The sequence below is a fragment of the Syngnathus acus genome, chromosome 2 (genome assembly GCF_901709675.1).
Source record: "Syngnathus acus chromosome 2, fSynAcu1.2, whole genome shotgun sequence".
In the NCBI taxonomy this organism is placed as follows: Eukaryota; Metazoa; Chordata; class Actinopteri; order Syngnathiformes; family Syngnathidae; genus Syngnathus; species Syngnathus acus.
The window spans coordinates 3,103,419-3,244,548 of NC_051088.1; the positions used below are offsets into that span (position 1 = coordinate 3,103,419).

General features: G+C 42.8%; 9 protein-coding genes and 2 non-coding genes across 30 annotated transcripts in view; 2 read left to right on the top strand and 9 right to left on the bottom strand.

The window, feature by feature from the left end:
• Nucleotides 1–4,183: 4,183 nt before the first annotated feature.
• irak1 (interleukin-1 receptor-associated kinase 1) lies at nt 4,184–47,772 on the top strand. 4 transcript variants are annotated; one of them, XM_037245909.1, is made up of 15 exons: nt 4,184–4,551; nt 6,536–6,703; nt 6,774–6,893; nt 8,797–8,870; nt 8,937–9,116; nt 13,655–13,719; nt 13,811–13,919; nt 14,017–14,138; nt 21,878–22,091; nt 23,554–23,622; nt 23,697–23,784; nt 23,852–23,949; nt 46,162–46,813; nt 46,912–47,033; nt 47,641–47,772. In XM_037245909.1, exons 1-14 carry the CDS (start codon nt 4,440–4,442, stop codon nt 46,989–46,991), a joined length of 2,151 nt encoding a protein of 716 aa, XP_037101804.1. In that variant the 5' UTR covers nt 4,184–4,439; the 3' UTR covers nt 46,992–47,033; nt 47,641–47,772. The 4 variants fall into 4 exon arrangements, with proteins under 4 accessions (XP_037101804.1, XP_037101803.1, XP_037101806.1 ...); XM_037245908.1 differs by having other exon boundaries at nt 4,185–4,551; nt 46,912–47,772; XM_037245910.1 differs by having other exon boundaries at nt 4,186–4,551; nt 23,855–23,949; nt 46,912–47,772.
• Nucleotides 47,773–49,872: 2,100 nt separating this feature from the next.
• Nucleotides 49,873–49,944, top strand: trnae-uuc. The gene has a single exon. It is a non-coding gene; the product is annotated as a tRNA-Glu (tRNA).
• Nucleotides 49,945–52,477: 2,533 nt separating this feature from the next.
• Nucleotides 52,478–57,990, bottom strand: tktb (transketolase b). Its single transcript, XM_037244701.1, has 14 exons — nt 57,737–57,990; nt 55,941–56,058; nt 55,742–55,855; nt 55,550–55,647; nt 55,280–55,471; nt 54,950–55,077; nt 54,661–54,857; nt 54,385–54,549; nt 54,148–54,304; nt 53,913–54,043; nt 53,761–53,844; nt 53,593–53,689; nt 53,333–53,452; nt 52,478–53,257 (listed from the first exon to the last, which is right to left on the bottom strand). The coding sequence occupies exons 1-14, from the start codon at nt 57,826–57,828 to the stop codon at nt 53,085–53,087; spliced, it is 1,866 nt and encodes a 621-aa protein (XP_037100596.1). The 5' UTR covers nt 57,829–57,990; the 3' UTR covers nt 52,478–53,084.
• lrrc23 (leucine rich repeat containing 23) lies at nt 57,846–62,739 on the bottom strand. The gene is given in 9 exon segments (XM_037244735.1): nt 57,846–58,049; nt 58,902–59,016; nt 59,096–59,300; nt 59,372–59,508; nt 59,561–59,721; nt 59,810–59,951; nt 60,048–60,168; nt 60,268–60,371; nt 61,333–62,739. Coding segments are annotated over 8 exon segments (978 nt in total). The 5' UTR covers nt 61,417–62,739; the 3' UTR covers nt 57,846–58,049; nt 58,902–58,992.
• Nucleotides 62,740–64,342: 1,603 nt separating this feature from the next.
• On the bottom strand, nt 64,343–79,137 carry rbm10 (RNA binding motif protein 10). Of its 4 annotated transcripts, XM_037244685.1 has the most exons (24): nt 78,846–78,993; nt 78,188–78,254; nt 76,062–76,173; nt 75,681–75,983; nt 75,441–75,611; nt 75,301–75,370; nt 71,637–71,710; nt 70,764–70,850; nt 70,624–70,684; nt 70,387–70,542; nt 70,086–70,246; nt 69,899–69,996; nt 69,666–69,753; nt 66,931–67,096; nt 66,753–66,832; nt 66,591–66,672; nt 66,412–66,503; nt 66,123–66,317; nt 65,828–65,968; nt 65,608–65,661; nt 65,315–65,509; nt 65,008–65,052; nt 64,860–64,915; nt 64,343–64,580 (listed from the first exon to the last, which is right to left on the bottom strand). In XM_037244685.1, the coding sequence occupies exons 2-24, from the start codon at nt 78,202–78,204 to the stop codon at nt 64,490–64,492; spliced, it is 2,595 nt and encodes an 864-aa protein (XP_037100580.1). In that variant the 5' UTR covers nt 78,205–78,254; nt 78,846–78,993; the 3' UTR covers nt 64,343–64,489. The 4 variants fall into 4 exon arrangements, 3 of the variants coding, with proteins under 3 accessions (XP_037100580.1, XP_037100571.1, XP_037100562.1); XM_037244676.1 differs by having other exon boundaries at nt 66,973–67,096; nt 75,681–76,173; XM_037244667.1 differs by having other exon boundaries at nt 75,681–76,173.
• Nucleotides 79,138–81,095: 1,958 nt separating this feature from the next.
• LOC119118015 (transforming protein RhoA-like) lies at nt 81,096–84,099 on the bottom strand. Of its 2 annotated transcripts, none has more exons than XM_037244715.1 (5): nt 84,004–84,099; nt 83,146–83,301; nt 81,649–81,769; nt 81,434–81,564; nt 81,096–81,352 (listed from the first exon to the last, which is right to left on the bottom strand). In XM_037244715.1, the coding sequence occupies exons 1-5, from the start codon at nt 84,076–84,078 to the stop codon at nt 81,182–81,184; spliced, it is 654 nt and encodes a 217-aa protein (XP_037100610.1). In that variant the 5' UTR covers nt 84,079–84,099; the 3' UTR covers nt 81,096–81,181. The 2 variants fall into 2 exon arrangements, with proteins under 2 accessions (XP_037100610.1, XP_037100618.1); XM_037244723.1 differs by lacking the exon at nt 84,004–84,099 and adding an exon at nt 83,950–83,973.
• Nucleotides 84,100–87,359: 3,260 nt separating this feature from the next.
• usp21 (ubiquitin specific peptidase 21) lies at nt 87,360–93,595 on the bottom strand. Of its 6 annotated transcripts, none has more exons than XM_037244612.1 (12): nt 93,475–93,595; nt 92,883–93,131; nt 92,086–92,142; nt 91,896–92,013; nt 91,709–91,823; nt 90,872–90,991; nt 90,737–90,801; nt 90,483–90,670; nt 89,555–89,633; nt 89,363–89,470; nt 87,993–88,107; nt 87,360–87,917 (listed from the first exon to the last, which is right to left on the bottom strand). In XM_037244612.1, exons 2-12 carry the CDS (start codon nt 93,036–93,038, stop codon nt 87,830–87,832), a joined length of 1,209 nt encoding a protein of 402 aa, XP_037100507.1. In that variant the 5' UTR covers nt 93,039–93,131; nt 93,475–93,595; the 3' UTR covers nt 87,360–87,829. The 6 variants fall into 6 exon arrangements, with proteins under 6 accessions (XP_037100507.1, XP_037100502.1, XP_037100493.1 ...); XM_037244607.1 differs by having other exon boundaries at nt 92,883–93,155; nt 93,475–93,589; XM_037244598.1 differs by having other exon boundaries at nt 92,883–93,191; nt 93,475–93,589.
• Nucleotides 93,596–93,819: 224 nt separating this feature from the next.
• arhgef3l (Rho guanine nucleotide exchange factor (GEF) 3, like) lies at nt 93,820–99,104 on the bottom strand. 5 transcript variants are annotated; one of them, XM_037271853.1, is made up of 13 exons: nt 98,833–99,104; nt 98,628–98,670; nt 98,517–98,567; nt 97,497–97,562; nt 97,289–97,396; nt 97,059–97,217; nt 96,795–96,857; nt 96,015–96,111; nt 95,783–95,859; nt 95,414–95,671; nt 94,850–95,020; nt 94,431–94,623; nt 93,820–94,242 (listed from the first exon to the last, which is right to left on the bottom strand). In XM_037271853.1, the coding sequence occupies exons 2-13, from the start codon at nt 98,658–98,660 to the stop codon at nt 94,001–94,003; spliced, it is 1,518 nt and encodes a 505-aa protein (XP_037127748.1). In that variant the 5' UTR covers nt 98,661–98,670; nt 98,833–99,104; the 3' UTR covers nt 93,820–94,000. The 5 variants fall into 5 exon arrangements, with proteins under 5 accessions (XP_037127748.1, XP_037127746.1, XP_037127761.1 ...); XM_037271851.1 differs by having other exon boundaries at nt 98,628–98,679; XM_037271866.1 differs by lacking the exon at nt 98,833–99,104 and adding an exon at nt 98,146–98,347 and having other exon boundaries at nt 98,628–98,679.
• Nucleotides 99,105–99,243: 139 nt separating this feature from the next.
• uba1 (ubiquitin-like modifier activating enzyme 1) lies at nt 99,244–109,176 on the bottom strand. 3 transcript variants are annotated; one of them, XM_037271840.1, is made up of 26 exons: nt 108,971–109,176; nt 106,278–106,394; nt 106,137–106,195; nt 105,896–106,064; nt 105,587–105,721; nt 105,364–105,470; nt 105,199–105,289; nt 104,967–105,099; nt 104,781–104,878; nt 104,495–104,641; nt 104,242–104,418; nt 104,053–104,157; nt 103,882–103,962; nt 103,457–103,609; nt 103,217–103,382; nt 102,933–103,129; nt 102,783–102,847; nt 102,215–102,410; nt 101,965–102,039; nt 101,675–101,864; nt 101,504–101,589; nt 101,331–101,423; nt 101,029–101,220; nt 100,664–100,765; nt 100,464–100,564; nt 100,095–100,236 (listed from the first exon to the last, which is right to left on the bottom strand). In XM_037271840.1, the coding sequence occupies exons 2-26, from the start codon at nt 106,392–106,394 to the stop codon at nt 100,101–100,103; spliced, it is 3,171 nt and encodes a 1,056-aa protein (XP_037127735.1). In that variant the 5' UTR covers nt 108,971–109,176; the 3' UTR covers nt 100,095–100,100. The 3 variants fall into 3 exon arrangements, with proteins under 3 accessions (XP_037127717.1, XP_037127735.1, XP_037127726.1); XM_037271831.1 differs by lacking the exon at nt 108,971–109,176 and adding an exon at nt 107,507–107,750; XM_037271822.1 differs by lacking the exon at nt 108,971–109,176 and having other exon boundaries at nt 99,244–100,236.
• On the bottom strand, nt 100,845–100,965 carry LOC119119848. Its single transcript, XR_005097410.1, has one exon. It is a non-coding gene; the product is annotated as a small nucleolar RNA U6-53/MBII-28 (small nucleolar RNA).
• A 410-nt stretch (nt 109,177–109,586) lies between the features above and the next one.
• camkvl (CaM kinase-like vesicle-associated, like) overlaps nt 109,587–141,130 on the bottom strand; it is a 32,928-nt gene continuing 1,384 nt past the window's right edge. The window contains exons 2-12 of one of the 2 annotated variants that reach the window (XM_037241576.1): nt 118,408–118,514; nt 117,520–117,651; nt 116,208–116,282; nt 115,427–115,565; nt 114,418–114,538; nt 113,978–114,053; nt 113,759–113,895; nt 113,550–113,628; nt 113,391–113,478; nt 112,835–112,843; nt 109,587–111,815 (exon numbers count right to left, since the gene is read on the bottom strand). In XM_037241576.1, coding sequence (XP_037097471.1) covers nt 110,469–111,815; nt 112,835–112,843; nt 113,391–113,478; nt 113,550–113,628; nt 113,759–113,895; nt 113,978–114,053; nt 114,418–114,538; nt 115,427–115,565; nt 116,208–116,282; nt 117,520–117,651; nt 118,408–118,502 — 2,298 coding nt within the window. In that variant the 5' untranslated portion in view covers nt 118,503–118,514 and the 3' untranslated portion in view covers nt 109,587–110,468. The remainder of the gene's footprint in view (nt 111,816–112,834; nt 112,844–113,390; nt 113,479–113,549; nt 113,629–113,758; nt 113,896–113,977; nt 114,054–114,417; nt 114,539–115,426; nt 115,566–116,207; nt 116,283–117,519; nt 117,652–118,407; nt 118,515–141,130) is intronic. The other variant, XM_037241586.1, reaches the window with a different exon arrangement.

Consider the following 141,130-nt stretch of genomic DNA (forward strand, 5'->3'; position numbering starts at 1 on the left):
CCTTGATGGTGTGTTATTGTCAAATATTGTTTGTTTTTTAATCTCCATCGCAGACCGGATATCATATGGAGGCCGCCATTACAGTACTAGTTTAAAAATCGACACCTAGATGGCGCTAGATATTCAAACTCGGTGGCGGAAATTCTGATCCGATGCACAGAACGGAGGTTTACAGGAAATATTTTATTTCACAACACTTTGCCTTGTTCCTTTCTTCTCTGCTGTTCACTTCAAACACGCTCCATACGAACACAATGCTCTCGTATCAGACGCTTGCTCGATCACCTGCTCGTTTGCTGTCACAATGTACCCTACACAAATCCGGAACATTTCTTCGCTATCGAGTTTGCTACCGCATGCGCAGTGATACTGACCGGCAGAATAACATCCGGTTGTTCCCAAAGATGATCTTTTTTCTGAAATAATTTTACGTTTACGGACTTAAGTAAGAGTCAAAATTCGGGTGCGTATTATACATGGGTACAGGCTTTTTTCCAGCATCGACATGCCATTTTTAGGGTGCGTATTATGCACGGGGGCGCATTATGCACGGAAAAAGATGGTAATTGGTCCAACTCGTTATCAACACTTATTTAAGGAAACCACTATAACTATAGATAACCGTACTATCACTCAGAGCGATACTGTAACTAATCTCGGGGTAATATTTGACCAAACGCTCTCCTTTCAAAAGCACATTAAGAATATAACCAGAATTGCGTTTTTTCACCTTCGTAATATTGCTATGATTCGTCCGATCCTCTCGACCGGTGATGCGGAAACTATTATACATGCGTTCATCACGTCGCGCCTGGACTACAGTAATGCATTATTCTCTGGTCTTCCTAAGTCCAGCATCAAAAGGCTACAGTTAGTACAAAATGCTGCTGCAAGGCTGCTCTCACGGACAAGAAAATTTGATCAAAGTACCCCAATATTAGCCAACTTACATTGGCTCCCGGTCCATTTAAGATGTGACTTCAAGGTTCTTCTATTAACCTCAATAAGCGTAATGCCATAATCAGCAATATTAAAATAATAAAAGGCTTGCAATATTTCAGTTGATTTGTAATTAATCCAGAATGTATGACATTTTTGTTTTTTTAATTGTATTTCAGAAAATAAAGAACTTTATCACAATATTCAATTTTTTTGAGACAGTCCTGTATATATATATATATATATATATATATATATATATATATATATATATATATATATATATATATGTATATACACATTATTCAACAGTGCACATTATTTTTTAAAGTCTACAGTTTCATGTTTTTATATATAGATATATATACATCTATTTGGCGTATATATGTATATCCAGATATATATATATATATATATATATATGTATATATATATACAGTGCCTTGCGAAAGTATTCGGCCCCCTTGAACCTTTCAACATATCGCGACATTTCAGGCTTCAAACATAAAGATATAAAAGTTTAATTTTTTGTCAAGAATCAACAACAAGTGGGACACAATCGTGAAGTGGAACAAAATTTATTGGATAATTTAAACTTTTTTAACAAATAAAAAACTGAAAAGTGGGGCGTGCAATATTATTCGGCCCCCTTGCGCTAATACTTTGTAGCGCCACCTTTTGCTGCAATTACAGCTGCAAGTCGCTTGGGGTATGTCTCTATCAGTTTTGCACATGGAGAGACTGGAATTCTTGCCCATTCTTCCTTGCAAAACAGCTCGAGCTCAGTGAGGTTGGATGGAGAGCGTTTGTGAACAGCAGTCTTCAGCTCTTTCCACAGATTCTCGATTGGATTCAGGTCTGGACTTTGACTTGGCCATTCTAACACCTGGATACGTCTATTTGTGAACCATTCCATTGTAGATTTGGCTTTATGTTTTGGATCATTGTCCTGTTGGAATATAAATCTCCGTCCCAGTCTCAGGTCTTTTGCAGACTCCAACAGGTTTTCTTCCAGAATGGTCCTGTATTTGGCTCCATCCATCTTCCCATCAATTTTAGCCATCTTCCCTGTCCCTGCTGAAGAAAAGTAGGCCCAAACCATGATGCTGCCACCACCATGTTTGACAGTGGGGATGGTGTGTTCAGGGTGATGAGCTGTGTTGCTTTTACGCCAAACATATCGTTTTGCATTGTGGCCAAAAAGTTCGATTTTGGTTTCATCTGACCAGAGCACCTTCTTCCACATGTTTGGTGTGTCTCCCAGGTGGCTTGTGGGAAACTTTAAACGAGACTTTTTATGGATATCTTTGAGAAATGGCTTTCTTCTTGCCACTCTTCCATAAAGGCCAGATTTGTGCAGTGCACGACTGATTGTTGTCCTATGGACAGACTCTCCCACCTCAGCTGTAGTTATCTGCAGTTCATCCAGAGTGATCATGGGCCTCTTGGCTGCATCTCTGATCAGTCTTCTCCTTGTTTGAGATGAAAGTTTGGAGGGACGGCCGGGTCTTGGTAGATTTGCAGTGGTCTGATACTGCTTCCATTTCAATATAATTGCTTGCACAGTGCTCCTTGAGATGTTTAAAGCTTGGGAAATTTTTTTGTATCCACATCCGGCTTTAAACTTCTCCACAACAGTATCTCGGACCTGCCTGGTGTGTTCCTTTGTCTTCATGGTTTTCTCTGCGCTTTAAACAGAACCCTGAGACTATCAAAGAGCAGGTGCATTTATACGGAGACTTGATTACACACAGGTCCATTCTATTTATCATCATCAGTCATTTAGGACAACATTGGATCATTCAAAGATCCTCACTGAACTTCTGGAGTGAGTTTGCTGCACTGAAAGTAAAGGGGCCGAATAATATTGCACGCCCCACTTTTCAGTTTTTTATTTGTTAAAAAAGTTTAAATTATCCAATAAATTTCGTTCCACTTCACGATTGTGTCCCACTTGTTGATTCTTGACAAAAAATTTAAATTTTATATCTTTATGTTTGAAGCCTGAAATGTGGCGAAATGTTGAAAGGTTCAAGGGGGCCGAATACTTTCGCAAGGCACTGTATATATCTTGAATATACATATATATATATATATATATATATATATATGTGTGTGTATATATATATATATGTGTATATATATATATGTGTATATATATATATATATATATATATATATATATATATATATGTGTGTGTATATATATATATATATATATATACATATATATATATATATATGTATATACCTACCAGCCCAGTGGCCTAGTGGTACAGTGTCCGCCCTGAGACTGGAAGGTTGTGGGTTCAAACCCTGGCCGGGTCATACCAAAGACTATAGAAATGGGACCCATTGCCTCCCTGCTTAACACTCAGCATTAAGGGTTGGAATTGGGGGGTTAGATCACCAAATGATTCCCGAGCGCGGCACCGCTGGTGCTCACTGCTCCCCTCTACCCCAGGGGATGGATCAAAATCACACAGGGATGGGTTAAAGGCAGAGGACAAATTTCACCACACCCAGATGTGTGTGTGATGATCATTGGGACTTTAACTTACACACACACACACACACACACACACACATATATGTATATGTATGTATACATATATGTATATGTATGTATATATATACGTATATATATAGTATATGTATGTATACATATGTATGTATATATATATATATATATATATACACACACACACACACACACATATATACACACATATATACAGTGTATATAGTATATATATATATATAATTTATATTATACACCTATATTTAATATATAATATAATATAGTATAAACACATTGTATTATATAATTTAGGGAGAAACCGGAGGGAGGAGGCAGTAAGAACGCAAGAATTGGGCATACAGGATTAAATGAGACACTGCATAAAATAGGCATACATACTGATGGGAAATGTGAACACTGTAGGGAGAGTGAGACCGTCCAGCATGTTCTGGTGGAGTGTGTTAAGTATGGGGAGGAGAGGAAAATATTGAAGGCAAGCAAAGGTAGCATTTAGAATGGAAAATATTCTGAAGGTTGAGGTAGGAAAAGTTCAGTGTCAGTTATTTGACTTCCTTAAGAAAACCGGGCTAATGGAAAGGATATCGTTGTTTTCTTTATTTAACTTATGTTAGTGTTATTATGTATTCGGTCTTTAGTCTGTGAATGCCGGATCTCTCGTCATATCCTGCTACCCAGTAGATGGCGGTAATGGCCTATACAGCAGGTGGTAAACTGCCAAATAATAGGAAAGAAGAAGAAAAACTTTTCCGAAAGCAACCGAGCAGAACCTTTGGTACTCCTTGAATCGGACAGGTTGGTCCCACTCAGCACCAATGAATCCGGGTGAGCTAGGTCCGGATGTATGCCCCTCTGCTGGTAGAGCTTGGTGCCGTGAGTCGGACTGTTAGCTTGTTAGCATCTTTGCGCTCCCTTGTCATTCAGTAAACTTCTCATTCAGAGTTGAAGTTTCCTTCAGAAAATGTCCCAAAGAGACGTCAGAAGCTACTTTTTGCACAGTCTACCAGCCACGGTCCACTGGAAGTTCTGCTGCATCATGGATGGGCTATCAGAACTGGACTGGACGCGCTTTGGTGAGACACAAGCCCCAGCCGACATCAAACTGGACGGTGAAATAGAAAAGTCCTTATTCGATTGCATAAATCAGTTCCAACTTGCTGTTAAGGCACTTTTTGGTCACAACCACAACTATAGATTTCATTGGGTCAATATAGCTGAAGGCCCTTATTTCATTGAGGAGCTAGCTTTTATTGATGAGGTGAACTGGTTTTTCCTTAATAGGACAGTGTATAAAACTGGGGTCCCTGACTTTAAATCTAAAGACAACTTCTTGGGTACTGATGAATGAAAAGAACAACTACTTTGATACACTCTTCTAAAAAGACAATTTTGTTCAAATTTACGTAGATTACATTATTAATAATTAATAACATCGATCTATGCGTTAGCACTAGTCAGTTAATTATTTCTCACAAAAATGATCAGCAATGATTTAAGGATATTATGAACAGGCAGTTTTATGGGCTGGCAGGTGTTTTGTTACCACACTTGCCACCCTGTTGGCAATTAATCCATCAACACGAAATTGAATTAGAAATGTTCCTTATATTTCTTTTATAGTGTGTACAAAAAGTGTAATTTGTGGAATTTACTCCCACTTCAACACCCGCCCTTCTTTCAAAACAAAATTGTTGCATTCTCCTTGTCACCAATGAACTTCTGGACATCATGTGACTGAGCCCTGTGTTAATGTTTATGCCAACATCCTGGCTGCACAGTTATGGGGGCAAAGCTAAGGATTTACCACAGAGAGTGGTGAAAATTACTCAACATTCCTCCAAGTGAATTCACATCTCACTTTGATGAAAGGAACGCATAATTAGCTGATACGTGTACGCGCTGGACGGTTTAGATATTAGAGATCCCTAACAACAAGCACCAGGAGTGTTTTTTACAACAATGACGACAGCAGATGAGGAGAACTTCTATGAGGAGTCTTGCGATTATAATAAGTCTTGCAAGTTTATAAGGTTAGGTTACAGGCTGAAACTTGCATGACTTAATCTTTGAGATAAGCAATTTGGCACATGCCAGAAGGCCGGCCGCAGGCCCGTGGGGCATCCAGTTCCGTCACTGCAGGTGGGTGAGGAGGGGATGCCAACATGTTGGTGGGCTCCATTGACAGGGTGGATGCGGTATCTCTTCATTGCTGTCAAGTGAGTTCACCGGATGGAGAAGCAGGCAACACTTGCGCGCTCGCTTGCTTCAGAGGGAACCGCGGTGCGAGGCTTGCCTCCGACCGCGGGTCATAGTTGTCTTTCGGTCAGTGCGGTGTGGTGTGACACACAAGACACACTTAGGATCGCCCCCTCGTTAGAATATCATTTTCAAAACTATCAAAAGGAAAAAAGAAAAGTGGAAATGAATTAAAATATGAAAAATAGAATAAAACTAAATACAGAAAGCAGAGTCACATCATATTCAAGCAAGTCATTGCCTAACCGGAGTAAATCTAAGTCACAGGCACATATCTGAATGCCCAGTGCTGAGTGTTTATGATGGAAAAAAAAAAGAATCATCTAAATATATGGAAATAAACCCAACAAAAACATAATACAAAATACAAGTAAAGTTAAATAAAAATAAAAAAGAAATCTGGGTAATACCAATCCTGCCTGGCATTGCAATAGTTTAAAAAAAGCGCACCTGGCGCTTGATAGATGAGTAATATCCTGTCGAGCTTGTGCATCTCATTATGTCCTTATCAAAATTAGATGTGAATTTACTTGGAGAGAATTTTGACAGATAAATGCTAGTTTTATCGCTGCTCTCCACTGTCAGTCATTGGTGTGTTGGCGCAACTGGTATACTGCAACTGTGGCTGCGTAAACAAATGCACACAGGAAGTCACATGACACCCGAACTTATGGAGCTGAAAGTTACATTATTAATTCTGTGAGGGAAATGAAGAATTTAAGAGAATACATACGTAAGTATACATAATGCCCTTCTATGACACTACTTTTTACCCATTTTGGAATGAACTTTCTGTCTCAGCTTCAGAGGTCCTTGGAGATCAAGTCAGCGTGCGATTAGCTCAGAAGAAGGAGATGCGGACAGCCTATGTAATGAACCAATGGGGCAACAGAAACGGACGCGTCGGTGAGCTGCTGGACCTGCTGGAGCATCATCAGCTTTTCCATCCAAGAGACGTGATCCTTCTCTGTGTGTCTTGTGACCTCTGACCTTTGAACTGGTCTTATGATTACTACTAAATGTCATTTTGACTTCTTAGGGGCGTTGTCTTTGAAGGAGTCTCCACATGCTCTTCCTGTTAGTCTCTCTAACTTTGATCCTCCTGCCAAATCAGTAGTGGCTCCTCTCCAAATGGCAACCCATGTCGTCAGCACTACAGGTAGTACAACATGCGTAGTTGCGCACTGAAGTAAACAATTTACTAAACAATTTTGCTATTATGAGGGTAAAATGGCTTGTTTCATTAATGCACCATCCTCCTGGTTTTGGAGAATATCTCTCTTGCCTCTTCTGTCCGCCATTCTGTCCTCTGCTCAGGGAACTCCTAAGCCGCTTAAAACAGTGGTCCCCAACCTTTTTTGCGCCACGGACCGGTTACGTGTCAGAAATATTTTCGCGGACCGGCCTTTATATAAATAATACATTTGTATAAATAAATAATACATTTATATTAAATATATAAATATGATGAAATAAAATGATACGACTGGCATAAAAACAAGTATAAATGACATAAAAATAAAACTCACCATGACCGCTAATGATGCCGGTAGTACGTGGGGCCCTTCGTCATCTTCGTCATCCCGTCATCAATCTTTGTCCTTTTTGTAAACAACCGCTACGCCGCGCCGCACTGCTGACGTCACTTGAAATTCAAATTACAGTAATCCCTTGCTACATCGTGGTTTTACTTTTTTTTTTTTTTTGTTGAAAATTTTTGAAAAAATTCACATATAAGTCGCTCCTTATTATAAGTCGCCCCCCCCACCCAAAGTATGAAAAAACCCGCGATTTATAGTCTGAAAATTACGGTACATTGAATGAGTGGGAGCACTGAGCTTATTTCTCAGAAATGAGCCGGAGACAATGACACCCGAAGTGGTTAAGGTTTGTCTTTTAATGCAGGATGCTTGGTCTCCATGTGCCGAAGCAGTTTTGAAGGCTTCATTGCCTCGTTAAGCTAGCTTGTCGCCACATATTATGCAGAGTGGGCTTGGCGCGTCTGAGTCACCTGTGGCGATAAATCCATATTTCCAGAAAGACTCCAGAAATGTTCTTTTAAATGCAGCTTTCCTTTTCTTAGAAGTCTCAGCCTCTTCTTCTTCCGTCTCCTCATTGGGCTTTTTTCCCTTTCCGAAGAAGCTTTCCTAACATCTCTGTTTCTTGCTCATTTTTGCTTCCTTCACGGGCTCGACTGGGGTGACATGTCACGTGACCGAGACGAGCGTCTCGACCTGAACCGACGGATGTAATTGGGAGAGAATTGCCAATATTTTTATATTTTTCAAAATAAATTCTTACTCATTTTTGCTAGCTTTGCGGGCTCGGCTGGGGAAACATGTCACGTGACCGGGACGAGCGTCTTGACCTGAATTAATTGATCGTCGATTTAAAACAATAAAATAAAATAAATCTGTGCGGCTTGGTGGCCTGGTACCAAGTGACCCACGGACTGGTCCGCGGCCTGGTGGTTGGGGACCACTGGCTTAAAAGTCCTCTTCCCTGCTTTTAACAGATCTCATCTTAGGAGCTCTTTTAAGAGCTACAATTCTTCAGGAATCATTTTTATCTTTACTAGGATCATGATTCTAAAAATGTTTCCTAAAATTTGGCCACCAGGAGCAAATCTTTGCACTAATAAACTTGAGGAATAAGGCCCCAGGTGTGAATGTGAAGAATAGCCACGGCATTGGATTTAACTATGAAATAATAATATGCAGTTAACACCAAAAGGAAACAAAACATCCATGTCGCTCCATCCAGCCATCCAGCCATCCAGCCATCGTTTATCCTCACATTCACACATATGGAATTTAGTCTTCAATTGACTCCAGAAACAATTTTTTTAAATATGTGTGTGAGGAAGCCTCCGTCCTAGGAGAATACCCGCATAATCACGAGCTGAACATGCAAACTCCATGCAGAAATTATGACTGAATATCTGAATATCTTAACATTAGTGTGCAGGCTGTTTGTTATGAAGTCAGAAAACTTGTTTGATTCAAGGAGCTGGTGATTGCATTGATGAAATATATGTTAATTGTGTTTCACCGATGCTAAAGGAGGAGAAGGAGCTCTACCTCGACCAGCCCCACCCCCATCAAGTTTGCATTCTTGCCAACCTCGAACCCTACAGGTTTATCAACACTCATCAACAAATGTTAATGATCACAGATGTATCACAAATCCCTCAATCCTCTAGGGCCCCCCATTGGTGGCATCTGGTGATGCCAGCTATGGAGTGATGTGCTGGTCCTATGAAGAGGTGCATGCTGGGACTGAGGGGTTTTCGCCAGCCCTGCAGATCGGTGAGGGGGGCTTTGGAGTCGTGTACAGAGCGTCACTAAGGAACACTGACTGTGCAGTAAAGAGACTCAAACAGGTCAGCACATTACACAGTGTTGGGTGGAGTCAACGAACATTATGCGTGGTATAAACAAGTATAGGTGCAGATAAGCGTTTTGCCAGTGTATATGAGGACAGCAAATTGAATATTGCCCTACGGCACAGGTGTCAAACTCAAGGCCCGGGGCCAGATACGGCCCGCCACATCATTTTATGTGGCCCGCGAAGACAAATTGTACATCACATTCGTGTGTCATTACTAGAATTTTTTTTAAAATATCTGACCAGTTTTTACTCCTCTGATTTGAAAACGACTTATTTGTCAGTTTGTTTTGTAGCTTTTACTGTATATAATATGAGGTGCTCATACATTTATTTGGCTCTCCGAAAGAAGCTATGACTACAATGCGGCCCGCGAAAAAAATGAGTTTGACACCCCTGCCCTACGGCGTATCAGGGTTACTTAGCGATTTAAACAAAAACAAAGACAGATTTCCATTCATTGGCAAGCAATGTGCTGTAACACTCAATAGCAAGTGGTAGGTGCAAGGGACAGCTTGAAGGTCATATCCGTTATCAACATTGCACCGTGCATTCAAACGTAACCAGAGGGATTATTTCGGCAAATACAAGACTGGACACAAAAATGGGGGCACCAGATATTTATCAAATTTTACAATAGTGCTCCCTTTCCTATCAAGACTACAAGGCGGAACCTCCGGAGGTCCACTTTAACAAAGACGTCTTGAACAAATAGGCCCTTGACGACTTGATAGGAACACAATGCAGCACTTGAAAGAAAGCAGGGAACTTAATACAATCAAACTGACGGAACAACGAGGAATACCTGAACACACGGGGTTGGAGAGCTCTGATTGGGCAATGCAAGGGAACAGGTAAACGAGCACAGGTGGACGCAGTAACCGAGACAGACGCATACAAAAGGAACACAAGGAAAACATGAAACAATTCTAAATCAAAACCAAATCAAAGACAAATCATAACAGTGACTACCTAGCTAGCTAGTTATATTAAAGCTAACTAGTTACTAACTAGCGGGGATCGCTGATGGTGTAGGGGTACACTCGCCTGTCTTGTGTGGCAGCACCGTGAGTTCGATTCCCACATTGGCTATGTATGTGTGCGAGAGACAAAAATGCGGAAAATTTTTTTTTGCTAACTAGCGAGTTATTTGTTATATAAAAAATACATAAAATATATATAAAAATATATAATATATAAAAACTTACACGTACCTCAAAATGTCACCTTTGACAAGAGCACCTGCCACAGCTCACTTAGCCCTAGGTTCGGATGGGGTGAGTTGTTGTGGGAACTAGTTTGCTCTTTATTGGTTGAAATATCATAGGGATGGCCAACCAGTCAGACTAAGAGCCACATTTTTTTACTGTGTTACCGCAAAGAGCCACATCATACACATGGGCACACATGAACATCACCCCATCCCTTCCTCTTACACACACACACGCACGCACGCACGCACACACACACCTCTGCTCAGCCAAATTTATTGTGTGACATTATCATGTCACACGCCAACATGATAATGACAGAAATTGATCACAGGCCAGTCATTTTCAACAATGAACATTGTGTGCACTGTCTCACACACACACACACACACACACACAAACATTTCAAAATAGGCTGCTCCGTTAAAGTTTCGAGTAAATTTACGGATCAATATGGAAGGGAAACAAGTAAGCAGTACCAATGTGTTAGATCGAACTTTAGTCAGTTCCGATCATTTTACAGGAGATAGTTTGAGAAACGCGATTGTTTACAGAGGGCTCATTGGTTATTGGCTAGTGGATGCATACCGCAACCCTAGTCAACCTCAGTTTGTTGCAGTATAACTTCTATTTTATGCGCCTTTTAATCCGGTGCGCCCTATATATGAAATAATTTCTAAAATATTAGTTTACTGGTTCTTTTATCACAAGCAAATTATTTAGGTTTTATTACCTGACATGTTTCGGCTATCACTTCCGCCTTCAACAGAGGACAAATTATTTAGGTTTCATTACCTGACATGTTTCGGCTATCACTTTCGCCTTCATCAATTTGTTTGTGATAAAAGAACCAGTAAAATAATTGACAATTGAAAACAAGATGAACATAGTACAACAATTTCTAAAATAAAAAATTCAATGAGGGTGCGCCCTATGGTGCGAAAAATACGGTACTATGCATGTTGCTTAGTGCGACTTCTGGCATTTCTGTTAATGTTCGATATTCTGTGTTCAACAGTTGGATGTCTAATACCGTTCGTTTTAGTTTGTCATTTTCAGGAGACAAGATTTCAACAGTGTCACTGAGGCATTTTTTAACGAACTCCCCTTCATTGTAGGGCTTTTTAGCCCGTGCAATGTTCCAAGCCAGTTGATACGATGCAAGCGTGACAGTCTCTGAGTGCTTCGTAATTTTGGGGAAAAACTGTGTCCAACTTGCGCTTGCGAAATTCAGTCCCTTTTGGAAAGTCCTTATCGATGTTAGCATAGAGCAGGGGTCCCCAAACTTTTTCCTGTGAGGGCCACATAACTTTTCCCTTCTCTGATGAGGGGCCGGTGTCAGTTTGTAACAGAAAAAGTGTGACGATCGTAGGGGAGCTTAAAAAATTATTGTTTTCCAGAAAGCCACACATAACCAAATAACGGTTATTTAATAACCCTTTCCAGGTTCTTTACAGAAAAAAAGTCAGGAAACAAATAACACTATTAATGAAATAAATAATAACTAAATAACCCTCTCTGAGTTCTTCACAGAAAAAACAGGAAATAAATAATAACTAAATAACTCTCTCTGGGTTCCTCATAGAAAAAAAAGCCATGGAACATTAACTTTCTGTTGTGCCATGCACAATCTTAACAGATAAAAGTTCAGCTCAGTTGTCAGAGCAGAATCTCTCTGACACATATGAGCAGTCTCTTAAAGTTCTTGTGTTCCTTCCTTATAATCCTTTTGTAGGTTCCAGTAGGCTTGTAGACACCGCTGTCTTTTTTGTTAAAGTTTGCTAGTGCGTCATAGTCTGGAGTACAATTTGTTGTGGCAATTCTTAGGCGAGATCCGAGGTGTTGGTCCGTTTACCTCGATCTGTGACGGGTTGATGTTGACGTTCATGTGGCTGAACGTCACGTCGCGTACGTCGAGCCAAATTGGCCACTCTCTTTTAAACGCTCGGCACTGTGTCCACCTTGCTTTTCCTTGGGCGAGTCATTTTAATGGAAGGATTCCAGGGGAAGGTTTGTGGGTGGCTTTAGCGCAAAACTGCATCTGAAAGCTCAGCGCGCGAATTACAAGAATGCTGTCGTCACAGCCCACGCTCTAAATTCGGGACTGATACAAATAGAGCGCGAGTGCGCCATGTCCGTACTACTGAGTACGTACACGCACTTGTGAGTGTGCACCGAGCTTTCTGACACGGCTTCCGGTAGTAAATGCGCAGGCGAGCGCTTCCCCATCTACTGGGGAAACGCAGTCATTGCAGGCAAAATGACCAAAAAAAAAAGTTTAATAATACAATTTGTTCAGGGTTGGCGGGCCGGATTAAACGGTCCCGTGGGCCGTATCCGGCCCGCGGGCCGTAGTTTGGTGACCGCTGGCATAGAGTGAGCTGAAGTGGCGCTTAAGATTTGAAGCTTTGAAATGCGCTAATGCCGTCTGACATATCAGGCAGAATGGCTTTCCATTACGTTCAACAAAAAAATATGCACTTTCCCACTCTGTTAAAAACGTCCTGTGTTCATCTTCATATTTTCGTTTAGCTGTACATTTTTCCCCTGCCATTTTGAGAGCGAAATTGACACTAATTGTTTACTCGAATGGGTTTGCCCCTCCCACTTTGCATGCGCGTTTGACGAAAATACCAGATTGAACTCAAGCGAAGCGAACATGCACAAAAAAAAAACACAAACACAAATGTTGGTATGAACGTAAAAGAGCCGCATGAAACCAGGCAAAGAGCCGCATGCGGCTCGGGAGCCGCGGGTTGGCCAGGCCTGTACATACTGCCTTGGATGACTAGTATATCGAAGTAGCTTAAATAGCTTTAATACTTTTTGAAAGTTTCTGTTCATTCATGAAACTTGAAATCAATTTTATTTGATTCCTTGACCACAAAATGTATACTTTGACAGCAAATGTGTCATTGTAGCAGTAACAGAAGCAAAGACGTGCTCCAGAATATCTTTGGCAAATTGGTGGCTGTTTTGAAAAACTAAATGTTTCCCATTGAAAGATGTGATTTCATTTGTGTACTTCCATACCAAATAATAATAATAATACATTTTATTTATAAGGCTCCTTTCAAGGCACTCAAGGTCACTGTACAAACATAAAATAGCATACACAATTAAATGAAAAAAGAGTATAAGAGCAAAGAAACATTTGGACATTTGTGTCATGATTTGAAGTCAAAGGCCTGTTTTTGGGCAAAGGTTTTGCTTCTTGTTCAAAGGTAACAGTCCAGTTAACAATTTACATCCTCTTACAATGTTTGACTTTGATATGATTTGATCTAATAATTGGATGATGCAAACACGGTCTTGTTGATAGGACTGTGTGCACGACTTCAACATGCTTAAGGAGAGCTTCAACACGGAAGTGGAAAAACTCTCAAAGTGAGTGTCCTCAAGTGCACACACTTAAAACAACGCATGTGCCTTGTTATGTGTTCCTGTGCAAAATATGTGATTCCATTTTGTGGTTCAGGTTCAGACACCCGAACATTGTGGACCTGCTTGGATTCTGTCAAGGACCAAGTGTTTGTCTCATCTACACCTACATGGAAAAACGATCACTGGAAGATCAGCTGCACACCGTAATCCATGCATACACACACACACACACACACACACACACACACATACACACACACACACACAAACATTCATAGAGATGTCTGCGTGTGTGTTTAGGTGTCTTCTGCTCTCACATGGGATCTGAGGGTCCGCATTGTTCATGAAGCATCAGCAGCATTGCAGTACCTTCACTTTCCTCCAGAGGAACACACACCTGTAATCCATGGAGATGTGAAAAGGTTGACACAACACAAAAAAACATACATTATTATTATTATTGGAAATAATTAATTGCATATCCAGAATAACCAGAAAATTTCACACAACTGTGCTTTATTTATTCTTTAGTCCACTCAGAGTCCTTAATTGAAAATTGAGCGTTATTTTGCCACCGTCATCATAATAACAGGGGTTGTGTGATAATTGATAAACTCGAGTAACAGAAATGTCCATCTGTTTTTATTGTTGTTAGTATTAGAATAGGCCTCTTTGCCACACATGATTAGATAGGTAGCTTGAGCTATGCCCTTATCTTGTCTTGCTTTTCACTGGCCTTCCCTTCTCTTTGCACATACATATGAGTTGATTTCAGTTAAGACTGCGAGGTCACACATTATCACACAGGCTAAGCAGAGCCGCCCCCTTGTAGGCCAAGAGTACCGTATTGGCCCGAATATAAGACGACCCTGATTATAAGATGACCCCCTCTTTTTCAAGACTCAAGTTTGAAAAAAGACTTTTTGAACACCAAATTAAATTTTTATACAGAAAATGATTACATCTGAAACAAATAATTATAACAATATATTCAAGAGAAAAAGCATGTTGTTTTGCCTTATTCAAATCATGCAAAAACTGTCTATCACATTTTAATATCTAAACATTTAAATGTGTAAACTAAAGTGCAATGACATTTGTAAATGAATGGCTTCTGGTTTTTGAAATGTAAATAAATAGTGATAAAACAACAAAATTGCAATAACTGCTTTAACCATCAAAGTGAAGTCTAACTGTAGTTTTGAAACAAATCTGAATAAGGAAAAACATTGCAATAAAATGATGCAAACTGCTCCCGCTATTGTTGGGGAGCCTGAGGACTGTATAGGGCAGGGGTCGGCAACCCAAAATGTTCAAAGAGCCATATTGACCCCCCCCCAAAAAAAGACCTGTCTGGAGACGCAAAAATCTAAAAGCTTTTTATAAGGCAACATAGACTGTCAATACATGAGCTGTATGCCTACTATTAAAATAATTAAGTAGGCTACAAATACAAAGCAACAAAGTACGTCGCCCCTGGATAGCCAGCGGACTTTGTTGTGCAGCAGGAGATTGGCATATTCGCTATCAACTTCATCTAGCAATTCACGGAACTGGCGTTGGTTTAATGCTTTTGCGATTATTTTGTTCACAATATGGATGACAAGGTTCATTACCTCCATACACTCTAGTGGGAATGTTTACACACAGCGCCTCTGCAATATGCAATGGAATGCGAGCAAATTTTGATCCAATGCTTTCTGTCGTAAAGTCACAAACTTTTGCGACCCTCACATACTCTGTGCGCCGTCTGTAGTGACTGAAATCAGGTGGCCAGTGTGTATCTCTGCCATTTAAACACTGCAGCACAGCCTCACAGATATCCTCCCCCCGTGTGTAGCATTTTAGTGGTATCAATTTCTTCATGTACTCGCCATCGGTGAATGGTTTTCCGCGCTTTATTATCTCCCGGGCTGCACAAAACTTGTAGAATTTGGAGATGCAATCCACTTCTTGAAACTGTTTTTTCGTTCCTCAAATTGCACCTTTCCTCCCAGTTCCAACTGGGTGATCGGCAGCAAATTTAGCATGCTTTAGCTGAAAATGTCGCTCCAAATTGCTCTTCTTGTTATATTTGACAACTTCTCATTGCAAATCAAACATTCAGGCAATCCTTCAGCATTGGCAATGAAAGCAAATAGTTGAGTCCATTCTTTCTTAAACCCTCTGTTCTCATCAGCAATCTTTCTCTTTTTGCCTTTTGAATCCATGGCCCGTCACTCACACACCTGTTTGTTTACAACTCGCCTGTGCTGTGTCGCTTGCTATGACGCAATTTTGCGCCATTCTGAAATCCTGTATTTTTAATATATTTACAACTACATACATTTTCTACAGCATAAGAATGTTTGTCTCATGATTACCATCTAAAAACCATATTTAAAAAAAAAAAAACAAAGCAAAAAAAAACATTTTTCCATTTTCACGCATTTTTGCAAGAGCTCCAGGGAGCCGCTAGGGGTGTGCTAAAGAGCCGCATGCGGCTCTGGAGCCGCGGGTTGCCGACCCCTGGTATAGGGGTTTGGCTCGGATGGTTATGCTTTTTTCGCCCCCGGGTGTCGGTCAGAACACAGGAGGGAAGACGTGGTTCCGTTTTAATTGCTTTACTGAATTATTGGCAAAAAAGTAACAGGCACTGTGGCTCATAGGGGCATACTGGCAAACTGGCAAAAGGGTATTGTGTGAAGCGTGTGAAGGGTGTGTGTGAGGTTTGTGGGTTGTGTGTGTGGTTCTGCAACAGACAGAAATACACCACGTAAGTCAACGCTCAACTTCTGATGTCACACAACACTAGTAGACGGCACACATTACATAACTAACTGCGCGTAACGGTTCCGCTATACTAAATAACCATAAATGAAATACTCTCGGCAACACACCAAACATAAGTCATCGAGACAACAAAATACATTTGTTGGTGATCGTTGGTCGCCGTGCCGCTGTGTAACGGCTACTCGTACGATGCGAGGCAAATTTAAAGGAGTGCGCCGGAGCTGTCAATCAAACGGCGCGCACACGAAGCAAACCGCGATTGGACAAACGGCACAACAGTGGACAGTAGTAACAATTAAATGTGTATACTCACTTTGTGTCAAAGACACACACGATCACAGCAACATACTCAGTCAATACCAGCAACCTTTAACTTACCGCTGCGCACAAGTGAATGGGTCTCATGTCTGGACCTCGAATGTAAGACGACCCCCACTTTTTCAGTCTCATTTCAATGCAAAAAACATCGTTTTATATTTGGGCCAATACGGTATATACTAAGTAGGACTCCTGCAGGTGGGCGTTAGACCTTCTTCTGCAATCTCGCAGAAAAGGCTCCATGGCTCTATCTCGATCTCTATGGCATCCATTAAATGGTTCAACTCAGAATAAGCAGTCTTCTGGTAGTTACTGATAGCATAGTGAGCATTAAAGACAAAAGAGCTGGGAAAATATAACATTATCATAGAATTTTGTGTAATTAATTATTCATACTGTCATTATTAATAATAATGTATAATATGATAACTTTATTAAGTACAAAGTTTATCCAGACTTCCTTTCTTGTTTTCTTTCTTTCTCAAAATCAATTATTTCTGCACTTGAACTGCTTTACTATATTAATACAAACACATCAGTTGAAAACTGGGACAAATTACCAAAACTATCACCATTTACTAGTTTACTATACATAAAGTACATATTGGCAATGGCAACCACGTGTGAAACAGGCACACTAAATACCTGCCAAATTCCTAGCTGATGTAAACTTGCACATAACACATACCGTAATTTCCGGACTATAAGTCGCTCCGGAGTACAAGTCGCACCAGCCATAAAATGCCCAAAAATGTGAAAAAAAACATATATAAGTCGCTCCGGAGTATAAGTCGCATTTTGGGGGGCAATTTATTCGACAAAATCCAACACCAAGAACAGACATGAACGAGCAACAACAGGCTAAACGATACGGTGTGCTAACGTGACAAACACAAACGAGGAGCTGAGAACGGGCCTGACGTAACATTCAGTTATTTAAAAAAAACTATTACATAAATAACACGTTTATAAAACCATCTGTCACTCCAATTCATTAAATCCATCGATCGTCCTTTGTCAACAATGCCGTGTGCCGCGCCGCAGTTCAAATTATTCCACAGGCCCATACAACGATATATAAACTATATTTTAAATAACTATCACATAAACAACAATATTATCAAACCATTTGTGTCACTCCAAATCATTAAATCCATCGATCAAATTTCTCGTCTTTTATCGATCGTCCTTTGTCAACAATGCCGTGTGCCGCGCCGCAGTTCAAATTATTCCACAGGCCCATACAACGATATATAAACTATATTTTAAATAACTATCACATAAACAACAATATTATCAAACCATTTGTGTCACTCCAAATCATTAAATCCATCGATCAAATTTCTCGTCCTTTATGTCATCCTGGTGACAGAGGACATGTCCAGAGGATATGGCGCTTTAAAGTGTTAATTATTTTATTTGATTTTTTCTCTCTATTTTTCATGTTTTGAATATGTTCAAGATAAAGATATCAAAGCATGTGAAGTGATCAACTATACTAAAAATAACATGTGGTCAACTATACTTGTAAGTGATGTGTTAATGATCAAGTAAAAATTTGTGAAAAAAAACATATATAAGTCGCTCCTGAGTATAAGTCGCCCCCCCACCCAAACTATGAAAAAAACCGCGACTTATAGTCCGAAAATTACGGTACATGCTAAATACATGTGAAGTTCGGGTTTGTATATCTTGTGTTCATCATATACATGACACATTCACCATAGCATTTTATTCAAAGCGTTAATTTCAGAAATATACTCTAGTAATTACACAAGACATTACTTTGGAGGCACGGTAGATCATAAAATTTGCTAAATGTCTGCAGCTGAGCTAGTGTGTAAAAATATTTTATGTTTCTTTTGATATCAATTAAAAAAAACCTCCACGCTAGAGACACACAACTTACTTGGTCATCACAGAATTGGAAAAAAAAATGGTTTTTAAGAGATATCGTGTTTTGCAGCGTACAAATTGTACATCTGGGTCCACATACTACTGACGTAGTCCGGCTAAAAACCACACATACACAAATACAGTAAAGCTCGATTCACACAGCAGAGTTATCAGCTCGAATTTAGCCCCGAATCTCCCCTCCCGACAATTCTAGGTCAGCCCCAGTTCTAGTAATGGCTCCAAAAATAATCTTACCAGGTAATCATGCTACATGTGGTGGCTTCAGGCTGATCATGGCCGCTCGGAATGACGGCCGACCTCAAATAGGGGATATGCAACATGTTGAATTTTTTTGGCCCGACTTCAGACTGTGCGGTGTCCCACGAGGCAAAAGACTACACACTCGGTTGACAGTGACGTGCAGCCAATCAAAAAGCAAGGTGATGAGGTGGCGAGGAAGTGTGATGGGGAATGAAGACAGTCATAGTGCAACAGAAAGTCAGTGCTTGCGCTGTCTCCATCCTTTGACCAACGTCTTTTCTTTTTATGACACTTTTTTTCCGCTAAAAGCAAACCAAAAACTGACGCTTTTTTGTCCGCCATGTTTGTTTACTCGCGTTTAAAGGCTTAAAGCGCTTGGTAAAACACTCTCCTAAAACCTAAGGGCAACTTTAGAAGCACTCGTGAAAACCTGAAGTGTTACTGAAAATTCAACAATATTGTCAACGCTGACTAAATAATTGATAGCTCAGCCCCTGTAGCAGAAAGATTATTCCAAAAACATTTGAGATCTTACACTTGTGGCATTCACATCATCATCATCATCATCATCGGTTTAAAGTCCGCTTTCCAGGCGCCGCTGGGTTGGACTGGATTCTCAATATGGCTTTCTTCCACCGGGGACGGTCCATGGCCATCTCGTGGTTGAGAGTCCTATACTGAGAAAATTTTTGGAGCAAAACTTTTTACAGCCGGATGCCCTTCCTGACACCAACCCAAGGGGAAATTGATTTTCTGTAGGGGTTGACTCCCTTAGCCCAGTGGTCCCCAACCTTTTTTGCACCACGGACCGGTTACGTGTCAGAAATATTTTCGCGGACCGGCCTTTATATAAATAAATATATTTATATATTTATTATTTAAATATTTATATATATAAATAGGATGAAATAAAATGATACGACTGGCATAAAAACAAATATAAACCACATAAAAATAAAACGTTGAATTAGTGGGAGCACCGAGCTCTTTTCTCAGAAATGAGCCGTTCCCATGTAGGCGTAATCGGAGACAATGACACCCGAAGTGGTTAAGGTTTGTCTTTAAATGCAGGATGCTTGGTCTCCATGTGCCGAAGCAGGTTTGAAGGCTTCATTGCCTCGTTAGCTAGCCTTTCGCCACATATGCGGAGTGCACTTGGCGCGTCAGAGTCACCTGTGGCGATAAATCCATATTTTAAGTAGGACTCCAGAAATGTTCCTTTAAATGCAGCTTTCCTTTTCTTAGAAGTCGTAGCCTCTTCTTCTTCAGTGTCCTCATTGGACGTTTTTCCCTTTCTGAAGAAGCTTTCCAAACTTCTCTGTTTCTTGCTCATTTTTGCTTGCCTCGCGGGCTTGACTGTGGTGACATGTCACGTGACCGAGACGAGCGCCCTGTGTCAAGAGTCCTTATTTTTCAGATGCACCGACAGATGTAATTGGGAGAGATTCGCCAAATTTTTTATATTTTTCAAAATAAATTCTTACTCATTTTTGCTAGCTTTGCGGGCTCGACTGGGGAAACATGTCCCGTGACCGGGACGAGCGTCTTAACCTGAATGAATTGATCGTCAATGAAAGAAAAAAAAAAAAAAAGAATTTTTTTTTTTTTTCTTTTTTTTTTTTTTTTCCTGTGCGGCTCCGCGGCCCGGTACCAAGTGACCCACGGACCGGTACCGGTCCGCGGCCCGGTGGTTGGGGACCACTGCCTTAGCCCATTCCTCTCCCGAGGAGCCCACTGGGCAGTGGTACTATTTAACCCATAGTTGGGTTCACACAAACCTGAATTTATGTCTGTAAACATTCAATATAGTAATTATTAAAAGTTCTACCTTTTTCCCACGGGACAGGTGCGTTTGAAACAGCCTACATTAAAATTCTGACTAGAAGCCTTCAAAATGTTCTTCTTCGTCCCCATTGTACCCAAACATATTTTTAGCCACAAAACCTGATCTAATGGTTTCCCTGGTTCGAACTCCTCAAGCATGTCACTAACTTTGAAATTCCTACAGCTACCATGCTCGAAAAATATTCCTGCAGATTCTACGAGCCAACGGCGCTGTCACGTGTTCTGATGCATTTCTTTGGCTACGAGAGAGAGAGAGAGTTAGTCAAGGGAAATAAAATGATGCGTTCACGGCCTTAAAGGAAGAAATGCGCAACATGACACTGGCTCTAGTGCTTGAAACGCTCCTGTCTTATATGGATTAAGGTTTTGCGAGATTTCCCGTCCAATGTGTTCATGAATGAAATCCCTTCGTGTGATGCGTTGCTCTTACCGTGTGGCTGCACAACATACGCAAATGGTATGTTCAAAACGGTTATACCCTTAATTGTTTGCATCCCGTGTGGGGTCTCTCATAATTTAAATCAGCTGACAATTTTAAAATCTTTCAGTGTGCCCCAAGCTTTATTACAGTAGTAGATAGTGAGTGCCACCTTGTGGAATCAATGAGGTGACGAGCAAAACCTATTGTTTAATGATGACATAACATGACTTTCTGACAACGTGGGCCTCGATTAAATGGTATTGTGTTGTATTGATATTGTACTCGTTTATTGGTAACAACTGTTTTTGAAGCTAATGCTTTTTAAGGGGAGAAAGAGATCTTAATGAATCACTGTATTGATATGTTACAAACTGGAATTGGTCACCAGGCCAATTTCCACCTCTTAAAATACATTCACACAAAAACGACAGCGCAAATCTCAGTCAAGTTGTTTATTATTACTCTGCACTATGTCTGCAATATTGTAAGCAATTAATTTGGACGATTGTTTCTCAAGGGAAGAAAATAATTACCCTTGAAGAGAGTCAGCATTTGAACATAGAATTAGACCATACTTCAAGAGATCTAGCCATATGGTCACATCAAGTAGCTCACTTGGTTCTCCATTGCTTCCACTTTTTGTTGCAGTTCAAACATCCTTTTAGACCGCCACCTGGTAGCAAAGCTTGCTGACTTTGGCTTGGCTCGCTTTGTGTCTCCAAACTCGTCGAACCGTCTGGTGTCCAAGACGACCACACTGGGCCAAAAGTCCAAAGTGAGGGGAACACTGGCATACCTGCCGGAGGAGTACATGAGGGATGGACAGCCAGGGACACCGGTGGATGTCTACAGCTTTGGTGTTGTGAGTCCCTAAAATATTCATTACTTTAGCTCAGTGGTTCTTAACCTGGGTTCGATCGAACCCTAGGAGTTCGGTGAGTCGGTGTCAGGGGTTCGACAAAGCCTCCACTGAGAAGGTCCGAACAAACTTGATTTATCGTGTAAATTCTGATTTGCCAGTATGTAATTTGTTGTGAGTTCATGCATTGTGTTGGTTTTGTTCTTTGAACAAGGTGATGTTCATGCACGGCTCATTTTGTGCAGCAGTCTATGTCTTGATTTAAAAAAAACCAAAAAAAATCACTAACGAGGGATTCGGTGAATATGAAATATGAAACTGGTGGGGTTCGGTACCTCCAACAAGGTTCAGAACCACTTCTTTAATCAAATCAAATAAATTTTTATTTGCCAAGTTTGAGCATGCCAAACAAGGAATTTGATTCCGGTACATCTTGTTCTCTGTACAACATTTATGTAGCTAACAACATTCAGGACATGTGCAAAAATTGACAATTATTCTCAAACATTCCCTGATCTTAAACTCCCAGGAGGGCAAAGAAAAACTCAAAACTCCTACTAGGGGAAATGAGAAACCTTGAGAAGAGACCACAGATGGGAGGATCCCTCTTCCAGGATGACCAGACTGCAATGGATGCAGAGAGGACACATAGTACAAATAATTCAAAGATGAAGCGTCAAGAGTAGGATGTTATTGCACAGCAATGTCTCTGAGACTCTAAGAATGGTGTGAGTTCATCAGAGCGACAGCCTAGGGGAAGAACCTGTCTCTATGTCTGCTGGTTTTGGCGTACAGCGCTCTGTACCGCCGTCCGGATGGGAGTAGTTCAAACAGACTGCAACCTGGGTGAGAAGGGCCTGTAGAGATGTTACTTGCACGTTTCCTGGTCCTGGACCGGTACAAGTCCCGGATAGATGGGAGATTGGTCCCGATTATCTTTTCCGCAGTCCTGATTGTCCGTTGCAGTCTGTGCTTGTCTTGTTTGGTGGCCGATCCAAACCAGTCAGTGATGGAGATGCAGAGGATGGACTGGATGATGGCAGTATAGAAGGTCTTCAGCAGCTCCTGTGGCAGGTTGAACTTACTGAGCTATCTCAGAAAGTACAACCTCTGCTGGGCCTTCTTCTGGACAGTCTATGTGGCTGGTCCATTTCGGGTCCTGAGAGATTGTGGATCCCAGGAACTTGAAGGTGTCTGTGGAGAGAATAGTATTACTGTGGATAGTGAGGGGTGAAAGTGGTGAAGGGTCTCGCCTGAAGTCCACTGTCATCTCCACGGTCTTGAGCGGGTTCAGCTCCAGGTGGTTTTGGCTGCACCAGTGCACCAGCCGCTCTACCTCCTTTCTGTACGCAGTCTCATAACCGTCCCGGAACTGGTCATTTTTTTACATTTGTCTCTTGTTCCTCAAGGCAGCATGATACAGATCCTCACATTGTGTGTGCGCGTGTGCATGTGTGTGTTGCAGGTGTTGTTGGAGGTACTGACAGGTCGGCGAGCTCTGGAGGAAAACAAGAAGTTGGGAGATATTTACCTGGTTTGAACTCTTACTCCTACACAAGCTCACGTGTGAGCGTACAGACACTCATAAATGTTCGTGTGGTTCCGCAGAAGGACGTAATCCAGGAGGTTCGGGAAGACCCGGCAGATTCTTACACAGCGGCCTGGAGTAAACAGCTGGATCGGCGGCTAATCACAGGTCAGTGTTTTCCTGTTGGGCTACCCTCTGATCTCATAGTCTCTTTTGACCTATTTTTCGGCATCAGCAGGGGATCCCACAGAGCTGGCTGGGAGCATGGACATGGTGGAGCTGGCCTGTAGGTGTCTAGAAAGGAAATGGAAGAAGAGGCCCGCCATGACGGAGGTTTGTTTATAACTAGAGCAGCTATAAGAGGCCCATCCCAGCCCCAGTCACGTTAGAATATCGGCGCATTGGAGGTCCATTAAAAACAAATGGAAATGCTGTTAAAAGGATAGTGTGTATGTTTTATGCCACCTACTGGTGAATTTATAGAATACAAATGACCTAAGTTTGAAGTGCATGCATTTTGAAGCACACACAATATGGTGCCTCACAAAGAAAGAATTTTCCAAGCCTACCACCCATTTCTTCAGCTGAGGTGCAAGCCAAATGCCTTCACAAACAACGTCTAGTATTGCCTCGTGGCGAATTAGGTACTTCATATTTGTTACACATGCTGTCATCATTGATCGAGATTGCTGGATTCAGAGTCCAGAGTGCTCACCATTACACATGGAACCCTGTCAATAAGCCAGGAGGAGTATAACTTTTCTGAGCATGACGTATAAGGCGCGCTTCACTAAATTAACAAAATTAGTGGAGGCAGGCCTTACTCACTAATAGGGCTGTACACGAAGTACTGAATTGGAATTTCCAAATGTTTTTTCCAGGTAAATTATTATTCGAGGTTCCACCATTACTTGAACTTGTATTCCTAGAATTAGAGGCCAGGGTGCTCACAATCACACCATGCAAACATTACATAGTAATTCAGAAGAGCATCCAAGCGCTGATGTAAGTTTTACCAGTTGACAATGCAACTTGGAGCACATGTTTATCAAATATAAGCAAGGTTATCCAGAGCAGACAGATCTTTTTTTCTGACATTAAATGTAAACTAGTGCTTCGACCGAAACAAAACACCAGCACCAAAATTAATTTTCTTCAAAACATTCAATATGTAGGCGGCTCGGTGGCGCACTGGGTAGCACGTCCGCCTCACAGTTAGGAGGGTGCGGGTTCGATTCCACCTCCGGCCCTCCCTGTGTGGAGTTTGCATGTTCTCCCCGGGCCCGCGTGGGTTTTCTCCGGGCACTCCGGTTTCCTCCCACATCCCAAAAACATGCTTGGTAGGCCGATTGAGCACTTCAAATTGTCCCTAGGTGTGAGTGCGAGTGCGTATGGTTGTTTGTCTCTGTGTGCCCTGCGATTGGCTGGCAACCGGTTCAGGGTGTCCCCCGCCTACTGCCCGATGACGGCTGGGATAGGCTCCAGCACGCCCGCGACCCCCGTGGGGACTAAGCGGTACAGAAAATGGATGGATGGATGGATGGACATTCAATATGTGGTTTAAAGGTCAGTATTGAGTCAAGTAGTTACATTCATCAAGATTCTGAATAGGTCTACTATCATTATGCAGGGATGAGAATTTTCCGTGGATCCGCGGATTTCCGTGTTTTTTTCCGTCGAAAGTATTTTCGTGAATCGTGTAAATCCGTATTTTTTTTATATATGGGGGGCAGCGGCCGGCCAGCTGGCTGGGCAACGTTAGCCTCGGTGACTCACGAGCATCCCCCCGCCCGCCGCAACGATACATATATATATATATATATATATATATACCGTAATTTTCGGACTATAAGTCGCTCCGGAGTATAAGTCGCATTTTGGGGGGCAATTTATTCGACAAAATCCAACACCAAGAACAGACATGAACGAGCAACAACAGGCTAAACGATACGGTATGCTAACGTGACAAACACAAACGAGGAGCTGAGAACGGGCCTGACGTAACATTCAGTTATTTAAAAAAACTATTACATAAATAACACGTTTATAAAACCATCTGTGTCACTCCAATTCATCAAATCCATCGATCGTCCTTTGTCAACAATGCCGTGTGCCGCGCCGCAGTTCAAATTATTCCACAGGCCCATACAACGATATATAAACTATATTTTAAATAACTATCACATAAACAACAATATTATCAAACCACTTGTGTCACTCCAAATCATTAAATCCATCGATCAAATTTCTCGTCTTTTATCGATCATCCTTTGTCAACAATGCCGTGTGCCGCGCCGCAGTTCAAATTATTCCACAGGCCCATACAACAATATATAAACTATATTTTAAATAACTATCACATAAACAACAATATTATCAAACCATTTGTGTCACTCCAAATCATTAAATCCATCGATCAAATTTCTCGTCCTTTATGTCATCCTGGTGACAGAGGACATGTCCAGAGGATATGGCGCTTTAAAGTGTTAATTACTTTGATTTTTTCTCTCTATTTTTCATGTTTTGAATATGTTCAAGATAAAGATATCAAAGCATGTGAAGTGATCAACTATACTAAAAATAACATGTGAAGTGGTCAACTATACTTGTAAGTAAGTGATGTGTTAATGATCAAGTAAAAATTTGTGAAAAAAAAACATACTATATAAGTCGCTCCTGAGTATAAGTCGCCGCCCCACCCAAACTATGAAAAAACCGCGACTTATAGTCCGAAAGTTACGGTATATATATATACCGTTTTTTCCCATGTATAATGCGCAAAATTTAACTAATTTATTGTCCTAAAATCTGGGGTGCGCGTTATACATGAGTACAATTTTTTGTAATTTTTTTTTTTTAATTGTTTTTTTCTTTTTTTTTTTTTTTTGAAGAAAATCATGGTACAACAATTTTTGAAGAAAATCTTGTCACGGATGGTTCTTTACAACGTCACTTTCCTCTTCATTTTAACTTAACTGATCGCGGTGGTGCCTTTCTGGGCAGTCTTAGAAATCAACGCCAACAAAAAAAATACATCCAGCCTAGTTAAGAAATCACCAGAAAGATCACCATGACAATTGTGAATAATAAATAAATAATTATATATATTATATATATTATTATTATAATAATAAATAATTGTGATAAATAACTGGAACATCACTCAAATATTGGTGATCCCGTTGAGAGTCTCACATATTTCTTCGCTATCGAGTTTGCTACTGCATGCGCAGTGATACTGACCGGCAGAATAACATCCGGTTGTTCCCAAAGATGATCTTTTTTCTGAAATAATTTTATGTTTACGGACTTAAGTAACCCGGCCGGGTCATACCAAAGACTATAAAAATGGGACCCATTGCCTCCCTGCTTGGCACTCAGCATTAAGGGTTGGAATTGGGGGGTTAGATCACCAAATGATACCCGAGCGCGGCGCCGCTGCTGCTCACTGCTCCCCTCTCCCCCAGGGGATGGATCAAAATCACACGGGGATGGGTCAAATGCACAGGACAAATTTCACCACACCCAGACGCGTGTGTGACGATCATTGGGACTTTAAAAAAAAAAAAAAAAAAAAAAAAAATTTTTTAAAAGTCAAACTTTTATTATTATTATACAGGGGTACAGGCTTTTTCCAGCATCGAAATGCCATTTTTAGGGTGCGTATTATACATGGGGGCGCATTATACATGGAAAAAACGGTATATATTTCCCCCCCCCGCTACTTTTCCGTGCTTTTTCACATTTGCCATTCTCATCCCTGATTATGTCTAAAGGAAAGAATTTAACCCAGAATTTAGTTTTTTTATTAGTCCATAAATCATGAAACGTTTTTACTTTGGTTCAGTAGTAATTAATTTTCAAAAAGCTACGACTGAAGGATGTTAAAGTCATGCCGTAATGATTCTTGAATTTGTATAGAAGATATCACGGACAACAGACGAGCAGGACGCCCAAGTGCGACACACTATTTATTAGAAGGAGGAAGGGAGGTCGGGCTCGGGGAAGCTCCGGGACGAGACTGAGACGTGGTCGGTAATCGTGTGTTGGGTCAGGATAGGTGACGTTCGTGCGTGGTCCGCGGACGGGCGGAAGATCAAGACAGGTGGCGTACGGGCTTGGTCGGTCAGGGCAGGCGGCAATCGGCCTTGGTCGATCAGTGCACGGATTGGGTCGGCAACTAAGAGTCAGACTGAGAACAGAGCACAAGGTGCAGGAACAGACAGGGACGAATTGACAAGGGAGTGACTGCGGTGTGGTGTTTAAATCGGAACTGGTTAACGAGCAGGAACAGGTGTGGGTGATTGACTTAATGGAAGGGGAGTGGCTGTGACTGGTATCCATGGTGATGGCGTGACAGAGAATACCGGCTGGTAACAGGTGGCACGGCACGTGACAGAAGAAGGGTTTTAAGTGTGAATAATGGTGTCATCAGGATATAACTCAACTCAATCTGAAAAAATACAGGAAAGGTCATTAATAAAAAAAAAAAAAAAAAAAGAAGAGGACCCAGGGTTCAGCCTCGAGGATCACCTCTCGGGAGAACTAATAAATCTAACTTAAAGAGATATTGTTTTCGGAAATGTAAATAACAAACCACAATAGAGCATGCTGAGACAGACCCACAGCATATAACTTATCCAACAATAAGTAACGGTCAACAAGGTCAAACGCTTCCGTAAGGTCAGCAAAAATTGACCCAGTAAGTATACCCTGATCAGCTGCCAAAAATACAACATTCATAGACTTTAAGAGAGCAATGGTTGTGGAGTTGTTGGATCTAGATCCGAATTGATACTGAGAAAGAATATGATTAGTGTTTGAATAATTATTTAATTTATTCATAATAATTTTCTTGAATACTAGAACGTAAAAAAGAAATAGGTCAGTAGTTACTAGGATTTACCAGATTTGCATCATATATATTGGCCCAAATATAAGACGACCCTGATTATAAGACGACCCTGTCTTTTTCAAGACTCAAGTTTGAAAAAAGACTTTGAACACCAAATTTAATTTTTATACAGAAAATAATGACAGTAAATCTGAAAAAATAATTATAACAATATATTCGAGAGAAAAAGCATGTTATTTTGCCTCATTCAAATCATGTCTATCACATCTTAATGTCTGAACATTTAAATATGAAAACTAAAGTGCAATCACATTTGTAAATGATGGCTTCTGGTTTTTGAAAGGTAAATAAACCTACTGTTTCTGTTGGGGAGCCTGAGGACTGTATAGGGCAGGGGTTGGGAACCTTTTTGGCGGACAGAGCCATACATGCCCATTTTTTACAAATAATTTCCCGTGAGAGCCCCATCCATCCATCCATCCATCCATCTTCTTCCGCTTATCCGGGGTCGGGTCGCGGGGGCAGCAGCTTCAGGAGGGACTCCCAGACTTCCCTCTCCCCAGCCACTTCATCTAGCTCATCCCAGGGGATCCCAAGGCGTTCCCAGGCCAGCCGAGAGACATAGTCTCTCCAGCGCGTCCTGGGTCGTCCCCGGGGTCTCCTACCGGTGGGACATGCCCGGAACACCTCCCCAGGGAGGCGTCCAGGAGGCATCCTGATGAGATGCCCGAGCCACCTCATCTGGCTCCTCTCAACGTGGAGGAGTAGCGACTCTACTCCGAGTCTCTCCCGGATGACCGAACTTCTCACCCTATCTCTAAGGGAGAGCCCGGACATCCTGCGGAGAAAACTCATTTCGGCCGCTTGTATCCGGGATCTCGTTCTTTCGGTCACGACCCATAGCTCGTGACCATAGGTGAGGGTAGGAGCGTAAATCGACCGGTAAATTGAGAGCTTTGCCTTTTGGCTCAGCTCTCTCTTTACCACGACGGACCGGTACAGAGTCCGCATTACTGCAGAAGCTGCACCGATCCGCCTGTCGATCTCGCGCTCCATCCTCCCCTCACTCGTGATCAAGACCCCAAGATACTTAAACTCCTCCACTTGGGGCAGGATCTCATCCCCGATCCGGAGAGGGCATTCCACCCTTTTCCGATCGAGGACCATGGACTCGGATTTGGAGGTGCTGACCCTCATCCCGACCGCTTCACACTCGGCTGCGAACCGCTCCAGTGAGAGCTGGAGATCACGGCCTGAAGAAGCCAACAGCACAACGTCGTCTGCAAAAAGCAGAGACGCGATGCTGAGGTCCCCAAACCGGACACCCTCAACGCCTCGGCTGCACCTAGAAATTCTGTCCATAAAAATTATGAACAGAATCGGTGACAAAGGGCAGCCTTGGCGGAGTCCAACCCTCACTGGGAACGAATCCGACTTACTGCCGGAAATGCGGACCAAACTCTGGCATCGGTGATACAGGGACCGAACCGCCCTTATCAGTTGGCTCGGTACCCCGTACTCCCGAAGCACCCCCCACAGAACCTCCCGAGGGACACGGTCGAACGCCTTCTCCAAGTCCACAAAACACATGTGGACTGGTTGGGCGAACTCCCATGCACCCTCGAGGATCCTGCTGAGGGTGAAGAGCTGGTCCACTGTTCCACGGCCAGGACGAAAGCCACACTGTTCCTCCTGAATCCGAGGTTCGACCTCCCGACGGACCCTCCTCTCCAGCACCCCTGAATAGACCTTACCAGGGAGGCTGAGAAGTGTAATTCCCCTGTAATTGGAACACACCCTCCGGTCCCCCTTCTTAAAGAGGGGAACCACCACCCCAGTCTGCCAATCCAGAGGCACTGTCCCCGATGTCCACGCGATGCTGTAGAGACGTGTCAGCCATGACAGCCCCACGACATCCAGAGCCCTTAAGAAATCCGGGCGGATCTCATCCACCCCCGGGGCCTTGCCACCGAGGAGTTTTTTAACTACCTCAGTGACTTCAACCCCAGAGATTGGAGAGTCCGCCTCAGAGTCCCCAGGCCCTGCTTCCACAATGGAAGGCGTGTCGGTGGAATTGAGGAGGTCTTCGAAGTATTCTCCCCACCGACACACGACGTCCCGAGTCGAGGTCAGCAGCACGCCATCTCCACTGTAAACAGTGTTGACGTTGCACTGCTTCCCCCTCCTGAGACGCCGGATGGTGGACCAGAATTTCCTCGAAGCCGTCCGGAAGTCATTCTCCATGGCCTCGCCAAACTCCTCCCACGCCCATGTTTTTGCCTCAGCAACCGCCGAAGCCGCGTTCCGCTTGGCCATCCGGTACCTGTCAGCTGCCTCCGGAGTCCCGCAGGCCAAAACGGCCCGATAGGACTCCTTCTTCAGCTTGACGGCATCCCTTACCGCCGGTGTCCACCAGCGGGTTCGGGGATTGCCGCCACGACAGGCACCAATGACCTTACGGCCACAGCTCCGGTCGGCCGCCTCAACAATGGAGGCGCGGAACAAGGTCCACTCGGACTCAATGTCCCCCGCCTCCCCCGGGACGTGGGAAAAGCTCTGCCGGAGGTGGGAGTTGAAGCTCTTCCTGACAGGGGATTCCGCCAGACGTTCCCAGCAGACCCTCACAGAACGTTTGGGTCTGCCAGGTCGGACCGGCATCTTCCCCCACCATCGGAGCCAACCCACCACCAGGTGGTGATCAGTTGACAGCTCCGCCCCTCTCTTCGCCCGAGTGTCCAAAACATGCGGCCGCAAATCCGATGACACGACTACAAAGTCGATCATCGAACTGCGGCCTAGGGTGTCCTGGTGCCAAGTGCACACATGGACACCCTTATGTTTGAACATGGTGTTCATTATAGAAAATCCGTGTCGAGCACAGACGTCCAATAATAGAACACCGCTCGGGTTCAGATCGGGGGGGCCGTTCCTCCCAATCACGCCCTTCCAGGTCTCACTGTCATTGCCCACGTGAGCATTGAAGTCACCCAGTAGAACGATGGAGTCCCCAGAAGGAGCGCCCTCCAGCACTTCCTCCAGGGACTCCAAAAAGGGTGGGTACTCTGAGCTGCTGTTTGGTGCATAGACACAAACAACAGTCAGGACCCGTCCCCCCACCCGAAGGCGGAGGGAGGCTACCCTCTCGTTCACCGGGGTGAACCCCAATGTGCAGGTGCCCAGCCGGGGGGCAATAAGTATACCCACACCTGCTCGACGCCTCTCACCGTGGGCAACTCCAGAGTGGAAGAGAGTCCAGCCCCTCTCGAGAGGGCTTGTACCGGAACCCAAACTGTGCGTGGAGGCAAGTCCGACTATATCTAGTCGGAACTTTTCTGCCTCGCACACCAGCTCGGGCTCCTTTCCAGCCAGAGAGGTGACATTCCATGTCCCAACAGCCAGCTTCTGCAGCCGGGGATCAGACCGCCAAGGTCCCTACCTTTGGCCGCCGCCCAGCTTGCAATGCACCCGACCCCTTTGGCCCCTCCCACAGGTGGTGAGCCCATGGGAAGGGGGACCCACGTTTCCTTTTCGGGCTGAGCCCGGCCGGGCCCCATGGGCGAAGGCCCGGCCACCAGACGCTCGCCTTCGAGCCCCGCCTCCAGGCCTGGCTCCAGAGGGGGGCCCCGGTGACCCGCGTCCGGGCGAGGGAAAACGTGATCCATTAATTTTTTTCATCATAAGGGGCTGATGAGCCGTGCTTTGTCTGGCCCCTCACCTAGGACCCGTTTGCCATGGGTGACCCCACCAGGGGCATGAAGCCCCAGACAACATGGCTCCTAGGATCATAGGGGCACGCAAACCCCTCCACCACGATAAGGTGACGACTCACGGAGGGGCCCGTGAGAGCCATACCATTTAAAAAAAAAAAAACGATACGCTAGATACAATTAAATGCATGTATTTTAATTAAGACCAACGATTTTTTGAGTGTACTAATGTATTGTTTTTAATAACGTCACCAAAAGAGCCATATTGGCTCGCGAGCCATAGGTCCCCGACGCCTGGTATAGGGGGTTGGCTCAGATAGTTATGCTCTTTTCGCCCTCGGGTGTTGGTCAGAACACAGGAGGGAAGATGTGGTTCTGTTTTGATTGCTTTACTGAATTATTGGCAAAAAAGTAACAGGCACTGTGGCTCATAGGGGCATACAGGGAAACTGGCAAAAGGGTATCGGCACACGTTTGGTCGTAAGGATGTGAGAGCAGGTGTGTGTGGTGTACATGGGTGAGTCTTTGGGTGTGTGAATGTGATTTTTGTGTGTGTGATTCTTGTGCGAAGCATGTGAAGGGTTTGAAGGGTGTGTGGTTCTGCAACAGACAGAAATACAGCACGTAAGTCAACGCTCAACTTCTGACGTCACACAACACTCGTAGACAGCACACATTACATAACTAACTGCGCGTAACGGTTCCGCTATACTAAATAACCATGAATGAAATACTCTCGGCAACACACCAAACATAAGTCATTGAGACAACAAAATACATTTGCTGGCGACCGTTAGTAGCCGTGGTGCTGCCTAACGGCTACTCGTATGCGAGGAAAATTTAAAGGAGCACGCCGAAGCAATCAATGAAACGGCGCACACACGAAACAAACCACATTCAGACAAACGGCACAACAGTATACAGTAGTGAGGATGAAATGTGTATACTCACTTTGTGTCAAAGACACACACCATCATAGCAACACACTCAGTCGATACCAGCAACTTTTAACTTACTGCTGCGCACAAGCTCCAGCAATCGCGATAAGGTGAGGTAACTCTCGCGAGACTGAAGGCGCGGTGACGTAACTGTCCAACATTTTAACATCAACATAGGAACCTTTCTAACATTTTCTCCATTTTCTGTTATCTCTTCTCTTATTTTCTTCTCTTTTCTTTCTTACTGCTATTTTTTATTTTTCTTCTTCGTTCTATCGCTATTTTTATTTTTCTTCTCCGTGACAGGGGTTCGCTTTGGCCTGGGGAGTTAAGTTCAGCATTAGCTTTAAAGATATCTGGCGCCTTCTAGCGTTGTGAATGGGTATAATGTCTAGACCCCGAATGTAAGACGACCCCCACTTTTTCAGTCTTATTTCAATACAAAAAACACCGTCTTATATTCGGGCCAATACGGTAATACAGTAATCCCTTGTTCTTCGCTGGGGTTACATTCCAAAAAGAACCCGTGATAGGTGAAATCCGTGAAGTAGAAACCTTTATTTTTTACCATTATTATACAGGTATAACATTGAAACCAAAGGACAAAATTTGTTTTCAGGCCCAAGCATTTGTTTCACAAAGAGAAGTAAACACTTTCTTCCACATAACTACAGTAAAATAATAATTTCAATCATCAATACAAAGTACGTACTATATAGTGCGCCTCTGCGGTCTAACTCCGCTCTGTAGTGTCTTTTTCATCTGAAGCCATAACACAATGCACTGTGAAAAAAAATCTGTGAAGCAGCGAGGCCGTGAAAGGTGAACCGTGATATTGCGAGAGAGTACTGTACATGCACATTTCGAAATGGTAGGCATTTCATATGAGCACAGTGAAATGTTAAACAAATTCGATAATGGAAAGCCTACAATATGGAAAGCTAATTTGATAATTTATTTCAGTTCCATCAAGCTCCGGACCACCTCTCGCTTTCAACTCGGTAATGACTTGAAGAACTTCAGTGGCAATTATAGTCTGAAAATAAAAGGAATACAAAATGAACTTAAATTTGGTATTAGTAATTAGATTAGAGCATACATCATCATCATCATCATCATCGGTTTAAAGTCCGCTTTCCAGGCGCCGCTGGGTTGGACTAGGTTCTCGATATGGCCTTCTTCCACCGGGAACGGTCCATGGCCATCTCGTGGTTGATGCCGAGTGCCTTCATGTCGGCTGCCACGGTCATCTGCCAGGTCTTTTTAGGTCGGCCACTGGGTCTTGTTCCCTCTACGTTATACGACATAACTTTCTTCACCCAGTCGTTCTCGTCCTTCCTCACTACATGTCCGTACCATCGCAGTCTGCCTCTCCTCACCACATCCACTATGGCCTCCACTCCCATCTTCTGTCTCAGCTCTGCACTGGTCTTTTCCTCCCTCATTGACACACCACACATCCATCTGATCATCCTCATTTCTGCTCTGTTTAGTTTGTCTTCATGTTCTGTTTTCAGGGCCCATGCCTCACTTCCGTACGTCATACTACTTCTGACACAGGCTGAGTACACTTGGCCTCTCATCTTCAGGGATGGGGCCTTAGATGTTAAGAAGGGCATGAGTTCCCTGAATTTCTTCCACCCGCTTCTCACCCTTGTGGTCACTGCTAGGTCCACCCCCCCATCAGCGTTAAGCATGTCTCCAAGGTAGCAGAAGCTGTCCACCACCTCGTACATCTCCCCATCTACCACGAGCCCCTCTTGCTCAGCTGGGTCTGCTTGGGCGACTTCTCCCCTACACCGCTTGCATTGGAAGGTCTCACTTGCAGCTAGTAGGCTGCCTTTTACTCCGCTGCATCTTCGGTGTACCCATCTCTGGCAACCCTTGCACCGGATAGAGTTAGCTTGCACTCCCTTCCCGCAAACTCCACATGGCCATGCTCCTGACTGCGATATCACTCCCAGGCCAGCACCACCGACCATGACCTTTGATTTTGCCGCATTCACCTTCATTCCTTTCACTTCCAGGCATGTCTTCCAGGCCGCTAGCTTCCTAGCTAGGTCTTCTCGGCTGTGAGCCATCAATACCAGGTCATCCGCGTAGAGCAGCTCCCATGGTAGTCCACCCCTCACTTCCCTCGATACCACATCCATCACGATAGCAAACAGTAATGGGCTGAGCACTGATCCCTGGTGCACCCCTACCCTTACTTCAAACCCATTACTGTCGCCAACTCCTGTTCTAACAGTTGTGCAGGCTCTGCAGTAGAGAGCCATCACAGCCTTTACCAGTCCCTCTTCCACACCCGACTTCCTTAGGGCCCACCTCACCACCTCCCTTGGCACCCTGTCGAACGCTTTTTCCAGGTCGACAAAAGCGAAGTACAACCTCTTCCTCTTCTCCTGGTGTTTCTCTTGCATCTGTCGGATGACAAAAATTGCGTCTGTTGTACCTTTACCAGGCATGAAGCCATACTGCATCTCGTCCACCTTTACCCGTGTCCTCACCCTCTTTTCCAACACCCTCTCTAATAACTTCATTCCATGCTCCAGCAGCTTTATGGCCCTGTATGACCCGCATGCCCCTTCCCTTTGAATAGAGGCACCAGGACGCTTCTTGTCCAGTCCTCCGGAATGTGCCCCTCAGTGATGACACTGTTACACAGGTCGGTCATCCACTGCACACCGACGTCTCCCGCTGCCTTTAGCATCTCTGCCACCACTCCAGATGGTCCAGCTGCCTTTCCATCCTTCATGGCCTTCATGGCTTTTCCCACTTCTGTCCGTGTGATCGGGCCAAATTCACCCACCACTTCGTCGCATCCCGCCTCACCATCCCAGTCATTCTCCACATTCAGCAGCTTCTCCATGTACCTTCGCCATACTTCCTTCACTCCTCTGTTGTCTGTCACGATGTTGCCATCCTCATCCTTCACACAGTTTGCACCGGTCACATCACGCCTCTCCTTAACCATTTGCTTCGCTATCTTGAAGAAGCTCTTTTGTCCTCTTTGACTCTCCAATTCACTTGCAAATTCTTTCCTCTTGGTCTCTTGGGCCTCCCACACTGCTGTCCGTGACGCCCTCCTTGCCTCTACATACCGCACTCGGTCTGCCTCCCTTTTAGATTTCTTCCATACTTTCTGGCACCTCCTCTTCTCATTCACCGCTCTTTCGACACTGTCATTCCACCACCATGTCTCTCTTTGTCTTGCTTTACCCTTTGACCATCCGCACACCTCCTCTGTGGCTTTAAGCAGAGCCTTCTTCATTGCCTGCCACTTGCCATCCACACCACCCGACTCCATCATCTCCTCCACTTCTTCTACTATATGCTCAATCTTCTCCCTAAACTCGTTTTTATTCCCTCCGCTATGTAGCTTCCACACCTTCAACTTGGGAGGATGCTTCTTAGCCCCCACCTTCTTGATCCGCAGAGTTAGGTCTCCGATGACTAGGCGATGCTGAGACACACACTCTTCTCCGGGGATTGCCTTGGCATCCCTGACCAGGACGCGGTCCTCCTTTCTGACCATGATGTAATCTATTGTGCTCTTGCAGCCACCCGAACTGTATGTTACTAATTTGGCTTCGTCCTTCTTGAAAAGCGTGTTGCACAGTACCAGCTCCAGTGCGTCGCCGAACTCCAGGATCCTCTCTCCCTCTGCGTTCCGCATACCGTACCCCTGTCCCCCATGTACCCCCTCAAAGCCATCTGACTCCCTCCCCACGTGTCCATTCAGATCACCTCCCAGAATTATAACCTCATTCTGGGGGATCCCTGACAGCACCATGATGGCCTTGTCCCAGAACGCATCCTTCTCGTCCTGACTTCTGCCAACTTGAGGGGCATAGATTGAAATTACGTTTGTCAGACGCTTCCCAACGATCAACTTCACAACGATGATCCGCTCATTTACCCTGCTAATGCTTAGCACTTGATCTATCCACTTTTCAGCAATAAGTACTCCAACACCACCAGTCCCTTCGTTGCAGCCTTGCCAGAAGAACTTGTACCTTCTGCCGATTGCACCCAGCATCCTTGCACTTCCACCCTTCCATCCCGACTCCTGGACACAGCAGACATCCACCCTTCTCTTCTGTAGATCCTCAACCACCTCCCCCGATCGGTGTGACATGCTGCCGATGTTCCATGTAGCCACCCTAACACGTGCCTCCTGCCCCTCTCTGTTCCGGTTCAGGCCTCCCCGCAGTCCATCGGGCTGAGGGCCGTCATATAATCTACCTGCGGTTTGGCCTCCTTTTCCATCATTCTTTTTGTCGTAGGCTGATGAAAATGCCCACGGAGTACTTAAGGCTGTACCCCGCCTCTCCTGTCTTTGTCTAGCCATACTGAGAATTCTTGGAGCAAATCTTTTTACAGCCGGATGCCCTTCCTGACACCAACCCAAGGGGAAATTGATTTTCTGTCGGGGTTGACTCCCTTAGCCCATTCCTCTCCCGAGGAGCCCACTGGGCAGTGGTACTATTTAACCCATAGTTGGGGGCTGGTTCGTGGGCACCAGGGCGTGTCCACACACCGGTGGGCCTGCGTGCCGCACGTCTAGGGGCCAAACCTCCTCCGAGTCCCTTGTAGTTTAGCCTGGGTCCGTGTTGTACCCAGTTACCATGTGTCGCCGCGTGGAGGCACTACATAGGGCTTGCTGTTAGAGAGGCTATGTACTGGCAGGGAGAGACTTACGCACTCGGCTCTCCCGTTCGCATACTGCTAGCCAGCGGTGAGGGTTGACAGTGAGAAGTGACATGCACTGGGCCCTCCACCAACACACTAGACGCATCACAACAACCCGACTTGGTGTTATGAAGTCAGACACACACATACAGAGGAGAAATACTGATTAAATGCAGAAACAATATGTTGTGGATCATTTACTACTATCTCATTGGCAACTCTAAGTTGATGAATCAAGGGTTAGATTGATAGGTTCATTAAATCTTTTATTTTACTTAATTTTACTGTCCCTCTGTATGAGATGAACATGTGCGATGCACAATGTGTCATAAATAAATCTGAGTCGAGATGCCATATTCAACGTCCAAGGAATAAATAATTATTAATATACAGTGATCCCTCGTTTTTTTCTGGAAAATGCGTTCCAGAACCACCCGCGAAAAACAAAAATCCGTGAAGTAGAAACAATATCCAGTAATCCCTCGTTTATCGCAGATAATTGGTTCCAAATACCACCCGTGATAAGTGAAATCCGCGAAATACTCTCTCATCTGTACATTTTTTTTTATCTGTACATTTTCTGTGTCAATAAATGTATATGAAACCATTAAAGTGCATATTTTATAATTAGAACATTAAATAATTGTTTCAAACATGTAAATAATACATTAATAGTATAAATAACATACAGAACATTTTGTATAAATATTGAAAATATAAATATTATACGTGTGTGTGTAACATGTTAACAAGAAGTACTGGGCAGGCTAACGCGTTAGCGGAAAGTTGCTAATTCGCGATCGTGCTAACACGCGAAAACGAACCTCTAAAGGAATTTAAACGAACATTTGGAGCAATACTACATTGTCCTAAAGGTTAGACACGTGATCGTTCATTTCTCTTGTTAGGAGACCCACTTACATCGTTAATGACTCCTGTACCACTGTAACTGACATACATACACGAATGTAAAACAGGAAGTGGTATCGCCTGAAAACGGCCTTCAAAATAAATCATCCTACCTCAAATCAAAGCACGGCTGAATAACATAAATAACATGGAGAATTCTTAACACATACTGTAAATATGTGTTTAGAACAACTTTTATGATTATAAATTTTTTATAACAAGGTACCAGTGTACATACTGTAAATATTTTATTATTTATTTTATCTTTTATTATTATAACGATTTTTCTATAACAAGGTACAACACTGTAAATATGTTTTTAGAACTCTTATTATTATAACAATTTTTTTATATAAAGGTACAAGTGTACGCACTGCAATTGTGTGGGCACTCCTTGCCTTCTGCTGGCGGGTGGGCAAGTTTTGTGCCATAATTCCTCAATTTAGAAGTTTTATTTTGACTTTTAAAAATTTTTTTAATTTGGGAAAAAAATCCGCGATGTAGTGAAACCGTGATAAACAAACCGCAATGTAGAGAGGGATTACTGTATATGTATGATTTAGAAATTTAAACACCATTGTATTGAAATTATCAACACATGGTGTATTTTGTTGGCCACTAGAGTGCGTGGATGCATTGCAAGTCAATTAGAAGAGTTTATCTTGCAAAGCAATGCAACGTGTCCACCTTCAAAAATACTACATGAGACTAACATCATGCATAGCGAAACCAAAGTCACGGTTGTGCATGAATTTCCTGTTGCATTGTGGTCCATTACACAATACTAACGTTTTTTAAACAATCCCCAATACTTTTACGCTACATAAACCTTTCCCATTCCCTTAATAACCATTGCCACACTGTTCTCAAAGTCAAAGTCAAAGTCAAAGTCAGCTTTATTGTCAATCCCTTCATATGTCAAGACACACAAAGAAACCGAAATTCCGTTTCCTCCATCCCACGGTGACGAGACATACAAGTAGGCGACACAAAACAGAAACAAGAAGGCACAAACCATAAATAATAAATAATAATAAAATAAAATGAGCGATGAATAAAAACAGACCAATAACCCATTGAATATGAGGGGCAAAACCGAGCCAGTGAGCATACAGCAAGAACAGGACGCTACGCTGAAAGGGGGAGCGAGTTCAGGATCCTAACAGCCTGGAGTACGAAGCTGTTGGAAAGTCTGGTGGTGCGGGAGCGCAGGCTCCTGTACCGCCTCCCAGAGGGCAGAAGTTCAAACAAAGAGTGAGCGGGGTGACTCACATCACTCACAATCTTGGTCGCCTTGCGAGTGAGATGGGAGGTGTAAATGTCCTTCAAGGAGGGGAGAGAAGCACCAATAGTCTTACTAGCCGTTTTCACAATGCGCTGCAGGGCCTTCAAGTCTTGGTCAGTGCAGCTGCCACCCCAGACAGCAATACAGCTGGAGAGGACGCTCTCAATGGTGCCGCGGTAAAAAGTAGTCATGACGGCCGGAGGAGTCCCCGCTCGCCTGAGTTTCCGAAGGAAGTACAGGCGGCGCTGGGCCTTCTTCGCCAGCGACGCGGTGTTGGTGGACCAGGAGAGATCCTCACTGATGTGCACCCCCAGGAACCTGCCGCTGCTCACTCTCTCCACCACAGCACCGTCGATGGTCAGCGGCAGGTGTTGTACATGTATTGTACCTCCTTCTGTACCGGTTGGTGCTTCTTCGATCACGCGTGGCCGGATGCCGCCTCCTGCGCTTTAACTAACACTCGAATTAACGCTCTATCAGGGCTCATTGCCGCTGTCCCAACACCTGGATGGCAGTGCTTTTTTCCTACGTGCAAAGGCGCTAGCCACCCACCCCGCGCTTGTCCTTAGTGAAGCACATTGCTCAGATGCGCTCATTGTCGCTGTCCCGACTCTTTCTCCACGGCAGTGCATTTTTCCCTCGTGCGCGGCTGTGTCATGTCTCGCCCTGCTAGACCTCGCCCGTCGCCAATACAGAACTGCGCGTGCTAATCAGTGCTGATCGTCTGTTTGACTTACGTACGCCTGCCAACTGATTCCTGTTTGTCTGATATGCTGTGTAGTGGTACGCCTGCTGGTTGTCTGCCTTGACACACGCACACCTACCACCTGATTTCCGTTTGCCTGATCCGCTCTATAACAAGATGCCGCCACGACGCGAGCTCACTGACCAGCTCGTCAATCGCCTCTTGCACCTCCTCTGCTGGCGTTCTAGCCTCCTTTTTCCTCTTTTCGCATTACCTAAACAAACAGTCCGTGTTAGACATGGTGGTCCTGCCTCGTTTGTGACAGGCTGGCTGCCGCACTTCCCGTGCTTGCCCGCAGTGACGCACATTGCTCAGAGGCACGCCCTGCACTGTCAGCATGTATTTAAATGCCGTTGTGGTATGTGACTTTACGTCACAGTACAAGTGTGACGTGACTGCCGTAAAACAGTTTGTTGGTCGGAAAAACGTTGAGTGTGTGTGTGTGATGAAAAATGAATGACAGTGAGCACGTAGCCGTTGTCTGCGTGTTTGTGAACATAACTTTGGCGACAAGGATGGAGCTTCCTTTGTCACCTCTTCCACCGTTTCTTGCTTTTTCCGGGGAGCCACCAGTCCCGTGGTCCCACTGGCATGAGTCTCTTCAGACTTTTATTGCGGCCGTCGGGCGACACGACGCTAGCAATGCAAGGCTAAGAGCGATGCTATTTTCACTGCCTGGGCACCAAGGGACAACGGATTTTCCGGTCTCTCGGCCAGCGACGAAGTATGCCAACTGTGTTGCCTTGCTCTCCGCACATTTCGCGGCCCCACAGAGCGCCATGGTGCGGCGGATCGTCAGCCAGCAGCGGCCCGGTGAGTGGGTCCACCATTACGTCGCCAATCTCCGTGGGTTGACCAGCCTGTGTAAATTCGGCGTCTTGGAAGAGGAGATGATTCGGGATCAGCTGGCGGAGCATACGACCAACACGAGGCTGTGTGAGAAGCTGTTTATGTCACAGGACGATACAACGCTATCTAAGGCGGTGGACATGGCCTTCAAGCTCAAGTCGGCTGCCATGCTCGTGTCCCGGCCAGAGCCCACCCCACTCCGCTGACTCAGACGGTGGCTTTAACGGCCCCGCTCTCCGAGGCTACCTCCGACGAGCTCGAGGTTAACGTCGCGGGGTGACAGGACGCCACACCACATCAGCACTGTGGGAATTGCGGCTCTTCGTCACACCCTACGCACGCCTGCCTGTCCGGCCGTGGGACAGAGGTACCAGCGATGTGGTAGGTTAAACCACTTCTCCAGAGTGTGCCGCTCTGCACCCGCTCCTGCCAGCCCCAGGTCTCGCTCATCCACTGCCTCTAGCCACACCACCATCCACTCTGTGGATTCCAGTGCAAAGCCGTTTCAGTGGTGCACAGTGGAGCTGGATGGTGTGTGCCTGCCACTGCTGCTGGACAGTGCGGCCTCCAGGTCTCTTTTGAACGTGTCCACGATCCGTCGGCTCTTTCCCCGACTGACGATTGAGCCAGGCGCGGAGGACCTGTACGGCTATGGGCAGGTTAAGATTGGCATGGTTGGTACTGCCAACTTTGCGGTGCGCTACGGCTCCAGGACTCTCCCTGCATTCACCTTTCAGGTATCTCGCCATGGGAGCAACCTCCTCGGGTTCGACCTATTTTGTGCCCTCGGCTTTTCCATCACGGACAACTTGGGCGACACCATACTGACGGTGACCGCACCCTGGTTGCAACGCTGGCCTTCACTGTTTGCTGGGCTGGGCTGCCTCACTGCCTTTGACCACCAGCCGCTCCTGGATCCTGCTGTGACTCTAGTCATCCAGCCTCTACGTTCACTGCACTCGACCTGCGTGACGGGGTCACGGCCGAGTTGCAAAAACTCTTGGACGCAGGCATCATTGAGCGGGTGGACGCATCACCATGGATCTCCAACCTGGTGGTGTCGCAGAAGAAGACAGGAGGCCTACGCCCCTGCATCAATCTCAGGCAGGTGAACAAGGTGGTGATTCCGGATAAGTACCCACTGCCCACAACAGAAGAGCTCTCAGCCAAGTTTCACGGCTCAGCAGTTTTCTCTAAGCTTGATCTCCACCAGGGCTACCTCCAGGTTCCCCTGCACCCAGAGAGCCGCAACCTCACCGCTTGTCACTCACATGGCGGTCTTCAGGTACACGCGCATGCCTTTCGGACTTAGCTCCGCCCCCAGCTGTTTCCAGAAGATCATGGCCACTATCTTTGCTGGCATCCCTGGCGTGGTCGTGTACCTGGATGACATCGTGGTTCATGGAGCGTCGTCAGCCCTACACGACGACCGCCTCTCCAAGGTGCTGGATGTTCTCTCCCGCTACAACCTCACGTTGAACGCTGAGGAATGCACCTTTTCTGCGTTCACCATCGAGTTCATGGGCTTCTGTCTGACCGCTGACGGTCTCAGCCCGCTGCACTCCAATGTTGATGCCATCCTGCGCCTGCCTGAGCCCACTTGCCCGGCACAACTGTCCTTGTTCCTGGGAATTACTGCATTCGGTCCACTGGTGCAGCCAAAACAACCTGGAGCTGAACCCGCTCAAGACCGTGGAGATGACAGTGGACTTCAGGCGAGACCCTTCACCACTTTCACCCCTCACTATCCGCAGTAATACTATTCTCTCCACAGACACCTTCAAGTTCCTGGGAACCACAATCTCTCGGGACCTGAAATGGACCAGCCACATAGACTCTGTCCGGAAGAAGGCCCAGCAGAGGCTGTACTTTCTGAGACAGCTCAAGAAGTTCAACCTGCCGCGGGAGCTGCTGAAGACCTTCTATACTGCCATCATCCAGTCTGTCCTCTGCACCTCCATCACCGATCCAAACCAGACAAGCACAGACTGCAACGGACAATCAGGACTGCAGAAAAGATAATTGGAATCAACCTCCCATCTATCCAAGACTTGTACCTGTCCAGGACCAGGAAACGTGCAAGTAACATCTCTACAGACCCTTCTCACCCAGGTTGCAGTCTGTTTGAACTACTCCCCTCCGGACGGCGTTATAGAGCTCTGTACGCCAAAACCAGCAGACACAGAGACAGCTTCTTCCCCCAGGCTGTCGCTCTGATGAACTCACACCACTCTTAGAGTCTCAGTCATTGCTGTGCAAAAACATCCTGCTCTCCACATCTTTTTTGAATTGTCTACATTATTTGTACTATGTGTCCTCTCTGCATCCATTGCAGCCTGGTCATCCTGGAAGAGGGATCCTCCCATCTGTGGTCTCTTCTCAAGGTTTCTCATTTCCCCTAGTTGGAGTTTTTCCTTGCCCTCCTGGGAGATTAAGATCAGGGAATGTTTGAGAATATTCGTCATTTTTTTATCCTGAGTGTTGTAAGTCACCTAAATGTTGAACAGAGGCAGTGATGTACCGAAGTCAAATTCCTTGTTTGGCACGCTCAAACATGCCGAATAAACATTCTTGAATCTTGAATTCTACCTGCGTTTCCTTCCCCACTACTCCGAAACCACAGCACCGCTGCATGCCCTCCTTAAACAGAATGCCTTGTGGTCTTGGACTCCTGCCTGCTCTGCTGCAGTCCGGCGGCTGAAAGCCCAGCTCACCTCTCCTCTAGTGCTCGCCCATTTTGATCTGCGGAGCCCCACAATTGTGACCTGCGACGCGTCCAACACCGCGGTGGGTGCCGTCCTGTCCCAGCTCCACGGGGGCATTGAACATCCTGCGGCGTTTGCTTCGAGGTCCCTCACCTCGAGCAGGCGGTTGCCGACTTCCTCTCCTCCCTGTTTGCCCGCTGGGGTGTGCCTGACACCATCACCACGGATAACGGCCCCCAGTTCATCTCAGCTGACTTTGGTTCCTTCGTGGAGGAGAGAGGGATCAAACATGTCAGAACGGCCCTGTATCACCCGCAAGCCAATGGGGGGTGGAAAGGTTCAACCAGACCCTCAAGAACAGTTTGAGAGCGCACCTGGCTGATGGCCTCTCATTCACAGCGGCCTTGGAGAACACCCTACTGCACTACAGGGCAACACCACAACCACTACCTCGCCAGCCTTCCTGATGCTGGGACGTGAACTCCAGCTTCCCCTGGATCGACTACGACCTCCCAGGGAAGACACGCTGACAGCAAATCCCTCTCCCAGAGACACGTGGCAGGGAACCAGCAACGCATAAAGCGGCGCTACGACAGGGTGCGCAGGGTGGGACGGCCCGCACTTGAAGTGTCGGACTGGGTCCGCATCCGTCGGCCCAACTGGTCCCACAAGCTGCTCTCTTTCTGGTCCTCACCACAGCAGATCACTGCACAGTTGGGGCCAGCTACCTTCCGTCTGGCTGATGGCTCCCGGTGGCATGCTAACCGCCTTAGACGAGTCACACCTTCCTCGGCCCAGGACCAGGCAGCTACAGCTGACTCGCGGCACGCAGACTGGGATTGGGGTCTTGCAGCCCTGCAGCCGGATAATCCAGTAGGGCACCCACCAGAGGTTGAGGCACAGGATACCGGTCCGGAACCGGGGCCCTGCCCTGTCCGGGTTCGCCAGAGGCCCTCTTACCTGAACGACTATGTAATGGCTTCACAACACCCGTGCCCGTCACATGGCACAATAATCCACAGGGCTATGCAGGTAAACTGGTAGTCTACCCGGTTTACCTAGATAGGTTGACTATGTTCCAGTCTGTTACGTTATATTGCACTAACTTGTTGTCGTGGGTTGGCATTCTGCGAAGGGGGGGGTGAATGTGGTGTGTGACTTTACGTACAAGAGTGTGACGTGACTGCCGTAAAACAGTTTGTTGGTCGGAAAAACGGTGAGTGTGTGTGTGATGTAAAATAAGCGACAGTGAGCACGTAGCCGTTGTCCGCGTGTTTGTGAACATAACAGCCGTTCTCCCGTCACTTATAAACTCGCAAAATAACGCATTTGCAAAAGATGAAGCGCTAAGTGGCGAGGGATCTCCTATTAATAGTCACCTCGTGAAAAAAAGTTTTCCATCCATAGGCAAGCGATCTCGCTATTACTCAATCGTAGGTGGGTGTCAACGTCATGACATCATCTGTCCCAACATGACGGCGTGCATTAAACAGTAGAGAGGGGGATTATTTTGGCAAAGACAAGACTAGACACAAAAATAAGAAGACTAGATTCTGATCAAACTTTACATTATTGCTCTCTTTCTCCAGCAAGACCTCAATATGGGACCTCTGGAGGTACACTTTAAGCAAAGACGAACAAAGCAAGCACAAAAAAAACAATATGGTTACATTTCATTTGAAGCTGGGAAATTCAGGAGTGACCCTTCATTTCACGTTTAACTTTATAAAAAATACACAGTGACATGGGGAAAAAAGCTGTCTTTGTTGAGCAAAGTGAAAGCGTCTGAAAACGTTCAAAAGGAGACAGATGGCATGCTGAGCACATAGTCCTGATTGTTGACTTTTGACCTCCTTTCAGGTGTTTAACAAACTTCAGGACATCAGTAACCTGGCCAGAAAGCACGACCGTCCTTCTCCTCACTGTGTTTCCCATGGATATCCTCACTCTTCAGACTCCAGTGTGGAGGTTGTGACCCAGCAGTTGTCCAATCTGGGACCCCGAGAGAACACCTACCACCCACCCATAGGCTCCCTCCCCACCCTCCCCCCTCCTCCTCCATTCTCTAAGAATTCTTTTCATTCTTCCATAGCTACTTCCCGCCTCCCTGTTCATTACTCCTCTCTACCGCCTTACCCACCCTCACTCCAGCCTCACTCTTCCTTCTCCTCACTCCCGCCGCTGACATCCTCTCTCCATGCTTCCTCCTCATTTGAGAGTCCTTGTGAAACTGATGAGAGTCGAGGTTTCTCTCAGTATGACCTTTCTGCTGGGAGCCAGTTCAACTCTGAACTGTTATCTTTATGCCCACCCACCGGTGACCAGAACCAAAATCGAGCTGGGCCCACAACGTCCCTTTTCAGAGAAACTTCTGAGACCGAGTACAGAATGGGACCTCATTTGTCACACATGCCCCCAAGTGGCCCTCATTTTGGAACGGGACCAGGAGCAGGTCTACCAGAAATCTCCTCTCCTCCAGGTCTTCTCCAGTCAATGTCTCCCCATACCTTAGGTAAGATTACAAAAATTGTCTGAAATGACGTCCATAAGTACATGCCTCACATTAGTGTATATCACGTCATGTTTTGCTCTGGACTTGTGGGCAACCAGATGGTGTGCAGCCTTGTGAAGAGTTCAGGGGACCGGAGGAGAGTGATGAGCTGGAATATCTTGCTGCTACAAACACCTGACTGGTGAAGATGATTGAGGGTGGGGGAACATGGACAAGTCAAGTATGTATGCCTCCCACATGGTGAACCTGGATTACATCCTACTTGTGACTCATTACACTTCCTGTCTGGCTGTCTTAAATCACAAAATTTGACCCCGGAAGCTCAAGGAAAATTCACACTCCAAATGTCACATAAAAAAGGCAACTGATTCATTCCTCTTGATTGACATTCAGACATTCACAAATGTTATTGACAAATTATACCAAAATGTACAGTTAAATGTTTTCATCCTCTATTGTCAACAGTTTGTGAAACCGTTCATTGCATTGCACATATTTATACAGACAATCAATCACTTGTGTGGTGCATTGAGTGCTAATAACATGACCATAATTTCGTGCAATCTCTTGGAGACTCGGCCAAAGGCAACGGAATTGTCGTGTGTAGTGTTCTATAACTAGTTTTCCTGAGTGGCTGATCATTGGCCACTAGTTTCGCTGCTATTTGAAATTTGTGGCATTGAAATGTTGCTGATGTACTAACAGCCAATCACAAATTTTGTAACACATGAGCTTCACAATGTTTGTGAATTTGAAACGAGAGCCAGCCAGTTGCAGCAGAGCTTTTACTATTACAGTATTTATATATTTATATTGTGTTTTACAAGGTGGTACGTGGTGCACTGGTTAGCACGCCTGTCGTTCGATTCCGGCTCGGGCCTTCCTGCATGGAGTTTGCACGTTCTCCCCCCCTGCCTGCGTGGCTTTCCTCTGGGGAATCTGGTTTCTTCACACATTACTAAGACTCAATTGGGCACTCTAACTTGTCCTTAGGTTAGTTGTCTATGTGTCCTGTGATTGGCTCGCAACTCGTTCAAGGTGTACCCCGCCTACCACCCAAAGACTACTGCACACCCGCAACCCTTGTGAGGATGAAGCGGTTCAGGAATTGGATGGATGGAAAATGTGTTTTACAATAATATTTTGCTATGGTAATTTATGGCTATAAGGTGAAGTTTGGAGAGACTGTTCACAACATTTTTGAGTGGCAGCTTGCTGCAGAGCCACTGGTTGGAGCTGCTCCAGAAACAGTCCAGCCCACCAGAATCAATCCCGCCCACTTTCCACCAAAGACAGCACCGTCGACTTCTTTTTTTATTTTTCCAATTCATTTATTTTACTTTATTGCAAACGAATGGATTTACAATCTAGTCGAGCAAATAATCATTTTTTTAATATTAGTTTAGCTTTATTGAAAATACTTTTAATAATTTAAAACACACAAGGGTTTAACAGTTATAAGTTGTTTTTATTAAATACTATTTTTCTAAATTACTATATATTTAGAATTGCGTTTCACGTTCAAAATAAGCTTACAAATCATATTAATTTAGTAAACATGTTGATATATGAAGCAGACAAGTAGTTTTCATGTTCAGTACATTTCTTTACGCATTAACCAATCATTGTGAATAGGTAGCTTAGTAGACACGTTACCTGCGCACAGTAGCGGGCGGCCAGGTAGTTTTCCTTTTGCATTTTCTATTTAATTTCTATAACCACACTAGGGTAGATGGATGAAGAGATTTCATTGATAAATAAGCCTTAGAATGTTCATCAAAAATGAATATTCGCATCAACATCACCAGCAAAATTATTAATGCCCCTGTCCCCTCCCCTTCAGATGTCTACAACGAATTCCTCGCAGGCTATAAGATCTTTCATGCCCCATGCCATCACATATTACATTATATATTGCTATTTTGAACCGGTAGTTTATACTCGATTTTGTCACTGTAATTCTTCTGATGCACTGTAATTTCCGTGCTTGGGATTAATAAAGTATTCATCCTCACAGAGTTGATGTCAGAGACCTTAATCACCCTTCCCGTGGTCTGTTTCTGCTGTCAGGAAAAAACTATCATAGTCTCAGTAGGCTCCGGTGCCAAAACAGTTTTAGGCTGTCAATACTATTAATGAACTAATAACTATATTCATTATTTTCTTAGTATGCATTATTGATTAGTTTGGGGTACCAGTCTTGTTCTGGTAAAACCATTCCTTTTTTAATTAAAAATGACAAGTTATTTTGTAATCTTGTCTCATGGCAATAAATATCTGCATGGATTATAAGGATACTCCGGTTTCCTCCCACATCCCAAAAACATGCTTGGTAGACCGATTGAGCACTCCAAATTGCCCCTAGGTGTGAGTGCAAATGGTTGTTTGTCTCTGTGTGCCCTGTGATTGGCTGGCAACCGGTTCAGGGTGTCCCCCGCCTACTGCCCGATGACGGCTGGGATAGGCTCCAGCACACCCGCGACCCCCGTGGGGACTAAGCGGTTCTGAAAATGGATGGATGGATGAATGTTTGAGATAAACATCAATATTGATATCTTTATTTTACATTGAGTAAACTAATTAGTAAACTTAACAGAATAAACATACAATAACAACAACTAAAAACAAGAAGTAAACAACACTAAATAAAATCAAACGAAGGAGAGGCTACATGGAAACACCAAGTACTAATAGTCACATTGACTAGCTGTACTACTGGTGACTATTAGTGTCAGTATTACTGTCAGAGGTCAGGGTTGTACATTGCAGAGACGGATCCCTTTGTCTCTGATCTCGCTCATGAGCAAATCCGTCTTCTTTTTCCTCAAAACTGAAAATGAAGGGAGCCTGGATTTCTTCCTCACCACCTTCATCGTCATCTTGGGTCAAGAACAATGTCTTGTAATGTTTGGGAGCCAGTGACCAACTCTGGGGGAGATTTTCCAGTACAGTCAAACCTCTACATATGAATTTAATTCGTTCCGGGACCTACTTCGTATGTTGAAATAGTCATATGTTGGATCAAATATTTCCATAAGAATACACAGTAAAATTCAATTTCCCTGATGGTCCAGTGGTTATGATGCGGAGCTTTCACCGCCGCGGCCTGGGTTTGATTCCCGGTCAGGGAACCATATGCAGCCTCAGTGTCTCCCCTGTGCCTGTCCCAAGCCGGGTAAATGCAGAGGGTTGCGTCAGGAAGGGCATCCGGCGTTTAAAAACTGTGCCAAACACTTCTCATGCAAATCATCTGGACAAAAATGATTAAAACTCTTACTGTAGTTATTTGTAGAAAGAAACTTCTCTTTGTTAAACAAATGCTTGGGCCTGAAAACAGGTTTTGTTGTTTGGTTTTCAATACTATACATGTATAATAATGGTAAAAAAATAAAGGTTTCTACTCCGTGGATTTTGCCTATCACGGGTTCTTTTCGGAACGTAACCCCAGCGAAAAATGAGGGATTACTTTATTACAATTATAACAACGATGTAGGAAGGAACTCCGGCTGAAGATCCGGAAGGAGAACTACGGGAGGAGGCTGGAGAAGCAAATGGGGCTTAACAACGGCAGAAAAGTCTGGAGGGGTCTGCAATCCATCTCGGGCCATGGTAAAGGGGTTGATCGGAAACCAGCTGATGGGGACAAGGACTGGGCGGATGAACTCAATCTGTTCTTCAACAGATTTGATTCCACCTCCCCCCGCCCCTTCACCCCGCTCCGCACCTCAGCCTGCCACCTTCGACACTCCAGCCCTCCTGCCGGCTCAACAACCGCCTCCCACCCCACTCCTCAGTCTTCACTCCATCACCCCAGTCTTTCAACACCCCCCTCACCTTTACAGATCTTCAGGTGAGGAGTCACCTCAGAAAGATCAAAACAGGGAAGGCATCTGTCCGAGACTACTCAGGGACTGTGCGGACCAGCTGAGTGGCGTGGTCATGTACCTGTTCAACCTGAACCTGAGCCTGAACAAAGTTCCAGCCCTGTGGAAGACCTCCTGCGTGGTGCCCGTACCGAAGGTGCCGCGCCCCAAGGAGCCTAAGCACTTCAGGCCTATTGCCTTGACTTCCCACCTGATGAAGACTATGGAGAGGATCATCCTGGGTCACCTGCGTTCACTGGTGGGAGCGCAGCTGGACCCCCTGCAGTTTGCTTACCGGCCTGGTGTTGGGGTGGACGATGCAGTGATTTATTTGCTGCACAGAACACTGCTTCACCTAGAGGACATCGGGAGCACTGGGAAGATCATGTTCTTCGATTTCTCCAGCGCTTTTAACACCATCCGGCCGTCACTGCTCAGGGTGAAGATGGAGAAGGCGGGTGTGGACCAGCGCCTGGCTGCATGGACGACAGACTTCCTCACCGACAGGCCGCAGTATGTGAGGTTACATCGCTGTGAGTCTCTCTCCTTTCCTTTTCACCCTGTACACTTCGGACTTTACCCACGACACCGCACGCTGCCACATCCAGAAGTTCTCAGACGACACACCATTATTGGATATGTTTCAGAGGGGAACGATCTGGAATACAGGACAAGGACTTTGTCAGCTGGTGTGAGCTCAACCAGCTTCAGCTGAACACCAGCAAGACGAAGGAGTTGATTGTGCGCTTCGGGAGGACAGCACCCCACGTCACTCCGGTTAACATCCAGGGATCCGACATTGAGGAAGTAGAGAACTACAAATTCCTGGGTGTTCGCCTTAACAACAAACTGGAGTGGACTGATCACACCCACGCCCTGTACAAGAAGGGCCAGAGTCGCCTCCACCTGCTGAGGAGACTGAGGTCCTTCGGTGTGTGCAGGGCTCTCCTCAGGACCTTCTATGACTCTGTGGTGGCCTCAGCCATCCTCTAAGCTGTGGTCTGCTGGGGTGGGGGCAGTACGGACCAGGACAGGGGGAAACTGAATAAGATGGTCAGGAGAGCGAGCTCTGTCCTGGGCTGTCCCCTGGACTCCATTGAGGTTGTGGGTGAGAGGAGGACTTGATTAAGCTGAAATCCATCATGGACTACACCTCTCACCCCCTCCATGACATTGCGCGGTCCCTGAGCAGCTCCTTTAGCAGCAGACTATTACACCCACGGTGTAGGAAGGAACGATTCCGCAGGTCCTTCATTCCCTCTGCTGTCAGACTCTACAACATGCGTGGCACCTGATAAAATGGTGTTTCGTCTCTCCTAGCGGCACTTGTCTTTATTTATCCTTTTTGAAATTTGGCACTTGTTTTTCTTGCACTCGTATGCGCTGCTGTGACAAGTAAATTTCCCCGCTGTGGGATGAATAAAGTTCTATCATCATCACATAATGTAGAACATATTTTAAATTCATGTAAATAACTTAATTTTCCTGATAGAAAAATATATAAACTGAGATTGAAATGAAAATGGACCATCATCACCTTTGTATCCATTGAACTTGACTCACTCTGGGTGTGAGTTGCCATGATATATTTTTGTATTTATTTACTTACGAGTTCCTTCAACACTATACCTGTGATACCTAAACAAATCAATTGGATGCATTGAATTATGCATTTTTTACATACTAACTTTTTTTGTGTTGATTTTCTGTCATTGAAGTCATGGACAACGGCAGAAGATAGAGACGAAGTTTTAGTTTTTTCATTTCTGGCATTCCCAGAAAAATAAAAAACAAGCAAATATGCCATCAGACTCAAGATATTTATTCAAATGCTTTACAAGGCACCAAGATCTTCAAAGCCATTGCTTACACAAGTCACGCATTCACTATAGCCATCAATTGTGAAGGTTAAGCTGCAATGCATCTGTCAAATTGACAACTTTAGAAAAAGAACGCAAGAGCTTGGGTTCACCATGTTTAATTCAGCACACCAGAAGAACACCAGTAACATTTTGTTGGGAATCAGTAAAGTTATGAATCAAGCCCATCAGGTTTTCCATCCTTAAACATCAAATGTTTTAACACATGGTATGTGCCGGAGATACAAGGTTTGGAATGTGTTGGGTTCATTCTCAGCTCAAATTTGATCAACCTGGACTTTGGACTGGTTGACAATTTGTAAACGTTTTTTTAATGAACAATTCACTGAAAAACTGTGTTAAGCAAAGCAATGTTTCACATATACAGTAGTCGAATGTGAAGAGGAACAAGTAAGTTTCCATCGGCAAGTCGTAACAAGATCACACAATAGGTTCTATGCAATAAGAGTTAACTGAAACCTGCCTGACAAGTTGGGTAAAAAGATGAACAAACGTGATAACACCAAGCCAAAGACTGTGCGGTCTTCTTCAGTTGGCAAATCTCTGGCGCACAGCGTTGGCAATATTCTTTGCACTGATGTTATAGATGTCCAAAAGCTCTTGGGGCTTCCCGCTGCGAGGGACACCGGTGACTGCCAGACGGGTCACCACAATGCCCGGCTCGTGGCCCACTGCTGACAACACTGCCTCTCCGAGACCACCTGTGCAAAAGTGTAGACTGTCAAAGACCCAAACAACACTCATGCAGACAATAGAAGGCAACGCGCACTACCCACCCTCCTTGTAGTGGTCCTCCACTGTGATGATGTGTCCTCCTGTGGCTTTTGCATTTACCAGAATGGTGTCCGCATCCAAAGGCTTGATAGTGAATGGATCAATCACACGAATGCTTTTCCCTAAATCAAGAATTAACAGAATTAAAAATCAATCCAGAGATTTTTTTTTTTTTTTTTAAATATACTTTTGGCAGCACTGGCTTTGGACATGCTGCAATCCCATTTACACAAAGAACCACAAGGGGGCAGTGCAGGATTACCTTCACTTTCTAGCATGTCAGCAGCAGACAGAGCCTCATGCAAAGTGACTCCAGCTCCAATCACAGTCACCAGATCATTGTCTGACTTGCGTACAACCTGGTGAGGATTACATTTCATTACACAGTAACTCAGCACACACATTATGCCACATAAGGATAACTACTCACCTTGGCTTCACCGAGCTTAAAAGGCTCAGATGCAGAGTAGATGATGGGAGTATCAGGCCTGCTGGTACGGATGAAACACATACCCTGAAGGAAATAAATTAAATGTTAAAAGAAAAGTTGGCACTGCATTGCTAAATAAAATATTGAACAACCTTTGTGTTAGCTGCCAACTCCACAGCTCTCTCAGTGGCCACCGCATCACTGGGGTAAAACACCGTGCAGGTTGGGATGGCACGGAACATCGCCAGGTCCTCGAGTGCCATCTGAGAAGGACCATCCTCACCTAGGGTTATATACATCAGGATATTGTTCAGTGCCCAGTTATATATAAAAAAAATAAAATAAAAAAAAAAGTCAAACCATGACGATGTCTTTAAAAAATCTCACCAATAGAGACGCCACAGTGGGAGCCGACAAAGTTGACATTGGACTGAGAGATGGCGCCCATCCTGATCTGGTCATAGGCTCTGGACAGGAAGGCAGAAAATGTGCTGACAAAAACCACAGCGCGGTCTCGAGCAGCGCAGCCAATGGCTACTCCCACCTGCAGCAGCAAACAAAGAAAATACAAGTTGAGGTCATATTGATCAGTGTTCATCGCAGGGAACTTTTAATCTCTTTTACCATGTTCTGCTCAGCAATGAAACATTCAATGAAGCGGTCAGGGAAAGCTTTCTGGAAGCTTATTGAAAATGTGGAGTTTTTGGTGTCCCCATCGAGGGCCACCACTCTGTTGCTGGATCGGCCCAGTTTAACCAGCGCGTTGCCGTACGCACGTCTTGTTGCCATCTGACAAAGAAGGTCAAGCAAATTAATGCTCTAATAAATACAGAAAAGTCATCTTCGAATGACAAGCACTGAAATAAAGTTGAGACAAGTGTGAATGAACTAAAACTCTACCTTTTCACCAGCCTTGTATGTTGGCGGTTCAGACAGGTAGATCGTGCTTAGGTCTGCGGGTGAGACGTCAGCTTTGGGCAGCTCAGGACACAAGGTCTTCTTGGGGTTTTGTATTTGCCCATTTAGATTATTCAAGAGTCCATCCACCATGTCCTTTGGAATGGGTTTTCCATGCCAGTTCAATTCATCCTCAATACCTTGCAAAAAAATAGAGACAAAGCATTGAAAAAATATATACAAAGTGGAATGCAAAATAATGAATGAGCACGCTATGAAACCCCCTGTGTACCTTTGAGGCCTTTTCCCTTGTATGTCTTGGCAACAATGCAAGTGGGCCTGTCCCGACTCTGCTGAGCGTCCGCGAACGCGCGACACAGCGCTTCCACATCGTGCCCATCCACAACAATGGCATTCCACCTACAAAGAAAAATGAGAAAAACAAAAGGAGAAACATGGAGAGAAAAAAATAAATAATAATCAAAGCCTTAAATATGCCACAGCCCAAGTAAACAAAACTTACTACAAAAAGGCAACCTTAAGATTATGATATTCAATCCAGGAATCTAATGCTCTTACATAGTAGTTTAAATTCTATTTGGAGACTTTAGCGGCAACTAACCCAAAAGCTTCGCAGCGCTTTCGATAGATGTCCATTTCATGCTGAAGAGGCGCGGGATCGCTCTGACCCAGCCGGTTGACATCCATGATAGCCACCAGGTTGTCCAGCTTGTAGTAGGCGGCAAAGGCCATGGCCTCCCACACCGAGCCCTCTGAGCACTCTCCATCCCCCATCATGCAGTACACGCGGTAACTTAAAAAAGAAATTCAGAGAGTTAGCAATATACAAGCACACCGTTAAAAAAATAATAATTATAATTTACACATTCACCTGGCCATGTCAAACATCTTTCCGGTGTATGCCATGCCACAGGCAGCGCTGAGACCCTGCCCTAGCGATCCCGTTGCCACGTCAACAAAGGGCAGTTTCTGGTCAAATTAAAACAATACACACAACAATGCTCGTCTTTGTCACGTTCAATGAGCTCAAAATGAAATGATGTGCAAGGCAAGAGGCGCTTACTGGTGTGGGGTGCCCCTCCAGGTCGCTGTCAATCTTGCGCAGGTTGAGAAGGTCCGACTCCTTCACAAAACCGGCCTCAGCCCAGGCAGCGTACAGGATTGGCGCGGCATGACCCTTAAGAAAGGAAGCGGGAGTTTTGTATGGCACTTCTAACAGGCAACATGTAATGCTCAGCGCTCAAAGATGTGTGCATAAAAACCTTGGAGAGAACAAAGCGGTCATTGCAAGGGTTGCCGGGGTCGTCGGTTTTGTAGCGCATGGTGTGGAAGAAGAGCACAGACATGAGCTCAGCGGCACTGCAACATGACGTGGGGTGGCTGAGGAGGAAGATAAAATGTGACAATCAATACACTCGAGTAAAAATGCAGCACAAAACATGCAAACTTTACAGAACATTAAAACGGTTCTGTTCAATCTGAACGTGTTGGATCACAGTAAAAAAAACGAGTTTTGATTTGAGTTGTTTCACACGTGCTAGAACATTCTTTGAAATTTTGCGAGAATATCACCACCAAGTCAGAGCATTGTTACATTGTCAGTTTCCACTTTAGACTTTAAAAAGATGAACACGTGTGACAATGACAATAAAGATCTATTCTATGCAAACTTGAGAAACTGTTAGATGCTGAAACAGTGGTCAAAGTATTGTAAGAATCTTTTGAAATCCTCTGTACTCAACAGCATCTCAGCTTCCCTATGTGGCTTGCATTTCAAACAGCATCATTTCAACCAAACTTGCAACATGCCAAATTATCGGCCGTTATGGTTCGGCTCCTCCTTTTCCACAGAATTCAAATTTACCCACTCTGGTTTTGCCAAGCGGTGACCTGGTGGAAAATAAGTGAAATTAAAGACAGGAACATGATTTCAAAATTGTGGTCCACACTAAGCAAAAAAGCACTAGAAATCAAGCACATGAAGTATTGTGCTTGACAAGGAAATACTGCATTGCCGACAAAACCTGTTTGAGGTGACTCCCAAGAAAGAAGTGTCACTGTTTTCATAGAGCAGCACTGCTTGTTGCATACACAAAGTAATGACGCACTACTAGTCAATCGCACTGGGTACACTTACACAAGTTACAACCATTCGGGTCTGTGTGAGTGCAAACTACAAACTACTCTGTCTACGACATTAATTGCTTTTGCAGCATGAGATAAATCAGGCACAAGTATTTTTGCTAAGTAACATTGTTATGCGCAATTAACTTCTGTATTCAGCAAAAAAAAAGTCAAAGCACTACCTTCCAGTTCAGATGTATATATTCCAATTTTGGGCAGAAAAAAAAAATACAGACCAGACTATGAATGGGGCGATTTAATTAAAATACATGCACACGGTGGTTAGAGTAAATAAAGACTAAAACAAATATCGGTCATTTGGCCGATGTCTGAATGGCCATATTCAGCCAGCCGATGAATTGGTCAGACATTTTTCGTTGAAAATTATGCGCAAAACTTGAATTGATCAGGAGATAAATTTGGTTTGAAACCATTATGTCATCAACCTGCACTCACGCTCGTTAACACTAAGTCCAATGTTGTCCGGGTTTGGTCACGTGACCGCAACACAGGACGCTGATTGATCGAAGAATCACTCCGGCTTGTACTGACCCGAAAAAGAAAATGCTAACCACCTGGCATGCAGCTGTGGCTTCGAGACACCACGTGGTGTATCAGGCGATAGAAATACATTTAAAGAAACTTTGCCATACAAAAAAGAAAAAAAAAAAGAAAACTACTGCAATCCATTATAGTGCGTCATCACCGCCTGGGTCGTTGTGGCGTAACGTAACTAACCGATAACACGACCACTCAGAAGGATTGAACGCATGGCTAATGACCGTTTTTAATTTTTTTTTACACATTCAACTGAAATGCAACACGTGCTGCAAGGCCCACAAGGAGCCCCGTGATCTTAAGCATGACATAATGGGCCGCGGTCAACTCGTACGTAGCGTCAAAATAGCTCAAAAAGCCTGTTTGATAAGTTTACCCGGAGTTGGAGGCACATGTCGCTTTGATGGAGTGAATTCGCAGCTTGTTGGCGACGTCCTTCAGCTCCTGCATAGTTGCTTTGTCGGGCATGGTTGGGTTTGTCTTCCTTGTGAGCGTCGGAGTTGCTTAAGGAAATGTGTAACTGATATTCAGTAATTTGACGTTTCCACTTCCCGGTGTCGTTGGTTCGTTGCTGACCCACGCCTGCAGCGTCCGTTCAGGAGGAGGACAGGGGTGTCGGAAGTGAGGGGATTTAACTGCACTCAAGCCCCGCCCACCAAACGTCATCACTCAAAAAGCGGAAGTAACCTCTGTAAACCATAAAGACACCGGAAATAGAAAAGTGCCTCAGGTAATACAAGTACTCACACGATGTACTTAGTGCACAAGTATAGATATTTAGGTGGGAAGAAAATGTTTTATTGGGTTTTTTTTTTGTTACTTAATTTTGGGGTCATTTCTCCATAAGTTTTAACGGACCAGAGGTCACTAACCTAAAAAAAAAAAAACGTTTCTTGGCTACTGATTAATGAGAAGTACGATTAGATTCTGAAATTAATAATACATCACCAGAAATAACCTTTAGTTATTATTAATTTGTATATTTGGATGTAAGACTCTTATGTTAAATATTTCTTATAATAAAGATCAATAATGAAACAAAAGAAATCAATGTGCAACACTATGTTCCTGAACATCTCTTTCAAATGATCACTTAAACATGTATAGCCTAGGAAATCACAATGTCCCTTCACTGATGCTCTAATTTGATGACAGGCCAGCAAGCTACATTATTCCCACAGGCATTGTGTTTGTGACCCCTTCCAACACAAACTGCACATTCTTCCTCTCTCAGAGAACCGGTTAAGTTGCATATTGCCAAATTACAGGTACAACTGCACCCACTTCCTTTAAGATGGAATTGGAAAATGAGCAACAACTCAATGATGAGGTATGCAAATGTAGTAACAACATTCATATTTTCCAGTAATCAGGAACACTCGAATGTCCATCTGTGTGTATGACCACTCGCCATGATACTACTGCATTGTCCCTTTAAAAATGCTCCTGGATAGCTGCCAACAGGGAAATGGTCCAAAAAATTGCTGCGTCATCATTTACACAGAGACGTATAAATAAGTAACAGTGAAGATAACCCTTACAATTACTGCAGGATTCAAAGCATTTCTACATATACATCTATCCCCAACTAGTATTTTCCAGGAAGTGGAGCAACTATTACAAATGTTTGACTTAGGCTGTTTCCTCTTTGAGTTCCTGAAATGACACAACACATACCATGAACAAACTTTCCCTGAAGATGCAATAGAGGAAGAAAGAGATTTATTTTAAATACCTTAATTGTCTTCCACACCTCAGCCCTCTCCTCCAGGGAGACAGGCTCTTTATCAAGGCACTCCAGTTTTGGAATGAGAGTTAGGACATACGGCCGGTAATCTGTGGTCCCGTCCAGCGGATTCTCTGAGAGGACCACCACTCGCAGGGTTGCAGACACCTGGCCAAGAGCCAGTAGACAGGTCTCATCAAGGAAGTCGTTGCTTCTGCGGGAGAGAGTGATAACCCGGCACAATGCTTTCTTTCACTTCTTCGTTTTTGTAGCCTAACTGCATACCTGACGTTGAGATATTGGAGACATTTCATGTTGGCGCTGAGTCCATCTAGATTAGCAAGTTTGTTGTTGCGGAGATGGAGAGTGGTGAGGTTCTCTAACGTCTCTATACCCTCAAGATTTGTAATAAGATTTTGGGCCTGGAATGCAGAGAAAACTCGATTACAAAAGCAAGGACTGTGTTTTCTAGACAAGCATTACAAACAGACTTTTTATTTTTTACCAGATATATCGCTGCAAATTGGGAAGGTTGATCCCACTAGTTGTAGTCAAGCGGTTTCCTCTCAGCTCCAAAGTAGCCAGTTTCGAAAAAAGGCAACTCTCAAGGCCATTTAATCGCTCGATACGATTCCCTGCAAGAAAGGGAAAGGACACACTTGACTTGCAGAAAATACTCAGCTCGTGTTTTGTCACTTAATCAGATGAAACCACCAGGCCAACCTGAAAGATTGAGACTTTCCAAAGCTAGTCCAACAAGACCTTGCACCTCAGTAAGCCGGTTTCCTGCCATACTCAGCCACTGCAGGTAGGCCAGTTGAGAAAAGGTTTCTCCTTGGAAGCATGTTACGTAATTCCTGTCAATCTAAGAAATAGTCCAGTTTGAGCTTCAGTTTGAGTAGAAGCATTAGAGTGGATGTTAGAATCTCATCTTTTCTTCTTGAGAAGAAAAAAATCTTGCCTTGAGCCAAAGAAGCTGAGTGAGGGATGATAGAGGTGAAAGGTCAGAAATACGGTTGTTGGACACATCCATGAAGCGAAGGTGAACATAATCGCTGATTGCAGCAATGTCGCTTAGTCTTCTATATGGAGTACAAGCAAAGAAGTGGAGGTTTTAAAGCACAGAAATGGAAGTTGAGGACTGAAGAAATTTACTATTGTTGGGAATTTTGCCTTCTTACTTGTCCTTCAAGATGACTTTAATAAACGCGTGTCTCAATCCATTCCCTGTTCGGCACAGCAAAGACAGACCTGGGACTATAATATCGTGATCCAAAGGGCGAATCTGGTGATGAAACAAAGGAAATTTAAGCTATACAGATTTCAGGGAGAAAGAGGGTACATGCTGAACAATTGTTTTTGACAATTTGTAGGTTAGTCATGGGATTATATCCATGCAGTCAACAAAGACATTCTGAGAGGGCCCTTGATTAATTTTTAAGTAGGAAAGAAACTGATTAAACATTCAATATACATACAAATACTAAAATAAAATATTGGGGGGGTCTGTACGTTTTTATGCACTGAAAAAGTATTATCGTGATTATTGAGGGCGTGTTTTGGCCATATTTAAAAGAGCATTTTAGTTCATACATCTGGTTTGGAAGATTGCGCTCCCAAACTAGCATTAATTAGGGTGACCAGATTTGGGTTTCTGAAAAAGAGGACACCTTTTTTGGGAGGGGTCGAGGTCATTTTTAGGGGGCGGGGTCTTTTTTTGTTTGGGGGGGGGGGGGGGGTCATATGTTATGACACGGTGTCTGTATAGCAATTGCATTTATTAGCCCGTCACAGAAAAACCTGGAACTGAGTGGCAATTCTATTGACAACGTACTGTACATGTATTATGTTTGAGGCTGTCCAACAAAATCCCGGACGATTTTTGAAATTCCCCCCGGACGTTTTTTTTAGGGCTCAAAAGTAGGACATGTCCGGGAAAAAGAGGAAGAAAGAGGACGTCTGGTCACCCTACATTAATAAAAAATTGTAGCTATTGGGATTATTTTTATGAAGCCAGGTGGAGTACCTGGTGAAAAAAAAGAAAACGAAACCGTCGCCAATACGAACTCCAACGGACATGCGCATACACAGCAACATATGCTGATCGTTTCGCAAACTACATTTATTCTCCAATATAAATAGCCAATTAAAACCTATGACAGTAATGGCCACCTTGCGATTAGATTTTGATTGTAGTTGGTTGACTTTAAATCTCAAGCAGTCGGTGGGATTATAACCGCTTTTACCTCTACAGCTTCTTCGTCCTCGTCTTGATTTTCTTCCGTGTTCTCCACATCCGACGACACCGACTCCTCGTCCATTAGGGTCATTCATGGGTAATATTGTCACAGCTCTAAAGGAAATGCTAACTCTTATAAATTAAATAATTGTCCGTTAAGGTCCCGTTTCAGAGCTGGGACTCCCAGTGTTGTCCGTTGCCACGGAAACCGACGCCGCCGGTATATGCAAAGTGTGTGTAACGTAAGCGTAGGTATGTTTTCCGTCAACTTCACAGTATACAATAAGGAACGGCTTCACCTTTGGTGTGTGACGTTGAATGGCTAGCAGCAGTGTATACACTGTTTCAATACCACATCACTCCAAATAATCAACATTTTTGGTGGTGTGACAACAGTCACATTTTGTGTAAATACTTTAGCTCATACTTTCTTAAAAACAAAACCTGGCACTTTGTTTCAATTTCTGGATTTAGCCTTGAAGATAAGGCATAAACAACAATAATTTGTTGACGTGGGTGTTCTATTAATTATGCAAGAAACTTGTAGGGACAGATTTACAAATATTTTTTTAGGTTCAGATTCCTCATAAACAACACGCACACACAAAACAAAGTAAATATATAGTCATGTACAATATTTCATCCTAACAGTCACATAGAACAAAACACTAAAAAGACAAACTTCTTGAGAAACAACTACGAATAACAGTTTGGATTCAGACGTGTACAATAACACTTCTTCCTCTCAGTGGTAAAAATAATGTACACGCAATTAGTATTGGACAGCGTAATATTAGCAGTCATTCACTGAATGACAAAGCGTAAAGCATTAAAGGGTAAGTCAAGTCAAACATTTTCTTTCCAACACATTGTTTATGCACCCCCACAAGCATTCTGATTAATATTTTGTTTGTGTAATATAATTAAGCAAAAAATCCAGTTTGATGAGCCTGGGTGGGGGGGGGGGGCATTTTTTCAACGCTATCAACTGATAATGACATCACAGAGCCTGAGGGCGAAGCTTGTGAACGTCACACAACCAAACCCAGTAAACAGGCGAGTCCTAACAGTCGTTACCTGAGCTCTTCGGCACTCTGAAGTCATTTTCAGTCGATAGCAAGTGACAAAATTGCCACATGAGGTTTATAAAGTGTTGCATCTTAATTCATATTATATAAACATCACATTAATCAGACTACCATTTAGACTAGTGTAGCTGCATAGAACATGTTAATTGTTAAATAAAATGCTGTCCCCTTTAAATTAAGCAAAAAAAAACAAACAAACAAAATATAATCCATAGTGCATAGAATGTTATTAGAAAATGTCATCAAATGCAAATGAGAGCAAGCTTGTTTGTCAAGCAAGCAGGACTTGGCATCATCAGGAAGAGAAAGAAAGAAAAAATATGCTACAGTGCCTTGCGAAAGTATTCGGCCCCCTTGAACCTTTCAACATTTCGCGACATTTCAGGCTTCAAACATAAAGATATAAAAGTTTAATTTTTTGTCAAGAATCAACAAGTGGGACACAATCGTGAAGTGGAACAAAATTTATTGGATAATTTAAACTTTTTTAACAAATAAAAAACTGAAAAGTGGGGCGTGCAATATTATTCGGCCCCCTTGCGCTAATACTTTGTAGCGCCACCTTTTGCTGCAATTACAGCTGCAAGTCGCTTGGGGTACGTCTCTATCAGTTTTGCACATCGAGAGACTGGAATTCTTGCCCATTCTTCCTTGCAAAACAGCTCGAGCTCAGTGAGGTTGGATGGAGAGCGTTTGTGAACAGCAGTCTTCAGCTCTTTCCACAGATTCTCGATTGGATTCAGGTCTGGACTTTGACTTGGCCATTCTAACACCTGGATACGTCTATTTGTGAACCATTCCATTGTAGATTTGGCTTTATGTTTTGGATCATTGTCCTGTTGGAAGATAAATCTCCGTCCCAGTCTCAGGTCTTTTGCAGACTCCAACAGGTTTTCTTCCAGAATGGTCCTGTATTTGGCTCCATCCATCTTCCCTGTCCCTGCTGAAGAAAAGCAGGCCCAAACCATGATGCTGCCACCACCATGTTTGACAGTGGGGATGGTGTGTTCAGGGTGATGAGCTGTGTTGCTTTTACGCCAAACATATCGTTTTGCATTGTGGCCAAAAAGTTCGATTTTGGTTTCATCTGACCAGAGCACCTTCTTCCACATGTTTGGTGTGTCTCCCAGGTGGCTTGTGGCAAACTTTAAACGAGACTTTTTATGGATATCTTTGAGAAATGGCTTTCGTCTTGCCACTCTTCCATAAAGGCCAGATTTGTGCAGTGCACGACTGATTGTTGTCCTATGGACAGACTCTCCCACCTCAGCTGTAGTTATCTGCAGTTCATCCAGAGTGATCATGGGCCTCTGGCTGCATCTCTGATCAGTCTTCTCCTTGTTTGAGATGAAAGTTTGGAGGGACGGCCGGGTCTTGGTAGATTTGCAGTGGTCTGATACTCCTTCCATTTCAATATAATTGCTTGCACAGTGCTCCTTGAGATGTTTAAAGCTTGGGAAATCTTTTTGTATCCAAATCCGGCTTTAAACTTCTCCACAACAGTATCTCGGACCTGCCTGGTGTGTTCCTTTGTCTTCATGGTTCTCTCTGCGCTTTAAACAGAACCCTGAGACTATCAGAGAGCAGGTGCATTTATACGGAGACTTGATTACACACAGGTGCATTCTATTTATCATCATCAGTCATTTAGGACAACATTGGATCATTCAAAGATCCTCACTGGACTTCTGGAGTGACTTTGCTGCGCTGAAAGTAAAGGGGCCGAATAATATTGCACGCCCCACTTTTCAGTTTTTTATTTGTTAAAAAAGTTTAAATTATCCAATAAATTTCGTTCCACTTCACGATTGTGTCCCACTTGTTGATTCTTGACAAAAAATTAAAATTTTATATCTTATGTTTGAAGCCTGAAATGTGGCGAAATGTTGAAAGGTTCAAGAGGGCCGAATACTTTCGCAAGGCACTGTATGTGCAATATGTATCCTGTCATTAACTGCTTTGGGAAGTTAGTAAATGGTGAAAACATTGTATGAACAGATGCTAGTACTAATGAAGTGCAAAGTGTCCACCCTTGTCCCACCAGGGCCAAGTCGCCGTTGCAGTGTCGCAGCTCACTCACTCCACTTGCATATTGCGCAACAAAAGACCTTTTTTCACACCTCCTTGGAGCATTCTGGCACCGAGGCTAGAGCCTGTGATCCCATCACTGAAGAAAGGGGCAGAGTCAAAAGATAGACAAAAAGGTGACCGTATGATAAAACAGTCACACAAAATGTATATGCCTGTAGTAATTCAATGAATATGAGGGCGAAACCAGAAAAATAGTAAACAGCATTACTCAATAATTGTGATTCTGACTGAAAAAAAAAAAACAACGCATGTTATGGCCTTTTGTGAAATTTCTTGCATAAGAATTTTCCGATGGTATAACATGGCAAACATCCGAACAATGATTGAAAGAAAAATGTGGAAACGGCCTGCTTACATGGCACTTAACTTCCTCTTCTTGGAAGCGGGAGTTTGGAGGCCATCAGTTTGTCTCTGTAATAATGATAATAATATGTAATATTTACGACAGTTTCAATACTATGTTACTTTGTGAGAGATACTGGTGGTGGTACTATTATGCTAACCTCTTTTCCTGCAGCTTCCTGCATTCTTCTTTGCTCGAGATTTTGCTAAAGGGAAACAGGATAAAAAAATGCAAGTTTCAAAAAAATGCAATGATACAATATAAACATCTTTACCTTTTTTAGGAGACCTAATTATATGCAGTGGTGCCTGGAGTAATGAGTTATATTTGTATCATGACCACCCTGGCAACTCAAAACATTAAAGGACTTTATTTTTTGGCAAGTCAAAGCAAAATAAAACGATCGGGTCACACATACGGCATGTGCTGCAATTGGACTATCAAAGTTTTAGTGACAGTCTACAAACCTTATGAAGTTCCGAGAGCTGCTGGTGGCGAATCAGGGCCTCTTTGCTGGGAAATTGTCTCCTACACAGCAGACAGGCCAGTTTCACCCAGTCGGTCATCCTCCCGTCCTTCTCATCTTTGTCGCCATCTTCTTCGCCGCTGTCACTTTCCCCACTGTAGGCTGGAACAAGACCCGGGTGCTGTAGAGGGGGTGACTAGATTGGGGGTGGGAGACTGGGTCATGCACTGAGAAGAAAAAAAAATCTGCGACAAAAGTTGACTTCGTAACAGACGAATGGAACACACAACGTACTTCAGTTTGTCTGAGCTGGTCCAGAAACATTTGATGCCGTTCTGAAAGCGCCCCCTGTGGGACAAAGGAAAACACTTAATGGGATAGATGCAAAAAAAAGTAAAAAAAAAAAAAAGTAAAAAAAAAAAAAAAAAAGATCCCAAATTACTTTCTTCATGAGTTATACTGAGAAACAATCATTATTTTGGCTCAGTCTGAGTTATTTGTAAGCATGCAACACCTTTTTCTCTAGGACAGCATAACCTGCATCAGCGCTGGCTGATTCTCTGCGATCTGTGGAACCGGCCGCAGGGGAGGCAGCGCGCACGTTCTCCTTGTGTCGGTTGAGAGACTTGGCCCAGCGCTCCATATCTTTGGCTATCTATTAAGGCAGGCCCAACAGGGGAATACATTTAGCTGTATGCAGTCAAGCTCCTCGTCCTCTTATCGCAAGTGATGAATCATGTGTGTTGTCACATTAATTATGCACAAAACAGTCAGTCATGCCATTAATTTATTTTTGTGTGCAAATGTACCTGCTGAGCAGTTTTACTCTTGGGCTTATCTTTTTTTTCCTTGCTGCCAGGATTAGCAGGCACCGAGTCTGCAGGGGCTGCACGATCATCAGCGGGAGCTGCTTCTTCCTTTGACTGTCCAGAAGCTGCAGGAATGTACATGCGCTTCTCGCCCTCCCAGTACATGAACTGCTGTGTGTGATGGTTGTAATAATACTGCAAAAAGAGTCATGGATGGTAATCAATGGGTCACAAGTAATTTACTAAATATCCATCTCTGTTATATTATCATATGTCACGTCGGCTTTACCTGGGAGTTTGGGTCATAATAGAGTCCCGTCAGTGGGTCGTAATAGTAGCCTGAGCTTTCATCATATTGATATGTGGTTACATCTGGCACAGCTTGAGTAAAAAAAAAAAAACCCCAAAAAAAAACAGAGTGGTAAACATATATTTGCAGACAAACCAAGTTCATTGGGTAGCACATACGATATTGCTGGAGCTCATGTGCAGTGCCCGGTGTTGCCGGCTGGCTGGAAGAAGCTGGTTGCGGTTTTCCGACTATCTCAACCTTTAGAGACAACACGCATATTAGCGTGATGCAGCTCAAGCAATGCAATGTGATGGCATTGGCAGATCGGTAACCAGTACCTGGGTGGCGGAAGGCTGAGTTTGCGGCTGCGGCACGATAGCTATCCCGGGCGGCAGCGCTTCACCTGGATTCACTGCAGCTGCGAGATGTCAAGCAAGTACATTACACAATTGCGCAAATCCATACCGTAGAGTCATATAACACATGTGAGGAAATATCCTAGCATGAGATAGCAACCTGGGGTAACTGCTGCTGGGTAAGCCCCCCTCAGTGTCGCACCTGCACTAGGCAAAGAAGCAACCATGGGGTCTGCCTGGACTTGAAAATGTTGGCTGTCTGGCAGAGCGTAATCATTCCCTTCTTGATTGTATGGTATTGTCGCTCCTGAACCATTTTGTGCAGCCTGAGGACAAAAAACACAAACACACGAGTACAAAATGAAATATTGACACCGTCTAGATCAGGGGTGGGCAAACTACGGCCCGCGGGCCACATCCGGCCCACGGGACCATTTAATCCGGCCCGCCAACCCTGAATTAATTGTATTATTAAACTTTTTTTTTTTGTCATTTTGCCTGCAATGACTGCGTTTCCCCAGTAGATGGGGAACCGCTCGCCTGCGCATTTACTACCGGAAGCCGTGTCAGAAAGCTCGGTGCACACTCACAAGTGCGTGTACGTACGTACGTACGTACGTACGTACGTACGTACGTACGTACGTACGTACGTACTCAGTAGTACGGACATGGCGCACTCGCGCTCTATTTGTATCAGTCCCGAATTTAGAGCGTGGGCTGTGACGACAGCATTCTTGTAATTCGCTCGCTGAGCTTTCAGATACAGTTTTACGCTAAAGCCACCCACAAACCTTCCCCTGGAATCCTTCCATTAAAATGAGTGGCCCGAAGAAAAGAAGTGAGTGCCGAATGTTAAAAGAGTGGCCAATTTGGCTCGACGTACGCGACGTGACGTTCAGCCACATCAACCCATCACAGATCGAGGTAAACGGATCTCTCCTAAGAATTGCCACAACAAATTTTACTCCAGACTATGATGCACTAGCAAAAAAGAGAGACCAACAACACTGTTCCCACTGAAAATGAAGGGGAGGCTCTCAAGTTTGTTGTAAAAAAATGCATTTTGAATATGATTTGTACACATAGCAGGTATTGAAACTAGCGACCATTCTCATTTTGAAACAATGCAGGATGCTCAAGGACATTGATGCACCACCTGCTTGCGACTAATCTTAACCTGTAAAGTTCTTAAGGCTTACTTTAAGGAAGTGTTTCCCGTTTCCTCACCTCTGTTACCAGGTGTTTGTGAGTTAAAACTCTGCTCTGATGTTCAGATACCCCTCACCGTGTTGCCGTTTTGATTACTTTATTTGGATGTATGCTTTCACCGATTCTTCAAGATGATATATTTGGTCAGAATGTTTGCTGTTTGATGTGATCTCATAAGATAAACATCTTTCATTAATCTGACCTGCAGGCACTGAAGTGATGGAGACGGCCGAACTGGGTTCTAAATTTGTACCGGAGGGCCGAACCAGGAGCAGATGGATGTAGTGTTTGTGTGAAGTAATATAAGCGACCTGTAAAGGTCATTGCATAAAAGATTTTGGCCTTTAGTAGGTAGTAAAGCATGGATATTCCAAACAAGTTTTTTTAAAACAAATGCATTTATTAACAGCATTAAAAAAAATAAAAATAATTCACTAAAAAACTGCTATCAGTGATTCTCATAAAATACGACACTGTTATTATGAATAACAGTCTCCATCACTTCAGTGCCTGCAGGTCAGATTAATGAAAGATGTTTATCTTATGAGATCACATCAAACGGCAAACATTCTGACCAAATATATCATCTTGAAGAATCGGTGAAAGCATACATCCAAATAAAGTAATCAAAACGGCAACACGGTGAGGGGTATCTGAAAATCAGAGCAGAGTTTTAACTCACAAACACCTGGTAACAGAGGTGAGGAAACGGGAAACACTTCCTTAAAGTAAGCCTTAAGAACTTTACAGGTTAAGATTAGTCGCAAACAGGTGGTGCATCAATGTCCTTGAGCATCCTGCATTGTTTGAAAATGAGAATGGTCGCTAGTTTCAATCCCTGCTATGTGTACAAATCATATTCAAAATGCATTTTTTTACAACAAACTTGAGAGCCTCCCCTTCATTTTCAGTGGGAACAGTGTTGTTGGTCTCCCTTTTTTGCTAGTGCGTCATAGTCTGGAGTAAAATTTGTTGTGGCAATTCTTAGGAGAGATCCGAGGTGTTGGTCCGTTTACCTCGATCTGTGACGGGTTGATGATGACGTTCATGTGGCTGAACGTCACGTCGCGTACGTCGAGCCAAATTGGCCACTCTTTTTTTAAACACTCGGCACTGTGTCCACCTTGCTTTTCCTTGGGCGACTCATTTTAATAGAAGGATTCCAGGGGAAGGTTTGTGGGTGGCTTTAGCGTAAAACTGTATCTGAAAGCTCCGCGCGCGAATTACAAGAATGCAGTCGTCACAGCCCACGCTCTAAATTCGGGAGTGATACAAATAGAGCGCGAGTGCGCCATGTCCGTACTACTGAGTACGTACACGCACTTGTGAGTGTGCACCGAGCTTTTTGACACAGCTTCCGGTAGTAAATGCGCAGGCGAGTGGTTCCCCATCTACTGGGGAAACGCAGTCATTGCAGGCAAAATGACCAAAAAAAAAAAGTTTAATAATACAATTTATTCAGGGTTGGCGGGCCGGATTAAACTGTCCCGTGGGCCGGATGTGGCCCGCGGGCCGTAGTTTGCCCACCCCTGGTCTAGATGTAGTACATAGGTATATGTAAATAAATACAGTCAGCGTGGCTAATCTTCCCCCACCCCCTAAGAGTAAAAAAAAAAAAAAAAAAAAAAAAAAAAAAAAAAAAAAAAAAGACTCTTGATGTGTTGCCCCACCAACTAGTCCAGTTACCTGTGTGACAGCCCACTGTGCTGCAGCAATGGCGGTGCTGGCCACCGTTGCAGCGCTCATTCGACTCACTTCTGTTGGAAATGTGTCACTGAAAAAAGAAAAAAAACACAGCTTCACACTTCTGTCGATACCTATCCATCTATAGTCAAGACCAAACCTCACGTCTGCTACCATTTTTGTTTTGCAATTTGAATTCCATTGGTTACATTGCTCACGTGCGAACACGCTCTTACCGCTTGAAACCTTTGGCAAACTCCACGACAATCACCTTCCCGTCGATAGAAAGAGGCTGCTTGAGAGCCTGCAAGATCTGGAGCAGTTGAGATGCCTCCTGATGACAAAGCCCAAAGGACACGAGTGACGACAGCTCCACACAATCACAAATGTCCGCTTCCATGAAAACTATACAATGCTGCTTACCACAATCGTGGAGAGTTGCAGAAAAGCAAAGCCTCTGTTGAGATTTGTGTGCTTGTCCTTGATGAGGCGAACGTTGGAGGATGAAAGTGTAGCAAATGAGGCCAAAGAAGATAAAATGGCTTCCACTGTTGTATGCGGTCCAAGGTTTCTGAGAATCAGCGCTTGTGATGAGAGGGGAAGGACAGTGTTAATTAAGAAGGAACACTGAGGTGACGACTAGAATCACATCATCTTTCTTTGTGTTGGACACACAAATTGATTTGTGCCAACTTACAAATTTTCTCCGCGCCATTTAACTTACTGTCGTTGGCAAGGTCTGCCTGCTGTGCAACTTGAGCTGAATGGGCAGCAGAAACCGAATGAAAGGGTGCTGGCAGGGGCAGCAAGCCTTGGGCTCCCTCCTTTTGAAGACCAAGAGTTGAATCTTTGTGCATCTGGGGCAACTTCAGTTCAGCTTCTGAAAAGGGAAAAGAACATGTCTTTAACTTTGAGCGACAAAATTCCGTACGGGAGACAACACAGGTGGGTTTATTGTTACCTGATTTGGGCGCAGTGCATTTAAAGCACCTTTCCCTCCTTTTAAAGTTTTGCACTCCACACTGTTGAGATTTATACAAGCCTTATTGTTAAATGAAAGAGGGGGGAAAATCTGTTATACATCATGCCTCCAAACACAACCTTGTTGCAAAGCCAGTCCTCGTTGGCTCGTGGTTTTGGGTTGCTGTAGTGCATCGACACTCGATGTCCAAGAATCAGCAGCATGCCCTGAAAGAAGTAGAGAGAGGGAGGGGGGAGGGTGGACAGTGGATGACTATGAGCAAGAATGAGGCCACACGCATCAGAGTGAGGCCTCATCTCAGAGAAACCAATGAGAGGGACCAGAGAAGGAGAAAGTGAGAGTGAGACAAAGAAACCTGACTGAAAGACAGAATAGAGAATGGCGACCTTCAGCTTTAGGAAAAATTGTTTGATGCTGTCATTCTGTGTTCTATTCATTCTATTCACCACGCAGATCCAAATTAAGTTGTTTTTTTTTTTTAATTTAAGACTGAGTTGTTCAGTTCAGAATAATGGCAGTTTGTAAAAAGCCAGTACAGCTCAAAATCTTTTCCATACACCAGTCACATTTAAACACTAAACCATGTAAAAAGTGTTCATATTTGGCTATTTGGTTGTTCAACACATTTCCATGTATGGAAATAAAAGTTAATGAGATGATTTTGAGCTTTCCACACTTTTTACTGACTGCTGTTATTCTAAACACAAAGGCACAAACCGTTCTCATTGACTGAATTTCAAATTGAGGAGAGAAAGTAAGAGCAATGGAATTTTTATTCTTTTTTGCCAAATGAGTTTTGCAAGTTTATCCTGTCTGAACAGTCTCAGACATGTATGACTCCAACGTATGAATTACCTACCTGTCTCACAAAATGATTCTTTGTGAGCAAATGACATGCTTTTAATCTAAGATGAAGCAGGCGTGATGTGACAGTACATTTGTCTTGCCCATTGCGTGTGTGTGCGCGTGTCATGTGTGTATGGGAGAGTGACCTGGTTGGTCTCCATCCAGCGGGTGGCCTCCTGTATGAGATTAAACTCGACGAAGGCGAATCCTCGGCTCTGACCTGGACACCGCCCAGCGCCATGGTTACCGAATAACAACAACAACATAACGCAGTGAGGGATTAGTGCCTTGTGTACAGAGGAGAGAGAGACCCTGTAGCAGCACTAACAAAATGAACAACCGCTCTCCCTTGGAATGAAGAGGCTTGACGGTGAGTTGGCGAGACACTCTTATGATTCTCTGCGAGGTGAGGAGGACGCGAGGTCCAGTAGCTCGGTGGGGTTCACAAAAACGAGGGAGAGGGAGGTCCCTACCCAATCCCCAGGTTATGTCTGACCCACGTGCCAATGCAAGTGACACACATGCACCATTGAGTTTCAGAGTGCAATAATGTGGGTGGGGGTTAAGGCATTGGTACTCGTCACTGCGGCCGATACCAGAACTTAGAAGACTAGAATATTGCCATTAATTCCATGCAAGTTAAAAAATAATAATATATCCGGATGTACATTTAAAAATATAATTTTTTTGAGTCAAATTTTGTGCGTCAAAAATACTTGGCAGTATCGACACATGGTTCTGGTGACTGCTCTAGGATTGACTTCCTGTACTGGTACTGGTTTTTAAAAAAATAAATAAAAATGGTATCAAAGAGCCTGATTCAGTACCAAAACCTATAACAAAATTTTCAAAATTTAAGATGCTAGTTATTCCCCTCACTTTGACACAGCTTTAAAAGTAACTAGATTGATTTTTACTAAGGGGCTTCATGCTGCCAATGGATTTACCAACTGTCTGGTGACATCCAACCAAAGAAATTACAAAATAAGTCACAGTGGAACATTGAAACAGTTTGATTCCGCGCTCATACTGAATCAACTCAACTCTCAGGAAGCACTCTCCCGTAACTCCCCTCATGACTTCAATACGGCATCACTGTTCAACGTTTACAAGAGAAACTATTGCTGAAGTTTGCCAGGGGCTTTACAAGACTTGGCCTGCTGCGTGATGACCAGCAAATTTGCCTTGTGCAACAAGGGCAGAAACAGAGAAAGACACGGAATAAAAGAGGGCTTTGTAATCAATGACTTACGGGCGGCTACAGGGTTACTCGCCCTGTTTGGCATTGTTTAGACTGCAGTACTCAAAAACGCAACTCTGACAGCAAACGTGGAGAAACTGCTTAACAGCTCACTTTTGTCAAGTGATCCAGGAGGTTTGTGAGCATTATTCGTATACTCATTCACACAGAGATGGCAGAAGAATGAACATGCATATACAGTGCCTTGCGAAAGTATTCGGCCCCCTTGAACCTTTCAACATTTCGCCACATTTCAGGCTTCAAACATAAAGATATAAAAGTTTAATTTTTTGTCAAGAATCAACAACAAGTGGGACACAATCGTGAAGTGGAGCAAAATTTATTGGATAATTTAAACTTTTTTAACAAATAAAAAACTGAAAAGTGGGGCGTGCAATATTATTCGGCCCCCTTGCGCTAATACTTTGTAGCGCCACCTTTTGCTGCAATTACAGCTGCAAGTCGCTTGGGGTACGTCTCTATCAGTTTTGCACATCGAGAGACTGGAATTCTTGCCCATTCTTCCTTGCAAAACAGCTCGAGCTCAGTGAGGTTGGATGGAGAGCGTTTGTGAACAGCAGTCTTCAGCTCTTTCCACAGATTCTCGATTGGATTCAGGTCTGGACTTTGACTTGGCCATTCTAACACCTGGATACGTCTATTTGTGAACCATTCCATTGTAGATTTGGCTTTATGTTTTGGATCATTGTCCTGTTGGAAGATAAATCTCCGTCCCAGTCTCAGGTCTTTTGCAGACTCCAACAGGTTTTCTTCCAGAATGGTCCTGTATTTGGCTCCATCCATCTTCCCATCAATTTTAGCCATCTTCCCTGTCCCTGCTGAAGAAAAGCAGGCCCAAACCATGATGCTGCCACCACCATGTTTGACAGTGGGGACGGTGTGTTCAGGGTGATGAGCTGTATTGCTTTGACGCCAAACATATCGTTTTGCATTGTGGCCAAAAAGTTCGATTTTGGTTTCATCTGACCAGAGCACCTTCTTCCACATGTTTGGTGTGTCTCTCAGGTGGCTTGTGGCAAACTTTAAACGAGACTTTTTATGGATATCTTTGAGAAATGGCTTTCTTCTGGCCACTCTTCCATAAAGGCCAGATTTGTGCAGTGCACGACTGATTGTTGTCCTATGGACAGACTCTCCCACCTCAGCTGTAGTTATCTGCAGTTCATCCAGAGTGATCATGGGCCTCTTGGCTGCATCTCTGATCAGTCTTCTCCTTGTTTGAGATGAAAGTTTGGAGGGATGGCCGGGTCTTGGTAGATTTGCAGTGGTCTGATACTCCTTCCATTTCAATATAATTGCTTGCACAGTGCTCCTTGAGATGTTTAAAGCTTGGGAAATCTTTTTGTATCCAAATCCAGCTTTAAACTTCTCCACAACAGTATCTCGGACCTGCCTGGTGTGTTCCTTTGTCTTCATGGTTCTCTCTGCGCTTTAAACAGAACCCTGAGACTATCAAAGAGCAGGTGCATTTATACGGAGACTCGATTACACACAGGTGCATTCTATTTATCATCATCAGTCATTTAGGACAATATTGGATCATTCAAAGATCCTCACTGAACTTCTGGAGTGACTTTGCTGCACTGAAAGTAAAGGGGCCGAATAATATTGCACGCCCCACTTTTCAGTTTTTTATTTGTTAAAAAAGTTTAAATTATCCAATAAATTTCATTCCACTTCACGATTGTGTCCCACTTGTTGATTCTTGACAAAAAATTAAAATTTTATATCTTTATGTTTGAAGCCTGAAATGTGGCGAAATGTTGAAAGGTTCAAGGGGGCCGAATACTTTCGCAAGGCACTGTACGTATTTGGGGGCTGACCAAAGTAGGCACAATGAAGTGACAGCTTTGTAAATGCATAGTTCTTTAATGACCCCATAGGATTGGATTAGATTGGAAAGGTTCCTTATTTAGGTGTCTGGTGAATGTAGCGTAAGCTTAAAAAAAAAAATCAGCTTCATGATGTGTATGTATTTTTAAGGCATTGAAAACAAGGAATATGAGGAAGATTTCTTTGTTTGGTACTTAATATTATGATTAAAAAAACTACGTTTAAAAAGTATTCTGGATAAGATGAAATGGCTGGCAAAAAGATATTGCTGTACCGAGTGGGAGAATTACACTGGTCAACATCAAATTTCAATCAGAGTTGGCTTTGTCTGTCCCTTGACGTATTTTCGATGCTGATCTTTTTGTACCCCGACTTTTCTAGCACAAACAGTTTTTGAGATATAATTTTTGGTTTTAAGTTTGACAATACAATATGCAATACAGATTTTATTATGGGTTGTAATTTAAAAAAAATCCACCTGTTATTGAACACCCTTCATTAATAAATATGAGTAAATAGCACATATATATTATTGCAACTATTATTATAAAAATCCTATGCGCTAGAGAGAAAAAACGAGGGCAGATTTGGAATCAGAGCATTAAATTTATCTGGAAATGTTTAATTGCATCAGGCGTACTAAGATTTGTTGACCAGTGTTACAATAAAAAAAAAAAAAAAGAAAAAAAAAAACTGAAAAGGACAAGTTTTCTCACCTGAAGATTTGTTCCTCATGAGTCGAACCTCTTTTGGCTGGATCCCCTGCTCTTGAAGTGTTGCCCAGATCTGTCGACACGTTTAAGACAACATCAAGGAGGGAAATCCAAAGCAAGCCCAGCAAGCAACATACACGTACTTCATTGGCAGTGGCGTTGGGTGGCAGCATGCGAAGCATGACAATGTTGCTAGGTCTCTGATTGTAGTCCAGATCAGCACGGTAATCCTGCTCCCTTTGCTCCATGTCCTCATGAGACAGCTCGGGCTCACAACTACTTCGGCCGTGCTCCTCTAGCTCGGCGGCAAACATCTGAATTATTCAGGACAAATGAGCAACCGAGAGTGGACTGTTGAAAGTTTCAGCTGTGTTCAGGCTTACCCGTCTCATTCCCGCTCCTTGAGAGAATCTGCCCTCCTCTCGGTGCTCCATCTGATCAGGACAGGCACCGCCTCTGCGACCCCAGTTTCCTTCTCCACTGCCTAAATATAGGGTTGAGTTCTCAGCAAAATGTTTACCATGTTTCATCAATCCCCTTGCCTCCGACCCAGTCCGTAGCCGTTCAAAATCTCTCTTGGATTTCTTGTCATCAAAGCCATCAATTGAGGACTGCGGACAAAGAGGCCAGAGGACTCCTTTGATCTCCTGACCACAATCCCCTTTTTGATGGAATCCTTGGACATCTTGGAGGTGACCGGGTAAGAGTTCAGCGGCACACAGAGATGTTTCATTGTGGACATTTTGGCCGTCCTCATTACGGACATCATATTCTGCTTCTTGTGCCTTGTCATCAAAACCACGGTAGTCCACGTCCTGAAAGTTGTAGTCGTCATGGCTGCTACCGTATCGCCCCATGCGATCACCTCGCCCACCCCTGAACACAGATGAAGGACTTGACAGCGCCATTCATTCACTCGCAAAGCCGTAGCCTAGAGCAGGGATCCCCAACCACCGGGCCGCGGACCGGTACCGGTCCGTGGGTCACTTGGTACTGGAAGAAGAGGCTACAACTTCTAAGAAAAGGAAAGCTGCATTTAAAAGAACATTTCTGGAGTCCTACTTAAAATATGGATTTATCGCCACAGGTGACTGACGCGCCAAGCCCACTCTGCATAATTGCTCTAGGCCAGCGGTCCCCAACCTTTTTTGCGCCACGGACCGGTTACATGTCAAAAATATTTTCGCGGACCGGCCTTTATATAAATAAATAATACATTTATTAAATACCGTTTTTTTCCGTGTATAATGCGCAAAATTTAACTAATTTATTGTCCTAAAATCTGGGGTGCGCATTATACATGGGTACAAATTTTTTTTAATTTTTTTTTTAAAAAATATTTTTTTTTTTTTATTTTTTTTTTTTTTAAGAAAATCATGGTACAACAAAACCAACAACAGGACTGACCGACAATAGTGTGTTTGTACTGTGCTCTGGTCATTTCGTCAAAGAAGGGATAATAGTCCTCTTCTCTTCTTGACTGACAATGAATGTGATAGTTTAATACAATCAGCAAATAACAAAATGCGTATTACAGGTAATATTTTACTTCACAACACTTTGCCATGTTCCTTTCGTCTCTGCTGTTCACTTCAAACACGCTCCATACGAACGCAATGCTCTCGTATCAGACGCTTGCTCGATCACCTGCTCGTTTGCTGTCACAATGTACCCTACACAAATCCGAAACATTTGTTGCGGCTCCGAGTCACGACGAGGGGCAAGTTTTGGTTTCCAAGGGTGTTTTTATTCCTCTTCAACGTCTCTCCCATACAGAGCCGCCTTTTTCACATGTCCGCACGTCACTTTCCTCTCTTTTCATCTGATCGCGGTGGTGCCTTTACGGGCAGTCGGAGAAATCAACGCCAACAAAAAAAAAATACATCCAGCCTAGTTAAGACCATACCAAAGACTATAAAAATGGGACCCATTGCCTCCCTGCGTGTGTGACGATCATTGGGACTTAAAAAAAAAAAAAAAAAAAAATTGGGTGCGTATTATACATGGGTACAGGCTTTTTTCCAGCATCAACATGCCATTTTTAGGGTGCGTATTATACATGGGGGCGCATTATACACGGAAAAAAACGGTAATACATTTATAATAAATATATAAATACGATGAAATAAAATTATACGACTGCCATAAAAACAAGTATAGACGACATAAAAATAAAACTCACCATTACGTTGAATTAGTGGTTACGTTGAATTAGTGGGAGCACTGAGCTTGTTTCTCAAAAACGAGCCGGTCCCATCTCGGCGTAATGGGAGACAATGACACCCGAAGTGGTTAAGGTTTGTCTTTTAATGCAGAATGCTTGGTCTCCATGTGCCGAAGCAGTTTTGAAGGCTTCATTGCCTCGTTAGCTAGCCTGTCGCCACATTTTATGCAGAATGGGCTTGAAAATCCATATTTTAAGTAGGACTCCAGAAATGTTCTTTTAAATGCAGCTTTCCTTTTCTTAGAAGTCTCAGCCTCTTCTTCTTCCGTCTCCTCATTGGGCTTTTTTCCCTTTCCAAAGAAGCTTTCCAAACATCTCTGTTTCTTGCTCATTTTTGCTTGCTTCGCAGGCTCGACTGAGGTGACATGTCACGTGACCGAGACGAGCATCTTGACCTGAACTGACAGATGTAATTGGGACAGAATCGCCAATTTTCTTTTATATTTTTCAAAATAAATTGTTATTTATTTTTGCTAGCTTTGCGGGCTCGACTGGGGAAACATGTCACGTGACCGGGTCGAGCGTCTTGACCCGAATTAATTGATCGTCGATTCATTTTTGTTTTGTTTTCCTGTGCGGCTTGGTGGCCCGGTACCAAGTGACCCACAGACCGGTACCGGTCCGCGGCCCGGTGGTTGGGGACCACCGGCCTAGAGGACAACTCACCTCCGCTCAGTATCCATACCGTATTCACTGACGCTAATCTTTCTCTTTGTTCACCAGCATGAATAACCTGAAGGCACAACATTTGACTGATTTTGGATGGGAGGCAAGCAAGGTGTTATACCACAAACTACCACTACTAATGTAGAACACATGTCCTACTTTAAATCACAAGTTTAACAAGAAGATAGGATAAAGAGTAACTCGGAATCAATAAAATCGGTCACAAAATCGTAACAATTTTGTTTGGTTTTATGCCTTTATGCTTTAAAACATTGGCTAGAGATTGCCGCATATACACTACTTGTAAAGAGACGTAATTTTCTTAATATTTTCTGTTAAAAAATGATACTTGTATCTCTCGCGTAAATCAACTCACCTTAGAAATTTTACACGCACCTACGTATGGTGTGCACTCACGTAAGCTTACGTCTTGTGCATGTACAAGAAAAATAGACGGGGGTGGAACCCTTGACTGTGAGGAAAGCTAAAGGCGTACTGATAATACAAGAACAGAACCTATCAAAAATATTCAACAATGACATACGGGCATCTTTTAGCCTACATGCTAACTACTATCTGGAACGCTAGCAAGTTGTCCTCAGTCTGTCAGTCGTCACACACATGGCAACAGACAGAAGCAAATTGTGCGTAGACTTACCAACTTTCCATGAACACGCCGATTACCAAATTAACACATCAGCAAACCAAGTAAACTGAATGTTTTTATTCGAGCGAAGACTAGAAAATGGCCACGGAGGTAACATTTTAGTAGGACGGAGCAATGTCCCATTCTGACCGGTGATTGGACAGTAGCGACACTAAGATGAATGGTAATTGGACGTAAAGAAATCGACTATGACCTGCCAGCTAATCACCGACACAGAAGTAATATGTGCGTGTTTTCTAAATGTCTTGATAACATGTTTGGTGATATGCTTCTGCCAAAATTATCTAAAGATCCCGAATTATATTGTAGTTTTCACTGTCTTTTTAAAGACCTCCGTTTTAATCATACTGTTTGGCGGGTGGTGGTTCTTTCTAATGTAAATAAGACACTGCTCATGTAGCACGTGAAATAGTACATTATCATTTGTACAGTATAATGTGTTTGATATGTGAAATGTATTCATTTAAATTGTTACAGGATGTGATATTGGACATCACAGCAGAGGGCAGTGTTGAGCTTTTTGTTAACTCTAAAAAAAAAAAAAAAAGTGAGGGGGGGCAGTTAGCCAAGCGAATCGGAGGGCTAAAATCTCTCAGGAGAGACGTGCGATACTGTGACGATGGCGAGTAAATCTCCCCCCATCTGTCAAGTGAAATTAAAGTTTGAGCCACTGTGTCCGGTGAGGAAGTAGGTCCAGTCGCCCAATTTGTCACTTCTGGTGAGTTACCCCATAAGTCCCAGACGCTTGTGCTTGTAAAAAGGCTGCGCAGTAAAGATTTACTTCCTTGTGGAATTTCACACGTAATGGGTGGGCAAGCACTCCAGAGAGCCAACTAGCAGAAAAAATGCCAAATTTCCATGTGCGCATTTTAAGAAAACCTGCACCTGTTAGAGGAAACCCCAATACCAGCTTTATTTGAGGAAACAAAATATTGAAAGCAGTCACAGTCCAATAACAAATAATATATCTGATATCCCACCCTCCAAAAAAAACATGCACCCCGAGCTTGACCCATTCAATGAATTACTTGACACAATGCTTATAACCGAGGATGATCTAAACAAATAATAGCTGGATTAATTGAGATAAAAGAAAATTACAGTTAACATTAAAAAGTTAAGAAAGAATAGTGACAAAGGATTCCGATAGTCACAAGTAGAATCATCATTAAAATGTCCTTACAAGGCCTTGGAAGGACATTGACATACAGTACAGCTTAAAATTGATTGTAAGAAAATGATCTTTACAAAATAATATTCCATTTATTAACCACACCCACTCGTGATTTCAACCACTGACTAAAACAATCAAATCTTAAGTGTGGCGCACACACAAAGGTCCTAAAAGTCACAAGATAATTAACCTGATTGCACCTCTAGTTTATGTACTGTATACTGTCTTTCATCAAGTGGGGGGGTTTGAATATCACTCTTGAGAGGCTGTTAATTGCTAGACCATCCGGCGCCACAAAATATGGCTTTCAGGAGTAACTTTGGCATGGAAAGAAGGGCTTTAGGGTCAGTGTCACAAAATGCCTTTCCACGCACTAGACAACAGAACAATGCACACACATTCACTGCATGCAGACCTGCACTGGAGAAAATGAAGCACCATATAGCCATAAACTCAATACACACTACTGTTTAGTTGCGATTTCTTTCGCTGTCATCCAATTCGGTTTAAGCCTCCCCCTGAATAGCGCCCGAGTGAGAACAAAGGCTAACAATAACGGGTAAAACACGACACTACAAATCCAAGTTCTCGACGTTTTCCTCTCCTCTTACTCTGCCTTACTGCTGCTCTCAAGGCACGATGTGTAGGTGACACTATCATTAAAAACAAGTTGACATTGTTTTTACTTAAAACATCACTTATTTAACCTGTCAGATGTCTATGTTAACTTTGGCCTGGTAGACCTCTTCAATTATGTCATGGCACATTTGAATTGAATCGATTAATCGATTAATGTACTTAATTAAGTACATACGTCCATTTGACTCCTTAAAAGTTCTCATTAGACCCAAGATAATTGGTGTGTGTGTGTGTGTGTGTGTATATATATATATATATATATATATATATATATATATACACACACACACACACACACACACACACACACACACACACACACACACACACAGACCGGGGACTAAGGTTTCAATGTCTATCAATTTTCGGCAAATCTGCCTGAGCTTGCTGATGTGCGATGGGTGATCGGAAATTGAGCGTCCGTACAAGTTTTTTTTGGGCCCTCCCCAAGATCAAATTCTCAACGCAAGCTCCGCATCTGTATTAAAAGGGTAACTTTCAGTTGCGTCGCGGTCTATAGCAGAATGCAGCCCGACTTCTTCTTCTTCTTGGCCTGCAACGCGGCTCGAGTTGCCATCTCAAAGACTTCCCGCACGCCATCTTTGGTTTTGGCAGAGCACTCCTGGTAGCCGTAGGCACAAATGCGGTTTGCCATTTCTTTGCCATCTTCATATCTAACTGGCTCCTGTAGAAGAATGTAGGGACGGTGATTACATTTTGACAACCGCAACAAAACAAAAATATACAACAATATATATCTTTCCACCTGTTTCATTTTTGCCAGCTCTCGTCTGGTGTGGTCGTCATTGCGCAGATCTTTTTTATTACCCACAAGGATGATGGGAACATTTGGGCAGAAATGTTTCACTTCTGGCGTCCACTTTTCTGGAATGTTCTCTGCCGGGAGACAAACAGGCATTAACAACTTACGTGACAATCTGGTGAAGGTTCAGGATCATGCATGTGCTGCACAAACAGTACCTAAACTGTCGGGACTGTCTACAGAGAAACACATAAGAATAACATCAGTGTCAGGGTAGGAGAGAGGCCTCAGTCGGTCATAGTCTTCTTGACCGGCTGTGTCCCAAAGGGCTAGTTCGACCTGAAATAAGAATGAAAGAAGTTTTAGCATACAAAAATATAATTAGTTAGCAATAGCTAATACAACTTCTGGAAAGCTAGAACAGTCACAGTCGTGACCAACAGCTGCACACCAGTTGACTGACCCTCACACACATGACCAATTCACTGTATGGGGAAATCAGCATTCTGATTGGGATATGTTTTGAGCATCCACATATACCGTATTTTACGGACTATAAGTCGCAGTTTTTTTCATAGTTTGGCCGAGGGTGCGACTCATGTGAAATTATTAACACATTATTACTTGATCATTAACACATTACTTACTAGTATAGGTGATCACTTTTTTTTTTTTTTCAAGCTTGTCGCCTTGACCTACTTGACTGTAGCGGAATACAAGTCAAAAGTCAAAGTCTGCTTTATTGTCAATTTCTTCACATGCCAAGACACACAAAGAAATCGAAATTACGTTCCCACTATCCCACGGTGACAAGATATAGTACAAAATATACATACAAGTAAACAACACAAAAAATAAAAACAAGAAGGCACAAACAATGAATAAATAAGAGTGATGAATAAATCATAAATAAACAAATAATAAATAAGAGGCGCAAAAATGGAGGAAGTGTGCATACAGCAGACAGATATTCACATGTTCTTCACATGTTATTTTCACTTTAACCCGCATAAGGGCGCACTAGGCCTGTGGAATAATTGGAGCCGCCACTGACAATGAGTCTGAATCCATTCACTGACTTCCGGAGTCAGGAGTTATTTATAAAACAGAGGACAGAGATTTTGACACAGAGGACGAAGATTTCAATGGATTTAATGATTTGGAGTGACACGGATGGTTCGATAAACTTAGTTATTATTTATGTTATAGTTATTTGATATAGTTTATATATAGTTACATAGGCCTGTGGAATAATTGGAACTGCAACTGACGGCGAGTCCGACCTCAGCGCTGCATGCAGAAGCGGCGTTGTTTACACAAAGGACAAAGATTTCGATGGATTTAATGATTTGGAGTGACACTGATGGTTTGATAAGTGTTATTTATGTTATAGTTATTTGAATAACTGTTAATGTTACGTCAGGCACATTCTCAGCTCCTATCCGAGCCAACTGTGGATGGGAGGCAGCGTACATGCTGGACTGTCGTAGTCAAATGCAAGGCACATTCAGTATAAAAACAAACTACACTGCACAGTCACAGACAATACAGGGTATTAAAAGATATGTTTTTGGAACTGGAGAAAACCCAAATAGGTAAACCACGGCTGATTTTCAAAGCGGAACCTTAGCGAACTGCCCAAAAGGTTTATCGATTAATGTTTTTTTAACCATGACAAAATACTGTATAGATTTGGAGCTCCAGGGCTATTTCACCTGTTTTCCATCTACTTCAATGTCGGCCACATAGTTCTCAAACACTGTGGGGACGTAGACCTCTGGGAACTGGTCCTTACTGAAGACGATCAGCAGACAGGTCTTTCCACATGCTCCATCTCCAACTATGACCAACTTTTTTCTAATAGCAGCCATCTAAAAAGAATATTTTTAAAACAACGTTAGGCTCATGGCACCATTATCCACAATGAGTTTGTTGTGTTTCAAGCCTCTATTGAGCCTCAGGAGCACTGCAGGTTCACAGTATGATGCAATCCAAGCGTCAAAAGTATTATTATTGTTGTTGCTGAACGATAACACTGCTTTAAATACGACCCAGTTACACTGCGCAAGTGTAGTGTGTCACCCTGTGAGTGATGGAAGCTAAACGTGCCAAAGTAGAAGCAAAAATACGAAGTATCTTCAGTGTCTTCGATCATGTTATTCGACCAAGCAACAGAGTGATCGTCACATCCATTACCACGCCAAAATGTATGTTTTTAAATAGACGTCCAGCTTCTATCTGTTGCTTCTATCTGACGGTCGAGCCAAAATGACGGTCGGTTACACAAGAAAGGTTCGACAATCAGTTCACGGAGAAGAGGAGACGCAGAATTGAAAGCACTGCCGTACGGTGTCCCTGTCTGAAAGTATACTGTAGCCTGGGCCTGTCAATCCCGCTAACGTTAGCAAGCAAGCAGTGAGGCTAATGCTTGGACGGTGGATTGATTAGTTTAAAAAATCGGCAACCAGCGGATAAGTTCTGTTAAGAGAAAAGCATAAAACAAAAACGCGTCGTCGTACTTGTAGTCAGTACAAGAGACTCGTGTTAAGTTCGAAAACGCTGAAAAGAGTTACCACTTGATGTTTCTGCGTCCGCCTTTCCTCCTCTTCCTGACCGATTGCTTGACTCCGCCCATCATTCAAGCGCATGCGCTTATGCCGTCACCACGCAAAATTCGTTTGGTCAGTATTATAAAATAATAAGTTTGCAAGTTCTCCCCGTGTCCGCATGGGTTTTCTCCGGGCACTCCGGTTTCCTCCCACATCCCAAAAACATGCTTGGTAGACCGATTGAGCACTCCAAATTGTCCCTAGGTGTGAGTGCGAGTGCGGATGGTTGTTCGTCTCTGTGTGCCCTGCGATTGGCTGGCAACCGGTTCAGGGTGTCCCCCGCCTACTGCCCGATGACCGCTGGGATAGGCTCCAGCACGCCCGCGACCCCCGTGGGGACAAAGCGGTACAGAATATGGATGGATGGAAGGAAATATTGTGTGATTCGTGAAAAAAATAAGTTCAAAACCATATTTGCATAACTTTGGATGTAAAGTGATGGTAGCTTAAATGCTGTTTCATGTTGACAAAACAATATAAGAGTTAAAACGATCATGGTTGCTACAGTACCTTATTAGCCCGAATATAAGACGGTGTTTTTTGCATTGAAATAAGACTGAAAAAGTGGGGGTCGTCTTACATTCGGGGTCTATACATTATACCCATTCACAACGCTAGATAGCGCCAGATATCTTTAAAGCGAATGCTGAACTTAATTCCCCAGGCCAAAGCGAACCGCTGTCATGAAGAAGAAAAATAAAAATAGCGGTAGCACGAAGAAGAAAATAAAATATAGCGGTAAGAAAGAAAAGAGAAGAAAATAAGAGAAGAGATAACAGAAAATGGAGAAACTGTTACAAAGGTCCCTATGTTGATGTTAAAATGTTGGACAATTACGTCACCGCGCCTTAAGTCTCGCGTGAGTTACCTTAGCTTATCGCGGTTGTTGGAGCTTGTGCGCAGCGGTAAATTAAAAGTTGCTGGTATCGAATGAGTGTGTTGCTGTGATCGTGTGCATCAGTGGTGTAGCCAGGAATTTTTCCAGTAGGGGCGTGCGCCCACAGGAAAAAAAAATCGAACATCACCCACGCCGTTCGCTGATCGCTAAAACAACATCCGGGTCCGGGAGGCAAACGGTGAATGGATAACATCGCGCACATAGAATAGCGCAAGCACATTCGCGCAAGACCGAAAGAAAAAAATGGCATGAAAATGAAGAATCGAAAAAGCTCGATTTTTTTCAACCGGGGCGCAGGGAGTCCTAACCGGGGCGCCGCCCCGGCTCGCCCCGGCTTGGCTACGCCACTGGTGTGCATCTTTGACACAAAGTGAGTACCGTTTTTTTCCATGTATAATGCGCCCCCATGTATAATACGCACCCTAAAAATGGCATGTTGATGCTGGAAAAAAGCCTGTACCCATGTATAATACGCACCCAAATTTTGACTCCTACTTAAGTCCGTAAACGTAAAATTATTTCAGAAAAAAGATCATCTTTGGGAACAACCGGATGTTACTGCCGGTCAGTATCACTGCGCATGCACTAGCAAACTCAATAGCGAAGAAATGTTTCGGATTTGTGTAGGGTACATTGTGACAGCAAACGAGCAGGTGATCGAGCAAGCGTCTGATACGAGAGCATTGTGTTCGTATGGAGCGTGTTTGAAGTGAACAACAGAGAAGAAAGCGCATCTGTAATGGCGGCCTCCGTATGATATCCGGATAAAAAAAAAAATAATAATTGTACCCATGTATAATGCGCACCCCAGATTTTAGGACAATAAATTAGTTACATTTTGCGCATTATACATGGAAAAAAACGGTATGTCCATTTCATTGTCACTACTGTCTACTGTTGTGCCGTTTGTCTGATCGCGGTTTGTTTCGTGTGTGCGCCATTTGATTGATAGCTTCGGTGTGCTCCTTTAAGTTTTCCTCGCATCGCACGAGTAGCCGTTACTCAGCGCCACGGCGACTAACGGTCGCCAGCAAATGTATTTTGTTGTCTCGATGACTTATGTTTGATGTGTTGCCAAGAGTATTTCATTTATGGTTATTTAGTATAGTGGAACCGTTACGTCCAGTCAGTTATGTAATATGTGCCATCGTGTTGCGTGACGTCAGAGGTTGAGAGTTGACTTACGTGCTGTATAGCTGTCTGTTGCAGAACCACACACACACACACACACACACACACACACACACACACACACACACACACACACACACACACACGCACACACACTTCATACAATAATCACACACACAAGAATCACATTCACACACCCAAAGACTCACCCATGTACCAGCTCAGTGGCCTAGTGGTAGAGTGTCTTCCCTGAGACTGGAAGGTTGTGGGTTCAAACCCCGGCCGGATCATACCAAAGACTATAAAAATGGGACCCATTGGCTCCCTGCTTGGCACTCAGCATTAAGGGTTGGAATTGGGGGGTTAGATCACCAAATGATTCCCAGGTGTGGCACCGCTGCTGCTCACTGCTGCCTTCGGGGATGGGTTAAATGCATAGACAAATTTCACCACACCCAGATGTGTGTGTGACAATCATTGGGTCTTTACCTTTTGTACCTTTTTACACACACCTGCTCTCACATCCTTACGACCAAACATGTGCCTATACCCTTTTGCCAGTTTGCCTGTATTCCCCTATGAGCCACAGTGCCTGTTACTTTTTTGCCAATAATTCAGTAAAGCAATCAAAACTGAACCACGTCTTCCCTCCTGTGTTCTGACCGACACCCGGCGAAAAGAGCATACCTTCCCCCAACAGAAACGTAGCGACAATCTGGAGAAAAGTGGGTCGAAGATCGGCCAGGTTAACCGGCAGCTGAGGAGAAGTTATGATGCAATCTTCAAGATGATGGTGATAAATGAGGCAGTCTTCAAACAATTGCAAAGCGGCTGTGAAATATGGTGTCACAGAGTGTAATGTACAGAGATGGAGAGCTCAAAAAGATCACCTAAAAAATGCTCACAATCAGAGAAAAGCTTTCCGTGGTCCTCAGAGCAGCCGATTTTAAGAGCTCGACAGGATCATTTGTTTCAGATGTACTGTCATTATTTTCTGTATAAAAATTCAATTTGGTGTTCAAAAAGTCTTTTTTCAAACTAGAGTCTTGAAAAAGAGGGGGTCGTCTTATAATCAGGGTCATCTTATATTCGGGCCAATACGGTACTTTGAATTTCTGACATTGAAGTGGTTGGGCCTAAAGTAAAATTGTGTTCGTAGGATCCAAATCCCTGGCCAGTGCCCCGCGAGGTCTCAAGACTTCACATATAGCAAAAACGTTTAGCTGCGTTCGGTTTCTGGGGAGCAATGACACTATGTAGAATAAGCAGAACAAAATACAATAGATGGGAATTCACTTTAAAACATCTATTTAAAAAAAAAAAAAAAAAAGAAGTTACCTTTATTTCTATGGTCTATTTTTACCCCCTTCCACAAAATGGTGGCACAAAGATTGGAAACAAAATAAAACAAGTATTATACAACGATTGTCCGATAGTTCCGTGTCCTTGAGATCTTGAGTTAAGGTGGTTGATGTGGTCATTTATCAAGCTTGAATCTCGTCAATCATGAAAGCTTTGCTTTAATGTTCACATGCAGGCCTTTCAATTTGGGCATAATTATTCTTAAGGCAGCTCAGCTGTCTTAGCCCTCCCTTCAGATTCTTCTCCTTGACAAAACCACCCCCTCACGGTGAGGTAATCTGTGGTTATCTAATCTGCTTTTTAGACCTTGTGATTGAAAAGTTTATAACTGCAAGCTTGGTTGCACTGTGTTGGTTTCTATGGTCATTGGTGATAAAAAAAAGTCTGGTTTTCAGGGGTCTATTTCCTTGTAGTGATGTTGTTGCGCTGGTAGAACAACACATAGGCTTGATTGGTTTGAAGCTGGGTCTCAGAAACTGCTGACACACTGTGGGTAGAAAATAAATTAAGTATGAGAAGAGCGAAAGTTGCATCGATACAGATATTTTTAAGGCAGTCCCACCTGGAGTCATTGTAGTAACACCATCCGTTCTCATCGGAACAACAGGCTATGTAGTGGCCCATGTTGACAGTCCCCACGTGGTTACATATTGCATATAAGTCATACAATACTGCTTCTTTAGGGACATACAGAGATGCAAAGATGATTCTTTCAGCTCAGTCACTTTCTAATTCTTAGAGATACAAGTTAAAAAAAAAACTGTTGGACTGTTTTATATTTCAGACAATGTAAACACTGGATGTGTACTTTTCTTTTGTTACACAAATTCAACTACAGTGACACAGGGCTGTCACTATCGAATATTTTAGAATCAATAAAGCTATTGATTTTTCACCGATAGTCAGATACAATTTCATTTGGCATGAGCGTGTATTACAAAACCATTAAATCAGTGGTTCTTAACCTGGGGGTTCGGTGAGTCGGTCTCAAACTCATTTTTTTTCGCGGGCCGCATTGTAGTCATAGCTTCTTTCGGAGGGCCATTATGACTGTCAACCTAAATAAATGTATGAGCACCTCATATTATATACAGTAAAAGCTACAAAACAAACTGACAAATAACTCGTTTTCAAATCAGACGAGTAAAAACTGGTCAAATATTTTTAAAAAAGATATGATTAAAAGTGAAGACAATTTGCAATTCTAGTAATGACACGAATTTGATGCACAATTTGTCTTCGCGAGCCACATAAAATGATGTGGCGGGTCGTATCTGGCCCCCGGGCCTTGAGTTTGATACCTCTGGTCTCAGGGGTTCGACAGAGCCTCTACTGAGGAGGTCCGAACAAACCTGATTTTTCGTGTGAATTCTGATTTGCCAGTATGTAATCTGTTGTGAGTTCATGCATTGTGTTGGTTTTGTTCATGCACGGCTCATTTTGTGCACCAGTAAAAAATATCTGTCTTGAATTTAAAAAAAATACTTTATCACTAACGAGGGGTTTGGTGAATGCGCATATGAAACTGGTGGGGTTCGGTACCTCCAACAAGGTTAAGAACCACTGCAATAAACAATATCACACAAGAGGGATTAACATACTCACTAAATATTTTGAAACTGATTCAGCTACGGGTGTGATTATTGTTTTCCTTAGAATAAGCAGATTTATGCAAATGTCTTGTTTTGATTAAACACAAAAGATAATTAGTTTTTTATGACAGCTTACAAAAAATAATGAATAATGAATAACTGCTGTTGAAAGGCTGACATTAGAAGATTTGGACCATACCCAGTTTAAAAAATGGGGCTAAATGATTACTTGATTTTAAAAATAGCTGTCAATAAATTTGATCCTCAATTACTCGTCGATTAATCAATTAATTTCGACAGCTCTCCACATAGTTAACCCACACATAAACAGAAGTCTTACCACAGTCAACAGGACCGTAGGGCCCGAGGTCAAGGTTGGTGAGTGGGAAGGAGACGTAGGTGGTGCTTTTACTGATCGACCATCGTGTCGTTGTGAAACGGTTCAGATCTAATTGAGCGTGTTAAGTATGATAATGATATCATTCACGTAAGCCACAGCAGGTTGATTCATAAGACGTATGCTTGAGGATACGTATCACAATTATGTGGGGAAACCTCTGGATGGACAAGCGCTTGGTGCTCTCTGTATGCCTGTTACACCTCTCGCACATCTGAAACACACAACACTTGAAAATAAGTTACAAATTGGCTCAAAGTAAATTCCTCTATGCAGCTATGTATAACTCTTCACTTAATTTGCTTTGTTTTCACATTTTTAGTGGGAAATAGGGGTGGGTTGCAGGTATGACAATTTCTGCCCGGTCTAGTCAACCCAACTTCTCTGAAAGGAGGCTGTAGTAACATGTGTGGAATGTGGGCTGGCATGGACTTTGTGAAATAAGCAGGAATGTGTGGCTGCCACATGTTATGTCAACACGTCTACATGCGCAATCACATTCAGTGGTGAGCTATAAAAGCCACCGTGGCATTTAGTTCATAGGCTGATGTGAGTGGTCAAATGTCACAGTTGCATGACTTCATTTGTCCTCACCCTTTGCAAAGTGCGTAAAGTGACTCATCACACCATGCAAACTAAAAAATACATGCAAGTTGGGGCAGTGCATGAAAAAAAAAAAATTCTAGCAAACCAACCTCATTCAAACTGAAGCGGCAACTGACATTTATAATCAATATTTTTTTAAATATTTCTACAGGAGAAATTAATTTACACACACACGCACACAGTAGTGCAAACACGGCACAGCATTTTGTATGACATTTTGCTTCACAAATTTGGAGACTTTTGTCTTCAAAAGCAAATCTTGAGTAGAATGTGAAGTGGTCGACAGTGCGACCTCGAGTGGACAATATTAGCAACTACAGTTAATTTTGTTGAAAAGTATTGGTTATCTCTATCCCCACCCATGGTGTGGGTATATATTTTATTCATATTTAACTGGAAATTTGCAAAATACAGAACGAATCACGAGTCATTCCTGTTAAATTCTCCATAAACTCACAGGTGAATTCTCTTTGTCCAGTCTCTCCTCTTGCGAGAAGTAGTCCAGGCACTCCTTGAGCGTCACATTTCCGCTAGTGCAGTGTTTTGGGATGGGCAGCGACAGGTCGCAGAACACATCGAACGTGTTGGAGTAGTGCGAGCACACGGAGCAGTGTAGCGAGCTGCGCAGCTGGCCCGAGAATAGATCTGTCAGGAGGGCAAAGGCAGTTTAGCTGTCAAGCAGGCAAAAGATGACGCCAGTGCGCTTCTTACCGACGATTTTGCTGTCGTCGTTCTCTAAGTGCTTCTTCCATGTTGCGGCTGCCTCCTCAGATATCCTAATGAGGGGTTTCAAATGAATGGACTCATACAAGAGTCCTGGCTTTATGAAAAACTTTGCATTCTCACCGAAATCTGGCATATTTTTGCTCTGGGTCCTTTAGTGGTCTTTGAATGTAGGGCTTGCGGTTGATTTCACTGTGTAGCTTTTCCAAAAGGAACCTGAGAAACTCCTGAGCATCTTGCTGACTGGAGGAAAGTCAGAAAACAAACAGGCAAACAAACAAACAAACAAACAAACAAACAAACAAACAAATACCTATTACCAAACATTTACAAACAAAATATATGACAAAAATATTTTGAATATTCACAAAATACTTGCTTACATGCAAATGCTCTTGATATACGTTGTTTTTGATAATACAGTTTTTAATGCATGTACGGGACATCAAACTATCCTAACCCAATGTAATTTTTTAACAGCTGTTTTGCATCAAAAATTACCATTTAAGGACAGAACAACAGTGCTGAACCAACAATAAGTGCAAGAATTGTTTTTTACAAATTACTTTCTCACAAAAATAAACTCACTATTTTATATATGCACTATGTTTGCCTGTTATCGTTCCAAGTCCGCAAAAAAATATTAGCTTATTGACATTGTAGTATACAGCAGTGCAAAACCCAATGTAAATGCACCTCAGACATGTTCGCTGTTTAGTGGTGATTGGTGGTATTACAACTTAAAGCTACAGTCAATCCCTGCAAGTGGCCACCAGTTGCCCATCCCTGACCTAAACCTTATGATTAACATCAAAATGTACTTTTTTTTTTCCTGCTCAAATAAACAAACACAAAGAAAATATACCCCTCATGAGAGAAGTAAAGACATTTTTTACGGTGGTGAACAATAAAGTTTAGACAGAAATAAAGGAACTACATATTGATATCCGGTATTCCTACCTGTAACCACTGAAATAAGGCACAACATCTCGGAAAGTATTGTAAAACTGTCGTGGATTCACAACGGTGTCCTCTTCTTTTGAATCCCAAAGTCCAGACAATACTTGAGAGAAAGCTTGTTTTAGAGGAGAATAACAGTCAGCAAAAAGGACTGGATACAAAAGTAAACGTGGAATGATAGACTTACCTTCTGTGAGTTTTGGCTCCTCCTTGGAGAATTTGTCCTGTCTGTAGGACTTTAGGAGGCAGTAGTCCCGCAGGCCGCGAGTATGAGACAAACACTGGACTATTGCGTTCAAGAAACACTACAGCAAGAAAGCAGATCAGTAAACATGTGGACCCCAAATCACACTTTGGGAATAAAATGCTTTACTCACTGTGTTGCCGATGTTTCTAAGACCAAGCCTTCCACTTCCTAATGCAAGGAGCTCCTTCTAAAAACAAAAATATCAGATGAGAATGATGAAACCAATCTGTGCGTCGCATCCTTTGACCCCCTTGCGTCTGCATTAACCCCAGCGTGTCAGAGGGTCTATTTATGTGCACGCTAGGACAGATTTAGCCATCTTATCTCATTAGCAAAACAAGAAAGTCCAAAAGGAGGTCAGCCACAAACATTCATCCTATTAGAGCCCACGGAGTGCTGACAGGTGCTTAAACACATGGCATGTCAACAGCGGTGGTTGGCAACCTGCAGTTTGGGGGCCACATGGGGCTCTCTGTAACTCGGGAAGATAAATAACTAGTATTCGATTATAAATTGCTTTGTTCATTCTTCAATAAAATCCTAAACTTGAAGACTGTGGTGCTCTTGTAAAATAAATAAATAATATCGGGCAAAAGGCAGAAAACAACCTCAAGTGGTTGACAACCAATCAGTGCACAACCAAATTCAAATTGTTTTTAGCAGTTCATTGAGTCACAAATGCAACACTGTAGTTTTATTTTTATACATACAAGTGCAAAAAAATGACATATGAAATATGATTTTAGATGTAAGAATTACTCCTATCCAATTAATTCACTGCCAGCTCTGTTAAGATTCATCTTTGACGTCTATAGCCGTCATTGGCAGTGAATGAGTTAAGGTTGCCAACCCTCATACAGTTTCTTATAATCCTCAAATAGACAAACTATGGATTTGTTCCATTATGTATGATTACGTTGCACACACCTCGTTGTCGGCGACCAGCAGAAGCCCCATCAGGGAGGTGTAGAGGACAGACTGCGAGATATCAGCTGTCTCTCTCTGCAGGCCGTTCTGGGACACCAGGTTTCGACACAAGGCCTTGCAAGAACCCTCCTGGCTGGCGGCATCGGCTCCGGGCATCCTGACGTGTCTACTAACAAGACTCTCAAGCTGGGAGCTTGTTCTTTCACATGCGCGGTGAAGGTGATGGCAGGATGGTGGTCACTCATAAGCCTCGTTGCAGATAGAAAGTCACCCCTTTTTAATGATTGAAGTACAGCGAGGTATTATCTCCTTTCTCGGCAAATGCAACTGAAAAACAAGATTAAGTATAAAATGAGCATCCCCCTTGAGGTAAGTCTTTATCTCAAATAAATCCAGCTGATCCGTTATGAATGAAGGTTCTTTTTTGTTACCAAAGCAAATTGAATTACAGCCCGACTACTAAAATCAAACCAATCCTTTGACAAACGCGGAATATCAAACAATGCTCTTACACTATAGTTTTGAAAGAATCAAGCTTTACAAACACCCACTAAATGTCATTAGCCTCGGTAAATAAACATTTTGGACTCACCTGATCACTTGGCCGAGCTTATCTGCGAACAAAGAGCCCCGACCTAAGTGTTCCCATCACCTGCTGAGCTTTTAAAAATGCATAGAGGGGATGTGTCTACTGTTTCACTGTGTGTGTGTGTAGGCTGGAAATGAAAGTCTTCTTCTGTGTCGTGTCCCGTCACCAGTGTCAAAAAAAAGAAAGAAGCAGAGAGAGAGAGAGAGAGCGTGAGAGAGAGCGAGAGCGCGAGAGAGAGCGAGAGAGAGAGAGCGAGAGAGAGTGAGAGAGAGCAAGAGAGAGAGAGGATAATCAACTCTAATCTTTTCTCGGTCCGTGCTGTCGGCTATACTTGGACACCACATTTCCATCGTTGACAAACTTTTAAGTGCCTGTTTATTATCACAAAGATTCACACATGATAAATGTTCATTCAGTAACATAACTTCCAAAACTGTACAAAATAAACCCTTTTAGTGGGGTTTTCCCAAAAGAGAACAATAAGCCCAACTGAGTACCCAAGAGACCGTGCAACGGCCACCGGTGTCATTCAACGTCCGGTGACGTCGGCCATGTCGGTGTCACAACTCAGGCTGAGATCAGCGATGTGACACAGAGTGGGGTCAGAGTGGGGAGGCAGCACCACCGACTGGGCCTTCCTGTCTCGAGACTGGACCATAGCCTGGCGGAGGCACGTGACCCACTGTTGCTTACTGAAGGAGTCGTTGGCCTGTAGGCTGTAGGAGTGGGCCTTAGAGCTCCCCCTGCTGCTCACACGAAAACAGTTTTTCACTAGGAGGGCAGAGGAGGAGAAAGATTGTCAAATTAAAACATGTTAGAAAAAGATATGGATTTACATCAGGGACGTGCGGCGGGCATCGCATTGATTATGTTGCTTCAAACATTAGGTCAGAAAAATACCAGTTTACTGATCAGTAATTCACTGGCCAACTTGACATATTACTCAATTATTGCCTTACCTTTGTCGTTGCCCCCCGTGAAGGCTCCTCTGAAGGAACCTCCTCCACACGTTTCCCCATCTGGGATTACCTCCAGGTTTAAGGAGGCATTGGGAAGAGGTTGCCTGTAGACTTGGAAGACATGACCTCCTTCCCGGTCCTCTCCCGGTCTGGTTAGCACCAGAGCCAACTCAAACAGGAATACATGCAGCCGCTGATACATACACAACACAACACAACACAACACAACACAAACAACTCAATTGATATTTCCATAATCTCCTTTGTCAACGGGGTTGTGTACAATATTGTCAAAAGTTTTATAACACTCATTTTTTTCCAATATACTAATGCAAAAGAAAATCTACTGAAGCACATTCCAGCTGCATTTGTGTCACTCCTCCTTCAAGGAGTTGTAGAAGAAGCAAACAAGATGTTACCTGGCCCTTATTGTTCTTGAGCTCGCCATGGCAATAGAGGAAACGTGACTGTTGGATCTCTAGAAGCCGCTGGCAGTCTTCAAGGTAGGTGAGTCCCCGCCGATAGAATTTGCACTCGGCCTCCCCCGTCTTTTTGTTCACCTCCGCCACAATGCTCTGGATCATTTCCAACTACAAGCACAAATGAAGATTTTTTTTTATTATTTCATAACAGGAACCGAAGAAACTGGGCTACTTCTTGGGAACTCTCACAATGGCTCTCTAATATGTTATATTTGTGTATATGATGTTATATATATGATATGTTATTTTTGTGGCTATTTTTCAATCCTGTGTGTTATTATTATTATTATTAATTATTAATATTATAAATATCTGCAAGTGTCTAAAACTTCCCTAGGAAATCCCTACATCCCATCAGTTAACTTTTTTTTAACATTAATTGAAAATATTCTGCAACAACTTGCTAGTTTCTATTTACACAAAAATGACAACTATCCACACCATCCAGAAAACAACCATGCAATGTCATACATTTTGTATAATGTCTTTATATTGACTCACTGCATCAGGCAATGTGAACTCATCGGGGTGCTCAGCAGGCGTGCACTTCTGAATCTCTTTCAGCAAAAGAGGGTATTTCACCAGACGGCTTCGAGGGAGATCCAGGAAGTTCCAAAGGTCCAGTTTCCTGCTAAACGACGACTCCTGGCACAGACGCAAGAAGTGTTCCACCCGCTTCTCGTGCTTCTTTTGGTCCAGCAGGGCTTTGGCTTCCACCTGGTTGCAGCAGTATGTCACATAGGCCTCCAGGCAAGGAAACTGCTCAGTGCAAAGAGAAGTGGCCGGAAATTCAGGAGCAGAGCTGTGCTCGTGGCTTTGAGAGGCTACATGTGAAGAACACATGGGAGGGATCGTAGAAAATATACCGACCCAATTCATTAGAGTGGGAGCCACTTCGCCCACGGTTTTCTTCGACCCTCTCAAACGCTCCAGACGGCTCAGAAGATCTTGGAGCAAAAGTGTTACTCGTAGGATATTAAAACTACCTCTCAGTGATATGCAGTGCATTTCAACATAGCAGAAATGAATTCCCTTCTGATCTGCAAAGCAGGAATGTTAAACGTACAGGCAGGCACCCATTTATTGTGAGAGGGATGTTCACCTTCATGGAGAGGAATGAGAGAGTCCAGAGTGCCAAAAATCTGCCTGAGTTCACTCTCAGTCATGATGTCCAATTTCAGCATGGGCTCGTAGTACACCTGGTGGCAAGCACAGAATAACCGGTGCTTTTAACACTTAAGATTTCAATTAACACAACAACAGATAATTGTGAACAAATGACTTCCTTTCTAATAAATCCTATTTAAGTTAAAGTTGAAGTATTTAAGACAGAGAGGAAAAATGCATGACAAGCATAAATATAAATCCTACAAACAGTGTATAATACTGACATTCCTTCTTAATTGGCCTATAATGGAGAACTAAGCCATTTGTATTATGTTTTTGTTGTTGTTGTTGTTATTATTAGTAGTATTATAAACTCGGTGGCGCACCGGGTAGCACGTCCGCCTCACAGTTAAGAGGGTGCTGGTTCAATTCCACCTCCGGCCCTCCCTGTGTGGAGTTTGCATGTTCTCCCCGGGCCCGCATGGGTTTTCTCCGGCCACTCCGGTTTCCTCCCACATCCCAAAAACATGCTTGGTAGGTCGATTGAACACTCCAAATTGTCCCTGGGTGTGAGTGCGAGTGCAAATGGTTGTTTGTCTCTGTGTGCCCTGCGATTGGCTGGCAACCGGTTCAGGGTGTCCCCCGCCTACTACCCGTTGACGGCTGGGATAGGCTCCAGCACACCCGTGACCCCCGTGGGGACTAAGCGGTTCAGAAAATGGATGGATGGATGGATATTATAAACAGTATTAGAGAGTGTATTGTGGTTGTGTACCTTCTTCACTAGACTGAGGTCCTCAATGAGTTGTCGCTCCCCCTCAGTCAGTTCATAGATCACCTGCACAGGAGCCGAGGACACACATCACACACAACTTGCAAAACATGCGTGAGCCCTCGCAGCTGACCGTTCAATAAAGGAAGTTGAGCTTGCTGCTCGAGCTCACATCCTCTTTCGCAATCCTTCACAGAGCCATCAATAACACAACACCTACGTTCAGCTCTGTTTCGACCCGCTGAGCTCTCTCGTCTCCTCACTCACCTCTTGTCGTTTGATCTCCTTGCCAGTGAGGTTGTGACTTTCCACAGTGTCGCTCCAACACTGACTGTTGCGCCTCCGTGGAAAAGACGAGCCCTTGGTGCGAGAGCGCAGGGGCAGGGTGGGCAAAGGCCGCGCTTCTGTCCGAAAACTTATGGAGCGCTGTGAGAACAAGGGGAAGAAGTGCATTTATTCTACTGGACCAGTACACTGAGCGTGTTCAGCACTGTTACCGAAATGGACTGTCCGATTCGTTTGAGAGCAGGGGTCTTGGCTGGGGAGATGACCCCCGTTAAGCTGTTTGACTTGACCACCGGTTTGACCCGTTTGTTGCTCGGCTCCTGCAAGGGAAAAAACAAGAGTCCACGTTTGACGTGTGACAAAGCAGCGCTTCATCGGGGTGGCTCCGTAGTTCAACTTTTACCAACATGGAAAATTTACCTCTGAGTCATTTATGTGCTCAGGCAACATTTCAAACTCCTCTTGCTCCACCTCCTCCTCCTCGTCCTAGCAAAAGAGGAGACATCAAAAGTCTACACACCCCAAGCTCAAATGCCTGGTTTTGTGATAAAAAGAGACCTCTAGATAAAATCTTTCAAAATCTTGTTTTTCCCGCCATTGTAACCTAAAACCGATGCAACTCAATACATTAAAGAATTTTAATGTAAACAAGAGGGGACGTAAACATAACTGATGTGTTTGCATAAGTGTACGAATGCACTTAAATGACAATTCAAATTCATCTCAGCACACACCCGCTACCATTTAAATTTCAGATGTTTAAGTAGGCTTTCCTGACATTTTTTTCCAAACAGAATCCTGAATATTTTGCACAAACACTGAGTTCATAATTCTTCCATCCCAGCAAATATATCAAAGTTCAAAGAACACAAGGTTGAACTTTTGTGTCATAATACCAAAAGGTATGGCTGGTACATTCACAATTCTACGCTTCGTTATTTCAAGTTATAAGCAGATAAGCAAACTTGTAAAATATTTATTTTTACTTCCTCTCTTTTTTAAAAAGCTGATTTGAGTTCTACACGTTAAAGGTCATATGAATGGCAGAAGAAGTGTTTAAATCATTTACCTTGATCTTATTTTCTTAGATCACAAAAACCTTGTATTTGGTGTGCGTAGTCATTTTATATCCACAGTAAATATGAAAAATAAAAATGGCAAATTCCGTATAGTCATGAGAGCGTAGGAAAGTGGAACAAGAGATGCTGCTTGGCGTGGTCTTCTCATTTCCTGTGTGGCTCTTTCAAAGAGGAAGAGTGTTGCAAGTGTGCCTGTGTAGTATAATACAAGAGGACGGCTTGCTTCTCTTGTAAATGCAGAAATTAGAGGTAGTTGTTTTGGGCAATAATAGATGATTTGCAAAATAAAGACATGGGAAAGTGTTAGCGTACAATCACCATGGTAAGGCAATTAAAGAGGTGGGAGCTGGAGACAACTCACTTCTGGGATTCGAATCACCGGTTCAGGGGTTGAATCTTGTTTTCTCTTTTTCTAAAATGAGACATGTGTCAGTTTGATATTCATATTTAAATATGATACTTTGACACTTACTCTCGCATGGTCACAGGTGGTTGTAGACTGCATTTCACCTGTTCTGTGTAACCTCAAAAAAAGTGTTCCAATTCATTTTCATACAAAAACAAGTGCACATCCCAATAGTGAATGGATAAAAAAGACAAAGTTTCACAGTGGGTTAATTTAGCTGAAATTTTTTTTATACCAAACTAACAGTTTTGGACAAACATGAAAGTCATACCAGGATGTACTCGTCTCACAGCTCTCTTCCACTGCCACCGTCTGTCATTAAATCCTTGTCACGAATCCATTACATTCCCAAAAAACAAATGTAAAAAAAAAAAAAGCCAACTCTTTTTAGTAGTAGCACGAAACTGCGGCGTTCGGCAGCAGTGCAAACTCCTTCCACCTCGCTTGCTTCGTTATCGCACACTTGACCACATCCTTTTGAGGTTGCAGCTAAATGTATGCGTAAGGCTAACTCCTTACCTACTTGAATCTGACACATTACTTGCAGCTGAAAACGGATGAGTGAACTCAAAGCTGCAATACTTTGTGAAGAGGAAGTGAGAGTACATTTTGTAAAGGCTTGATTTAGTGCTAGTTATTACAAAATGGAGTAGTGCTCTTGGAAAGAAACAAAAAACTCAAGTGATGATTTGACATTTATTCACTATCAAGCTAAGTGCTCCCATATCAAGATACATGACCTTGCTTTTACACTGTAATGTCATTAAGAGTTTACACGGTAGAGAGAAGCGGTTATCATCTACAAGTTGTGTGAGCCCTAATTAGCCCAGAAAAATAAAATAACCAAAACCAGGACATGAAACAAAAAGAACTGAATCAATGTGCAAGAGTACTCAACACACTGCAATGAGTGCTAACTGAGGTGAGGTGTCATGAACTCCCCCCCCCGGCTATCAATTCAACTTGACGGGGAAGGCAGGGGTCACCTTTGTGTGCTCCGAGGCAATTGCAGCGCAATCTTTTCGCCATCCCACAATCCAAAATTAGGCATCATTGTAGAATTAGGGGAAGTGGTGGTAGTCAAATGGAACAAATTTATCATTTATTTATTTATGGGGGTTAGTGGTTGGGGTACTTCTATGCGACATGAAAAAAGGAAACAGTCACGTGACATGTAATGGAGTTCGAAGTAACGTCACTCAGGCTGCGACTGAGCCCTGAGGCTTTGCAAAGTATCAGGCCGGCCGGCATATGTACAGGTTTCCTGCCCCCATGCGACCGCCGTGTCTCAAAGCACTGAGCACAAGTGGATCCCTCGTGCGCGCTACCAGCGAGTCAGCTCAATGGGGCTATGTACACAGAGGCACGGGTTCACACAAACCGCAGGCCTTGGAAACAAAAAAAAAAGATCAATTTGTCCTATGTAGAAGACCTGAACCACCCTCGTTCCCCGCCCGCAAAATGACCTCAACCCCTCATAACAAACGCCATCTCCCTCCAGTAACCCCCATCCTCCCTCAGGTGGGTCCAATGTGGAGCTCAGCGAATAGTGTATCTGACGTAGGGCACTTCCACGTCTTCGTCCGACACGTCGTTGCAGCACAACTCGAACACCAGTGCTTTGACGTGCTTGCCTAACTTCTTCTTCGACACCTTGGTCACAATCTCAGTCATCCTACGGGATACAGAAGAAAGGAACATTCTAGGACTTCAACGAGAAAAGGATAAGAGTCACTTATTCTTACTAGCGAATCGATGCGAGGCTATAGTCAATTAGCTAACCATGTTGACTGTTAGCACACATGCAGGCCAGTCACTTATGTACAGTAAATAAAAATCCACTATGCACTGAACCACAATATATCCCCAACTCTTCTCTCTCTGAAATGAGGTTGTACTCACGGCAGATCAAGTCTCTCTCTGAGTTTGGCAGCAGGCATGAAGAATGAGTAGAGCATGGACACTCCCTGAGAAAGCATGGTGATCTCCAACTTATGCTCATTCTTAAAAGTAAAAAAAAAACAAAAAAACACACGTTTATTTTAGTACAGCAGAGGATGTGGAAAAACCAAGAGGGTTTCTTTAAGTAGCTGAAAGCATACTTTGAAGTAGTCCAGAAACTGCCGCAGTGTCATCTCCTCTCCACCGGGCTGCAAACCCGTCACCTCAAAACGATCCCATAACGTCCACTCAATTTCATAGTACTGTAAAGGAAAAAGGGAAAAATAGGGATAAGTGAGTCATCAGGTTGGGCCTCGCAGCCGTTAGTAAGTGGGCAAGTTGTCTCCTCAGCACACACTGAAACCATCAGCGTGAGAAGTTCAGTCGAACGCACTTGCAACCACACAGGTGAATTTCACCTGCCTGATGCATCAGTATTAGCATGGCTGGATCATCATGGGAGCTAATCAACAGTTGGAGTTTTCAATGTGCATGTGAGAAGTAAAAACACGTGGCGAGATCCTACCTTATGTCTGGGAGCGGCGATGGGGTCGGAGAAGCCAAAGAACGGCAGCGACAGATTCATGAACCCGTTCTTAAATGACTCCAACTTTTTATGCCCTTGGACGATCTTGATGAGCTCGAGACACACCAGTCCCACCACGGCAGCTGTGGTTGTGGCAATGGCGGGGATGATCTTGCCAGCTATAAGTTTGCTCTGGATGACGGGGAGGAATAAGGACAACAGTACATTCAGAGATCATTCATAACATTCGCAGGTCAAGAAATACAAAGATGTATGATGATTCCAAAGACGCAAGTACCCACATTGTGTCTGTCGGTTGGGGGGATGTCATAATTCTCAGCTCTCAGGTTGGAGGCTGCGACTATAAAGTCCATGTGGAAGTTCGTGTCATCATCCTATGAATAAAGACGTACAAATTCTTATCTTGAAAGACCAACAGAAAGTCCACTGGAGAAAAAGGATGGCAGAACTCTACCTTTTCAAAGTCGATGGCGCAGAGTTTGAACTGAGAAGACTCGGGGGCAGGCAGCAAGACCTTCAGCTCCTCGAGTCTGGAGTCATCTGTTAAAGCAAAAGGACATTTTATTTTGAGAAAGAAAAAAAAGAAAAATATTTGGGCTTCTTATTTTTAATCTCGCCTGCTTACCAACTGATGAATTGCTATTCTGCAGCTCCTGATCCGAGACATGGATTTTCACCCCCGAGCGTGGCGTGAACGTAGGCACCTTGACCTCTTGCGAGAGCTTGACCACAGTTGCACGATCTCTGCAGCTTTCTATGCCGTACGTCTGGGCAAACAAGTTGGCTGCGGCCATCACGTAGTCTATGTGCAGATCCTACCAAAACCAAAAAAAACAAAACAAACCTCCAGCTATTATGAACAGGACATGTTGCTTGAGCACAATGCAAGCTGAGGGGCTGATAATGCATACTCACGTTGCTAGTGCTGAATTCTAGGGGGTGAGGACACCTCTTTGGACCGGACCAGAAGGGGGCGCCTGAGCTAGTTAGCTGAAAGCAAGAAATGCAAATCACATGCATGTGAAGGAGCAAATTCTCTTTAGACGTTTTATGTGGCCCCACTAGTCAAGACAGTATTTTGCTTAATTTTGAGTTTGTAGAATATGAATTCAACACAAGGTGAAAGGGGAAAAAAAAATTCCCCCGAGATAGTTAAATGGAATACCTGATCTGGGGGAAAGTTGTGCAATAGCTGGCGGATGTTGTTGCTGTATTGACACTGCCAGTGGTTGCGTGCCCAGGCTACACAGTCGGCAAAATTGTGGGGGCAGTCTGTCACCAGACTCTTGTAAACGGCCTCCAGCAACTCGGCAGACTGACCTCCGGGAAGCTTCAGGGTGCGCTCCATGAACTTGGGATCACTGCAAGTCAACCCAGTATGTATTTATTTTAAATCATGCTAATATTAGTATTGGGAAAATCATACTCAAGTCTTATTTATGGATGTAATTTGATCTTCATTGTTGAAAAGAACTATGTGCTGATTGCTGCATTGACAAGTTGTCAGGTAAAGTTGCATCTCATTGATTAGAACACAATTGCAAATCGCATCTAAAATAAGCGAGACGATGATTTTTCAACCGAGTATGTCCATTGCTGTGGAAAGTGTTTGTAATTTTAAAGGTCTCCTTATTTGGTTAATATACAAGCAAGCACTTTTGTAGAAGCTTGAAACAGAAAAGTCTAGGAGGAAAAATAAAGTAACAAGAGTGATGCCTGGGAAGTCGACTTACGAGAGATACTGGATGGCGTTCTCTGGTGGCTGCTTGAAAAGCCCCTCAAACTCATCACGGGCCCACTGCAAGGAACAAGTGGAGTGCACACATCAATACTCCCCAAACGTTATTTACCCTCAAGTGCAGCTATTGCACAAGTTTACTCACTTGCAGTGTGTGCTCAATGGCATTTGGGAAATTCTTGAGGGTACAGATGGGAATGGACTTCTCGGGTGGATCCTGGCTTGAGCTATACGACTCCGTAAGGAAGGGGATAACGATCTGGACATTTCCTTTGGTCCCCAGAGTACCGGACTCCAGTAAAGGTTTACGGTAGTACACGCACCTCCGATCCATATACAAGCCTGCGCAATAAAAACCAAAACAAAAAAAACTCAAATGAGAAATTGCGCGGCAGAGCAGAAGCCTGACAGACAAGCACGGTGACGTACGAGCATCGACGTTGTCCAGTGCGTTGGCTACGCCGTCAAGGCTCTCAAAGAAGTCATCGTCGTAGACTCTCTCTGTGTCGGGCCCCACCCTGTTCTGGTGACCCGTGATCTTGATGGACGGGTTCATCTGTTTAACTGCCGCCGCAGCCGTGTCGCTTTTCATTTTCTGTAGACCACACAAAGATGTGAGCAACTCAATTGTTTGCAGTCTTGACAGCGTACAAAGAAGGTGACACCTACCGTGACATCTGATTGTCTGAAGAGGAACTGCCTGTTGAGGTTGGACTTCTCAATGGTGTCCATATCTGTCACAATGACTTCGCCCTCGCCACCAGCCAGGCCAATCATGGCAAAGTTTTTTAAGAGCTCACATCCAATAGCACCAGCTCCAACCTGGAAGTCAGGTAAGAAAGAATTTGTCAGACCAAACAGCACAACTACATCAAGTCAAGAAGTCAAAGCATTTAGGGCAATAGTAATGTCACTTGACTGAGAATTGCAGAATCTATGTAAAAGTATCTCATGCAAATCAATTGAACATTGTTAAAATTATATGTGAAGTGCACATATTTTAATAGCTGCATTGGCAATCACTAAAGTTGCCATTTCAATCTGCTTTTGACACAGACGGCCATTAAAGCCAGTGGGCGGAGCCACAAACTCACCAGGAAGTAGCGCTGCTTGGCAAGCAACTCCTGCAGCTTGGTGCCAAATACTGCAATCTGCCCATCGTAGCGACTATTCCTCTAGGGAAACAAATCATTTAAAAGAACACGTCAGTGAGTGTTACGCTACGGTCTTGGTTCATATTTGTGAGGGATTTGAGAAACACCTACAGGAGCACATTCTTCCTCTGTCAGTACTACTTCCTCTTCCGCCAGGCACTCCAATGCATCAAAGTACAACCACTGCATAACGGGCATAAATTTTCCCGTGCATGCCTGAAACATAAAGCACATAGTAATCGATGAGAAAAACGCAACTTACTTGCACTTCCTGTATAGTTCAAAAGCAGGCTAAGTGACCTTCATAACTTCCTGTGCAGCCAGACCGCCAATGAAGGCGTTGACAGGAGCCAGGTCGCCGGCAGAGACGTAGCTCAGCTTTTTGATGAGTGCCTCATCGAGCTGCTCCACTTTAGCCGATCCAGACTGCGTGGCGTTCAGCTCCTTGGCCAACGTCAACATCTCTTCAGCATCAGCCTGAAGGGAAAGGTTAGTAGCGTACCCCGTAGGTTGTATTGCTACCACTGAAAAATTGCCCTAGCGACAAGATTACCTGGCTCCATGGTGCGGACAGGCGGTTGTTTTTCTTGTGGAAGGCATGGATGGCCTGAAAGCCCACGTGCAATTGGGCAGGACGCTCAAACTTGCCAAAGTCTGTCATTATGAACGTTGGCTCAGCCATGGAGGGGGAAAAGGATTTCTACAACCACCAAGATACAGGATTTTTATTTTACTCAGAAACTCACAGTTGGCCACTATTCATTTCCGAGGTGAAATTCTTTTCCCCCCCGAGGCAAATCATTTTTAAACGTCAAACATTTATGACCAACTCAACTTACAAAAGTGAATTTCTTGGGCATCTTGACCTGGCTCACAATTCCTCCCCGAACATAATCTGTAAATCCTGCTGTGTCACAAATGCTGAAGGTGTAGGGACCTGGACAGAGATAGACCATGTCAATCAAGTCATGTTTGTCTTAAGAACAACACGCAACATTGGTCGGAGGAACACGACTAGCACCTACCCAGAACTTTGATCTCGACCGGCTGGCAGCCGTTTAACTCAGTCATTCCCTGAACCTCTGAGAAGGTTACAAAGTCTCCGCTTTCAAAACCATGCCGGGCCTCATCCAAGCAAGTCACAACACCGGGATTGTCCTGGAGGGAATATCGTTTTTGGTCAACATATAATTACCACCGAAGGTAATCCGAAAACAAAATAGCATTTGGTAATCAAAGCAGTTAAAAAGAACAAACCTTTGTGATCATGGAAATCATGGCACTCAGTGGCTGTTCTCCATTGGTGTCATGCACAATCATCTCCTCACCAAAGTCACAAAATAGCTGGCTGCAAAAGGATCGCTGTGTCAGATAGCTTCAGACACAACATTAAAGTTAAACAGAGGATGTTTGTGATTTTACCCAAACAGGCCTCGAGTGTCCGCAACAATGATCTTGATGCCTTTGCTGTGGCAGAACTCTCCCACTTTCTGCTGCTCATCAAGCGTGGAGCAGGTCAGTACTACAACCTGGGTTGTATTAAAAAAAAAAATAAAAAAAATAAAAAAAAAAAAAAAAATCAACATTCTTATTTTTCTGTACGATACCCTCCATTTTGCGCTTTTCTTTTAAAAACGGCTTTTACCTGAAACTTGGTCAGAAAGTCTTCTGTGAGCACACCCGTATATGCCGCAACGGGGACGTAGTTGTTGAGTTCAGCCAGACGGGGCTGACTGACTTCTGCTCTGTTCTTCCCCAGATCGGCCTCTCGAATATAAAACTACATGCAAGCAAAAAAAAAAAAAAAAAAATCTGAAATGCCATACCGCAGTCTCTTCTTGTTGGAACACTGAATAATGGCAATATCAATCCAACCAAAATTCTCAAGCCTCAACTTGAAGTGTGGTAATTTAATCAGTTTGATTTCAAAAGTAAGAAAACGCTCCATGCTCACCTGAGAAGAAAGGTCTCTCCATTCTGCGACACCTTGGTCGTGCACGGTGACACTTCGAACTCCCCCAAGAATGACGTTCTTGGCAATCTCCACGCCAAGACCTCGCATACCGGAGATGAGGACATTGGAGTTTTGCATGCGCTTCATGGCAGCATGGCCCAACACGTAACTGAAGGGATAGGTTGGACAAATGTCACCATCAAGTGCAGAGAATAATGAAACTGAGGTCTTAAGTACTTACAGTTGTCTGGAGTACAGACCTTCGTCAATCTCAGCATCATTGCCATTCTTAGCCATGCCCTGCCCAGACAGTAGCACATCAGTTAGTGAACACATTGAAATTATTTTTGACTTGCTATCACCGGTAGGTGAGTGTGCTTACGTTGGCAGGGGTGTGGGACTGATCAGTTCTGACGGAGTTTGAGGATGAGCAGTGGGATCCCGTCTTCGTCTCTGTTCCTGACAAGCGACGTTTCTTGGACAGCGGCGAGTTGGACATCTGCGGAACACCAAAAATTGAATTGAGTCCATGCGGAACGAACCGCATGGAATAACTTGGAAACTAAGTCAGATGATGTAGTGAATCAAAATCGCATGGAATCCTGTTCATTCTGGAGACAAGACCAAACAACCAGAGAGAGCAGCTGCCTTCAAGCCAACAGCAAATCTGTAGACAACACAGCCAACCTAGAAGAGCTATGAATAGTAGCAGCATTCATTGTGTGCCGCTTTCATGCAGGCACAGGTCTCCCTTGTTTATGGTACTCTAGTGTGTACCGCCCAAAAAAACCGCTGAATCATCCAAACTTGCAGTTGGCACTTGACAATGACTCGCAGGTGTAGCCATAAGAACGAACCTTCTAACCTTAAACAAATCGAATAGACGCGTCTCTACGGACTAGTGCAGTTTGACGAGGGGAAAAAACGCCCCAGTACGTGAGGTGACAAACAGGCCGCAGCGTGTCGGAATCATCCACCGCCGTGTATCGACCGCCATCAGTGTCAGTTTACCTTGTACAGCAGTTTCTGAAACCCTCGAACGATCCGGAAAAGCAGCTGCCAATTGGCGTACAGGACAAAATTGACCGTTCGGTTGAGCATAACAGTGGATGTCGGCTGAAAACGAAAGTGTTCCCGGAAGGTCTACGACTGCACGCTCCCTGACGCTGGCTCATTTGCGCGACGCAATCAAAGCTAGCGAAGAAGCCACTTGAAGGGCTTTAATACAACGCCCCAGAAAGCGCGTCAGGACTTCGTGGAGGCCGGCGAGAGGCGACCGGCTGCGTGCCACTAATCAGTTAAGTCTTTTGGCGAGCTAACGCGGGAGCAACATGAATAAGTTAAGCGGCAAAGCCCTACGCCATTAGCGCGACAGCCTGGGCCTATAGGCCTCGATCGGTCAGCTTGGCAGGCATCACAACTAATAAATGACCAGCAAGCGCGGATCCTTGCCGAAGCTTCCGATCACATCTTGACGAGCCGATTTGGATGATTGTTAAAAGGTAGACGACACAATACGGAGTCAAACATGCGCGACCACACACCGCCCGTTTACGCTAACTCGTCTCTTAGCCGCTTCTACTTGCGCCCCATTGATTTCTTCTTTCTTACCAATAATCCTTCCCGTGGCCTTTCCAATGCGAACCCGCTGCCCTCCCGTTGCGTTCAGACGTCAGCGGTCGGTAATATGGCGACGGACGGAAAGAAGAGGGAAAAGGATAGGTAAAAAAAAAAAAAAAGCTAGCCCTGATCTCGCTATACTGTCGAGTCACTATGTGCTTGCAATGCGAGAGCTCGCCTATGCAATTGCTGCTTGCTCGCTGGCCGGCTTTACGACTGCAGACGGGAACAAAACCAAAATGGCAGATGGGAGAAAGGGGCGGTAGAGGCGTGACGCGCTGCCCGAAATATTCCACAGGAAAGGTTGGCTTGGGCCACGCTGCTCACGCACGCCGATGCGCCATTGGCTGCGCGCACTCACTCGCCCCGCCCCCTCATGACACGGGGCGCATGGAAATTTGCACTTACTGTACAGTGCAATCAACTGCAGCATCTGCTGGTCAAGCAAGGTACCCCTAAATGCTTTATATTTAGAAATAAGCAAAATAAAAAGAAACCGAGCCATTTAAAAACATCAGCAGATCACCTCACCCTGGACACTTAAAAAACGCACAAGACTCATTTCATTCACTGTGTTGCAAGACAGTCTGCATATTTAATCTGAGGACAAAAACTTGCAACGAGTTCAACCAAACAGGTCAAAACGAGTGTGATTGTGTAGCCACATACGAGTCTTATCGATGCTGAGCCTTCTGACTCATCGGCCAAATAGAGGTTCAGGGTAAGACGCGTTCATATCTAAAGAAGAGTATTGGGGGAGGGGGTGCCTGCCTGCTGAATGACAAAGGCTCACGAACGTGTGGGCCGCACATTCTCGGGTACACATGTCGACATGGGTCTCTCGTCTTTTCACCACAACATACTGACAATTTCGGTGCATGGCGTCGCCGTGCAAAAAACAAACAAACAAACAATAAAATGTCACATCTCCTAGACTGCATAACTTGGCAAGCACCAGAAGATGCTCGGCATTCTAGAATCTATGGTCGGCAATGCCGATCGCGATTCGATTAACGTAATGTGCTAATCCAACGTTTACCTCGCAATCCAAGCCATTTCCATTAAATAGTTTCAGCAGATTCTGGCCAATGTATCTTGATGCAAATGTCAATGAGCATATGCTTAACTTTCAGCACATCTTAATGTCTCCAGCAAAGTGTTTGCCCAGCTACATTGAAGATACCAAAGAATAAATAACTCCTGGGAACATCCAGATGCTAATTGAACACATTTGATCGTGATCATGCTGCAACGGAGAACTGAACGAGAGCAGCGTTCAACCAATAAACCGACTGCGTAGTTGTTAGCGTGTGTGCACCTAGCTAGCCACGGAGCCATCGAGCCAACCAATGACTTTTCCTCATATCGTGCCGCTATCTTCGTTAGCTTGCTAACAGTAGCCATGTAGCTCGGGCTAGCATTGAAGAGAATCTTAAACAAGTGTGCACAACTTACCACATCCGATATTACTCTGCCTGGTCTGTAGTATTGAAAAAAAATCGGCCTGAAGAGAAGAAAACGTCCGAACAAACCGCGTGACAAATGAATGCCGCTGCTGATGGCGGTGAGGAAAGTGTGTCACGGTGGCGGGCTCTGCGTGAGTTTTTCCGCTGAACTGCTGGCTGCCCGGCGCTTGCTTGCTCAAGCGATTCCCCCCCCCTCCTCACTATTCCAGTAGAAAGCAAAGCAAAGCAGCAACATGTGCACGTTACAGACGCAACCATCTTACCCTTTTAGAAGCTTCAATGAAATACTTTTGTATCACTCATTAAAAGATTGAAATTCAATAGTCATCAAAATTCAATCAAAAGGATCATTTTGAATGGATCAAGTTGGATACTTGTCGATTATTGTATCATATTTGCATTGTTTACCGCCATGTATATTTTTCCCACACCCGTGCCCTCAAAAGGATGGTCTAATCCAAAATGCGCGCAATGCTTTTGGGGATTTGTAGGTTCGTCGACGGCCTGTGTGACGGTGTTGGTATTTAAGTCACATTCAGTCATTATATATTTTGATATATTTATTCATCGCCTCCTAATCCAAACACCAATAAATAAAATATATATAGATTATATTTCCTTTTATTTTATTGAAAGGCTTACAGACACAATATATTTTACACTGGGGTAGAATGGCGGATTCATCTCGATCAGAGGAGAGCATAGAACATGGAGGTAACAGCCCCTCCACACAAAAAATAAAGCACGAATAAAATGTACAAGGCTTTTACATTTGTGATAGTAAAATAAGTCGACTTCTGTCTTCTCAAAATATCTCTAAGATTGTTGAATAACCTAGGTAGGGTATTGAGAACAAATCTCCATTGCAAGGTTTCATCATTCCACTTGGCTGCAACCTTGACCTCCATCTCAAATGAATTGCTACATTAAAAAGGATGAAAGTGGGAATGGAAGTGCCTGATTAATGATGTTAAAAGATGTTTGGACATGAGGAAGTTTACAACACAGAGCATAACAAGAAAAGGGAAACCAGTTACAGTAAATGTATTTACAATTATCAGGACATCATTCAAATTGTAGTTTGTCATTTCTGTCATTCTACTTTTTTTCCCCATGCTGTGCATTTTCATCAAACGACTCAAAGGGCCTGTTTCCAGAATGTGCAGTGAGCATATAATGCACATATTTATTTTTAGATCATGCTCCTTACAGCTTCCATCCAATATTTTGCTTTTGTCATTCCCTTTTACTCAACTATAAGATCTTGGTGCTAAACATATTTCAAGAGGTTATCTCCTTGTGGCCATAGAATAACATCTTTCAAAGGACAAGATGGATGTACTGTCTCTAGGTGACAGTTATGATAAATCAAGATCTACAAGCGAGAATAAGTTCCATCCACCTATCCATCTTCAGGACTGGTCACCCGCCAATCCAGACTCAAATGGCATCTGTGACCTGTTTTATATTGATCCTTCTCACCTACTTTATAACCCTCTGCCCATCCCAGCTCTGGAGGAATGCCCAGAACATTCAGTCCCACTCTGTCCACACTCTTGGTCCTCTGCAGCCTGGACTGAGGCTTGAGACGGTGGTGAGGGTGGAGGATAGGAAGGAGGAGGGATAGTAAGGCGAGGGAGGGATGGCAGCACAGGCCTGGGAGAGGTTGGAAGAGGCGGCGGTGTGGCCAAGGTTTCCAAAGAGGAGTGTTGTGCGGTGCGTGCCCTGGAGGTGGCAGGCGAGACGTGTGTGCTCCGAATGCGTCGTGTTTCAGGGGGGCAGTCGCTGATTTGCTCCAGCAACGAAGGCATGTCTCCTTCAATCTTCTCCAGCACTGCCACCATTTGTTTCTCTATCTGCTCAATCACACTGTCCATTTGCCAGTCGCTTTTGGCACCGCTGCCCACTCCTCCGTGATGTAACCCGGTCCCGTACATCCCCACGCTTCTTCCACTCGGATACAAGGTGCAATATGGACTCCCATAGGGCCCTGCCATCCCCATGGTGCCAATGTCTCTAGTGTAGGGTGTGGCGTGCCGGCCCAAGCTAGCAGAGCTGCCAATTGCGTAGCAGCCCTGACCTGCAGTAGGGCTTTCTCTGGCGATATTATACTCTGCACTATATCGGTCTGTTTTCTTGGCGTCCCTCTCCCTCCTCAACACGGGACTTGCTTCAGCCCTTAACCGAACACCCGGGCCTACATCTGCCCCAGCTCCCGCCGCAATTGCCGGAGTGGCTGCTGCACCCACCGAACTCTCCGCCATGGCCTCTGGCAGTTGTGTCTGACACCAGCTGCTGTCATTTCCATCCTTGCGTGTCATATTAGCGGAGGCTGGGGGGTCATGAAGTGTCGCAGTCATCTTACGATTGTTGCTGGGATCAGGTGAGGGGCATGTTAGTTTCCTGTCAGGATGAGGGCCTAAATTGCTCTCTGCTAGCTTACTGTGTTCTGTGGTGGTAGTGGGCGCTATTTTATATTTTTTGTTTTCATCCAAATTAGCGGCTGTTTGCTTGGTTTGACCGTCTGGCACTTCCTTTGTGCCAAGGGTATCGCAAGATGGAGACGCTCCAACTTCAATATGCACCTTTACCGCCTGCTGTTTTTCAACTTCCTGGTACATGTCAGGTGACCTGTTTTCAACCATGACCTCTAATGGCACGCCACTTGTGGTCACTCCGCGCTCTGTGACCCTGCCACCTTCCTTATCGCTTGTTAACTCGGTCACCTCTTTAACTTCCCCTGCATCTTCCCCACGCTGCGCCTCAGTTGAACTGCCAATAACTGACTCGGAGTTCTTCAGTCGCTGCATAAATGTGGTGACACGGATCGCTTTCTGCAAGACAGGGAATAAAAAGGATAGAATTATAAAAAAAGTTATTTACATACAGTATGAACCCATGTCTGTCCCTACATTTAAACTTTGATGCTGTACTTATTGGTATTATATTGTAAAAAAAAAAAAAAAAGCTTCTATGTTATGCATGTGACAAAGCTCATCGAGGCACAATAAAACTAAGCGCTCTGTGATTCGCTTCAAGTGAACTATTTACTTCCAGGCGGAATTCACACAATTCGCCCTGGTATGAATCAGCCTCAAGACTCCATCTTCCCATATTCCTTATTGCTTACTTGATACATTTGATAAATCTATCCGGTCCCTTGACAGTAAACACTGAAGGAATTTGGGAAAATTTGAGATCTTAAAAGATGTTTCCAAAACAGGGAACATTTTATCTGGAAGTCAAAAGATAATTGATGTTTGTATGACAAAGCAGCTTCTAGTTTATTAGCGCAAACGTAACATTGAGGTGCATTGTGGATTTTGATACGAGGAATGACAGGGGGGCCTTGTACATTGAATCATTACATTTAAATGGTACACAGTGGTTGACAGCCACCGCATCCTTTCCTTTTGACCCTCTCCTTATCCACACTAACAAAACTCTGTAAACATGCCAACGTCCCTGGGACTGATCATTATCTTAGTATATGGACAACCGAACTGAGTGCAGATGAGGAGCAGGAAAGGAGCAGAGCCAGCCACTTGGAACATTTGACTGTGAAAAAGGAAAAGTGGGACAGTGGATCTCCTCTGGGACAGGCAGAGTGAAAGTGCATGGACAGAGCTCATGAGGAGACCTTCACCAGTCACGGTATGATCAACCCATCTCATGGCTGACTGCCTTTTTTTTCTCCCATGTCGGGTTCTTTTGGACTATTTATTCATGAAGTCAATTCAAATACAGTTCCAGCCACAGAGAGATGCTTTTTCACAGAATCATGCCAGACTGTGAATGTGCAGTTCCACCCACGCTCTGTCCTTCCATTCTCTATCATAATGATCTACAATACCTTCAACTCCTGGGAATTATAGGGGGAAAGAAAGAAGAAGTTTATGGCTGTTACTTGTGCTTCTAGGTCAGCAATACCACCTTCATATTTACCCGCTCTCTCCTTGATAGCAACATTGACATGGTCACATTATGATATACTATCCATGAATTATGATGTCCCACTTTCAGGAATTAAAAGTGGTATATTTGAGTGAAACGTATTCCAGGTTCAAGAAAATGTGTGTTTTGAGCAATATCCAATTAAATAAATAAAAAAAATAAAATAAAAAAAATAAAAAAATTAAAAAATATATATATATCACAACTGCAGGATATAAGGTTATTATCGAATACCAGCGTGTAGTCAAATGCACTTTTATTGCTAATCTGTCTGAAAATAAGTGGTATCAGTGCATTCCATTTATTTTCAATTGTCACTATGACTAACTTAAATAGTAGGCTACTACTTTTACAAATGATAGCACCAATCTTCCTTTTATACTCATTTCTGCATCTGTACAGTAACATATTTTCTCCTTTTGGTAAGGAGGTGGCGAGTGAGCTTGACTTCCTACCCGCCATTTGGCCTTTGCAAAGTTCTTCTCAAACTGGGCACAGACGCCATCCTTTAGGTTCTTCTCTGACGCGCCGTTACCTGCAATCCTGACAAAAGCGTCACTTCAAACGTGAGTCCATATTGTGTCTAAATAACACACTTTTGTGAACACTAATACCATTCATGCCAAAGTGCGTCTTGTGCACTGATTCTCAGCATCTGGTCCACTTCCATGAGTCGACAGACGAGCTCCTTAGCTGAAAGAGTCAATGCAACTAAGATCAACATATAGCAATGCATCTGATGCGCTTTTAAATAATTGAGCGAGCCATCTCCATCCAATCTCTATGAAGATATTTGTTGCCACCGTGTGGCGAAAGCATGTACCTGCAGGGGAGATGTCATCCCAGTATGGAGAATCAAACTCAAAATCACCAGCAACAATTCGACAGAAAATGATGCGATTATGTAGATCAGTGTTTTCCTCTTCAGTCTCATCATAAAAAGGAGGGTTACCCGATAACCTGAGGGGAAAAAAGATTTGTCGCCTGATACAGATAAGGCCAAGTTGTAATTGGTTGTTTTGTACATATAATGAAGACTTACAGTATGAACATAATGACACCCACAGCCCAGCAGTCCACAGGTCGGCCATATCGGTGACGAGCCACTACTTCAGGTGCTGAGGCATGGCACAGAAGATGTTTGATCGAAATGATCGTAATAGGTGCACATCCGTATATAGCATCATATCTTGGTCAGAATTCTACCCAGCACATGGGTTCACTGTTCATGTTAATATACTTATAAATTAAAAATAAATTATACTATTATATTATAAGTTATAATGGTCGGGATGCTCTTCAGTTTTCTTTTTCATATAGGTCAAACACATCCTAACATTTGGGGAAATAGGAGTGTGAAGATGTGTGTAAAGTGTAAAAAAAAATGGTGCTGTTAAAAATGCGAAAGAAATAACATAAGATAGGTATATGTACGTGAGGACAAATCCCAATTATTATTTGGATTCAGTGATAAAATCTTACCCAAGTATTCTGGTGTGCCACAAGGTTCCGTAATGGGCCCATTCTCAAATCTAGACAGATAGAAATCTCGCAGAACGACTTTGTTGTGGTTGTTTTCAGTGTAGTACATGAGGTTTTCCAGCTATGCAAAGTAGAGGGGGACAAATCATTTCACACATTTAGAACAAAAAGAGCATTCTAACAAGATAATGAAACACGCAGACTGAATCGGAAAATCGGAGAGTTTCTGAACCCTGAACTATGCACTACAACTGATTGATGTTTTAGAGGTCAGCTCATTTTCTCTGTCTATTTTAATGTCAAATACTTTGGTCTTTTTCAAAGGTCATCCTGTCGCTTTGTGCAGATGTAAATTGCACAAAAGTACTAATTGCTCACTGCTGCGACAATATGCACTGTCAATCACTTTTACACATTCTATTGGAGGCGGCCACTAAAGAACTGTTTTAGTTTTAGTTGTTGCACATTAATGAGGGGTAAAAACTTTGGTATAGATCTTCATCTATTTAATTGACTTGAATTAAATAAGTCAATCCTACATATAGTGAATCCTAAAAATAATTCCACCTTCTACCACCAGAGGTCGTTTGAGGCCAAATGGGCACTGAAAGGTAAAGGTAAAGGTAAATCTTCGACCCACTTTTCTCCAGATTGTCGCTATGTTTCTGTTGGGGGAAGGTATGCTCTTTTCGCCGGGTGTCGGTCAGAACACAGGAGGGAAGACGTGGTTCAGTTTTGATTGCTTTACTGAATTATTGGCAAAAAAGTAACAGGCACTGTGGCTCATAGGGGAATACAGGCAAACTGGCAAAAGGGTATAGGCACATGTTTGGTCGTAAGGATGTGAGAGCAGGTGTGTGTAAAAAGGTAAAGACCCAATGATTGTCACACACACATCTGGGTGTGGTGAAATTTGTCTCTGCATTTAACCCATCCCCCAAGGGAGCAGTGAGCAGCAGTGGTGTTGATCACAAAGGCCAAAGTGACAAATGACAGGACACAAAAGTACCTTCAGGTTCCTGTGGACAATGTTGAGAGAGTGCAAGTATGCCACAGCTTCCAGGACCTGTCTGATGACGTTGGAGGCATCTCTTTCTGTGTAGTTGCCTTGGTCTTGGATCCAGTCAAAAACATCTCCGCCCGTGGCCCTGTTGCGTAAACGCGCATGCACAAATATGAGCTGAGAGCAAAGTTGCTGCTGTCAGCCACATGTTGCAATGCCATGAATTGCTTTTAACGCAGTAAAAAAAACTCTGCGTTTGCTCTATCTTGTCTATTCGTGAGACAATCTGCTTCCACCGACCCCAAGGTACAACTGTGAGCAATTAAAACAACACTAGCATGTCTCATTATTTATATTTGAAAATAATAGAAATGATAGATGAGGCACTTATGTCTTGCCCAAAGCAGGCCCGGCCGAGTGCCTGCAAAAAAACGACGGCACGACTGCAATAACCCAATCTGTCCAGCCGAATTGCTTTTGCCACACATCTGCAGCTATTGCGTGACAAGGAGTTGCAAACATGCTTGACTGACTGCCCTCGACGTATCGATCCACTTAACGTAAAGCATCACTTCAGCGCCAATGAGTAGTGTAGAGTGGTGGAGAAAGCAAATATCTCATCAAACCACACACGTCCCGGACTGCACGAGAGCCCACAGTAACAACGGCACCTGCTCTGGTCGGCCCCTTGAGCAGATGGATTTCCGACTGTCCTTTCCGACTGTGATTTACATGCATGGACATTCAAGAAAGATACTGTACTCTCCAAGAAAATAAAGATACTCACAGTTCCTGGATGATGTAGTATTCTTTCCTGGTCTCAAACGTGTCTATTAGCTGAAGGATGTTTGGGTGGTTGACCCTACAAAAGCATAAAATGAGAAAAGCGTAAAATTAGAAGGATGTCAACATGTCCCTTGTATGAATGCTGTATTGATGTCGGTAGTAGATTTGTCAGTGTCGACTGCAGTGTTTCCCAACATTTATTAAACCAAGCAGCATATTTTTTCAAACAAAAATCTCATCCAAAATATTAATACTGACAGAGATGATTTCATTTTAATTTGATCACAAATTGTCAGTGAGGAATCTGGGGCTGTTTAGTTAAACACACACTGATAATTCATTATACATCACTGCCATCCATAGTTAAACTAAGATAGAGTAATTTTTTTTTGTCATACAATATAAACACCCCACAGATTTTTTGGGGGAATTTATTCTATTTTATTTCATCAAGTAGTTGCACAAAATAAAAGCAACTGAATTCAGATGATTTTATTTTGTGTAGCGGCTACACAAAATAAAATCATAATTTACTCCATTTTCTCAAGTGGCTACAGTGTAGTTGCACAAAATAAAAGCAACTGAATTCAGATGATTTTATTTTGTGCAACTACACTGTAGCCACTTGAGAAAATTGAGTAAATTCAACACACTATTTTCTTAGTGTACTTTAGTTCTGACTTTACGACTTGATTAGTGCATGATAAATATGAGTGAAAAAAAATCAATTGCTTTTGTCCACCTCTTGTGCTTCTATTGTTTTTTTATTATGCAAGAAACCACCACACCTGAGGAAAAACAACCAAATCAAAGATAGTAGGTCGAACTGTGGCCTTGCAAAAAACAACAGCCAAAAAACAACAACTTCGAGCCAATAACATTTCGCCTTATAGCAGCAGTCCATTGTGAATACGGAACTATTCTGGTAACCGACTGACACATTGTGAGTGACACCTTCTGTCTCTTATTGTTTATTTTTTTTCTTGGTGCTATGGTTTCCTGTATATCAGGTGCAAGATCATATTTATATTGTGTACTACAGTTAGGCTACAACTACTGTTTTAACAAATTTGAATAATTTTTTTTTTTTTTGAGGGGCGTATGTGGAAATTTCCAGCACTCATTTAAGTAAAATTGGACACCTGATGAGCTCTCATGACGCCTTAATAATATGCTTGAGCACAGTGGTTGGGAATCACGGATGTCGAGCACAATTTATAACTGGAGAAAATGATGGAATATGTCAAATTCTCTCTTTTTATTCCATCTACTACTCAATTATACTTTCTTCTGTCCACAGATTGACTGCGTACAATTTAAGGATCATGATCTCATTCTTGGCGGCCTTGCGGACTTTCCTGCCATCTTTCTTGAGGAATTTCTTGCAGACAAACACTTTGTTTGTTTGTCTTTCCTTAGCCAGGCACAGCTCACAGAACTCTTTCCTATACGTCACAAGAACAAGACAGAAAGAGAAATAAGCCAGTTAATTAAAACCCAGTCTTATAATCTTACCGCATTTGATTTCAGTGATACAAAATGATAACCAAAATGTTTGAAAGTTTGAAATAAATTGAGAAGCAGTGATATGCAAAATTAAAGATTTTTTTTGGGTTATAGTTAAGAAAGACAGCACAGGAAATTGCGTTCATATAATTATTTGTTGAATATGAGGCTCATGACATGTTAATTAAATATTCTAAAAAAAGGCAGAACAATTGGAATTCTCATTTTCTCTTCACCCTGTGATGAAGTGCACTTAAATTTGGGCTTGTATGTGTTATATAAACGACGCGCACAAATCTCTGAGGCCAGATGCCGACATTGCAATATAGCCATCTGTGTGTGTGTGTGTGTGTGTGTGTGTGTGTGTTGCTACAATAGGTCAAGAAAACGTTTTCAGTCGGGCAAATTGCAGCAGTGATTTTCACGCCGCAAAATCATACGGTTGGGTTGGTTGGCCAACTTTGAAAAGTTAACACAAGTAAATCTCCTAATTTTGCCATTTACAGGCTTCATCTTACCAACTTCAGTCCGTCTGAATAAATCATCGCCATCTCAAGCCCTCCTAAAATTGGACTTACTGACTACAATTCCTTTTTATGCATCCAGCCTATTACGAATGGCACTGTCAATGAATTAAACATTGCAGGGGAGGAAAGAGAATAAAAACACATTACACCAAGATTTACGGTACTTACGCTCGGAGGACTTGGCCAATCTCATATTTGTCTGTCACATCGGATATACTGTCATAGGTCTGCCCATCTCGCAGAGCAAGGCACCCAAATGGCATGACGGCATTCACCTAATACACAAAGCACACAGGAAGCAGAGCACACACGTTATTCGGACGATAATATTGATAAAATATTTAAGGACAACTCAGGAATGTATCTTTAATGCAAAAGTGCAACTCTAATTAAATGACGTCAACTTCGAAACCAAATGCAAATGCTAAAGCTTCTGGTCGCATGCTACAGATACTCTGCATGTCAAATAAGCTCTTCTTCACTCTGTTGGTTATTTGCGACATTTATCAAGTTCAAACGAAGCTTCATATAGGTCAAATGAGCAACGCTAACTGCAGATGAAAGAAAGTTTAAATTCACACGTTTATTCATGTGAGGAGATAATTTGACTTTTCACTTCTCCGTGGATATGCAGCGTACAGATAACCCACACGCATACACAAACACACTGCAACATGTCGTCCATTTTAAAATAAGTGTGCCTGAACATCCAGGTAAAAAAAAAAAAAAAGTGATGAATCAGCAATCAATACGGTGCACCTTCTCCCACCCACGTCCGAGCCGCTCTGTGGAAGCTTAACGGCATCTCTTCAACTGCTTGTTCCTCCTTCTTGTGCAGCATTCCAACGGTTACAGTTAAGCCCATAAATATTGGGACAGTGACACAATGCTCGGGTTTTGGCCAGATCAAATGTTATCATCATTGGATGCTGCCCACTTTTTAATGGGATAAAAGTAATGGACAAATTCAGTTCGGCAACTGATTTGCATTCTAAAGGAGTTCTGAAATGAGTTCTGAAGCATCTGGCTGAATATGAGCAGAAAATATTGCCCGGTACACTTTAGAAATCATCCAGCTGATTTTGTCAGCAATTATCAATAAAAACAAAAGGAATGAGTTCCTTTGGCATACCTGGCCGTGGACCAGCTGGGCTGTCCCATAACTTTTGGTCTCAGATACAGACTTCTGTAATTCTGCCATTGTTCATCTGATTTGAATGTAAAGCCCTCAAATTAAAGATGAAAGGCTGCAGTTTAGGCACATCATGTTTCATCCATCCATCCATCCATCCATCCATCCATCCATCCATCCATCCATCCATCCATCCATCCATCCATCCATTCATTCATTCATTCATTCATTCATTCATTCATTCATTCATTTCAAATCCATTGTGTGGTCTTTAGAACCCAAAACATGTCAATGTTCCCATTTAATGACTTTTCTAGTTATAGTACACTTACATTTATATATTTTCAACCGAGAGCATAGTTCTTGCCACCTCATCCGTCTGAATTTCTAAAAATGAATCCAGAAAGCCGACCAAGTCGAAGCGATGAGATCACTTTCGAAAGAGCACTGATCAACTGAGGTTATTAAGTGAACTAATAAAGCTGCAGCGACTTCAGAATTGGGTTTCTGAAGATAAACCGACAGAGGGAGACAAGAACGGATAACAAATGGAAAATGGTTAGAACAGAAAACAATGGAAATCCTCAGCGGTAATGACATTTGGAGAGTGCTAATTTAGAATTATGGAACAAATATCAATGTGATGATGTACCATCACTATTGCAGAGTCGGCGCTTCAGGATAGGCGGGATTTGTGAGAATTGTGTAATCTCGCTGCTGGCCCTAATCTCTAATCTGCATCTCTAATCCAGAGCACTGGGATACACGTATGTGTGTCGACATGTGCGTTCATAAATGTGTCGGTTTGAGCGAAGTGCAAAGGTCAACGCAAATATGTCACACACGCTTAAGAGTTTGACTTGATGATGAACATGCGCATGCGTGCCCATATGTGAGGAGGCAGAGGGGGAAATGAGCGGTGGATTTGACAAAAGGCCGAGCCCTGAGAGGAGATTATGTAAATATAACATCATCCCCCGTGACAGTTTCCAGGATGGTGAAAGTGAGGTCTGATGTGAATGGAGTTTGACCAACGAGGCAAAAAGTGGCCCAAGTGAAATATGGCAACACTACTTGGGGGTCACATAGGATGAAACACTTGCGAACAAGATGTATGACAAAAATACCATTTCAAATATTGACAAAATATATGCATATGTCTGTATTTTTGTTGTTGTTGAAAATTGACAAATTAATGTTTATATACAAAATGTAACCCTTCCCTGTATATTTGTGCCCTGAGTTCTCGAGTACAGATGAAGAGCATTGGTGGAGAACAAGTCACTTTGCAAGCACAGAGACGATTACTGTCAAGAAATAGTACTGTTATCTTTATCTATCTATGTGAGGCAGTGTCAGTGAAACCATTTTTTAGACTTTTAGCCATTTTTTATTCCTGGTCAAACTTCCAAGTAGTTCTAAAATATGTCTCACCTCTTGAATGTTTTTCAATTCTAATCTAAAGCTATATCATGTATTTTATTCTTGGCTTATGGTTACCTCTTTTCTTTGGGTATACGGCTCTCCTGTGAGGTCACTGGACTTTTTTTTATTTGTCACAAGGAACAATGTAAAGATACTGTAGAAACACTTCTATGCGTGCAAAATACTGAGTCAGAAGCAACCTTGAAGTCGAGGCCGAGTAGGAGGCAAAAAGGGAGGAAGGGTGATGAGAACAGAGTGGTGAGAAAGATGAAAGATGAGAAAAGAGGTGCGAAAGGATGGGGCTCTTCGACTTGGCTCAACATATAGAAAATAGTGCAGCAGTGCAAAAACACAAAACTGCAAAGGCAGATTTGAGACTTGCCTCTTCACAGCTTCGCAAGTGTGTGAGCGTGTGAACGTTTCCAACAGTGAAAGTGCGTGCCTTGGTGTGTGTGTGTGTCTCTTTATGAAGGGCTGTCCCAAATAGGCCATACTGACAAGACAGCTGTTGAAAAATAAAACAACAAAGAAAGAAAGAAAGAAAGAAAGAAAGAAAGAAAGAAAGAAAGAAAGCAAAGAAAGAAAGCAAAGAAAGAAAGAAAATAAGTGGTGCCACAAATAAATGTTGCAATATGTTTGAGCATTTCTGCCAAGCAAAGTTTTTTGGCGCAGGTCAAAATAGGTTGCTGTGAAATATTTGAAGAAATAAAGCCAATTATATATGAAAAATATCAAAATGGCACCTGAAATTTTTGTTTGAATGCTTTGATATGAATAATAGGAAATGTCAAGTTTGCACATTTCTTTTAAGACATGTTTACTCTATATTAAAGCTTTCTGGGAGTTGCTGGGAAATACAAAGAAACGAGTGTCATTGTTCCATAAAATGTCGCTGGCTTGTGAGTTTCACGCGGCTCTGAAATGTTGAAGCCAAGCTAAAAAAAGAACTAATGAAAAAGCACTGTAGTTTTGCATATGGCAAGGGGACACCTCTGCACGTGCAACAAAAAGTCGGGTGTGAATGCATAGAGTTTGGAGACATTGCACTTTCATTTCAAATCGCTTGCGCTGTTGTCTTCATGTTTGTTCACAAGTGCAGAGTTGAGGTTGCAGAGAAGCTCTAAAATTAATGGAACGGAACATCTTTTCATCAGCTTAGAGGGTGACAAGTCAAGGTTATTCTTAGAAAACTGAATTCAATGTGCTGGAACTCATGTTCAATCCCGCAGAAGTGCAATCGTTTTTTGATGCTTATTCCCAAATAATGTGTTTGCTTTACATTCATTAATCCTAACCGTGGTTGTAAAATATGCATACTTATGCAGCTAGAGGGGGGCCACCAGGGCACTGCCCCCAGGTGCCAGACTAGATATTTCATTATGGGGGACAAACTGTTTCTAATGATTAAATACAAATTATTTGTGCTAAAATGTTAAATAAAATTGAACTGAACTGTAGAGATGGATGGATGGATAGACAGACAGACAGACAGACAGACAGACAGACAGACAGACAGACAGACAGACAGACAGATATAAATAGATAGATAGGCAGGCAGGCGGGCAGGCAGGCGGGCATAGATAGATAGATAGATAGATAGATAGATAGATAGATAGATAGATAGATAGATAGATAGATAGATAGATAGATAGATAGATAGATAGATAGATAGATAGATAGATAGATAGATAGATAGATTATGATCTGTGGTTAATATCTCCAATGGTACATTTTGAAAATGTTCAAATGATGCATTGCATAGCATTGCATAATGCATGGTGAATCATCTCAAGCTGGGTTACAATATGGCGCCAGCACATGTCACTGTCCAGGCTTTGTTTTCTACACCTTTGGGCCGCAACACTTTGAGAATAACTATGTTAGACACAAGCTTAATGTGAATTTGCTTTAATGCTGGAACTAAAGTTTAGGAAAATAATATAACCACAGCAAAATTCCATTGCTAACTTCGAGCAAAGTTCATTTATTTGGACACACCACTCGTAAAATTAGGAAACCTACGTTGAGTAGTATGTGTGTATGTGTCTTCATAAAATGTTTATTTATTTATTTTTTCAAATCAATGTCCGCCTGGTTAATGGAGCCCGAGGAGCGGAGGGTATGTGGTTAGTTACTTCTGCCTCTGTGAACAAGGATTTACAGGTCTTGCATGTCAGATCTCATGTGAGCATGGTGCACCTGATACACAAGCATGCGTGAACACACACACTGTAGTGTACACGATCCTATAGATCATCGGTACATTCCTGCTGTGCAACTCTTCGGACGTGACAGCAACATAGTCAATCCAGTAAATTGTCACGCTAACAACGCTTTTTGCTAAAGTCAGATTCTTTGCAGAAAATGCAGATTAAGGAACCAATCAGATTGCGATTGCTGACATAACATAACGGCAAATATTATTTTAATGTTTAACATTCTGTGTCAGTAACTGTCGCTTCTATTACATTTGGCAAATAAAAATTCATGATATTTACTATTTACTTATTTTCAAATGACTTTCTGAAAAACATAGAAAAAATATTTTGTTTTTTTCTCCCCATATTGATGAAGCGAGTGTTGTACTATATACTTCAAGTAAAAAAAAAAAAGCCATTATTATTCAGCATCCTGGAACTTTTCTGACACATCTCATAAAACCTGGTCTAATTGCATCTTCAGTAAATCCATCCATCTGTCCGTCCGTCCGCCCGCCCGTCCGTCCGTCCATCCATCCATCCATCCATCCATCCATCCATCCATCCATCCATCCATCCATCCATCCATCCATCCATCCATCCATCCATCATCTGAACCGCTTGTCCCCACGAGGGTCACGGGCGTGCTGGAGCCTATCCCAGCAGTCATCGGGCAGTAGGCGGGGGACACCCTGAACCGGTTGCCAGCCAATCGCAGGGCACATAGAGACGAACAATCATTTGCACTCGCACTCACACTTAGGGACAATTTGGAGTGCTCAATCGGCCTACCAAGCATGTTTTTGGGATGTGGGAGGAAACCGGATTGCCTGGAGAAAACCCACGCGGACACGGGGAGAACATGCAAACTCCACACAAGGAGGGCCGAAGGTAGAATCAAATTCGCACCCTTCTAACTGTGAGGCGGTCGTTCAGTCAATGCAATGAAATAAAACTAATAACAATTGTAACTATTTAGATGTAATGGCCTCTAGCAGTTAAAAAAAATCATCAATAAACTAGCAGAGTTTGGAAAATGTTCTACGTCCTTCTAAGGGGTCCCTTACCCAGATAATTGCTCAGACATTAATCAAATATATGACAGCATATTACTCTGCTCAGCCCCCTCCAATAAAAAAAATAAATAAAAGAAAACTACCAGTGACCCATTTTGTGTGCTGACTCCTGTTTGGGAAACATCACATCAAGCAGGCAGATGGGCGCTACTTCCTCCCCCCCTTTTCTTGTCTCTCACCAACTCGTTTCATGTTTTAGCATCCCTGAAGGCGTTGCACACACGCAGAAAACAGCAGAACACTGAAGAACATCACAAGTTACAACAATCGTTGCCAACGAATGCTTGCTACACAAATGGAAATGACAACGGTGAAATGCGGCCGTCATTTGCAGCGAGCGCTTTACGACCGTTGGTCTTGCCGGCCTGTGTGTTATAAAATTAAATAAATACATTTAAGAGCCGCTCGGACACTTACAAAATGCCTGCAGTCATTGAGCCTGTGATGATCACCACATATTTGATGAGTCTTCCTTTTTTTTCTCCAGCTCAGTCTTTATCGATCGATACTTAATATCTTTCCGGATTTCCCCGACCATGCAAGCAGTAAAGAAAAAGGTTGAAAACCTTGTTTCCGAGTCTCTCCGGTTTGTGATTCGTCAGTAGAAGCGTTATTAGATTCCCACACCCTTGTAAGAATTGCAATGGGTGTAATTAGGAAACAATAACGCAATCAATATCCGAGACGCATCTGAAAGCGCGCAACATATTTTGCCATTAATATCACTTTGGCCTGCAAAACATTAAACAGGAATTGGTCTACTGATTGCTCCCAAGCTCATTGCCCCAGTTGACAAGCGTGCGTTGGATATTGAGCCGAGCGCTCGGCCGCCTCAGGTTGCTCGCTGGCATTTATTACGATGCTGTGATGTGAAAGTGGAGCTGGAGCAAGAGTTGCTAGGGCAAAAGACAATACCCGTGAGAAATGAAGAGGCAGGCAAAGGGATAATTTGAAAATAAAGTATGTTGGGCACACAACAACTCACACGTTATGAGGTACAGATCAACATATAATAGCTAGCATGTGTGCGTGCGCGCGTGTGTGTTGGGCAATCAATTCAATTGCTTTTATTTCTTTCTCTGTGTTTCCACTGGGGTGCTTCTCCAGCTTGCACTAAACACTAATTCCCTTACTGCTCATAGCGCCACTCTCATCTCAGCTCTTTATTATGTGTGCTCGTGTGTAGTGCTGCTCTTTGCCTCTGTAAAGAAATAACACATATACACTGAGAAAACAGTAAAATAGCCCTCACTCAGCCTGTATATCTCGTGACAAATAATGGATGCATGTTGTTTTTGTTATTGTTTATTTCTTGTTCTATTTGACACTTCCTGCTTTTCTCTAGCTATTGTCTATCGTCAGGTTTCGGTCCCCTCATTAGGTGAGTCTGCCGGCGCAGGGCTTACACCACAGTAAGTGCGTCCTTGGGGAGAAGAGTGTCTTTCTCATCCCGTGGACAAAAATAAATACAGAAATTGTAAGGCTGAACATGCCTGTCAAGAATTGATGTCCAACCGTGTACAATATCTAGGAGTGTTCTTTTTGACAAAAAGAATTGAAGAGCCTAGACCAGAGTCACACGCGAGGTGTTGGCACCGGCAAAGTAATTCATTTTTTTTAAGACACTATACAAATAAGTCAGATTTGTTTCTAAATACATTATACTCAGAGATTTGTTTCTAAATACATTAGACTGAAAACATAAAAACTGAGAACATTGTGATATTCACTTGTGGCATTAAATGGTTTTCACCATTTCAGTTTTCTCGATTTTTTTTGGCTGTGACTAAAATGGCGCATGAAACACATTTGTGGTCGGACATTAGTCGCACCTTGCGCACTATATAAAAACTGGAGCGCCTTTGTTTACTTCATTGGTTATCTGGGGCCTTTCGTATAATAAGTTAGCTAGCTAGCTAAAAAAAAGGTTAACTAGTTAGCTAGCTAACTAAGGACACCTCGAAAATGCATTTTCCTTCAGGTAACGTTGTCAGTTGTGAGTGTGCGCCCAAATGCAGAGAAGGCAGAATATCAAGGGAGAATGAAAACTGCTTTGAGCGTCTCGTTGTCCCAACATGGAAAATCCCCGCAACTAGCCAGTGGGATACAAAAATCTTGATGCCACTTTTTTTTTCTACGTTGTGATTTTTTTTTCCAAACAATCAGCATTGGTGAGGTCATCAATCTTTTCAGTGGTATAGCCAAGTTCAGAACACAGATGAAGATAGATCTCATTAGATTAGATTTAGGCGTTATGATGGCTATGCTTTGCTCTTTTTTTTTTTTTTGTAAGACGTGTTGTTCTGCACTGGATGGATTTCTTTGTCCCAAAGGTGAGGACATGAGATGCCATTCAAAATTAATAGATTATTTGTCAATTAATTCCAAGTATTGGCGGGAGACGACATTTCACATGGTCAGACATGCACATTTTTTTTTTCAACAGAATTTAACTACCGTATTTTCCGCCCTAAAAGGCGCACCGGGTTATAAGGCGCACCTTCAATGAACGGCCCATTTTAAAACTTTGTCCATATATAAGGCGCACCGGATTATAAGGCGCATAAAATAGAAGCTATACTGCATCAAACTGAGGTTGACTAGGGTTGCGGTATGCATCCACTAGCCAATAACCAACGAGCCCTCTGTAAACAATCGCGTTTCTCAAACGATCTCCTATAAAATGATCAGAACTGACTAAAGTTCGATCTAACGCATTGGTACTACTTACCTATGTTTCCCTTCCATATCGATCCGTAGATTTACTCGAAACATTAACAGAGCAGCCTATTTTGACATGAAATAGCCTGGTACGTATAGCAGCTATCGCAATAGCATTAGCCATCCGCAAAGTCTCACGAGCCTCAGCTCGCAATCTCCCATGAGCCTCAGCAAAGTGTAAACAATCGCGTTTCTCAAACGATCTCCTATAAAATGATCGGAACTGACTAAAGTTCGATCTAACGCATTGGTACTACTTACCTATGTTTCCCTTCCATATCGATCCGTAGATTTACTCGAAACATTAACAGAGCAGCCTATTTTGACATGAAATAGCCTGGTACGTATAGCAGCTATCGCAATAGCATTAGCCATCCGCAAAGTCTCACGAGCCTCAGCTCGCAATCTCCCATGAGCCTCAGCAAAGTGTAAACAATCGCGTTTCTCAAACGATCTCCTATAAAATGATCGGAACTGACTAAATTTCGATCTAACGCATTGGTACTACTTACCTATGTTTCCCTTCCATATCGATCCGTAGATTTACTCGAAACATTAACAGAGCAGCCTATTTTGACATGAAATAGCCTCGCGGGTACAACAGCTATTCGGTGACGCCCCCTGACTACAGTTGCCGTAATGCTGGGAAGCGATGCGACCTTGTAATTTACTAGTCGTACTAAAACGTACTGAAACATTTTGGCAGAGCACTGTGTACAACCAGTATGGATCAACAAATTCATCAGTTGATCCATATATAAGGCGCACTGGCCTATAAGGCGCACTGTCGGCTTTTGAGAAAATTTTAGGTTTTTAGGTGCGCCTTTTAGGGCGGAAAATACAGTACCTATATTAAAAAAAGAAAAAGAAAACAATGAAATGAAACAATACATTTTATTTGCAATAGATTCATCAAAATATTATATATGTAATAATTCGGTTGTCTGCACTATTTATCTGCTTTACTCTTTTCACATGTTGAATACATTATGAAAATGTAGATTAATGTGTAATATTCTGCAGATACAATTTTTATGTTGTCAACATTGCAAGACTGAATTCAAACTAATGTTCTATGAAAAAAAGTCAAAGCATGCACACAGCACTGCTGCTCAGCTAAACAGTGTAATTAGAATTAATTACCAATCATTAATCACTATTTGAAGGTTGTATGCGTACAGCTCTATTATGAGATAAATGTACAAAATCCTTCTTTTCTTCGTTTGCCAAGACTTTTATTTCGCAAAGAAGCTATGCCATAGTGTGATAATCTTAAACTGTATTCCCTCTACAGACAGCAAATATGTCATCTCTCAAATTCCTCCTTCAATAAAATGCAATGAGGCTGTTATTACTTTGAGCTCACCATTGCGTTTATATGTTCTTCACAGTTGATTAAAAAACATATATTTCACGCTCCATTCATGCATGCGACTGCTGAGAAATCAACCTACATATGCAAAGTTTGTGATGCAGAAGCAAAGCATGAAAAATATAATACATCGGAATAAAACTCCTCCTGTCTATTCTGACACGAGCACATAGCGCAAAGAATGAGTGCTCCAGTTCTCAGTTAAAAATTCAGGGGATGATGTGGCGCTGAAATAAAGAAATGTGGAAAGTACAACGTTCTCACCATTATTGTGACGCACGAAGGCTCTGAAACATAGGATAGCCGTCACTGTCATTTTGCCTGTGAGAAATTTGGAGAATAGAATAGAGAGCGCACATACCGTATGGACACACACAAAGCGACTCAGGAAACACAAAACATGGCCAGCAATCTTCTTCACATTGCTTGATTGAGGCAATACTTGGAATTATTGACTGCAGTTTGAACAGTGTACAGTGAGGCTGCAGTATGTATACTGTATATAATATTCTTATTGTATTTATTATGCGCCAATATATATACCTATGAATGACTGCAAATTTCAAAAGTAAATACAAGTGACAATAAAAACAAATATAAAAAAATAATTGAAAAACTGAATAAAATATCTATAAATTGATGTTTAATTGTATTCATCAATTCATTTTTGCATTTGTTTCCATATTTATCATTTCATTTACTTTTTATTTATTTAGTATTTTTTGCATTTTATTTCAATATATATATATATATATATATATATATATATATATATATATATATATATATATATATAAATAAAAATAACTTTCCAATTATATTTTTCATTTTCGTTTTTTTGGTCCTGAAGAAAATATTATTAAAATGATGGGGGGGAGTCCTGTTATAAGAATAAAAACAACAAACAAACAAACAAACAAACAAACAAACAAACAAACAAACAAACAAAGAAAACTAAAATTAACAAAAATAAACATGATTTAAAAATGACTTCAAAATCAAAATAAATGCTTGAGTAGCACCCATTGTAATAGTTTACCAATAAATATATATTGTTTATAAGTAGTAATAATTTCCGGGAATATTTAGGGTAATATACGTATATATAAAAATAACAAGGCGGACAGTATAACAGTTTAAAATATTTTCATTATTATCACGACCTTCCTTTCCTACTGCAGTAATTAATGTGTTCAATGTTTTATTGTTACACACAGCTCATACACGCAAAATACCTTGGAAAGGGTTTAAATTAATCTTTGTTGTAAAGTTGAGTGACTTGTTTTTCTATCATTCTTTCATTGAGTGTGTAAGTGTAATAGAACACAGCTGCACTCAGGCTTGACAACGTCTGACTGAGCCAGTTGTTTGGGTCCCATCTGCACAAGCAAGATCAAGCATAATGTAGAAACCACCTTGGGCTCCTTATATGTGCACTTGTACTGTGCATTGCACTCTTTTGACTTGCATGGGTGATATCGCTCAAGTCTTAAGAAGTAAATTAGGACATCTGGTCTCGTGGGAAAGTTAGAGTGAGCAAAGCGGAGCATGGGAAGGTTAAGCGAAGACAAAAGAAACAGATCATAAGGAAAACGAAAGAAGCTGTAAGGAAGATGAGAACAAGGGAATAACAAATCCTCTGCACAAGAACACGCACAGGTCGAAATAATTACAGCAGTTTGTAAATACACATCATCCATCTGATGCCGAGCCGCCAGGGACCAAATTAGGGCCCTAAGCAAATTTGTATTTGGAATCACTTGGAATGAAATCAATGCATGTTTAAAAACAAAAAACAAATAAATGAACAAATCTGAAGTAAACATTTGTGTGGGCCTTTTCCAGAAAAACATGTCTGCATTCCCAAAATGGAAAGTCATCCGTGAGGCCATTGTATGACAACGGCCGTGTGATGTCATAGTTGATGCTTTCGATCGCCAAACCACGTAAGCGCTCTTGTGCCTTTGATGAGCGCAACTAAGTCTTAATGAGCTTCACTTTTAAATAGAGTCAATCAGGGAGAATTACTGCAATGCAGAGGACAATAATGAAATAATATATAGGCCATACGATCATAAATAAATATAAAAATGAAAAATGTTCCCATTTCACTTTTATACATTTTTCATTTTTATCCTTTTTTTATTTAAAGACTATGCTAATACTATGCAAATAAGTATTAGTAATAAGAGACTCGCTCTGTCCACCTCTTGGATGACAATCGCTAGTCTCATGGATATGCTTTCTTTAATCAATGTATTGGCTGACGTTTCTACAACCACCATCACTTTGCTCATTTTATCATTGCTTTTTCGTTCCATGAATGCAGAGGCTGTAAATAAGATATTCATAAATAGTCATCAGTGCTGGTGAAGTATGATGGTGGCTGTTTTCAGAGATTCGATTCTAATGAGTTTCTGGTTTGTGCCACATATGCATTTATTTTATTGAATTTATGACAGCCACCTTCCAGTGACAGACCATCTTAGGCTTGTTTTGCTCCCCTGCCCCCTTTAGCTGACATGTCAACTCTTTGCTCTGCCAACTGATGGCCAGCGCATCCCTCTGTTGACAAAAACGTCAAGTACTGTCATTTCCGCACACTTCACAGAAGCTTCTATGTGTGCCAATTTAATACATATGAGCAGATGTGTCTCCTCGCGCTAAAAAAGTGTCCCACTGTGGAAGATGAGGACCTACGTACTTATGTTCTTGTGTTTAGCGAGGGTCGGCTCGGCTCTGATGTCATATAGAGTGGATTATAAAATTTCTGTGAACACACTCCTCTGTTAGCGGGAAGTACAAATTAATTTCAGTAGTACGCAGTGTGATCTGAGCGTTTTGTGCCTTAAAACTCATTCACACAATAGACATGCAACAAATAAGACTTACATGTTCAGGAAGGACACAGTGCGTGTCACCATGATGGAATTAGCCTCCAGGCACCAAGCTGGGCTCCTGAGTAGCATGCCGTTGAGTAGTATACTATGAAATATTAACTGTGAATGTCGTGCAACGGAAGCTCACTTCAAATGTCTCCACCTTGCATTGTATTCCAGATAACTTGGGCATGTCATTGCAAAGAGAGGAAGAGAATGACGAGCTCAGATGAAGAACAATAGTCATACAAAAAGACAGACGATCGCTCTTAATTCTTTTTGAATATTTCAGAGGAGATCTTACATATGGGCAATAATTACGATTTGTGATAAGATGAGGAATCATATTTCAGAGACGAAACCAACTGTAGGTGCAGAATGATGCTGATGAAATAGAGCTCGCGCCCCATATAAATGATTCATAGGAAAGAGAAAATGCCTATGAGTCTAGAGTGATGTGTGTGCTCATTTACTATTGGGTTGGCACCTTTATTGAACGCCGTGTTACCAAAGCACATTTCTTACATGTCTTGGTGGTCTTGATCATGATCAATGAGATCATTGAAATTTAGGATTAAATATACACTCATTAGCCACAACATTAGGAACACTTGCAGTGTGAGATAGTCAGTTTTGAATTGGAGTGTCAAACTCTGGCCCGCGGGCCAAATTTAGTCCTCGGTGTAATTATATTTGGCCCGGGAAGACAAATTGTGCATCGACTTTGTGTCAATACCAATATTGAAAATTGTCCTAACTTTAAAAAAAAAAAGAGCTGTTTCAAGCAATTTTTTACCAGTCAATTACCATTCATCTTTTTATAAATTTGAACAGTTCTTACTAGACTCTGTTTACATAACTAGTTGTTCATCAGTTTGTTGTGTAGCCCAGTGTTTCCCAACCACTGTGCCGCGGCACACTGGTGTGCCGTGAGAGATATTCGGCTGTGCCGTGGGAAATTGTCTAATAATAGTTACGGAGCACATTGTAAAAATGATTGCCAAATCACTGGTCAGTTAGCGCAAGGCGTGGTCATCCACTTACTAATCGCGCATGCATGGCTAATCGGAGAATCTTGGCGATTTCATGTTGTGTCGGTCTGGTTGTTCTGCATCGACACATATTTAGTTTGCTGCTGTGTGCCTTTGATAATAGTGACGCTCTGGTGACCGTGGTGTGTTTGCGTACTGATGAAAATCCCAGCATGTAGTTCAACTGGAGAACCTGGATTGTTCATTTTCACCAACATAAAATACTCAGTCAAGTCATGACACCTTGACTGTGATCACCTGCCATGCCAGAACAGCAGTGTCTTTAAACGTGACTTTGTTCTTATCATCGCAATATTTATAGGGCTAGTCTAAAACAGTTAAAGTCAAGTTGATTATTTTGGATTTTAATCACAATCACTTTCAATAGTTTATTCCTTACACTGCCTAAAACCTTTTTAATAAACTCACTTTTATTAAAAAAATACAATTTAAAAAATCTAGTGTATTTATTTATTTGTATTCAATTATTCCAGCTTCTCTATATATACATACATAGGAATAGGACTTTGTTTATATAGCATGTTCACAACGTCTTTCGTAATATAACACATTTTATTATAGAAGCTGGTGTGACAGATTTTTGTTGGTGGTGTGCCTCGAGATTTTTTTCCAATGAAAAGGTGTGCCGTGGATGAAAAAAGGTTGGGAAACACTGGTGTAGCCTATACTGTATATGAGACGTTCATACATTTATTTGGGTTGTCAGTCATAATGGCCCTCCGAAGGAATCTATGACTACGATGTGGCCCATGACAAAAATTACTTTGACACCCCTGGTTAAGAAGCATGTTAAGAGTGCTACAGGACCACTGCACATTTCGTACTGGACCACACAAAGTGTTAGTAAAAAATAAGTTATTGAGTTCCAAAAAAGTTTTATTGCAAAACTCAAGGGCCTGTGTGAATCAATTCTACGCTATACGTTCAATGAAAAACTGTATTCTTGATATTTTACTCCCCCTTCGGTCTGATTCACCTCTTAAGTCAAAACTGAAAAAAATAAATAAATTACAATACGCTACCTTCAACGATATTTCTGGCACAGGTGTGATGGAGCCAAATTTAAGCTGAGACCAAGTGAGAAGTCAAGGGAGAAGTACTACAGTAAAAAGCGATGACGAATGAGCTGCGGCGTCAGAAGATGAGCTGTGATCGGAGGGGAGCATAAGATTGAGATGAAGATGACAAAGAAGAAGACCAATGACTGACGTAAAGGGCACGGAGGAATCAAAGCGAGAACTGCTCCATGGAAGTCCATCAGTCCAAGCCAGTAGAATTCTTTTTTTTTCTAAATATTCAGAAAGATTGAGAACTAATCTCCTTTGGTGATGGAGGGAAGAAAACTAAAGACAACAAGAAGGAGAAAGCAGCATTTATGAAAGTTTTGGACAGGAAAGAGCAGAAAGGTTGCTGCAGTGAAGCGGAGTGGAGGACTGTCAGGGCCTTTTTCTATTTTTGGAAAGTTTACAGTGTATACTGCTCCTGCCATATTGCATCCAGTATACCTGTGGAGCTCGAATTCACTGCGGGTTTGCCATCTTTGGGAGAGGCGAAGAATTTTGCTCATTAAATAAAGATGGCCTTCCATCTTGAAATGGAAATTTGCCGGAACCAATTCCCAGAATAGTACAATGTCCATATGCATTCACGGTATATCTAGTTTTACCTTTGATCCATCAAAGTATTATAAACTTACACTGTATATGGGGAGTTATTTTCCTTTGCAGATGTGTAAATGAGTGTCTTGTGGAAACTGTGCTATCAAATCTAATTTGTTAAATTTGATGATAACCTGCTTAACTTTCAGAGTTTCTGAAATATTTAAAACTACTATAAGAAACACTACATTGAAGCAGGCGTACACAGAAAAACTCACAGCAAATGTCTCTATAAATACAGTGTGGAGGTAATGTTCATCGTGTAAAGTGGGCGGATTAACTGGAACCAGGTCAGAGCAAAAAGCAGAGCATCTCTAGCTTTTCTCCAATTTAGTTGCCTTTCTCAAAAATTTTTTAACGCTCCGACCTCCAGTAATCTGGTCCACTTTACAAAATATTAACAGAGCAGATTACCCATTAGGTGTTTGTTACTTGACATTGCTCATTTATCCAATTGGCTTAAAATAAATGAGAGAAAATAATAGCAGGTAGGCCACAAGGTACAAGATACATATTTTTTATTTTTGGAAAATGTGTTTTTTTGTGGCGATAGTCAAGTCAACAAACACTGATGATCTATATATATACACTTTTATATAAATTTTTTTTGGACCATTAGGCACCGTATTATTAGGCACGAGTCAATGAACGGGTCATTTTGAGCGCATCGGGCGCATTATCTTTGTGAAAATTATAGGTTAAATAGGTGATTGTAATTGTACCATACATTTAATTAATAGATTTAGCGCTTTTATGCTAAATTCAGACCAGACATGAACTTTCGCGCAGCGTGTTGGACAGTTCAATAGCTGTATGCAAGTTCACACACTCACCATTATGCAACCCTTTTTGCTCGCTATCAGAAAATGCCTGTCGTTTACCTTGCTGTCCCACATTTTAGCATCTAAAACCCTCCGCCAGCTAGCATTCGGTCTGACCGCAGAATTAGGCTAGCAGTGCTACATTTATGCTACATTGCTGATTCTTAGACACAGAAGCAGGAAGTAGTTCTAGTAGCGGTATGACAAAAACAATAGACGCCTGCTAGCGATTAAAGGTCCGCCACTACTTTGCTGCAATGAGTAGGATGTCCGCGTTCTTAATGCCAAAACACATGATTGACAATTAATTGTCTGCAAGCTATAATCATCGTTGCGTGTTGACTAGTCTGTTCAACCTCAATTCTCTATCGCTCTGTGATTGCACATGCGATTATCTGGATCCAGTCAAATAGCGCATACATTCTTGTCAATACCTTTCCCTACGTTCTTGTTTCTTGTAGATGAGTCGATCCATTCACCCGTTAATGAGAAGCTTCTCGGCGGTACAGCAAAGAGAGGGAGTTGAAAAGTAAGAAAAAGCCAAAGGCCAAGTTGAGCAATTGGTTTAGAGGCGGACAAGGGCGCAAGAAGGCCTTGGTGTTATTTCTCGAGTTAGCCAGAGTGAAAAATGCACCGTGGTGAGGAAAACTGTCTTTGTTGTGAAGCACTTATGTATTAAAGTCATCCATCCTGAGAGTGAGAAAGGATGAGAAAGAGAACATCTGCAGAGCAGTCATCATTTACCTTTAGCATAGCTTGCTTTGCATAATGTGAGCACAGAAAGTCCTTACGACCAGCACAGCCAATAAATACAGACCAGCTCAGACCTATTGTTATTTTCTCCTCTCTTCTAATCTTGAGATGATTTCAACGGACCCATTTTCAGCGTAGAATCTTAATGTTTCCGGTTTGCTTCTTGAAATAGAATAACTAAAGAGACTGTGATGCTGACCATTGACCATAAAGTGGAGGCGCTTGACACTTAGTATTACCTGATCAGACAAAAAAAACAAAACATTTACAGTTGGCCATATTTGTCAAAGTGAGGGGACAGACTTCTGAAGTTTTTTTTGGCATCCTTAATCATGATCGGATGGTGAGCCGCAATTGAGGGACTGATAAGGCAGTGCCATGTTGGAGCCATCATTACAACAGATTGTGGTGTTACGTAAGCGCTCATAGCTTGAGATGAGTTAATAATAATGATGAGCGGCTAAAGAATTCAGGTAAATCTTTATTTACCACAGCATTTTTTTCCCATTTAGGTTATAATAAGTATACAGTAAACCTATACAGTAAAAGTTTGTTAAACTCCACTATTGACCGTTAGATGGCGATATTGAGTTTGAGATGGTGGATAATTGAGAGAAGAAGAATGAAACAGGAAGTGTTTCCGCTAATTTTCGTTGAATATTATTGAATGTCTTTGGCAGCAATCGTGTTTTTCAGGCATACAAAAAACCACAGCTGCAGTGTCGCTATATAATGTTGATTTTTGGGCTTCGTAACTGTTGATGTATATTTTGTGATGATAAGTTTATGAGTTCAGAAAAAATAAGGAGACTTGTTTACTGTAAATTCAGAAATGAATGGATAGAATGTTACATTGTTTGTACAATATATTGCTTATTTGTTTAAATGTGTTTTTATTATTTTCAAAGTATGTGTATAAAGCTTTAAAAAGATAAAAAAATTAATAAAAAAGTACCGCAAGAAAGAAAAAAATAACTAAAAGTAGTCAGCAGAGAAATGATAGACTCCTCTCTTTGTTGCTCCTTTCTTTCTATCCAATCTATTTCTTCGACTGCACTTCTAATCGCTCCTCTTGCTCCTGTGGCACTACAGAGCAATAAAGGAATGGATAACTCATAACTAATTCATAGCTTCTCCCCATATATGTATTTACAAGGCCTTTTGAATTCCGGTTAATTCAGTATCTTGCAAAGAAGTGTAGAACAGCACATCTTTTATGTGAATCATTTAGCTGCTTCCCACCCGCCACTTTGAATAAAGTTTGTCATCAGTCTTTTTTGGTTTTTCTTAAAACAAACTACCTTTTTAACTCCAGCACTGCGGGAACATTTGAATTGAAGACAAGAATGTGTTCAATGTGAATCAAATAATGTTTTAGTCTGTGTCTGAAAAAAATGAATAAATGCAGCCTTCCACGTGTAAATAAAATTAGATTTTGATTGTTTCATTGCTTGCCATATACTCTGAGAGAAAAAAAAATGGTTTGCATAAAAACTGGATTGTTTGAAATGTGCAAGTACAGTACTAGCTTGAGTAAACTGTGGCTGCCTGAATGCAGCATGTATACAAATGTGCACCACAAAATTTCATGAAGAATTCATGAGTTTAACATCTTCTTTCCCATACTGTGGTGGTGTGTTTATGAGTGCCCGGTGGAAAGGTCGCATAGAGAGCTTTAAACACCAGCTTGCATTTTTCAGCTTTGACAAGCGTTTAGTTTTAGTTAATCCATCTATCCATCTGCTATACTGCTTGTCCTCACTTGCGTATGAAGAAAAATGCATTCGTATTTGTGCTATTGTGTGAGAATGAATGACGCTAATGACATTGAACATTTTTGCCCACGCTTGTCTGTTTCAGCTGGTCACTGGTTCCTCCTGGTCTCATCAGTCTGCCAATCAGCTTGTTGTCAGCTCGCTCGTCTCAATGCTGTGTTTTTATTCTGAATTTAGGCCTGTCTGATCCTTGTTGTTCAAAATCTCCCTCTTTGACCTTGTTTACTTGACTCGGCCAGCATTTTTAGTCCAGTGGAATGCATTTTCATTCCCTTCATCACTATTTGAGAGAGAGATCTCTCTTGGCAGTGTTCCATACTACTCACAGATCACAAATACCGATACCAAGTTACCACAGGTAAAATTTCCATTAAAGTTCTATTGGTTTAATGATTAAACCAATGAGGGATTATTTAATTATATATATTTATATAATATTATATAAATATTATATTATTTATGTATAATATAAATAAATAATATTTATATATACTATGTATGTATATATATGATATAAATACCGTATTTTTCGGACTAAAAGTCGCTCGGAGTAAAAGTCGCATCAGCCATAAAATGCACAATGAAGAGGAAAAAAACAAATATAAGTCACACCGGAGTTTAAGTCACATTTTGGGGGAAATTTATTTGACAAAATCCAACATCAAGAACAGACATGAACCAGCAACAACAGGCTAAATGATATGGTATGCTAACGTGACATAAACACAAGCGAGGAGCTGAGAATGGGCCTGACGTAACATTAACAGTTATCCAAATAACTACAGTGGAGCCTCGGTTTTCGACCACAATCCGTTCTAGAAGGCTGTTCGAGAAGTAAATACTTCAAATTCCGAATCATGTTTTCCCATTACAAATAATGGAAAAAAAATTAATCCGTTCCAAGCATTTTTGTCCGATCGCGCAACTGCAGTGCACCGGAAAATTTAATCCGTTCCGAGCAAAAAAAACAACGCTTTTTTAAAGCATTTTTTTCATTATTTTACACCATAAACTGCATAAATAAGTAGGTAATGTATAAATAAATAATATAAATAATAAACTGAATTAATAGAGTAGGCTAGGCTGGGGAATGTATTGCCGTATCTGTAGCAACTCGCTTGTGTGTTTCATTCTAATAGTAAAATATATCTTTTTAAATTGTGAGGGAAAAAAAAGCACATCAAAACATCTTTTTTATTTTTACCAATGAAAGACAACATTTCAAAGATCATGTGAAAGAAAACAGCAAAAACGTTTTCTTAATTTCAAAATTTTTAAATTTATCGAACCATCCTCGGGTTGCCTTGAAAACAAACCCTTCAGGAACCAGACTAGGGTCTTTTTTTTCCAGGTCCTCAAAAAGATGTCTCGCTTTGGCACAAATAGTGCCCTCAGTAAGAGGATCCCCCGCTAACTGTTGCTCATTAATGAAAATTAGCAAGAGTTTTTCAACTTCTTCCAGCACCTGTGGCCATTGTTTGGTAAGCACAGTCACCCCTCTCGCAACATCACTTCCTTTAAGAGCGTCTTTGTTTTTCAGGATCGAGCTTATTGTCGATTTTGCCATGCAAAACTCCCGCGCCAACTTCGACACGCGCACACCGGACTCATATTTTGCGATTAATTCTTTTTTCAATTCAACCGTTTTGCGCACTACTTTCCTCTTTTCGCCATGATCAGCTTTACTGCTCCCACTTGCTTCCTTTGGAGGCAAGATTAGAGTTGATGCAATCCTCAGAGTAACGAGAATGTAATAACAAATGGAGTCAGTTGGCATGCGGGTCCTCTCGGCTCATCTCGCGAGGTTCGACAACCGAAATTTCGTCCGACATCCGAAGCAAAAAAATCTCGAATATTTTGTTCGAATACCGATTTGTTTGAGAACTGGGACGTTTGAAAACCGAGGCTCCACTGTATAACATAAATAACACCTTTAGCAAACTATCTGTGTCACTCCAAATCATTAAATCCATCGATTGAATTCTTCGTCCTTTATGTAAACAACGCCGCGTGTGCGCCGCTGACGTCGGACTCATCGTAAGTTGCAGTTCAAATCATTCCACAGGCCCATATAACGATATATAAACTATATATCAAATAACTATTATATAAACAACAATATTATCAAACCATCTGTGTCACTCCGAATCATTAAATCCATCGATCGAATTCTTCGTCCTTTATGTAAACAACGCCGCGTGTGCGCCGCGCCGCTGACGTTGGACTCGTCGTCAGTTGCAGTTCAAATTATTCCACAGGTCCATATAACGATATATAAACTATATATCAAATAGCTATAATATAAACAACAATTTTATCAAACCATCTGTGTCACTCCAAACCATTAAATCCATCGATCGAATTCTTCGTCCTTTATGTAAACAACGCCACGTGTGCCCCACGCCGCTGACGTCGTCAGTTGCAGTTCAAATTAGCGAGTAATCCCTCGCTACATTGCGGTTCGTTTATCGCGGTTTCACTACATCGCGGATTTTTGAATTTTGAAAATTTGTGAATAATTTCACATATAAGTTGCTCTTGAGTATAAATCGCCCCCCCACCCAAACTATGAAAAAAAAGCGCGATTTATACTCCGAAAAATACGGTGTATATATAATATTGATATCAAGAAAGACCTATCATTTATTTCTCTCAAAAGGCAGAATAGTCACTGCCATACAAAACTTAGGTTAAAAAATGAAATAGATTCTGAATCCAACCTAAGCATCGCTCAGGCTTTGAATGGAAACAAACTGATGATTCAGAATCAGTTGGCCAGTGGGTGGATGTCATCTGCTAGCATTATAAACTGTGCCACAATCCACAACTCTTCCCAGGCATCTGTAATAAAAACGTCCAGGTGGCATCATCATGTGCCGATTGTAACTGTTCATTTTGGTAAATGTTTAATCATGTTATTTTGCACAGCACAAAAAAAAAAAGATTGGGTAGTTTCAGAGAAAAAAAAAAGACAAGCGGTGGGATTATGGATGAGGGACTCATCTGGACGAGGATGTGCTGCAGATGAGATGCAAGGAGGCATAAAATGAACATGGACAGAAGGAACCTCCGGCACCAAATGAAGTTTGGGGGGAACATATGCTGTGTTTCTAGCATATCCTGAAGCTGACACTCATCTAACATGGATGTGTTTAAAAAAAAAAGTTGTTTGTTTACTCATTTTTGCTTGCCAGTTTAAGCAGAAGATTCAACCAGGCCGAGATCTTCTCAATAGGAAAACACGAAGCATACGAAATCAGACGGCTTTTCCTCCTGCTTTTGTGCCGCAGTACACTATAATGAGATATTGATGTCTGTGGAGCACCATGCACACATCTTGCTGTTAGATCTTCTATTGATGAAATCATAAATCTGTTCAAATGCTATTTATCTACTTGGACGCAACCACGTATGAGGCACTGTCCTGACCTCGCATTGAATAATTTAAGTGATAATGTTCATGTATTCGATATGTTATTTTTAGGTTTAAAATTTTTTGTAATACAGTATTGTTACTGGTTACACCATCTTTATGTTTCCCTGTTTGTCCTTTAACCAAGAAAAACAAATGGAATGAATAAAAACCTAAAAAAGCAGCAGCTCCTTTAATGGGCTCTTTAGCGACTTGCATGGAAAACTCGAGAAAGCTGTGAAAATATGTATCTGCGGGGAAATTGGAATGTGAATAGATGGCCATGAAATACTCGCTGAAGCTTTTTCTCATTCAGCAAGGCCACCGGTTCAAGACTGCGGAATAGAAAGCAAATAAAAAGCAAGCTTCACACCTGTTTGGCGATCTGCACCAAAATACAGACCTTGGACCTACGGCTTAAGTTGCCTTAATTGAATTCTAATTGAAATGGATTTCTTTCACAGATTTGTAAAAAGTATGTGACTAAATCACAAAAGTATGTGTACAGTAACTGGACATTTTACTAGGTACACTTGGCCATTGTAATCCGATTATGTTAACACATTTGACACAAGAAAATGAATTTTTTCATTTAACAGTTTGTTTTCTGTTTATAT

Bases quoted from the DNA above. Each gene is read 5' to 3' on its own strand.
- usp21 (XM_037244612.1), bottom strand. From the start codon at position 93,038: ATGCCCGGAGCCGATGCCGCCAGCCAGGAGGGTTCTTGCAAGGCCTTG. The intron at 90,992-91,708 runs GTAGGAATACCG...ACTTTCCTCCAG, and splicing joins CCTTATTTCAGTGGTTACAG to TCAGCAAGATGCTCAGGAGT. The intron at 88,108-89,362 runs GTAAGACTTCTG...ATGTCCCTAAAG, and splicing joins CTACGGTCCTGTTGACTGTG to AAGCAGTATTGTATGACTTA.
- LOC119118015 (XM_037244715.1), bottom strand. From the start codon at position 84,078: ATGCGCTTGAATGATGGGCGGAGTCAAGCAATCGGTCAGGAAGAGGAG. The intron at 81,565-81,648 runs GTACTGTTTGTG...GTCTCCCGGCAG, and splicing joins AGACAGTCCCGACAGTTTAG to AGAACATTCCAGAAAAGTGG. The intron at 81,353-81,433 runs GTGGAAAGATAT...ATTCTTCTACAG, and splicing joins AGCTGGCAAAAATGAAACAG to GAGCCAGTTAGATATGAAGA.
- tktb (XM_037244701.1), bottom strand. From the start codon at position 57,828: ATGCCCGACAAAGCAACTATGCAGGAGCTGAAGGACGTCGCCAACAAG. The intron at 55,648-55,741 runs GTAAGCGCCTCT...TAATTTGACCAG, and splicing joins TGGAGGGGCACCCCACACCA to AAACTGCCCTTTGTTGACGT. The intron at 53,258-53,332 runs GTGGGTAGTGCG...ACTTTTGCACAG, and splicing joins GGAGGACCACTACAAGGAGG to GTGGTCTCGGAGAGGCAGTG.
- uba1 (XM_037271822.1), bottom strand. From the start codon at position 106,394: ATGTCCAACTCGCCGCTGTCCAAGAAACGTCGCTTGTCAGGAACAGAG. The intron at 104,879-104,966 runs GTAGGTGCTAGT...ATCTCTGTCCAG, and splicing joins GGTCGAGATCAAAGTTCTGG to GTCCCTACACCTTCAGCATT. The intron at 101,865-101,964 runs GTGAGTATGCAT...TGGTTTTGGTAG, and splicing joins TAGAATTCAGCACTAGCAAC to GATCTGCACATAGACTACGT.
- rbm10 (XM_037244667.1), bottom strand. The intron at 69,997-70,085 runs GTAAGCAGCATT...CTTTGTCATCAG, and splicing joins TGCAACTCTCCACGATTGTG to GAGGCATCTCAACTGCTCCA. The intron at 65,969-66,122 runs GTACATTTGCAC...CTGCCTTAATAG, and splicing joins AGAGTAAAACTGCTCAGCAG to ATAGCCAAAGATATGGAGCG.
- arhgef3l (XM_037271853.1), bottom strand. From the start codon at position 98,660: ATGCAGTCTACAACCACCTGTGACCATGCGAGA. The intron at 96,112-96,794 runs GTACACAACCAC...GCTTGCCACCAG, and splicing joins ACCTCAGTCTAGTGAAGAAG to GTGTACTACGAGCCCATGCT. The intron at 95,672-95,782 runs GTCGGTATATTT...TGCACTGAGCAG, and splicing joins CTCCCACTCTAATGAATTGG to TTTCCTTGCCTGGAGGCCTA.
- irak1 (XM_037245909.1), top strand. From the start codon at position 4,440: ATGTCCCAAAGAGACGTCAGAAGCTACTTTTTGCACAGTCTACCAGCC. The intron at 13,720-13,810 runs GTGAGTGTCCTC...TTTGTGGTTCAG, and splicing joins GAAGTGGAAAAACTCTCAAA to GTTCAGACACCCGAACATTG. The intron at 46,814-46,911 runs GTAAGATTACAA...GTGGGCAACCAG, and splicing joins AATGTCTCCCCATACCTTAG to ATGGTGTGCAGCCTTGTGAA.